The 144179-nt window shown below is 42.1% G+C and overlaps 2 protein-coding genes and 1 long non-coding RNA gene across 10 annotated transcripts in view; 2 read left to right on the top strand and 1 right to left on the bottom strand.

Moving 5' to 3' along the window:
- Positions 1 to 39225: 39225 nt before the first annotated feature.
- Positions 39226 to 45231, bottom strand: LOC121864148. Its single transcript, XR_006088556.1, has 3 exons — positions 45078 to 45231; positions 43350 to 43490; positions 39226 to 43189 (listed from the first exon to the last, which is right to left on the bottom strand). It is a non-coding gene; the product is annotated as an uncharacterized LOC121864148 (long non-coding RNA).
- Positions 45232 to 45814: 583 nt separating this feature from the next.
- LOC121864147 (cytoplasmic protein NCK1-like) lies at positions 45815 to 131085 on the top strand. 8 transcript variants are annotated; one of them, XM_042363102.1, is made up of 8 exons: positions 45820 to 45933; positions 46751 to 46832; positions 52067 to 52271; positions 121409 to 121602; positions 122224 to 122507; positions 123548 to 123724; positions 123978 to 124181; positions 127871 to 131085. In XM_042363102.1, the coding sequence occupies exons 2-8, from the start codon at positions 46766 to 46768 to the stop codon at positions 128069 to 128071; spliced, it is 1332 nt and encodes a 443-aa protein (XP_042219036.1). In that variant the 5' UTR covers positions 45820 to 45933; positions 46751 to 46765; the 3' UTR covers positions 128072 to 131085. The 8 variants fall into 8 exon arrangements, with proteins under 8 accessions (XP_042219037.1, XP_042219036.1, XP_042219035.1 ...); XM_042363101.1 differs by having other exon boundaries at positions 123969 to 124181; XM_042363104.1 differs by lacking the exon at positions 45820 to 45933 and adding an exon at positions 48010 to 48174 and having other exon boundaries at positions 123969 to 124181.
- Positions 131086 to 133869: 2784 nt separating this feature from the next.
- The window catches only part of LOC121864145 (transmembrane protein 11, mitochondrial-like), a 14535-nt gene continuing 4225 nt past the window's right edge, over positions 133870 to 144179 (top strand). The window contains exons 1-3 of the mRNA XM_042363100.1: positions 133870 to 133973; positions 138754 to 138971; positions 142177 to 142289. Coding sequence (XP_042219034.1) covers positions 133954 to 133973; positions 138754 to 138971; positions 142177 to 142289 — 351 coding nt within the window. The 5' untranslated portion in view covers positions 133870 to 133953. The remainder of the gene's footprint in view (positions 133974 to 138753; positions 138972 to 142176; positions 142290 to 144179) is intronic.

Raw genomic sequence — 144179 nt, 5'->3', positions numbered from 1 at the left:
TTAATACGATGCTGGTCAGGGTACAACTGTCCTGATTGGTCGATGCCTGACACCACCTCACATCAGCTGACTGTATATATATAAACAACCTGGGTAGGGGGGAGGATCAGTCCACCATCTGACGTAAACACATTACATATTAAAGTTTAACCTCCCCTCCCGGACTGCGAGTATTTATATCGAGATTTATCAGTTATATAAATGTTTTGGTATATATCCAGCCTCACAAACTGTAGTACATTACCTATTGTGCTGTATGCTTGGTATTATTTGTTTCTGTTTGCTTTATGTTTCAAAAGACTTCATTCGAAAGAGCATTTCATCTTGAACTATGACCTTTTATGATAAATATTTAAAATTTTCTAACATCCTCTCTGAAGTGCTAATCCCTTGAAATCATTTGCAGTTTGATAGACCAGATATTTAACATTATTTAAGAGAATAAGAGAATTGTGAACATATTTAGTTTTAATAATTGGACAACTGCACGAACATTTTCTATGAACCAATCAGCTATTTGTATAGACGAGGGGCGTGGCTTAGGGGCCAGGTTAGCGTGGGAATACTACAGGTCCCGTTCCTTTAAAATCACGGTCTAATAAATTCTTAAAGCCATAGGTTGAGACAGACTCTCTCTATTGTATTTCTGAACAGTTCTTCACCATTCTTTATGAACCTCGTTTATCATGTGTGTGTGTGTGTGTGTGTGTGTGTGTGTGTGTGTGTGTGTGTGTGTGTGTGTGTGTGTGTGTGTGTGTGTGTGTGTGTCCTTTTCACTCTTGGCTCTATAATGGTACTATAAACTTACGATGAGTCTTTATATGATGATGATGATGATGACTGACGACGACGAAGATAATATTAATGATAGTAAAACAACATCAATAATAATAATAATAATAATAATAATAATAATAATGGCGGTCTCGTCTAAGGTCTGGTCAACGTTACCAGCCGTCACCACCAACCAACACCACCCAGGGTTCAATCTTCCTCCCTCACACACACACACACACACACACACACACCTGCTGCTACCACTGACAAGGTTTTTATGATGCTACTGTAACGTGCCATTGTATAAAAGCGTAATAAATTTAGTGTTAATATCCGTAAAACAACAAAACACACCCACACACACGAGGTACACACACACACACGGTACTACCATAACACACACACACACACTACCAACACACACACACGAGGTACTACCATAACACACACACACACACACGAGAGGTACTATAACACCCACACACACACAGGTACTACCATAACACACACCCACACACACAGGTACTACCATAACACACACACACACACACACACACACACACACACACACACACACAATTTTACACACACACACACACACACACACACACACACACACACGAGGTACTACCATAACACACACAGGTACTACCATAACACACACACACACACGAGGTACCACACACACACACACACACACAAGAGGCATACCATGACACACACACACACACACACACAGAGGTATTACCATGACACACACACACACACACACACACACACACACACACACACACACACACACACACACACACACACGGGTACCACCATAATACACACACACACACACACACACACACACGAGGTATTACCATGACACACACACACACACACACACACACACACACACACACACACACACACACACACACACACACGACCACCGAAGGGTCAAGACGTACCTGGCGCTCCTCTCGGAGCAGCCAGGTCAACTGTTAAGTTGGCCCATACCAACTCCCTCCCCTGAACCCTCCTCCCCACCGGAGTATCAACAAGTTCACGCCAGAAGTTGCTATTTCATTTAGGAAAGGAATGGAACCAGTGTTAAACAGAGGTGAACAGTGGTGAACAGTGCTTAAGTCAGTGAGAAAAACTCAACAGTAACAGTCGCACCCAGGTTAACCTTCACACAGTGAGGTCCCAGGTACCCAGTGATAATGGCCCGTGAGACCCAACAACCAGCGATGTGTTAATCCGTCTACGATAGGAAGGCCTGGGACCACACCTCACTCATATAACACCGTCTGTGAGGGAATTACTACACCACGTGAGGCCCCGCATAACACCATCTGTGAGGGAATTACTACACCACGTGAGGCCCCTCATTACACCATCTGTGAGGGAATTACTACACCACGTGAGGCCCCTCATAACACCATCTGTGAGGGAATTACTACACCACGTGAGGCCCCGCATAACACCATCTGTGCTACACCACGTCAGGCCTCATAATACCATCTGTGAGGGAATTACTACACCACGTCAGGCCCCGCATAACACCATCTGTGAGGGAATTACTACACCACGTGAGGCCCCTCATAACACCATCTGTGAGGAACTACTACACCACGTGAGGCCCCGCATAACACCATCTGTGAGGGAATTACTACACCACGTGAGGCCCCTCATAACACCATCTGTGAGGGAATTACTACACCACGTGAGGCCCCGCATAACACCATCTGTGAGGGAATTACTACACCACGTGAGGCCCCTCATAACACCATCTGTGAGGGAACTACTACACCACGTGAGGTCCCTCCTAATACCATCTGGGAGGGAGTTACTACACTACGTGGTTGCTGTTCAACACATACAATAATCTGTATGTTCACTGTATGTTCCTTCACCTTTCTCTAATGAAGGCTTTTGTTAAACCACCAATGTATGTAATAAGTCATTTATGTCCAATGTATATTTTCAGCCTTCGGGCTGCAGAACTTTCTCAATAAACCGTTAATTATTATTATTATTATTATTATTACACGAGGTACTACCATAACAAACATACACACACGAGGTACTACCATAACACACACACACACACACACACGAGGTATTACCATACACACACACGAGGTATTACCATGACACACACACACAGACACCAACCAGGAATCGGAATCGAACCAGTGTTTACTCATAAAATCGAATACAAATGGGTATTTTCTCGCGCCAATTACTGTCACCAATTCTGTAGTTTTTTTTTTTACTGAGGGTGACGACGAGCATGGTGTGTACTGTAGGTCTCACGTTAGGGAGGGGAGGGGATGGAGGGTTTGAATCGAGAACAGGTCATCAACTTCCCCCTCCACCCCCCCCCTAACACACGCATTTGATTTGGTTAGGTTAGGTTACTTTCGTCAGACCGTTAGACGAAATTAAGTTAGTTAGGTTACTTTAGTTTGGCTAGGTTAGGTTAGGTAATTTTGGGTTAGGCTAAGTTGGTAATTTTAAGTTAGATTATGTTTCTTTGGTTAGGCTACTCGGATTTAGTTTGGTTAGGTAACTTTAGTTTGGTGAGCTTAGGTCATCAACCCCCCCCACCACAACCACCACCACCACCACACACACCTGGTTACCGCTGAGGGAGGGGGGAGGGGGTTGGGGGGGGGGAGGGATCATTCACCCACCATAAAAATTTTTACACTGAACTAACCTCTGACTCCTCTAAACCATTTCTTTTGTACCAGCGCCACTTACCTCCCAGCTGTAAATGTAGTGAGGGAGAGAAGGGTGTAGAGGGGGAGGGGAGGGGGTGTAGAGAGGGGGAGGGAGGGGGTGTAGGAGGGGGAGGTGAGGTAGGTAGCTGCTAAGGTGAAGATTTCCTGACACCATAATAAGAAGTTATTGTGGTGTGTAATTTATTTTTCTCCACACCTGACAAACTTTTGGCTCCACACCTGAGAAACTTTTACTCCACATCTGACAAACTTTTACTCCACATCTGACAAACTTTTACTCCACATCTGACAAACTTTTACCCACATCTGACAAACTTTTGGCTCCACACCTGACAAACTTTTACCCACATCTGACAAAAATTTTACTCCACATCTGACAAACTTTTACCCACGTCTGACAAACTTTTACCCACACCTGATAAAAGTTTTACTCCACATCTGACGTAGGTGCTTCCAGAAACAAGTAACCTAACCTAACCTAACCTAAACATATATGTGTCTTTCTGCTAATACATCTACAGTCACTAAAAAAAAAAAAAAAGAAACTATCTGTACTTGGGGTGATCGCTTCGTCCATTATGTCATAATGTCTCAACACAAATTCGTAATGATTCTTTTTTGAGTGACTGAACATACAAGAGACTTATTTCCCTTCGTGCAGACAGTAGTTAACACACATCGGTCACACTAGGCGACTTCCTTCAACAATCGGAGATGGAAAAAACCCACCCGTATGATTCCGCTTCGTAATTAGTGTCAACACGGAGCGTCCTCACCTGCCAAGTACAGGTGTGCCAGCCCTCCCCCGACCTCTTTCCTCTCTCTCTCTCTACCTGACTCATCTCACTCTATGAAAACCAATCCACCTGTCAGAGTTTATCTTTATATTTTCTTCTCTTCGTCATAACAGTCCATCACGATAACAAAAACTCCTTTGTTTTTTTTTCACGTAACATATAACGCTTGTACAGTCACGGACAATAGTTTCTCTACACTCCTGTTCGTAGCTGTACCCAACTGATATGAGATACTACAGTCCTATCTATGAGCAGCTCCGAGACTCGTTCCAGTAATTCGGAGACTCGTTCCAGCTTGCATTTATGACACTCGTTCCAGTAGGCAGTTAGGACACTCGTTCCAGCAGGCAGTTAGGACACTCGTTCCAGTAGGCAGTTAGGACACTCGTGCAGGCAGTTAGGGGACATTCGTTCCAGCAATTCGATGACTTTTTACACAAGATCTCAGCCTCATTGAGCTAAAACAATCAACGTACACAATGCAGTTTAGTGAAAAGAAGTGGAAACAGTACGATACATTAACATACACGGCCAGGATAACAAAGGCAGATACACAAACAAAGGATCCACCGTTGAGTTTACTTGCAGCCATAAGTAGGTTCACGACCCGGAGCATAAACACTCAGAATTACGCAGAAAAAGGTTATAGAGTTCAAGAGGATTTTTTTGTTTGTTTGTGAAAAGTCAAAGGTTTGGAGGCATCATGGAAGTGGATATTTTTTTTACAGTGTTCAAAATACCGAGCGATGTAAAGCCCGCCTCTTTGTTGTCCTCTGCCACCAGGGTCTAGCGGGGATTGTGAGTCAAGAATTTTTTTTTTCTACCTCCAAACCCACATAACGCTTGTACAGCCGATCGACACAAGAGGCCATTTTCAACTCCTTTAATGAACTTGAGGCTGGGCAAGTCACTTTACTCCTTCTCCGTAATGGGATGACATCTATACAAACACAATTACTTTGAGTTTAATTATAAAATCCAACACCATTTACACGCTATTGCCATCACACAGAGGTTGGAGGTCACCCCGCTGCCCACTCACCTCCACCCCCAGTTGACCTCCTCACCTTTACATCAGATATAAACACACCATGACCTCAAGCTCTTATCAGGGTTTGAAGACGATACATGCATCAGTTGTTGACACACACACACACACACACACACACACACACACACACACACACACACACACACAAAACTTCCTCAAGTTCCTATACTCTCTTAAGTTTGGTTACATTTGGCTTTGTTATGGTAAGGTAAAGCTGGGTTAAGTTAGATTAGGTTAGGTTAGGATGCGTGACATTCTCTTAACCTTACGACACAAAAGCCCAAAACATTACCATCCTCACTATTACCACCATCATCATCACCATCATCACCCCAATACCACCACCACCACCATTACCACCACCATCATTACCGCCACCACCACCACCGCCACCACCACCACCACCACCACCACCACCATTACCACCACCACCACCACCACCCACCACCATTACCACCACCACCACCACCACCACCACCATCACCACCATTACCACCACCACCACCACCACCACCATTACCACCACCACCATTACCACCACCACCATTACCACCACACCACCACCACCACCACCATTACCACCACCACCACCCATTACCACCACCACCACCACCACCATTACCACCACCACCACCACCACCACCACCATTACCACCACCACCATGTTAACTGCACTATAATAACGTGTCGTCTCTCTCTCACTCGACGCATTTTTTCACAGTTTTAAATTTCAGCGACATTGTCCAACGTGTTAAATACCTGCCTTAGTTATGAGGGTTAATCTCTCTCTCTCTCTCTCTCTCTCTGTTGTTTTTTCTGTTATCTCTCTCTCTCTCTCTCTCTCTCAACTCTCTCAACATAAAGAAAACATAGACATTTCAACATTATATCTTTAAACTAAAAAAATACAATAATAAATAAATACAATAATAAATAAATACAATAAAACAATAAATACAAAATAATACATTAACAAAAAATAAACAAACAAATCAATAAATCAATAAAAAAAAACCAGGTGTGTGCAGGTGAATTCTAGCTCCTCCCTACACACCTGTCCTCACTCCCTCTACTTATTGAACACCTGTGAAATATATATGACTGTGTTCCTGTGTCGACATACTGTACTGATTTCAACATTGTCTATAAACATGCTAAGTTAATGTGAGTTTCTATGACGATTTTACTGTCTGTCTGTCTGTCTGTCTGTCTGTCTGTCTGTCTGTCTGTCTTTGTCTCAGTCTGTCTGTATGTATGTATGTATGTATGTATGCATGTATGTATGTATTTTTTGGTGTGTATACATGGATGAATTTTCCGTGTGTGTCTGTCTTGATGGCTCAGTGCACACATCTGAAGTATAACAAACAATTGTGATCCTGGAACACACACACACACACACACACACACACACACACATATATTAACACACACACACACACACATATTAATCCCATAACACAAACAATTACAACAACAACCTTCAGCAACTCTCCTCCAAAACAACAAAATTAATCAACAAAAAGATAAACAACAAAACATCGAGAACCATTAATCAACACACCTGTAACCTGAACTAATACCACAATGCTCCCCCTCCTCCTCCCCCACAGGTCAACAATTACTGAGTACATGGCGTCTCAAGTTTATTCTATTTAAGTTTAAGAGTGCAGGAGGTAGTGCTGTCAGATGGTTTATATACCCAGCAGACAGCCGCTCTCCTCACCTGGCCACTGTCTGTCAACTACCTCGACAACTTCACCTACAGTATGGTGGTGACTCTAAAGTAACACTGGATAACTCTGGTAAATATTTCTGGTATATCATGTTGAAGTTTTATGTATACATAGTGTGGTGAAGTGGGTGCTAGAGGCCATTAGGGGGAGTGCGGATACCGCCCACAATACCAGGTCAGCTGTACATAAGGCAGCAGCGCAGCCGGGAATGTACTCGACCAAATTGCCTTCCCTTCCTTTACTGTATGTTGAGTGAGTATTCACTCTTAGGTTGACCGGAGGTGCCCAGGACGCGAACCAGCGACCCTTTGGACAGGAAGCGATTGTTGTATCCACTCGGCCGCCGTACCTGTGGTAAAGCGGAAATGGTTCCTTTAGGTCTGACGACCCGTCGGGGCAGTGCGGATACAGCACACTGTAAACTAAGCCTTATGATTTCGAAATAGTTAACACTAGGTTTCCTCAGATACAGCAACTACTGATATACTGAGGTACAATAACACATTACATGCTAGTTCAAGTATCACACCTGTACGTCACAGTACATTCTCCTTTGTGAAGATGATCCCTCTTTTACCTAGAACAGGTCAAGTGTCATACTGGAATAATAAATGTCTCCAAAAACACTAACTGTTGAACGTCATCTACCTCAGATCTGGCCAAGACAACCACTGCCACAAGACTACAGTGACCAAGAAGCATTATATCGAGGGATGTCACTAAGAGGTTCTAGAACAACCTCAGATAAGAAGACAATATGTAACTATCTCTTTTATTCTACTGTCCCCTTCCCTTTAACAGCGTCTCTTTACCACCCACATACAACACCAGACAAATTAATACAAAAAGGTCATTTCACCCACAACAATTATCAATATACAGAACATTTTCTCATCAACAAACCCCTATGTATACACTGATCAAGACGGAGGCCATTCTCAATACCTTCTATACACCAGCGACTGAGTTACTGTTCCTTTGTAATGTTCATCCGACAAGTGTACCAAATATCATGTTGTCCAAAGGGATGATTTATACTCAATGCCATTTCCTGTCAGCTCATTGATATAAGAACACCATGTGCCTGTCATAGCATAATAGAGGCGGCCCTATAGCCACGTCACAGGAGGAGGTGGTGGTGGTGACTCTTCATCCTCACCTTTGACCTTCCCCCCCCCCCCACACACACACTACTATAATAACAACCTGGTTATTGAGGGCGTCTGTACAGGTAACTACACGGTGTTTGTTACTTAATGAGTCAACACACCTGTACATCGATCAGGCTATTATCAACACCTTCTATGAACCTGAAACTGGGTTAGGTAAGGTTAGGTTAGGTTAGGTTAGGTTAGGTTAGGTTAGGTAAGGTTAGGTTAGGTTAGGTTACTCTTCCTCTGTAATGTTCATATGACAAGTGTACCAAATATCATTTCACTCGAGGCGATTTTATTACGATTCCATTTTTTGTGTTTACTGAAAAAAATTAATAAAAAAATCTTGTATTTCAAACTGATGACTAAAATATTTCCCAACTGTATTTAACCGTCACGCGCTAACTGTCAAAAGTTTCAAACAACAAAACAACGGACAAACGATACCCGCCAGAATTATGTTTTCATCTAAACTGAGGTTAAAAAGACATAACAAACCTATTAACTTTCAACTCAACACTGACAGTTAGACACACACACACAACATAATAATTCCCACGGGGTTACTTTGACGTTAAAGAAATATATATACAAATACCCAAATAAAATTTACGTGAAGCTATTGAGCCATCGCCCTTCATGATTCAGTACCCGATGATCTTACTAGAGACTTGCCTAACACTAGCTTCGGCAAACACTAGCTTCACCAAACACTAGCTTCACCAAACACTAGCTTCACCAAACACTAGCTTCACCAAACACTAGCTTCACCAAACACTAGCTTCACCAAACACTAGCTTCACCAAACACTAGCTTCACCAAACACTAGCTTCACCAAACACTAGCTTCACCAAACACTAGCTTCACCAAACACTAAAACACTTCAGCTACAAACACTAGCTTCATAAACACTAGCTACCAAACACCCAGCTACCAAACACTAGCTTACCTCACCAAACACTAGCTTCACCAAACACTAAGCTCACCAAACACTAGCTCCATTAGGAGTTGTCTTTCCCACTCTACCCGTCCCATCCTACTATATACATTTATTTCACCCCATCACCCTGCCACATTCTTTTCACCCCAACTACCCTCCTCTACACCCCTACCCTCCTCTCCACCTTCCTCTCTACACCCTCTACCCTCCTCTACACCCCTCTACCCTCCCTCTCCACCCCACTACCCTCCTCTACACCCCACTACCCTCCTCTACACCCCACCCTCCTCTACACCCCACTACCCTCCTCTCCCACCCACCCTCCTCTACACCCCACCCTCTACACCCCTACCCTCCTCTCCACCCACCACACTTCTCACCCACCTGACACCAGTAACCACCTGACTCACACAAATTAAAACATTATTGACGATTAATGCACAAGCTCAGCCAGATGTCAAAACCTTACACACACACACACACACACACACACACACACACACACACACACACACGAGAGATGACAGGTGGGAACTGAGAGGATGGAGAAAGACCACATGTTACTCAGATAACCACGACCCGTTACCAACCTGTCGAGCACTGGATCAAACTGTACTAACACAATACTGTACGGTGTTACGCTCTTCTGAGTCACAACATTAGATTTTTTTTTGCCTTTATATATATACAGATGTTACAGGTGCGTACATCATAATATTATTTGGGTAGGGTAGGGTGTAGGTAGGAGGTGGGGAATAGAATATGCGAGCCAAGGGTAGAATTGAGAACTTGAGGTAGGGGTAGATGGAGTAGAGACAAGGTAGGAAGCTCAAATAGTAAAAGAATAGGTAAATTAAGATTATCTAAAATGGAGTAAATTGAGATGGCAATGAGGTAGGAGTAGCGTATGGGGTAGGGTAGGGTAAAACAAGGTAGGGTAGGGAGTAAAAGGTAAGAATGGAGATGAGATTCAGGAGTAGAATTGGGGGTGTGGAGTAGAGATGAAGATAAGGCAGGTGGGGGTAGGGTGGGGTGGGGAGTTAGGGGTGGGGTGGGTGGGGCGGAATGAGGTGTAAAGATGGGAATGGGGAATGGCGTGGGAATGGGGATGGCGTGGGGTGGAATTGAGGTGGGCAGGTGCAGGATGGGATGGAGATGGGGAATTAGGATGAATACTTAGGAGTGGGAGTGGGAGTTAAGGTAGAGATTGTTAGAGATGAAGGCAGGTAGGGTAGGGTAAAGGGTGAGATGGGAGTGAGAGATGGGAGTGGGTGGGAGGCCAGGGGTGTAAGATGAGGTGGGGAATTGGCGTGGGGTAGGATGGCGTAGGTGCCAGAGATAGGAGTAAGGCAGGGTGGGGTGGGGTAAAGGGTGGGAATTTGGGGTGGGGTGGGGTGGGTGGGGGTGGGGTTGTAATAAGATGTTAGGGTTAGAGATGAGACGGGGTGGGGTTGGGAATTAGGGTGGGAGTGGGAGTAGGGTGGGGTGGGGTGGGGTGGGGTGTAAGGTAGAGATTGAGGTGGGCAGGGTGGGGTGGGGAGTAAGGTGGGGATTGGGGAGGAGGGGGTGGGAGTAGCGTAGGGGTGGGGTAGCGTGGGGAGTGGCAATGGGGTAGGGTAGCGTAGGGTAAGGCAGGGTAAGGTAGGATAGGGTAGGGTAGGGAAGGAGAGGAAAGGGAGGGTAGGGTAAGGAAGGGTAAGGTAGGGTAGGGTATAAGGGTAGAGTAGATTAGGTTAGTATAAGGGTGGTTAATCCTCAGGTGATATAAGCCCAGGTGACTAGTGTTATGGGATATACAGGTTAGATATAAAACATCATACGATGGTTTAACCTCGATATTAAAACAGCAAAACACAAACACTTACCCATCCACCCAACCATTATAAAGCAAACAACAAATAAACAAGTAATTAAAGGGTAAACAACAACAAAACAAACAAACGGTAAAAAAAGGAGTAAACAATAAACAATTAAAAGGTAAAAAAACTAAAAAGGCAAACAACAAAAAACCAACTAAAAGGTAAACAACAACAAAAACCAAACAACTAAAAGGCAAAAAAAAAAAAATAACACCTATCTATCCACCCATTCATCAACTGAGCAACAGGAGGTCAACTGAACTCTCCACCTTGAACACCACAACCATCCCACTCTGGGTATTTTCAGTCGAGTGTTTACCTTTGGCAGTTCAAGAGCAGCGTTCTCCACCTGGCCAGAGCGGTGAAGTGTTTACGCTTGGTTAGGTACTCAGCGGCCCCCTTAGGTGTGGTGTGTGGTGGTGGTAGGTAGTGGTGATGGTGGTGGGTGGTGGTAGGTAGTAGTGGTGGTGGTGGTGGTGGGTGGTGGTGATGGTGGTGTGTGATGGTGGTGGTGTGTGATGGTGGTTGTTGGTTGCTAGTGGTAGTAGTAATGGTGGTTGTGGTGGGTGGTGGTAGGTGGTGGTAGTCATGTTTGTTTAGACTGTACTACCAGTTAAAAAGGTGATTAAACTGTTATGATGCTGCATAATGTACACACACACACACACACACACACACACACACACACACATACATTACCTCCCCGTGGCTAACTAACAGAGCCATTAATTACAAAAAGACTCTTCCCACAAACTCAATCTCAACAGAAATAAAAAAATAAAGAACTCGGCTGTTCATGTACCGTGTACCTGCCACCGTGTACCTGCCGCTACGTACCGTTACCCCCCACGAACCACACTGGGCCACACACAAGCACCTCTCCGCATCAGTAATTGCAGATCACCTGGAGATTACACACTAGTTTGTTCCACCTGATGATTAAACACACCTAACGCTTACTGTGGAGGTTAGGTTACGATAGGTTAGGTTAGGTAATGCTATGTTAGATTAAGTTAGGTTAGATTAAAATAGGTTAGGTAAAGTTAGGTTAGGTAATGTTAGATTAGGTTTAGACTAAATTAGGTTAAGTTAGGTTAGCATTAAAGGTATCTAATCCTCAGGTAAAATAAGCTAGGGTGCCTAATCTTCAGGTGATCCATAACAGCTACCTTCCCTCAGGGCTGAAGAAAAAGCCTACAAAAATCCCACACACGAGGCGAGTGTCAACAGCCTGGGGCGGCCACCAGGCGTAAAGAAGCACCTGAGTTTTTGTGTGGGAAGATGTTCGCTCTACCTGGCGGGATTGGAACGGGTCTATCTGCTTCCTGTAGTAGTAGATATAATAATAATAATAATAATAATAATAATAATAAAAAAAAAAAAATAATAATAATAATAATAATAATAACAATAACAAAAAATAATAATAATAATCATAACAATAGCAACAACAATAATTTTACACTATCATACACCAGTCAATTAAATCAAGGCATAAAATCACTTGTTTACAAACACGACAGTCATGGGCGTGACCCTCTGTAGGTTCACAACACTATCGTAAGGTCCTTGGAGCATCATCAACCTCCCTTAACACAACATCGCTACCTGTGCTTAATTACCTTACACCAACGATACCTGTGCTTAATTACCTTACACCAACGCTACCTGTGCTTAATTACCTTACACCAACGATACCTGTGCTTAATTACCTTACACCAACGATACCTGTGCTTAATTACCTTACGCCAAAATTACCTGTGATTAATTACCTCACACCAACGCTACCTGTGCTTAATTACCTTACACCAACGATACCTTTGCTTAATTACCTTACACCAACGATACCTGTGCTTAATTACCTTACACCAACGATACCTGTGCTTAAATACCTTACGCAAAAATTACCTGTGATTAATTACCTCACACCAACGCTACCTGTGCTTAATTACCTTACAACAACGCTACTTGTGCTTAATTACCTTACACCAACGATACCTGTGCTTAATTACCTTACAACAACGCTACCTGTGCTTAATTACCTTACACCAACGATACCTGTGCTTAATTACCTTACAACGCTACCTGTGCTTAATTACCTTACAACGCTACCTGTCCTTAATTACCTTACACCAACGATACCTGTGCTTAATTACCTTACAACAACGCTACCTGTCCTTAATTACCTAACACCAACGCTATACCTGTGCTTAATTATCTCGCATGAACTTAATTACGAAAAACAGTTAAAAATAATCGTGTAATTAACTAAACTAATACAAACGCTCAGACAATGGCAGACGGAAGGCGGTGGGAAGATCGGAATATTTACACTAATATTGTATCGTAAGTTTAAACGATCTTCAGTCATTATCTCAGGGAATATTTTCATAAGGTGTTTGTTTATGATACTGATACTGATATGAAGTGGTTATTGTTGTTTTTGGTGGTGGTAGTAGACGTATGCACAGACAGACAGACAGAGCTATGAAAACATGTAAATAACGCATATATATGTGTGTGTGTGTGTGTGTGTGTGTGTGTGTGTGTGTGTGTGTGTGTGTGTGTGTGTGTGTGTGTGTGTGTGTGTGTGTGTGTGTGTGTGTGTGTGTGTGTGTGTGGCAGAGGGTATGTAAAATAAAAAAATAAACAAACAGATAAACGACACAGTTCGCGTGACCAAAAGCCAGAGGGTAAGTGTGTCGCCTAACTGATCTTACCGGCTGTTGGTGAAGGTAAACAGAAACCAAATCTTGAACATACAAACACTAGAACTGTGAGAGAGAGAGAGGAGGAAAAATAAGGTAGGATGTTGGTCTCCGGCGACTGGCTGACACTCATGACACGGAGGATGGGCAGCTGTCGTCGAGGGAGGGTAGAACCCTCTCTCTCTCTCTCTCTCTCTCTCTCTCTCTCTCTCTCTCTCTCTCTCTCTCTCTCTCTCTCTCTCTCTCACCTGCTTCAACGCGTGGGGAGAAATTTACACTTCACCTCAACACAACTGACAAACTTATCACTTTGTTGCCTCATAGGAAGGTCACCATACACAAGGTCACCACACTAGGTCACACACACACACACATTCACGCTCTCCAAACAAGGTCAAAGTCACGTTCACCACACAAGGTCATCCTCAAGGCCGACAACACCAAAATGCCTTCACACAGGAATGATTTAAATTCACTGAGAGGATCTGGACTAGTTACTGGCAGGAGAGGAGGCGAGGCACTCCACTGGATCAATAAACTCGAGGGTGAGTTAACTCCAAGTTCTCTCAGTCTCCATAATACAATTACGTGACCTAACCTGACCTAACCTAACCTAACCTAACCTAAACTTGACCTGACCAAACCTAACCTAACTTAACCTAATCTAACAAAACCTAACTCAATGTAACCTAAGTTAACTTAACCTCACCTCACCTTACCTAACTTAACCTAAACGAACCCAATCTAACCTAACCTAACCTCACCTAACTACCATCACGGTGATTTCAACTTGGTGATTTAGGTCAAGTTAACAGGACTGTACAGGATGTTAAGGTGATACTGTTAAATTCCTGGGGTTTTTTTTTTGGGGGAGGTTTTGCTAGTTAATTTAACTGGAGATATTCGGACAAACTTAATACTGTTTATTGAAGGATGCGGTACTCGGAAGTGGTTTCACAGTATTCGCCTTCTGTTCTAGGGGTTGCTGGTTCGATCCTAGTTCACGCAGAAACGCAGCATCTAAACTTCATGGCAGGTTAATTAACATGGCGGGCCGGGGCTGCCATGATGACGCAACACACACGTCACCGCCACCGGGAGATAAGACGCGTGTCACACCTCATGGCCGGGAACAACAACAACAACAACAACAACATCATCAGCAACAACAACAACAACAACAACAACAACAACAACAACTTTGTCTCTTTCTGCGGTGAAGGGAGAGGTGAAGGGAGAGGTGAGGTGAAGGGAAGGAGTGAAGGAAAGGTGTGGGGTGAGGGAGAGGGAGCAGTGAGGGGGAGTTGTGGGTTGAGGGAGGAGGTGAGAGGTGAGGGAGGAGGTGGGGGCGGAGAGGGAGGCTGGGAGATAAGGAAGGGAGAGGGAAGGAAGAGCAGAGCAAATACAGAAGGGGAAAAGGAGGAGGAAGGAGGGAGGAAGGAGAAGGGAGAGAGGTAAGGGGGAGGAGGAAAAGGGAGAGGGAGAGGAGGAAGGGGGAGGGAAGAGGAGGAAGAGGAGAGGGAGGGAGGGAGGCACCTCCTCCCATCAGTGTATCATTTATTAACCAACATCGATCTAGCGAGCTGCAGCCCTTCTCCTCCCTGACCCTTCTCTTCCTCTCCCTTACTCTCTTCCTCCTCCTCTCCCTTACTCTCTTCCTTCTCTCCCTGACCCTCCTCCTCTTCTCTCTTACTCTCCCTGACCCCCCCTCTTCTCCCTGACCCTCCTCTTCTCTCCCTCTCTCTTCCTCCTCTCCCCCTTCTCTTCCTCTCCCTTACTCTCTTCCTCCTCCTCTCCCCTTACTCTCTTCCTTCTCTCCTGACCCTCCTCCTCTTCTCTCTTACTCTCCTGCCCCCTCCTCCCCTGACCCTCCTCCTCTTCCCTTCTCCCCTGACCCCCCTCTTCTCCCTGACCCTCCTCCTCCACCGCCTTCCCCTTCCCTTCCTCCATCTCCACTTTAGGGTTAGGTTAGGTTAGCGTAAGGGTGGTTAGGTTAAGTTAGGTAAGATTAGGTTAAGTTAGGTTAGGTTAGGTAAGATTAGGTCAGGTTAGGTTAGCGTCAGGGTGGTTAGGTTAAGTTAGGTAGATTAGGTTAGGTTAGGTTAGGTTAGGTCAGGTTAGGTTAGCGTAAGGGTGGTTAGGTTAAGTTAGGTAAGATTAGGTTAGGTTGGAATCAGGTTAGGTTAGCAAGGGAATGGTTAGGTTAAGTTAGGTAAGATTAGGTTAGGTTAGGTCAGGTTAGGTTAGCGTAAGGGTGGTTAGGTTAAGTTAGGTAAGATTAGGTTAGGTTAGGTTAGGTTAGGTCAGGTTAGGTTAGCGTAGGGTGGTTAGGTTAAGTTAGGTAAGATTAGGTTAGGTTAGGTCAGGTTAGGTTAGCGTAAGGGTGGTTAGGTTAAGTTAGGTAAGATTAGGTTAGGTTAGATTAGATTAAGGTAATTAAACGGGGGTGGGGGTTAATCTTCAGGTGATCCTACAGGGCGACAAAGGGGCGTATGCTATAAGACTCTAAAGCATAAATCCTCGCGGGTTTTAATTTGTTTCTTTGCTTTACAACAATATTTATCTCCTGTGTAAAATTAATTATCTAGTGAGCTGTTGATGGGGCTAATTACTGTTATTATAGTTGTTAGCGAGACGTTATCTAATTGTTCTTCTTGTTATTCCCTCCTTTGTTTCTTTTCTCTTCCTCCTCTTCTTGATTTCTGTCTTGTGTTTTTTCCTCTTCTTCTTTGTTCCTTCGCTCTACTTTTCTTTCTTTCTCTTTCCTATTCTTCCAGCATCGAAGAATAGTCATAGATGTATTCTTTCATCTCTCTCTCTTTCTCCAGCCCTCTCTCTCTCTCTACAACCCCCCTCTCTCTCTCTCTTTCTCCAGCCCTCTCTCTCTCTCTCTCCCCCTCTCTCTCTCTCTCTTTCTCTCTCTACAACCCCCTCTCTCTCTCTCTCTCTTTCCCACCTCTCTCTCTCTCTCTCTCTTCCTACAACCCTGCCTCTACCTCCCATCAGCCCTCCTCCCTCTTTCTCTCTCTCTCTCTTTCTACAACCCCTCTCCCTCTCTCTCTCCCTCCCTCCTTCCTCCCCCTCTCCTAACACGCATCCCATAAACTATCACACCCCTCGTCCCTAACAACACGCTATCCCCAACCATTCTCTATCACTATATATCAACAGGCCATTCTCTATCCACTTGGGGCTGCAGTACCCTTTACATGTAGTACGTAACACACCTTGGTTTATTGAGTCTAAGGTAACAATTTTAGGACAGCCCTTGACCCCTGTGTGAGCCTTACCTGTGTAATGAGAACTAGGTGTATTAGTGGTGGTGATGGATTACCTGTCACCTCACCCCTCCTCCAGTACCTCACCTGTCTCACCTCACCCCCTCCTCAGTGCCTCACCTGTCTCCTCCACCCCCCTCTAGTGCCTCACCTGTCTCCTCCACCCCCTCCTCAGTACCTCACCTGTCTCACCTCCACCCCTCCTCCAGTGCCTCACCTGTCTCACCTCACCCCCTCTAGTGCCTCACCTGTCTCACCTCACCCCTCCTCCTAGTACCTCACCTGTCTCACCTCACCCCTCCTCCAGTGCCTCACCTGTCTCACCTCACCCCTCACCTGACCAACGATAACCTCCCTCCCCCCTCTCCCCTAACACCAACCTTGCCACCTCTTAACATAATACCACCATCACTACGCATCCGATACTCATTAACCGATCATTAATCGTCTAAATATCCGATCAACTTGGACCCCTTCTGTATAAGAGGTCGTATTAGGAGAAAATTACCAATAAATGATCCAAACGCGACGCCATATTTGTTTTATCGAAATTTATGGCCACCAAAACTGTCCAAATTCTTACCATGTGTGACTAGGGACTGCGGGTCAAAAATTATTTCCCGTCTGTATATCCTCAGGGGAAATTCAGGTTGACTTTTTTTCCCAGCCTGTAAGCCCACATCAACATCGATCAGGACGAGGAAATTTTTTAACATCAATGAACCTGGAAGTGGGTAAGGTACATTTTACTCTTCCTTTGTATGTTTACTTTATACGACAAAAAATCTTCATATTTCTGTCATTTTTCTTTCATCTCTCTCTCTCTCTCTCTCTCTCTCTCTCTCTCTCTCTCTCTCTCTCTCTCTCTCTCTCTCTCACACACACTAATACGATTATCATGACTCCCACAGCTATGAGAACTGACAGCACCGACAGACAGACAGACAGCCAGTGCGCCATCAATCAATCAACGTCACCCCAACCATAACCCTGACATTAACCCCTTGTGTCAATGTCAAAACCTCCTGAGTACAGTGAATTAGCCCATTGAGTCTTAACCCCCTTGAGTACGTAATGTATTAATCCCTTGAGTACGATGTCTTAAGGTTAAGCCATCGTACTAAAAATCAAGTCATCGTACACAAGAGGTCAAGTCATCGTTTACTAGAGGTCAAGTCATCGTATACTAGAGGTCAAGTTATCGTATACTGAAGATCAAGTTATCGTTTACTAGAGGTCAAGTCATCGTATACTAGAGGTCAAGTCATCGTTTACTAGAGGTCAAGTTATCGTATACTAGAGGTCAAGTTATCGTATACTAGAGGTCAAGTTATCGTATACTAGAGGTCAAGTCATCGTATACTAGAGGTCAAGTCATCGTATACTAGAGGTCAAGTTATCGTATACTAGAGGTCAAGTTATCGTATACTAGAGGTCAAGTCATCGTATACTAGAGGTCAAGTCATCGTCCTCCAAGGGTTAAATCGTCATCGGGTGAAATAAGCTGGGGAGAGAGGGGGAGAGAGGGGGAGAAAGGGGGGAGAAGGGGTGCTAATCTTCATGTGATCCGATATTAGATTCATTTAAGTTGCATTTTAAAATACCACCCAGAATACCCTGCAGCCAAGGTCCTCCTCCCGGCTCCTTCTTCTTCTCCTCCTCCCGGCTCCTCCTCCCGACCCGTGCTCAAATATCAGCTGGAATTCCTGGACTGCTGGCAAATGTCACGATTCTTGTAGCTTTGATGGTGGAAGGGAGGAGGAGGAAGAGGAAGGAGGAGGAGGAGACGAAAGGAGAGGAGAAGGAGGAAGAATAGATGGTAAAGGGTGGAGAAAAAGAAGGGAGGGGGAAGAGGAGGTAAAGGAATGGAGATGAAGGGAGGGGATGGAGATGGATGACGAAGAGGAGATGGTAAAGGGGTGAGGAAGGAGAAGGGAGGGGGATGGAGAAGGAGGGAGGGGAATAAAGGAGGAGGAGTAAGTGGTGGTACAGATATGGAAAAGGAGAAGGAACGGAATTAAACTCAAAGAGATGACAAGAGAGAGAGAGAGAGAGAGAGAGAGAGAGAGAGAGGAGAGAGAGAGAGAGAGAGAGAGAGAGAGAGAGAGAGAGAGAGAGAGCATATTACACGCCAGGTCACGGGTGAGAGTACAGCTACGCATTGCAACCACACACACACACACACACACACACACACACACACACACACACACACACACACACACACACACACACTACATCCTTGACCACCGAAGGGTCAAGACGTACCTGGCGCTCCTCTCAGAGCAGCCAGGTCAACTGTTATGTTGGCCCATACCAACCCCCTCCCCTGAACCCTCCTCCCCACCGGAATATCAACATGTTCTGCCAGAAGTTACTATTTCATTTGGAAAAGGAATGGAACCAGTGTTAAACAGAGGTGAACAGTGCTTAAGTCAGTGAGAACAACTCAACAGTAACAGTGGTACCCAAGTTGACCTTCACACAGTGAGGTCCCAGGTACCCAGTGATAACGTGAGACCCAACAGCCAGCGATGTGTTAATCCGTCTACGATAGGAAGGCCTGGGACCACACCTCACTTATAGAACACCGTCTGTGAGGGAACTACTACACCACGTGAGGCCCCTCATAACACCATATGTGAAGGAGTTACTACACCACGTGAGGCCCCTCATAACACCACCTGTGAGGGAATTACTATTAATTAATGAAATTCTCATAACACTATCTGTGAGGGAATTACTACTAATTGACGTGAGGCCCTCATAACAATTCATCTATGAGGGAATTACTACTAATTAATGAGGCCCCCATAACACCATCTGTGAGGAATTACTACACCACGTGAGGCCCTCATAACACCATCATCTGTGAGGGAATTAATACACTGATGTGAGTAGCCCCTCATACCATTCATCTGTGAGGGGAATTATTACACTGACGTGAGGCCCTCATAACACCCATCTGTGAGGGAATTACTACACCACGTGAGGCCCCTCATAACACCATCTGTGAGGGAATTACTACACCACGTGAGGCCCCTCATAACGCCATCTGTGAGGGAATTACTACACCACGTGAGCCCCCTCATAACACCATCTGTGAGGGAATTACTACACCACGTGAGGTCCCTCCTAATACCATCTGGGAGGGAGTTACTACACTACGTTTTTGCTGTTCAACACCTACATTAATCTGTATGTTCACTGTATGTTCCTTTACCTTTCTCTAATGAAGGCTTTTGTTAAACCACCAATGTATGTAATAAGTCATTTATGTCCAATGTATGTTTTCAGCCTTCGGGCTGCAGAACTTTTTCAATAAACCGTTAATTATTATTATTATTATTATTATTATTACACCACCCTACCCCACACACACCGATGAGTAAACAAGACGGAAGAGAGGGGCGGAGGAACGGGTAAACAAGAACGTAAACAAAGAAACCCGAGCAACCAGAGGAGGGGGTACGGGAGGTAAACAAATGCGTACAGGAGGTAAACAAGGGGGTACGGGAGGTAAACAAGGGGGTACGGGGGGGGGGTAAACAGGTGAGTACAGAATATAAACAAGAAGAGTCCACAATACAAACAAAGGGGAAGCGCGACTTACTGTATCATGAGCGCCCTGTAGTTACCTGGGTCACCTGCAGCCACAAGAGAGAGAGACAGGTGAGTTATTTAGTATTAATGAGCACTATCAGTATTTAGGTGAGGGTGAAGGTAATGCAGCAGCAGTTTGAGGATGATGAGGGGTGAAGGGTAAGGGAGGGAAGGTGGGGAGGGGGAGGGAGGGAGGTAGGGGTGAGGGGAGGGAGGTAGGGGGGGAGGGGAGGGAGGGAGGGAGGGGTGAGGGAGGGAGGGGTGAGGGGAGGGAGGGTAAGGGAGGGAAGGGTGAGGGAGGAAGGGTGAGGGGAGGGAGGGGAGGGTGAGGGGAGGGGGGTGAGGGAAGGGAGGATGAGGGAGGGAGGGGGTGAGGAAGGGAAGGGTGAGGGAGGGAAGGGTGAGGGAGGGAGGGGTGAGGGAGGGAAGGGTGAGGGGGTGTGGAGAGTGAGGGTAGGAAGATGGGTATCCTCATTGCTGGATCTGGTATTAATATGTCTTTGTCACGATAATAAATAAATACATACATACGTGTACGCGCGTGTGTGTGTGTGTGTGTGTGTGTCAACTACCCCTTCCTTCCTGGTACCATTTCAAGGCCACATCCTACTAACCCATAACCACAAGTACACAGCCTCTACCACCATCACCACTAACAACCATCCATCCTTCCTCTTCTACCATTACCACCCCTCTAATCCAACCACCACTACCACCTGTCACACTCACAGTTACCCCCCCCCCACAATTTTACACAGTCACAATCCCAGTCTTGCTACAGTTAACCAGACCTGCTGTCACATAAACCCACACATCTCCTCAGCCAACACGAGTACAGTCACACCGTTACACACATGTTACAACTCCACGTTATATTTTATACCTACTAGGGACTGTTAAATTACCTGTAACGTCCCCCGAGGATGACGTTACAGAGATACATATGTAGCACATGGTGATAATAGAGAAGATGCTGGATCATGTCAAGTATTCTTCACTCGTATGATATAATGATGTATAATGTATGATAGTCTGTCGGCGTTACCTGCTTGTTATACACTGATGATGAATATGACTCTGATAAAGCTTGGATTCTTACCCCCCCCCCAAAAAAATAATAATAATAATAAATAAATAAATAATAATAATAATAAAATAAATAAATAAATAAATAAAATCCGTATGTAGCCGGTTATGAGTTTTAAATGTAACCGGACACTGTTAACAATTCGGTAGCCGGTTATGAGTTTTAAATGTAACCGGACACTGTTAACAATTCGGTACAGTATATGCAGTTCTTAAAAGTTCCGTAAGTAGCAGGATTAAGAGTTTCAAAACAATATACTGTACCCAGATTCCATCAAAGTTCCATGAAAGCGAGTTCTCAGAAGTTCCGCAAGTCACATCTCTCATAAGTCGTTGCTAGTTGCCTCCTATTGTGCCGCATTATACCGCACAGTTTGACAGCTACAAGCAAATGACCCTGTTGATATTTTTTCACGCTATGTAATCTAGTCTATGTGCTATCTAGTCCACTATGTGTTATGTAGTCTTGTATCTATGTGCTATGTGGGGCTATGGGACCACCTTTAACTTTCACCATAACCTAACCTAACCAATTCGTACTGTAGAATTTTAACATTAACGATCTCGGAACATTAACCATTTTGAGGATATTTAACCTGGCCTAACATAACCTGACTTAACCTAACTAACCTAACCTAACCTAACCTAACACACAATGATATGCATAAATATTTGTACATACATAATATTCCTTGCACACCCCTTCTCTACCACCCACACACACACACACACACACACGGAGAAACTAATTAATTTACCTCGCATACCACCTGACTACAAGGGGGGAGGGGGAGGAAGAGAAGAAAGAGGAGGAGCAGAAGGGGAAGGAGGAGATACAGAGATAAGAAACAAATAAAGTATAAACAACACAAACTAATGAAACAAACAAACACACTAATCCACAACTATCCTATAACCTTACCACAAGCTATTACCGTCTTCATCCACAACTATCCTATGACCGTCCTTATCCACAACTATCCTATGACCGTCCTCATCCACAACTATCCTATGACCGTCCTTATCCACAACTATCCTATGACCGTCCTTATCCACAACTATCCTATGACCGTCCTTATCCACAACTATCCTATGACCGTCCTTATCCAAAACTATCCACCATTTACCTAACGCCAGTGCTTATAAACCTTATACCAAACTATCCTCCTGACTAACCATTACCTATTATCCATCATCAACAAACCGCCTATAGCATTATTATAGCCAATTTACACTAGTTAAGTCACAAATGTCTTTAGCTGAGGAACAACAACAAGAATAACACGTAGCTGAGTAACAACAGCAACACGTAGCCTAGTAACAACAATAACAACAATATTTACCATGCTAATAACAATAACAAACAAACACGATTAGCAACAACTACAATAACAAAAACTACAAAAACACGTATATATATATATAAAAAAAACAGGATACATACAGTTGTTTACGTTATATTCGTCTCGTAAAACAAAATTCTAACCCTTTATCCCTTGACGCTTGTTATACAGAGTGTGTCAAAACTTTTATATACACACACACACCTGATAGATTTACCTGACGATCGCTTAACTCCCACCAATACTGTCCTTACCTGTGTGTGTGGTGGGTGTGTGGGGGGGGATGGGGGGGGGGATCTCGTACACATCAACAAGAATGGATAATTGAATTCTAAGTTAGTGAAAATATTCTAAATGGTGGGCTATGGTCGCCAACCCTCAGATGTGAAGATGGCAACTTGACTGACTGACTGACTGATTTACTGACCGACTACGTTGAGTTTCTTTTCTGTAGATGTGTTATTGTGCCGTGTTATTTGTTTCGTATTCAACAACACTCTAATCACGGTTGTTATTGCTATTAGGTAGTTAGATAGTTCAAAGCACCGTTCACGTCTTTTTATTTACACATGAAAATAAATAACCTCTAAAAATAAAAATAAAATAAAAAAATACACTTCCTGGAGGTGAAAATTACAATCGGTTATTACCTCTGTTATTAACCCTCTCTCCCCGGGTGTAATGCAGTACAGTAATGCCGCGAGAGTACTGTTGTTATATGAAGTTAAAGTGAGGGTGTAAATGCTCCTCACAGCTCACCGTGGCCTTCATTAATGCTCCACCACACCGCGAGTCTTGTTTAACGAGATGGCGGGGCGCGAAATTAAAACCAGAGGGGGTGGAGAGGAGAGAGGGGGGGAAGAGTCAGATACAAGTACTAATTAACGCGACTTAAGGAACCCCCATCAAGCCTGACTTACCATCATCCCTCCCCCCCCATAGTGTTAAAACTACTTGACACAAAACACACCACTAAAACCATTACCCAAACATGAATTAAACCCCTTAGTATTATTCTTCCCTACGTTTTTCACTATATAATAAAATCAAACGGTACAATGTATAGAAGAAGCCTATATCATCTGCACCTATAGACCACCCACAACACCTTCAGTAAAAGTCTTATAGGTGAATCCTTCCAAGTGTCCCCCAGCTCACCTTGACGTCAATGCCCCAAATATCATCAACACCTAAGAGTTACCTGCGGCCACACCTACGTTGGTCTTCTGGTCGGCTCGTATTGCATTGTCTGGACTGTGGGTATAATGTAACTGGTATTTATTTATATATTAATTTATTATTTTTTTTTAGGATTCCCAGTTGACATGGCAGTGATTTTGGGGTTTAACCTCTCTCACACACACACACACACACACACACACGCAAGCACACACTATAAACGTCTTCTTTACACACACACACACACACACACACACACCTGAGTCAACACCACCACCACTGACTTGCTTAACAGAAAACATACAGTCTCAGATGACAACAAACATGTATGACCGAGAATTAGTTACTAGGCGCCAAAGTGACACTAAAGAAAAAAAAAACACCATCGTACGGACAAAATTAAAAGATCAGGAATGGCGGAAAATTATCTGACTTAGTGGTAAAAAATATGTTGGGTTGGTAAGCCTGGGTCAAAAATGTGTGTGTGGTTGGTAAGCCTGGGTGTGTTACGGTGACAGCTGCTCTTACATAAACAGTATAGTAGTCAGTAAGAGTTAACGTCAACAGAAGTATTACTGTACTGTCCGTGGCATAAATACAGGCATAATCCTTCAACCCGTGTTTGTGTCTCTCCCCTGCACACACACATCATTACTTACAACACTCACGTAATAATACCACTAGATGCCGTATATTATCATTAATTACAACCGTTTAATACTTACGCCAACATCTATTCTCTACACACACACACACACACACACAACATTCATACTTCCCAAGCTCACCTATGCCTCCCCCACCTGGTCTTCCTCCCTAAATGCCACACAACGTAAACACCTAGAAAAAGTGCAAAAGACATGCAGGTTATTCTCTCCCCTTCCTGCTCACATATCAGAAGCGCTCAACACACTGACCTTTCGACTCTCACTGACCATCCTTGACTCATCTGCAAATTGGTAGGAGCAACTACCATCGACACCATCCTACCTACGAGATCCTCATGCTTGAAAATTGTTCGACACCACAACCGCATCCAGCCATACGTTGCTGAACTGATCGCTATAAAGTGTAATGACTGATCCCAACAAATCCCCAAAATTAACTTATATGTAATAAATCAGTGTATTCACTCCCAGTAAACACTACTCCTTGCACTGTCCTTTATCGCGGAAATAGACATAGTTTGAGCTTTTCCCCATCTAGATTATTATATATGTCTTATTTATTTGTGTCACTCATATGTGCCTTTTATTTATTTGTAAATTCATGTATTCCCCAAATATGTAACTGTATATTTTCAGCCTTCTGGCTGCCAAGCTCTTTCAATAAACCGTTAATTATTATTATTATTATTATTTATTATTACACACACACACACACACACACACACTCACACTCACTCACTCTTCTAACGTATTGAACATAGTAATTACCTTCATCAATGTTAATCATATAAACAGTTAAATTGTCAGATATCTATGAGTGTATTCTCGGTAATTACTAAATAAACGTAGTGATCTATAGTGGAGGTTTAGGTCGCTTATAAACAATGTTCCTGATGACTCCCACACTACCTACACCACGCCCCCCACTACCACCATCAACCCTATACCACGCCTCCCACGCCCCCTCCCCACCCCCCTGGCCATCATCCTGCACACGCCTCCCACGCCCAGAATGACCCGCCATCTGGGTTCCACTTGATGATGACCAGGTGTGTGAAGATACCAGGTGTAGCTAAATAGAGTTATGGCCCCCAGGAGAGAGAGAGAGGGGGGAAGGGGTAGTGGGGAGGAAGGGGGGGAAGAGGGAGGAGAAGAGGAAGAGGGGAAGACAGAAAGGGAAGAGAGAGCATGGGGAGGGACAGGGAAGAGGAAGGGAGAAGGAAAAGCAAAGGAGAGAAAGAAGGGTACGAGGATGGGGGAGGGAGAGAGAACTGAAAACACACACACACACACACACACACACACACACACACACACACACAGCCTCCCCATCCCTCGAGTCTTATTCTTTAAGGTGTTGGGCGAGACCCAGCTCACTAGATAAGCCTGGTTCACGCTCCTACGGTTTCGGCTTTGTCAACTACCCGGGGAGTCTCAGGAGAAGGAAGGGGTAGTGATGGTGCTGGTGATAGTGGTGGTGGAAGTGGTGGGAGAGGTGGAGATGATAGTGGTAGTGCTGTTGGTGATGGTATAGTGATGGTGCTATTGGTGGTGATGTGGTGGTGGTGGTGAAAGTGAGTGACAGTGTGTGGTGGAGGTGATGGTGGTGCTAGTGCTGATGCTGTTGGTGGTGGTGGTGAAAGTGGTGACAGTGGTGTGTGGTGATGGTGGTGCTAGTGCTGATGCTATTGGTGGAGGTGATGTGGTGGTGGTGGTGAAAGTGAGTGACAGTGGTGTGGTGAGGGTGATGGTGGTGCTAGTGCTGATGCTATTGGTGGAGGTGGTGTAGTGGTGCAGGTAGTGATGGTGCTATTGGTGGAGGTATAGTGTGGTGGTGGTGGTGGTGAGGGATGATAGTGGCAGTGATGGTGCAATTGGTAGAAGTGGTGATGGTGGTGGAGGTGATAGTGGCAGTGAGGGTGATATTGGTGGTGATAATGGCGGTGGTAGTGACCAAGACTTACATGGACTCTATACGATACAGCTGAATGAGTTGATCCCCTTCAGAAACGACGATTAAACGGAGCGAGTGTATGTATGTATGTATGTATGTATGTATGTATGTATGTATGTATGTATGTATGTGTGTGTGTGTGTGTGTGTTATTCCTCATCTACCCTTCACGCCCTCCCCTCCCCTAAAACTGAATGACCCGATCTTACACCAACATATATCATGGTTTTATCCAGTGAGAATTCTGTTATCATGCCAGTTCCTGTGGGGGTTCCATCTCGTGTTGGATGAATACAACAAATATACTGTTGTCTCTCACGCTCAGACTTCCTCTCCCTGATACCGAGAGAGAGAGAGAGAGAGAGAGAGAGATATCACGTTGACTTCCTCTCCCAGATACTGAATGTGTGTGTGAGAGAGAGAGAGAGAGATATCACGTTGACTTCCTCTCCCAGATACTGAATGGGTGAGAGAGAGAGAGAGAGAGAGAGAGAGAGAGAGAGAGAATACGTTCAGCCACTCTTCTACTACAGTCCAAATCAACACATCGTGAGGCTAAGAAGAGGAGGAGGAAGATTAACAGCCAATCAGTCATCGAATTGGAATTACAGTACAGTTAAAGTTCGCAGACATAACATTATCTCGCCTTACATTAGGTTAGGTTAGGTTAGGTGATTGGTTAGTTTGTTTATGTATGGTTGGTTGTTGTGAAGGGCTGGTCAGTTTGGTAAGGTATTGGTGGAGGCAAGGTGGGTGGTGGTGGAGGTAAGATGTGGTGGTAAGAGGTGGTGGTAGAGGTAAGGTGGGTGGTGGTAGAGGTAAGGTGGGTGGAGGTAAGATGTAGTGGTGGTGGTGGTGGTAGAGGTAAGATGTGGTGGTGGTAGAGTAAGGTGGGTGGTGAAGGGAGTAGGTGGGTGGGTAAAGATGTAGTGGTGGTGGTGGTGGTAGAGTAAGGTGGGTGGTGGTACAGGTAAGGTAGGGTGGTGGTAGGAGGTAAGGTGGGTGGAGGTAAGGTGGGTGGTGGTGGAGGTAAGGTGGGTGGTGGTAGAGGTAAGGTGGGTGGTGGTACAGGTAAGGTAGGTGTGGTAGAGGTAAGGTGGGTGGAGGTAAGGTGGGTGGTGGTAGAAGGTGGGTGGAGTGGTGGTAGAGGTAAGGTGGGTGGTGGTACAGGGGTAGGTGGTGGTAGGTAAGGTGGGTGGAGGTAAGGTGGGTGGTGGTGGAGTAAGGTGGGTGGTGGTAGAGGTAAGGTAGGTGGTGGGTGGAGGTGGTGGGTGGTGGTGGAGGTAAGGTGGGTGGTGGTGGAGGTAAGGTGGGTGGTGGTAGAGGTGAGGTGGGTGGAGGTAAGGTAGGTGGTGGTAGAGGTGAGGTGGGTGGAGGTAGTAGTGGGACCGGTAACAGATGTAATAGTGTTAAGACCATTACCGCTGGCTGTTGACTCTACAAACCCGTTCTCGGGCCAAACACGCCTGCCCACCTGGTACACACACACACAATCTCTACACACACACACACACACGCATACACACAGTCGCCTGGCGCAATCACCCTTCCTGGCACCCTCCCAGCACACCCTACCACAGTTCAATTCACCCACCACAGCCATCACCATTATCACCATCCTGCCATTACTACCAGGGGTCTCTATCTGCCTCTGTATCACGTGAAGATTAGACATCCCAGCACCGAAGACAGTGGTCGCCCATCCTCTGAGGTTGCGAAACGTTATTTTTGGGGGTGGTGAAACATGCTGGCTGGTTCAATTTCAAAGTTACTAAAATTTGAGTATTTTTCACATTATTAGGTGTGTCTTTGTGCCATTTCAGCTATATGTGTGGTTCTGCTGCGAAAGGAAAAGGTTTTAATATTGTAATTATACGGTTTTTTTTTAATTTTAAGACCTGTCACTGATTTTTGACAAGGGGCGCGTGTAAATATTCTGAGACCTGAAAGACTGCAGTCACCAAAAAAGGCTAAGAAACACTGCCCTAAGAATAAAGACAGGCTCAGTCTTATATACCACTCACAGTCTTACACTACCACTCACAGTCTTACACTACCACTCACAGTCTTACACTACCACTCACAGTCTTACCACCACTCACAGTCTTACACTACCACTCACAGTCTTATATACTCTGATTTTCACCCCTCACAGTCGCACACCAGATCTTTTCCACCTCACAGTCATACACTACACACTCACAGTCTACACACTACACTACTCACAGTCTTACACTACCACTCACAGTCTTACACTACATACCACCCTCACAGTCTTACTACACTCACAGTCTTACCACCACCACTCCTACAGTCCACCACTACACTACCCCTCACAGTCTTACACTACCCCTCACAGTCTTACAGCACCACTCACAGTCTTACACCACCCTCACAGTCTTACTACCCTCACAGTCTTACAGCACCACTCACAGTCTTACACCACCACTCACAGTCTTACACCACCACTCACAGTCTTACACCACCACTCACAGTCTTACACCACCACAGTCCACTACACAGTCTTACACCACCACTCACAGTCTTACACTACCACTCAGTCACCACTCACAGTCTTACACCACCACTCCAGTCTTACACTACCCCTCACAGTCTACACCACTCACAGTCTTACACTCACCACTCACGGTCTTACACTACCCCTCACAGTCTTACACCACACTCACAGTCTTATATACCACTCACAGTCTTACACACCACTCCCACAGTCTTACACACACACCACAGTCTTACATACCACTCACAGTCTTATATACCACTCACAGTCTTACAGCACCACTCACAGTCTTACAGCACCACTCACAGTCTTACCACCACTCACTCACAGTCTTACACCACCACTCACAGTCTTACCACCACTCACAGTCTTACACTACCACTCACAGTCTTATATACCACTCACAGTCTTACACCACCACTCACAGTCTTACATACCACTCACAGTCTTATATACCACTCACAGTTTTACACCACCACTCACAGTCTTACACCACCACTCACAGTCTTACACCACCACTCACAGTCTTACATACCACTCACAGTCTTATATACCACTCACAGTTTTACACACAGTTTGTTTTACTCAATTCTGAATACATGATCTGCTGTTAAGGACTGGCAGGTTACTATTAAGTCTGCAGAAGGAAAGCCATACGACCCCTCCAGAAACACAAGTCGTTTTGGTTTATGTACAACATCAGCACGCCTGGGAGAACGTCTTGTTGGATCACCTCAAGATAAGCCCCTAAGTTTATTTTATTTGGTTATTAAACACCCTAACGCTAACGAAGCCTGATCTAACCTAACCTAACCAAATCGTAAACTAGCCTAACACCCCAGGTAAAAATAAGCTGGGGTGTCTAATCTCCAAGTGATCCGTATTGTTATATTCCATCGATATCCAGGACTACTTGTTCTTATTATATATTGACTACACACACAGGGATCCGTCCTTTGTCCAGTCATTTGTAAAGTTTTATCATGGCCTCCTCCAGTAGCGAGGAGAGCGGCTGGAGTTGTATATACTGTAAGTTGGGCTCAGAACCCACTCCAAACTAAACTAACCCCACCTAACCGAACCCAATCCTAACCTATAGCAAAATCTCGCTTCTGGTTATTTTCCAAACAACGTCAGCGTCTTGTGGTCGCTTTTCGATTTCTGAACCAAACATATACAATAACGTATCGCATCTAAAAATCGACTCCGGAAATGACACCCACATCCGTTGTATCGCGTTATCCAGAAGTTGTCAGTGTTGCATAATAAAAAAATAAAAAAATAAAAAAAATTAATAATAACAATAATAATAATAATAATAATAATAATAATAATAATAATAATAATAATAACGTCGAGATTCCTTGGTCGTTTCTAAGTACCAGTCGACTCTGAGAGGGATGAGGCATACGTCAATGAAGGTAGAGTGTATTGGGGAAAGGGCGATCATCTGACACAAGTTGGGGATGGATTACGTGAGTGTAATCTTGAGTGTAACCAAAATGGCCCTATTATGACCAAATCGGCATCACTCTACCAAAATGGCCCTACTCTGTGACTAAACCGACCCCATTCTACAAAAATGGCCCTACTCTGTCTAACCTGACCTAACCTAACCAAACCAAACAGCAGGGCCATTTTTTGGTTAGTGGGGCCATATTCCCCTGTTACCGGTGGGGTGAAGCGAATAGCCAACACTACCCTGGTCTTCCTCCGCCCCCTGTGGTGCTGGACACCCTGGGGTACTACTGACCACCTCTCTCGCTGCTGCAGTTGGTGTGAAAGATTTCAATTAAGTGGATTATTTTAACAGTGTACTTTTTTTTTCTTCAGTTCAATGGTTTGTTATAATGAGCATAAATGTTCTTTTGGGGCTTTACTAACGAGAATTCTTGAGGAGATTCGTTACATCATTACATAGTCAGTTACCTACTTCTCGCTATAGAGGACCGTGAACACACACACACTCTCTCTTTCTGCTAACATCTTCCCAAAACACGAGAGGCGCGCCAGGCAATACAAGTAACAAAATTAAATTTGCATACTTCAATTAGTTTCCGCAGCGGGCTGGGGAGAAAGAGTGGCTGGTTCTTTGTGGTGGGCTGGCGGACGTGGACTAAGCGAAATACTGAATAGATTGGAATAACCCGCGTGCCTAGCTTTAAAGGTTAGTTATATCAGGGGTTCAAAGATGGCGCCACACTGTTGTTATAAGCTATAGGAGTAAATATATGAGGAAAACGCTTATATTATAAGTCTCTGGGCCTGAATAACAGTGCCATGATAACTTGAAGATATATAGAGACATTTATACTGGGTCCTTGGGGAAAAAAAATCAGTCCCAAACAAATTAAAACATTGAAAAGGATAGTGTTAGGCGCCTGATAATAAAATTTTACTATACACAAAACGCCAAGTAGTGTTAAGGAGATGTTAATGTCTCCTCAGCACTAAATCCCTGAAATGACTACTAAATATATAGCCTTGAACTGGTAAAAAAAAAAAAGATATGACAGATGTTCAGTTCACCTGGTTGATGTGATATTAAAGTGAGCAAATACCTGAAAACGATATTTTCCTCCATTAAATAACAATTAAGGGTTTACCTGATGATTAACCCCAGCTTATTTCACCTGATGATTAACCCCAGCTTATTTCACCTGATGATTAACCAGCCTAATGCTACAGTACTTCAGGGGGAAGGAAGGAAGGAAGGGTTGGGTTGGGTTGGGTTGGGTTGGGTTAGGTAACTTAACTCAATCCCTTAGGTAGCGTTAATTTGTTTAATCCTCAGTTGAAAGAAGCTTGGGCCTAATATTCACGTGATCCCGTAAATTTTATGAACACACACATACACGACATTTAATACATGAAACTAACTACAGCAGTTTAATATTAGGTTAGTCCACAGTAGCGTAATCCCGAGTCATAATGTTAACTGACTGATTACAGAAAATAACTGTAACATGAAACTCTGAACGGCAGCCAAATCACAGTGTTCTATCGTCCCTGATAACGCTACAGCCAAATTAAATTCACCAGCGATTATGAATTAATGAATTGACCATTATAAACTCAAACACCATTACAGCTGGTCCCATGTTATCGGTAAACGGAAATAAAGTCACAGAAAAAAAAAGGTCACATGACTTGTACACATTGACAACACAATATATACATGATGACATTGCACGTAGGTTAGGTTAAGTTAGGTTTGGTTAGGTTTGGTTAGGTTTAGGTTTAGGTTAGATTAGGTTTTTTCCGTGCCTTTTTTTCTGTGAATTTTTCTTATGATTTATTTTCCTGGATTCATGTTATCAGCACAGTGTGTCTATGTCAACAGCGCAGCATTTCACAGCGTTCACTCTTTACATTTAACACACCTGTACAAGTAACCCTTAATTAACACCTATACAGTCAGCAATATGTAACACACTAGCAGTCATGCGTGTCAAGCTTCCAAAATAAACACAAGCACCTGTGCAGTTGACCCTTGAGTAATTAACACCTGCACAACTGTTCGACCTATGGTAATTACACCTATAAAACCATCCACGTCAATTAAACACCTGTACAACCATCCCTACGTTAACTAAATACCTGTCCAACCATCCCTACGGTCATTAAACACCTGTCCAATCAAATCCCGACGTCAATTAAACACCTGTACAACTACCCCTACGTCAATTAAAGACCTGCACATCTACTACGTCAATTAAACACTTGTCCAGGCACCCCTACGTCAATTAAACACCTGTTCAGTCATTCCTACGTCAATTAACATCTGTACAACCATCCACACGTCAATTAAACACCTGTACAACTGCCCCTACGTCAATTAAACACCAGTACAACTACCCCTACATCAATTATAACACCTGTTCACCCATCCCTACGTCAATTACCATCTATCCAGCCATCCCTACGTCAACTAAACACCTGTACAACCATCCCAACGTCAATTAAACACCTGTACAACTTCTACATCAATTCAACAGCTGTACAACAATCCCTACATCAACTTAACACCTGTCCAGTCATCCATACGTCAATTAAACACCTCTACAACAATTAAACACCTATACAACAATCCCTACGTCAATTATAACACCTTTTCTCTCAGCCCTACATTACCACGCCAACATCCATCACTGTTTACTCTTCACAATCAACAATACACATTCATGCCCCCCGGCCATTGACTATCAACAAACCATCGCCCCGTGACATGACAAGCTAGGTCAATTACTGCTCCATCAGTCATGCTTTCCATCTGCTCTCTCTCTCTCTCTTACTCTCTCTACCGTGATAAATGACGACTCTCACCCGCTGCAACTCTCACTCGTGTAAAGCTATAATCCAACTATCAACTGTATACAGTAAAGCTAAAATCTATCACATGTATGAATGTATAATCTATCAACTGCATAAAGCTAAAATCTATCACATGTATGAAGCAATAATCTATCACATGTATAAAGCTAAAATCTATCACTTGTATAAAGCTAAAATCAAACTATCACCTGTACAAAGCTATAATCTATCACTTGTATAAAGTTTAAATCCAACTCCCCAATGTGAAGCTTAATTTGTTTCGCTTGGTATATTGAAAAAAAAATCTATAGAAAATCGGAAAACAACTTCATGAAATTCAAAATTCCTTCCAAATTCAGCTTCAAAATCATGCATAAATTTGGGCGTCTTTTCTCTACGGACCGAAATTGCCAATTAAGGTAAATTTCCGCAAAATGAACTTCTTAAAACTGAAAATTGCCTATTTCCATTATCGGGAAAAATAGTGAATTTCCGAGTACAGTCATCTGGTAAGCGTTCATCTCCATGGGCAATTATCGATTAAATTGAAGAGTTAAGATTGGAAAGTATCAATTAAATGGGAGTTATTATCTATTAATTGGGAGATTTATCGATTAAATTGGGTATTCATCAATTAATCGGTGGAACTATAGATAAAACTGGAAACCTATTACATTTAAAGGCACGTGTTAATAAGAACCCTTAAGTAACAGCTAGCACTCTTTTTATTAACATCAGAGCACTTCTCATTAATACCGAACACTACTAAAATGAAACTCATTTACTTAATATAGTCTTTCAATTAACATCAATATTCTCTAATAAACACCAAACTAATTATTTCATATTCTGACACTCTTAAATCAACAACAGAAACTCTTTAAATGCACATCAAATACTTTTTAATATACTGTACATCAGCCACTTTATGGAACACTGAATCACTCTTTAATTAACATCGAAAAGTAAACATTAAACATTCTACGGAACATTAACCACTCTTTAATTAACATCGAAACGTAAACATTAAACACTCTACGGAACATTAACCACTCTTTAATTAACATCGAAAAGTAAACATTAAACATTCTACGGAACATTAACCACTCTTTAATTAACATCAAAAAGTAAACATTAAACACTCTACGGAACATTAACCACTCTTTAATTAACATAAAAAGTAAACATTAAGCACTCTACGGAACATTAACCACTCTTTAATTAACATAAAAAAGTAAACATTAAACACTCTACGGAACATTAACCACTCTTTAATTAACATCTAAACATTAAACACTCTACGGAACATTAACCACTCTTTAATTAACATCGAAACGTAAACATTAAACACTACGGAACATTAACCACTCTTTAATTAACATCAAAAAGTAAACATTAAACACTCTACGGAACATAAACCACTCTTTAATTAACATAAACGTAAACATTAAACACTACGGAACATTAACCACTCTTTAATTAACATAAAATGTAAACATTAAACACTCTACGGAACATAAACCACTCTTTAATTAACAAAACGTAAACATTAAACACTCTACGGAACATAACCACTCTTTAATAAACATCAACCACATTAGGGAACATTAACAACTTTCTAATCTCCACGAAAACCAGGTCTTCAAAGGAGCCGACAAGGGTATAGTGAAAGCTTTTAACTCAGTCTGATTGCACACTGCGAACGGTTCTCCCGGCTATGACTTAACGAGCGGTTCTATTAAACTAGCGTGGGGCTATTGTTTATTGAGGTCTACCCGAGTTCACAATTGTCTTATATTGCGTTTGAACAATTAATCTTAATTTACGTATTCTTTTGTTTAATACAGCTTAAATATTTCAACAACATATATCCATAATTTAAATTACTAGGCGAAATAGGATATTAATAATAGGTTAATCAGCTATTTCTTTCAATAGCTAACAAACTATTATCAACATAACCCACATACGTGATTTGAGAAAAATTGATTGACTAGACAAATAATTATTGGTGCTACTACAGCGTGTGGTCTACAAAATATTTAGGTTAGGTTAAGTTAGGTTAGACTAAAGATATCTTTGTAGACCGCACACGACTATGGCGCGTCACACTACCCTCCCTTCACTGACAGTAGCATTTCCCCTGTTCACTTAGCATCGTTATCACCTGTACTTCCCACTTACTTTCTATCAATAACAAAACCAGTACCTACTCACTGAGTGTCACTTGGTTACATTAGGGAAGGAAGCGGGGAAATTACGCACTGGCGACTAATGACATCCTGAACATCATCAAAGTCTTCGTACCTTTACTGTCTTTATCCCAGCAAGATCTAATGATTAATTTGACTTCATTCACAGTGATTTTGTGTACACTTATATTGAAATTTTGGTATTCCATCAATAATGAAATTATACGAACACTCGTTCTTCAACAACGGAGAGGTCAATTACAGGGGATACCAATCTCGCGAAAGGTGGCTAAATCTAGATTTCTATTCTTGTTTGCTACTTTTTAACGCCCTTCGCGGCTAGCGAATTTATTCATAGAATGTTGCCATCACTTAGCGGATTTATATATAAACCTGAAGATACTGTGTTTGTCATTAAAATTAAGTTCACAGCTTAGTATTATAAGGTAAAGAGGTTCATTAAAATCACGAATAGTTCGTGTTCATTGCTACAGGGACAGCGCTGGGTGGTCGACTCAGATGCAGTCAGTAGGGTTGTCAATTTAGCGATTTTATCCCTAGATTAAGCGACTTTAATTAGCTAGTTTTGGGAGTTTAGCAACTGTCATCTTTTTGTATAATTTAACGAGTTTTGTCATCAAAACTAGACAAAAAAATAAAAAATAAGCAGTAAATAAAGTTCAAGACAGTAAAAAAAAGTAAGGTAAGTCGTCTCGTCCAACTGAAGGAATGCAAACTTCCAGATGTAACAGACATTCGCCAAAGATGTATCCATATTGCTATCTAACTTATGAAGCAACTGCGTAAAAGTTTACCCGACAATGTTCGTGTGTTGCAGTCAGCGTCATCACTAAGTAAAAATGAATGTATACAACCAGTAAAACCAAGGAGTCTGGACTTGGTTGTTTGTTGATGAAGGTATTCTCACTCGTATAGACTATGTATGGAGGAAACTGCATCACAGTGTGGGAACAAGTCCTTGACAGTCTACAACTTTGGTTAGAAGTAGCCGATTACATTGATGCCACAGGAGAGTCTTTATAGTGATCTTTCTGACCGAGCTCTAACAGTACTCTCATTTCCACATTCAAAAGCCGATAAACCTCGCAGTCATAACTCCGAAACTGAACTAGTGTAAATATGAAAGCAATTTTAGCCATAAAATATGGGCTACGGTGACAGAAAATGCTGTCATAACTATGAGTTGCCTGAGCGTGTCACAAGGAACATTGGCACACTGGAGGCTTAAAAGACCTCGTTGCAAGGAAATCGCTCACCAGAACCTGCAACATCCAGCAATGCCATCGAGGAAGAAGAGCCAGACTAGGAGATTTATCATAATCACCACGTCAGAGTACTGGTACGGATTGATGTTGATGACATAATTTAGTAATGAAGACTATATTTTCTTGCATATTTAACAGCCGAGGGGCTCCATAAGCTAAATCACATCTAACTTTAGCCCAAATAGATTTAAATAGGGCGGTGCCAGCAGTGAGTGTTAATATCCGTGAGTGCGAATATAATGATGTGCATTATGTAAATTGACCTGTGATTATTGTCGATTTTATTATTAGTTTCCTTCTAGCCCTTTTTTCACCTTACCTACTTTTGGGGTGAATCTAGCAACATTTAGTTAGCAAGAGTTGACAAACCCTGGCAAGCTAATTAAGCTAACTTAATCATTAATCACTCGTCCAGTGAGGAACTGATGATAAACAGACGAAAAACAAGTTGGAATTTAAATTTAAAAAACTTGTTATCCATAATTGTTTTCATAAGATGAACTTTTCTGTTTCAAATTTCTTGCAAGATTCAATTAGTTACATATTTCTTTACTTTAGATGGGCATTAATAACGTGTTCTGAAACTTGACCCGGTGAAAGAAGGATAATAAATAGCTTGACCCTGTTTATAATGACAATCACCAGACCATGAACTAAGTTTTTCAATATCCTGCTCTCACTCATTACCTATGGGAAAATCCTGTCCTGGTCTTATCATGTACAATACATGATACATCTTCTCAAGTGCCTCTGTTATGAAATTTTAAGGACAAGTTAGGCCTCACAACACTGCTTAATAACATAGAAGAGTATGGATCAAACTCATATCTACTGTACTCATTGCTGTGTTTTGGTGGTCTAAAGATCAAGGTCACAAGTTTGATAAAGGCAAAAACCATTTCAGATGCACTTAACAACAACTACGTATACACTTACGGGTAAAAATTATAAACCTCTATAGCCAAGCTTATTCAATATATCCAAACATCTGAAGTATCAAACAGCACGTGGTTCTCACTTTATGATAAGGTAACCACAGTGGGTTATAATGTAGCTAAAATATCCAAATAATTTCTAGAAACTCTGACAACATAACAATTACAATATCCATTAACTTAGAGATGTGTTCTCTCATCAACAAATCCTGCTGCACTTAAAAAAGCACCCAGTATTTATTTCAGTTGCAGAATTTACTCAATGGGGACCCAGTATGAATCCTAAGTGACTTTTTTATTTATTTTTAGTCTGACTCCAGTAATCTGTGTCATCCTTGCACCTCACCTGGGAGCTGCTTCTAGATCCTGCAAGGAGCCTAACCAGTTAGTGAATCCTTAATATAAAAAAAAGGAAACACTTCTCACAAATATATATATATATATATATATATATATATATATATATATATATATATATATATATATATATATATATATATATATATATATATATATATATATATATATATATATATATATATATGTAAAAAAAAATTCTTTACCATCAGATGGTCACAGCACAAAATTAGTCTGTTGTGTGGAAGCACAAGTACTGTACTGTACTGTAACTGGCTCTGAGGGTCTCATGCCTTGGACATATATTTGTGTCATAAATATGGGTACCATACTGCACAGTACACAATTATGTCCACTGTCTAACATTAGCTCCTTCGCTACAAGACACTACTTTTAATATTTTATCTGGTTAATGCCAAAAGATTTTATTCACCAAAGAGACTCCTCATAACCAAGGGGTTAATACACCCCTACAGTACTGTTTTTCATGGATAATTGAATGCAACTATATATTCCAAAAAGGAATGTAAGACAATTCCTGACTGGTATATTCCTTGCAAGGCATAAGTGTACAGTAAATCCCTAGGGGACAGGGCATCTTTTCATTTCAAATATGTACTGTACTATACATTTATAGTACAGTACTAAAAATCCATTACCCTTGACGTCCAAATGTACCGGTAGCCCTACATGTTGTAAGCGATTTACACACTTGTGTATGAGAATTTAAAGGAAATCAAAATGCCATTGTCAACTGCAACACATTTTAATTCATGTCTGATGTCCATTGACTGTTTATGACAAGTGTACCAAATGCACTTGTTTGGATTAGTCAAACTATACAATAGTTTTAATGAGTTAGGGAGAAAAACCTGTACAATTGTACTAAATAACCTTACAAAGTTTGCTCAGTTCATGTCTATCTGCTGTCAAAAATGGTATGGGTACTGCTATGTCAATTTAATACCTGTACCTGCATAGCAAATATAGTAAATTCAATTTTTTTCCAAAATGTATTCAAAATATTTGGATTAAATATTGCATCTGTTTTTACTGTATACTACAGTACTGTACACATCCTTACAATAGTGATTTGAACAAATTTAAAATTGTGCCTGTATTTCCAAACTCTTGAAATTCTAAAAAAAACACAGGATGATTTCTAAACCACATTAGTACAACATACTGTACACACTCTGTATACATTGCTATGCAAATAAAAAACTTGTACAGTTATGGAAATGTGTTCCTACACCCCCTGTGGTAACCTACAGCAAATCTATCCACAACTAATATCTATTCATTCATAAATAGTGATGCAGTACTACCCGTACTATTGCAATGTTGCCATTTGGAGACGAGAGTTATTCCAGGAGATGTAGGAACACATTTCCGCAACTGTAACATAATAAAGCATGAAACTTGGTGACGTTGTTAATAAAAATCATAATATTTGGTCCAGTTGAAGTACAAACTCACATATACGTACTTCCTTTGATTCGTTTACTATTGGATAAATATTTGGTATGGTGTTCTTTGTTTAACTGATGAGCAAAAATTAAAAGGTTTTAAAGTAACCGCATGTATATTTGTTTATCCTTACCCCAAAATTCTCATAAGGGTTATTGTGTTATACACATACAGTACGTTAAATATAACTGTCATTTAATTCAGCACTGTAATACACGCAGATGATTTTTTTAAACTTTTATTGCGTATGATTCATCTATCAAGTTATGATAGTACAGTACTGTGCAGTACTGTATATTACTACCTGTATACACATTACTAACCACAACTATCATTCTCTCGGCAAATTTACACTAATTATTCACATACACGTATGTACCAAAATTTCATTTATCCTTGGGCTAAGATTCACCTGTACACCACTGCACATCATGCTTTCCATCTTCTGCACATGCAATGCATCACAGGAAAACCAGATCTCTGGAGCCATGTACTGTACTGTAAAAATGCCTCCAGAACACCAGCCATTACTTGTGTACCATTCCTAGACTGTGTGTCTTAGCCAGTAGCCACTATACCTTACCTCTTGTCTGGGGAGCAAATATTAAAGCATAAATAAGAGAATAACTTTTAGAAGACTGGTTTGTCATCCCTAATAACATTCTAGGTCACCCTGTGCACCACAATGGCATGTATCCCAACGTTCAAGTCAGGCAATCTAACGTCACTTACTTCTTTGAAACAATGGGTCAGGGAGGGGTAACAATAATTATACTAATTCTATCTGAGGTAATCATTCATGCAGTGGCTTGATACCACTGAGGGCCCTACAACCCTCTGTTCAAGAGTACGCACAAAATCCTCCATGCCAGACTTTTTCTCATACAAAAAATAAGAGAATGTATTGGTGAGTAGAGTATAATGCTTAATACTGTACTGTTTTTTGTTTTTCAATACTATAACAGTACTTAATAATTAAATTACTAACAGTATATGTATGAAAACAATATACTGTAGTACAGAGTCATAATCAAAAGAGACTTCATTAAGGAAACCTATTTTTGTTTCTACGTATAGTGTACCATTATTTCTCTTATACATGTACTGTACCAGCCTTTTCTGGGGTTTTTATAGTAGTTCACACAACATTCCTACCCCAAATCTATTATCATATTTGAAAAAACTTTAGGATAATTTTCTTCGATTACAATACTGTCGGAAACGTATAATAACGGAGATAGCGCATGCCAAATCTTTCTCTATCTTATTCCATTAATCTTCCCTCATATGGTGAGAGTCTGGTTATGTAAAAACACTGTGAGTTAGGTTTGGTCAGGTTAGGTTAGGTCATCTATAAAAAGGTTAGGTTTATATGTTTTTCTTGTGTTTTTTGGTGCGTTTTGTACTGACTTGGCCATGATTTTTGACGGAAAATGATTGTTTCTCTACCCCGCCCAAAACTCCGGTTCCTAACAGGATCCCCTATCTTGTTGGGGGTAAAAGGAGCAATAAAAAATAAATAAATTTCCGACAGAAATCAAGGTCAGAACCAATCAAAAAAAAAAAAAATCACTAGAAAAACATAGTTTTAACTTTCTAACAGAGTTATGTGAACTACTATAAATTTACCCTTTTCTGTGGGTCACAACCCGATACAGTACAAATGAGGTCAACCTATAATTACATGAGTTAGTGATAAATGTTCAGTGTCATAAAATACGAATTTAATCTCTGGTATTTGGTAAATGTATGCATAATTCTCTACATGTTATAAGTTATATACTGTAGTTAATTTTCATTACCAACTATTAATGACATAGCCCCCTTCACTCACCTGACAGTAACACCCAAATTGAAGAACAAAATAGCATTCTTCAGGACTGGTGAGAGCACTGCCAGATTAAATGAAAGAACGAAATATCTGTCCAGATTACCGAGTAGATCCTACAGCATCCAGCGCTGGTCCACCCAACAACCCTCCATCTTGTGTGGTAGCCACTAATATCTGTCAGCTGCTTCCACTTTCCCATTGAATATATACTGTATATGAGAACTGAAGGATATCCCTCAAAGACCTAGAAAATGTACAGTACTGTACATATGAACAAGGGGGAAAGTTTGCAGCAATCATTGTGAGATCTCTGTTGTCCATAGCCCGCAAGATTCTCGGCCAAGTTCCCCTTAACAGATGCCTTCCCGAGCCAGAAAATTTCCTTTAGACTATCTTGCAGCACCACTGACATTTTCTTTACTGTCTACCAGATACACAAGAAGTGTAGAGAATAGCTCTGTGACCTGTACAGTGTACATGGCCTTTATTGATTCAGTCAACATGGAGGTCCTTAGTGGACACTCGGTTGTTTTGGCTGCCCCCTATAATTTATCAGAGACACAACTCCACAATGACATGCGCAGTAGTGTCCTACATAAAGGCACTCAATTGGAGTTCTCCCCTTTCCAAAGAAGGGTAAAACAAAGATTTTTTGGGGCTGCTATGGAAATATGCACCAGTACCTTACTGTAAATATGGTCCTACATGCTATCAAAACAGACCTGTTGCTATATTTAACCAAAACTTCTTTTAAATGCAAAATTAACCAACTAAACCAAACCTATCCAAACAAACTTAACTGAAATATAATCTATACTGTATATAGTTGCTGTACGGTATTAGGTTTGGTTATTCTATTAAACTCTAATGCAAACAAAGAAGTTCATGCAAAATACTGTACTGTATTCACTGTCTTATTATTACAGAGAACAGCAATTTAGCTTATGAATGATGACCATAGGTTATTAGTGTCAAATGTACAGCACTTCATTCTCCAAAAAATCCTTATGAATTTTGGATATGTTGAACTAATAAACTTCCGTGTTTACTAATCTGCAATACTGTATAAGATCAGAATATGCTATACTGTACTGTATTGTGATTTTTAATACTTCTAATTAATAGTTTTACCCTTTTCATTGTTTTTGATAAAGTAATTTTGACTTATTTATTATAATTTTGTTAATATCATAAAGTATAATCTTTCTGGAAGTTTTAAATTAGGCACAGGATATAGGTACAGCAGCCATATGTGAAACATAAATGTCTATTGATACAGCAACCTAATGCACATGCGTGGTGGGCAGACTAAACAATGATAGTTACCGTAATCGCCCTTAAGGAAAAAAATCATGCGATGACAGGATAAGGAGACCCAGCACGTGGACACGGAGAATATAATTCGGTCAAAACCTGTCAACAACAATTATTACACGTAAGTAAACATCATTTTGATATCACAATAATACAACTACATTGGGATATTCAGCACATTCCTTAACAAAGTGAACTTGACACAATAATACAATGGTGGGAATTCATGTATGCACTAATGTTCCATAAACAGACTTACGTGTTAGGGTCAAAGGAGAAATAGGGGTGTTCCCTGTACGGCTCCAAAGCGCTTACTGACCCTTAGAGCAGAGGGAACCACCGAGGCACTAGGCACCGTCTTGTCCTTATTAACAGATCGGCAAATTCCAGCGTCTCCCTTCTGTAAACACATGCCCGGCACCTTCACTCACTACCTCTCTCTCCACCTTCACGGGTCCGACTAATTACCCAAAAGTACCCAAATGTAGCCGCAATGAAGTCAAATAATGGTCCTACATGAATAAATCGGACTGCCAATCACTTCTCGACTGGTATTTGGTGTCACGAAGTCACAAAAAATTGGTAAACTTAATTTAATCTGAGTTAATAGATCAAGTGCATGTACCTAACCTAACACAACTCAGATTAAATTAAGTTTACCAATTTTTTGTGACTTTATGACACCAAATAATAATCGAGAAGTGATTCACAGCCCGATTTACGCTTGTACGACCATCATTTGACTTCATTGCGGCTACATTTGGGTAATTACTCGCTCCCTCGGTACATGCACGCGATCTATTAACTCAGATTAAAGTAAGTTTTCCAATTTTTTGTGACTTTGTGACACCAAATACTAGTCGAGAAGTGATTAGCAATCCGATTTATTCATGTAGGACCATTATTTGACTTCATTGCGGCTACATTTTGCTACATTTGGGTACATTTGGGTAATTAGTCGGACTGACCTTCATTACTCGGTAACCGCCGAAACTTAAATATCTACTGGTTCTTCTCATGGGCGGTAACAGTTACTAACCTAACCATTAACAACACTGTCCATCAATATGGCTGCTGTACCTACATCCACTATGTTTAATTTATCATTTATACCCCTTTTAAACACAACCCTTTTCAGGGAACACAGTATTACACGACTTAAATTTGTTATGATGTTATATGTACTACAATCACCCAATCAATTTACTGGTACCACTTATCAGCTTACTAGCCATTCAGGCAGTTGGTCTGTTCTTTGTTTTGACATTCATTGTCTAGTGTTAGTATAGGAGGAAACCAGAGTACCCGGAGAAAACCTTCAATGTTTGGTTGGGTCACACTGGTCAGCTCCCTTCTCACATCTGATCAAGGGGCTGAACCCAAGACAATCGTGAATGGCAAATGCATTAACTTTTCCCACTGTTAACTATAAAAACTATACATACCGGTAAAAGGTATTCTATTCTTGTCCCAAGGAATAAATAGATAAAGCCTCTCAGTTATGCTCAATGCATTATACTTATGACAGACAAAAGGATATCTATTCAGACAAAATCATCATATAGGTTTAACATGTACATGACTGTGTAGTCATACAAATAATGATAAACAATAACTTGATTTAACTGAGGATAGACCAATAAATATAACTAAAGCTATTCTCATTGAGGTGCTTAGATAATATTAAGTTTAAAAATCATTCATTTGAAAAATCACCATAGCTAGCTGGTCAACAGTGCCTGAATGTAGGTCAGTATTATGAATACCGTATTATGGTTCAGTAGACTATTTGTCAATATGAAAGAGATGTGGTAAAGAGGTTTAGCTGAACCTTGCACTGTCAATTGCCTAACTAACAAGATAACTGTTTAATTGTTTGATCCCAAGAGTCAGTCATAGGTGTTACACGTAGCTGAAAAATTACAACTTAAACGTCAATGCTTATGTAAGATTATTCTCAACAAAATGAAAAACCTTCAATACGTACGGTCTCCCACCACTGATGATGTCTCTCTCAAATTTTCTAACTACACTCCAAAGATTGCACTTGTTCACCGCTGTTGTAACACACAATAAGGGTCTGAAGATCCATCAATGTTTACATTTATTTAAAGTGTTGAAGACTACTACCATGTGGAGGTCATTCAGCTGTAGTATCACGTTATGACATATAAGGGATCCAACACCTAATGCTAAACACCCCCTTTCGTCCATGAACTTGAAATTAAAGAAAATGGGTAAGTTTTCTAACAAGTAGCTTCTGTAAAGTTAACTTGGCTATGTTTTATACTATTGTGCTGAATCAAAATCGTTCCTAAACATTATCAAACTATAACTGAATAATATTAACATTATATTTGTATCTTTAGTGGAGCTGTCATCAGGACCCAGTGTATTTGGGTCATTATCAGTGAGAACATGCTGCCTTGGTTTGAGTTTGATTTAACTGTCATATATTATATCTGCTTTGGTTAATAAATATATAAACACTTGGTCTATTCTTATCTTGTGTCAATATCGATTACGAAAAGTTCGGGAACATCTGCTTCCATTGGTAATCAAGTTGTTATAAGGGAAATACTCCGTTTAATATCGATAAAGAGTTTCGGAAACAACAACGCATCATCTCTTATAAATAGGTTCCATTAAGCATCGCGTCTCCTTAAAAGGTATTCAACTCTACTTCGGGTTGACTGGGAGCGACAATTCATGGTCATAAATTTTGTCTGCTAGAGTCTCAGTGTTTATTATATTATCCAAACATCTAACACTGACATGTATTAAGCTGTGCGATTTTCAGTGATTTATTAGGAATGTTGTAATCATGTCAAGCTTAAAGTTAGGTAAGTAAAGCATATTATTTGAAAGTGATATGTCTATGGCGTATTACTGGCGTTAAACGTGTCTAGACGGTAATTTTGAGGCGTGGGAAGATGCTGGTGTTTTTGTTGTCAGATGAATCACTCCACTCTGCTATTAGAGGTGTATGTTGCTTATTGTATTATTGTTTTTATACAATATTGTCACGATGTAATGTCTCTGGTCCCTTGAAATATGTAGAAGTTTGCTCACTTTTCTATATATGTTATGTGATTTACGTGTTAATCTTAGTTTAGTATATAGGGGGCGAATTTGACCTCTGGACATTATACTCGTGTACAGCAGCCCATTCATTCTTATATAGTCAGTAATGTTACGAGAAAATAATGATGACATCTGTAATGAATGAAATACACTGCTTGAGGAGATGTGGTGTGAGGTGATGCTTTGTCTTTATATAGAGATTTTAGGATTTTAAGTGTGTGTCATATTACTGGTGGAAGGTTGTGCTGTTAGCTGTATTGAAAACAGGATGATGCTTAATTTTATTCATAACAAAATTATAGTTAATTTTCCTGAAATTGTTTAAGACATGACAGTGACTCAGTAACTGGTGACACAATGAGGAATATGTTTAAGGAAGTGTAAAACCTAATTATCAGGGAAACCTTTATTGTTCCAGTCAGTCCACTCTTGGGATAGGTAAGGTTAGATTGGAATGATAAATTTTTTCCTTATAATTAAGTTTTACATTTGCATTCCAAAATTTTGTCAGCCATAAAGCCACTGCCTGAAAGCATTGACAAAATTGAGTGTTACTCATGAAATGCTGTGTTTCAGTACCGTAACTCGTTAATGAAGGCAAATAAAGGAAACAACAACATTGATCTTCAACGTTGGGCTACAAACAAAATTCAAATGAGTAAGTGATTAAAGGGACTTCATTATGTATTTTTTGGCACAAAATTCACAAATTTTACTTGTATGAACCATCAGATATCATTTAATTCGGATATTTTTCTCTAGGTATTTCCTTGATCAAGAAAATATGTCATAGTTTGGTAAATGTTAAGAACAGAGGCACCACTCTGCTGGGTTGTTTGGGGGTATTTTGTGTATAGACTACAATATTTGATACTTATATGTACCATGTAGGTAAGCGATCTGATGCTGGAACCATGAAAAAAAGGACATTAAACATGCTAAGGAAGGTTCAAGTAGGTAGTAGCCTCTGCACCATCAGCACTGTAACAGACTGACAAAGACCACGATCACAGAACTATATCCAGTTTTAGCAGGAATGAATAAGGTCCTTTTTCTAAAATTTGTTTTTTATTTGTCCATGGCTCCAACACCAGGTCCATTAACCACACGTACAAATAAGTAACACGTCTATACCACCTGTTTGATAGACGTAGCACATCACCTTTTAAGATGCCATTATGATGACTAAACTCTGAAACTTTTAACTAATCTTCATGATAAATCAATCTTTTGTACTTTTTTCCTTTTTCCAAGATGGTTCAGTAATGTATCATTATCAAAATTCCATAAAACCACTTGTATAGGTGTACCCGAGATACTAATATTTACCTACATTTATCATATTCTCCAAGTGACCGACTTTATAGACCTTATATATGACAATGATGTTCACTGTTAAGGAAGTCTAAAACATTTATTTTCAACTCATGAAAGGCAGTGACTTAAAAAACCAATGAACCAATGAAAAATACAAATGTACAAATTGAACAGTAAGCATAATTTTTTTCAAACCTACCAAGATTTTTGTTAAATGTTTGTCAGGATTAATTTTGGTAGAATAATTAATGTTTACTGTATCATCATGTTTCAATTTTGTATTCATCATTGTGTTGCTGTGTACAGAACTGTCACAGTCATTAAAATATTCGTTAACGTTTAACACTAGAATATCTAAGAAATTATTAGATTGGTACAGTAGCTGCCAGTGTTATACTATCTAGTACAGTACATTTGGATTTGATAATGCAACACAAGTTGTAATCAGACTAACTGTTTAGTTAACTGCTATTGTGCTCTTTTTTTGCTAATTTAGATCCATTGATTAAGAAGTATAGGTCTTTTAAGGTTGGATGCCAGATGTGAGGTTCAGGTGCCATTGTCTTATGTCGGATGATGATCTCCGTTGCTGGCACATACTTGAGATGCTATAAGGAATACAACTGGCATAGCTTATTCAAGATAAGCAATGTTGTTTGATTATGGCTTCTAATTTTTGCTTGGTATAGTTAGCTATTGATAATATCTTCTCCTTAATTCTTGCTGTAGTTTACATAATGCTAGGACTGCCAGCTAAACGTTTTTATCATGGATTAACCAAAGACAAAACTGCTGTTCACTGAATCAGATTTTCAATTTTATGGAGGCCCAAACTTAGATATTTTTTAATACAGTAATTAGATTGCAGATCATTTGGTGATGCTTTTAGATATATACAGGTATTAATGTGTTGGGTTATGGTACGTTAGCTCAGTCATATAATATTCACTGTGTCTTAGATATTATACCGTACGTTATAGCTATACAGTAGTGCTCTTGAGATTCAACCAAGACCTTATACAGTAGTTCTCATTTATTCACCTTTACCTTCCTGTTTGTTACTCTGAAAAAAGATTGGAAAACCCTTCTTGCAGCCTACCCAGGAGAGAATTGAACCTCACATTACAGAATTGTAGTGCTATTGACTATTTTATTATAAAGTTGAAACAGCAATCACATGAGAAACTTTAAACCAGTTTGGAAAAGGTGGAGGAGGTGTTCTGTAGGAATTATTTACTCGCCTCATATTGAAATAAATTCCAGCACTAAAAATTATAGTAAAAGTTGCATTGGTCTTGGAGTCAAGCCTCCACTCTGGTTTAAACAAATTGTTTTTTAGATATGCCCAGAAAGGCACACAATAAACCCAAATAATTAGTACTGTACTCAATAGTGTGATAATAATGTGTAACACGGAAAATCTGGCCAAGAAAGTAATTAAACATGGGTATTTGTATAGGGATGTAAGAAATTGCCACTGAAAATTAAATAAAAATCTGAACAAATACATGAAAATTAATGAAAGAATGTTCATTATCCCAAGTCATTATTTTCTAGAGGAAGAGAATGCTTTCCCATTAAAACAAAGAAGGTAACACTGACAGTTATGATGACATTTTTTGAACCTCAAACAGGGAAGGAGAAAATGACAGAACTCAAGGTCTGTGTAGAAGAGCAAGTAACTCACTGTGACATAAGTGCAGTAGAGTCACTGTGGTTGAGCATATCTTATATGAAACTACAGTATTATGACAACAGTGTGTTAGTTACAGCTACAAATCTGATTTTTAGAAGACTTCAGTCAATATGTATTGGCTCAGGGCAACACTCAAAATTTGACATACAGTACTGGGTATTCATGAGAAAAATGGGGGGAAAATGTCCCAATAATCATTCACAAATTCAGATTTGAGGAAAATATTCCACAGAGCATAAAGCTATGTAAAGGCTGAGAGGACATAGAGGAAAGTTAGCACTTTGGAGCCTGAAGCATGAATACTGTTATAGAAGTAGCAAACTTTTAGAGACTCAATATAATGAAAAAAGCAAGAACCCTTATCCAAAGAGACACTCTGGGTAAGTCATACATTACAAACATATGAGGCACTGTATAGATTTAAGAAACCCACACACTAGGTTAAAATGGGCATACTGTATAGAAAATTCCTTTGTATTGGATAAAGCAACTGGTATTGGACTTGGGTTGTAACTTGCTCATAAACCCTAGTTTGACTGGGCACATACCATACAAGTAGCCCTTTGTGGAGCATTATTTATTGATCCAGTAGAACAAGTGTCCTTGCCTCTAGATTGCAGATAGCATCCTAGACTTATATAGCCTATAAGAGAAGTTTCCATGGGAGAAACTACATTCTCTTTAGTTCTACAGTACTATGGCTGACTGAAACTTGCTACCTATTTGTGATTAAACAATGAAATTGTTCAGTAAATTTCATTATGGTTTTCGATTTAAGAATTAGTGTTATTAATTACATGAGGATACAGTAAAACCTCTCCAATTAAAACAATTACGGTACTGTACTGTGCAGTAGCTCCAAGTTGTTGATGATTCAGTTTATTCAAATTGTTTTGTAAATTATTAAACCACAATTTAAGGACCCTGAATCTACAGTAATTGTGTTCATATTTTGTACATGCAGTACAATACTACGAAGTCCATGTATAGAAGAATTTACTGTGTGGTACATACTGGACAATAATTTTTTTTTATTCTGTAAGTCAGAGATACTGAACTGTACAGTACAGGTACTGTACGTATTTGGATACGTAAAAAGGTGATGATGGTTATAAAAGAAATAGGACAAAGGTACAGACCGGTATACAGTTTCTAGAAAAGAACAGTTTCTGTGTCAACGTTATTTTAACATTTCGCTTGGTTTTCATACACTATACTGTACAATATATTTGAACTCTTGAAAAGTACAGTATTAATATTCAGGGTTCCAAACAGAGGACAGTGAGGCTTTTATCTAAGACCAATACAGTACAGTACAATACCCTGGTAATTATCTGAGTAAGATTATATATAGGACCTCCCAAAATAACTAAAGGTGTATTGTGGGTGAAAATACATTTATATTTTTTAATGGTGTAATTCTTAACACTTGAAATAATACTGATGCTGTAGATTGCTTCTTGTGTATAAGTTATAATGTTAACTGACGTATTATCTGTGTGCCTGTAGTATTTTTTACATTTTGGTGGTGATTCTTTGACTAACATTGCTTATTATTTCTGTGACTTGAAGAGTGAGGAAAAGGGTTAAGCAGTCGTGTGTGTGTGTGTGTGTGTGTGTGTGTGTGTGTGTGTGTGTGTGTGCAGTACTGTATTTCCTATTTCTGCCAGTATAAAAGGTTTGAAATTTTTGAATATGTTCATTGATGTTAGACATTAATTGACTCTTCAAATATGGGACTGACTGAGGTAATCTAAGTTTGAAGGTTCAGGGATACACTCTTTATTTTCTAACTGCTTTTATTTCATCAGTAATTCATCACCTTACCACACTTTGGGGCCCTCTGCTTTCTGGTGTCCTGTTGTTTGCTTTACTCTTCTTCCACCTGTTGTTTTGTAAAGCATGTTGTTAAACCACGAATCAGTTCTTTGGCAGTTTTTGTGAATTTAAGGTTTGATTTTGGACACTAGAATGCAGTGCATTTTTAATGGACTATAACAAACACATTTTGAGTTTCTGTGTGGCGGTTATGTTTTTCATACATATACTGTACAGTATTGATAAATTTAAGATGCCAAAAATTTTATGTTTAAATTAAGTTTTATATGATTTTCTAAACATTATATGCAGGTACTGTACTGTATGTTGTATCTGAAGGTCTGAATATCTTTGTATTAATGATCACTTGAACTGGTATGTTTCTGTTCTAATAGTCAAAGTGGGCTGTTCAGTTCAAATCTTTTAAGAGCACAGTAATTAAACACAACCAGGGACTTTTTGGGAGACCTTTGAGATTTATATACAGGTACTGTACAGTACAGTACCTACAGTATATAGTATTCACAAATTAAGGTAATGTCTGTGAATTTCATCGGAAATAATGTGCTAAGTAGCTGATGGCACTGTATTGTGAGAAATTAGTCAATGATCCCAATAAGGACTTTAGTAATGCAGTTTAATTATTATTATTTTTGGCCATTATTTATTAATCTGTCGTGTCAAACAGAATGTTGCTGGGTTACATAATATGTGTACCATACAAGGTTTTATACCACATAATGTTGTAACGTGTTAAAGGTCTACATCATGTACCTATGTGCAAGATTTAGTTTCGAAAAAAATAGATCAGTTATATTCACTATGCACATTTTTTTAAATGTATTATAGCTACTGTACATGGTTATTAACGTAACTGATATTTAATATTAACTTATTGATTTTTAGGTTTTGGGTTGCTGTAAAGTACAGTATACAGTTTGTAAAACTGTTTCAATAACTGAGTTTGAATTCACTTTGCTCTTGGTTTTAGGCATACACATACCTCTACAGGTACTTTCAGGCTACAGCCTGTTAGTTGTATTTGTTTTCCCTTGTGGCAGGCAAGTCTGTGGGTGAGGACTGCTGGGTGACAGCGAAATATGACTATTCAGCCCAGGGCAGCCATGAACTGGACCTCAGGAAAAGTGAACGGCTGCTACTCCTTGATGACTCCAAACACTGGTGGCGGGTTATGAACAATCGCAACCAAGCTGGCTATGTCCCCTCCAACTATGTCAAGAAGGAGAAGCCATCCATTTTCGATAGGTAAGTGTTATCGTCTGCCTCTCGGAGAGGACACCGTCTTTCAGAAGGTAAGTTCAGTAGTGGAGGTGAGGACTTGGGCACCATAACACAGGTGAGTCCAGTTGAAGAGTTGTTTTGAATCTTATTTACAGTGTACATGAACTGTACATCAGTGTGTTTGTGCAACTACTTACAATATGATTTTGGAATACCAGTTAATCCTGAGTACTGTAATTGTAAGCTATCATTTTGATTGGCATAGTAAGAGTCCCATCCAGCGGTTTGGAATTTTACTCATCTGCATCATAAAATTAGATAACACATGAACAAAATGACTGAATCATGACTCTTACCACTGTTAAATAAGTCTTTTGCTGTGTTACGCCCATTACATAAGAACATAAGAAAATAAGGAGTCTGCAATAGGCCGGTTGGCCTGTGCATGGCAGCTCCTGTCAAGAGTTACTACCACTCTCTATCATTCATGGATTTATCCAGCCTCCTTTTGAAACTTTCCAGCACTTACAGCAAAGTTGCTAAGCTTGTTCCACTCGTCCACCACCCTATTTGTGAACCAGTTCCTTCCTATCTCCCTCCTAAACCTAAACTTATCCAACTTAAATCCGTTGCTCCGAGTCCTATCCTGCTCGGATATTATAAGAACTTTATCTATATCCCCTTTATTGATTCCTTTCACCCACTTAAATACTTCTATCATACTCCCCACACTCTTCGTCTTTCAAGACCCCAAATGTGGTCTACTGCTGTCGCTTCTCATATTCATGTATCAAAAACCTTTACTGAAACTGCTTAAATATCTCTACAGAAGATATTATTAATTAAGAGACATTTAGTCATCCTATGAAGGAGTGAGGGTGGGAGGGTGGTTGTAGTGGTGGGAGGGAGGATGCTGGTGATGATGAGAAGGAAGATGCTGGTGGTGTGGAGAGGTAGGACAGCGGTGGTGATGGGAGGGAGAATAGTAGTGATGAAGAGTTGGAGGAAGTGTTGGTGAGAGGGTGGTGATGGAGGTAACAGCGGAAATAATAGGGATGATGTTGAGAGGGAGGATGGGGATGATGATGATGAGAGGGAGGATGGGGGTGGAGAAGGGATAGTGTATCATTAAAGCATTGGGTGACAGTGGAACGAGCAGTCAAGGACACGAGAGTTATACAATGCTGGGTAGGGAGTCATGTGAATAATGTTGGAATTTTTCTCGTGTAGTTATTAAACCAGACTAATGTTTTCCCAGGAAGTTTACAGATTTTGATGTGGCTTTAAAAGTGATTGAACAAAGGTTTGAAGTTGTTAAATATTGTTAACAACATTCTATTTTATTGTTTGTGGACAAAACTTTGTTTTTTCTAGTACAGTATTGTACAGTAGTTGATTTTGGTGATCACATGATTATGGTAATTTTGAGAAAATGTGGGAAGAAAGATATTGAAATTAAAGGCAATATGAAAATTACATTTTAATTCGTGGGGTTGTTAAATTCTGTACACACTGTAATACGTGTGTATATCACTGACAAACACATTACGGTATCTATTGGAGTAACCTTTATTCTACTTACAGTATAAGTACCGTATGTGACAGTTGAAAACAATGTACAAAATATGTATCATTATTGTAGGTTAAAATACAGTACAATACCTTTGTTCTTTAACGTGGTTAGAGAGGTGGTGCTCTGTACATATGGACTGAGAGAGTAATGTTTGCAATGATTAAAGGGAAAGTGGGATTTGAAAAATGCTTGGGTGAACTAAAGTTGTAGTGGGTACAAAAGTTAAATATTTGGGTAGTGTATTCAGAGAGGATGGTGGAATGGAACCTAAAATATCAAAGGGAATTTTGAAAGCCTGTCAGATTTGTGGAAGTAAGGAGAGTGTTTACAGAAAAAATGTAAATGGGAGATTGGTAGAACGTTTCGAGAAACACACAGTACTTTCTTTAATCTTAATAAATTAGTAAACTGTAATGTACTGTATATCTTGCTTTACGCCTGGATTTGAGTTTATCTGGACTGTCGCTAGATCTGATATTAAATTCAGTGGGAATGTGGCTCTGAATCAAGTCTCACAGTGAATGCTTACACCACAGTGGGGGCACACAACAGCTGTATCAGTTTATCATGCCAGTACCACCCACACTCTCCCACAGCTGCATTGCCCACTATAAACCTTCTGTATGTTTAAGAGATACCCAACATGTTTTTCCCTGTTTATTTTATGTTTATGCACCTCAGTTTAAGTAGCTGCCTGGGAGACACACCACAGTTAAAGTACAGTAGCTGCCTGGGAGACACACCACAGTTAAAGTACAGTAGCTGCCTGGGAGACACGCCACAGTTAAAGTACAGTAGCTGCCTGGGAGACACACCACAGTTAAAGTACAGTAGCTGCCTGGGAGACACACCACAGTTAAAGTACAGTAGCTGCCTGGGAGACACACCACAGTTAAAGTGCAGTAGCTGCCTGGGGACACACCACAGTTAAAGTACAGTAGCTGCCTGGGAGACACACACACCAGTTAAAGTACAGTAGCTGCCTGGGAGACACACCACAGTTAAAGTACAGTAGCTGCCTGGGAGACGCCACAGTTAAAGTACAGTGCCTGGGAGACACACCACAGTTAAAGTACAGTAGCTGCCTGGAGACACGCCACAGTTAAAGTACAGTAGCTGCCTGGGAGACACACCAGTTAAAGTACAGTAGCTGCCTGGGAGACACACCACAGTTAAAGTACAGTAGCTGCCTGGGAGACAGTTAAAATTACAGTAGCTGCCTGGGAGACACACCACAGTTAAAAAGTACAGTAGCTGCCTGGGAGACACACACACCACAGTTAAAAGTACAGTAGCTGCCTGGGAGACACCACAGTTAAGTACAGTAGCTGCCTGGGTTAGTACACACCACAGTTAAAGTACAGTAGCTGCCTGGGAGACACACCACAGTTAAAGTACAGTAGCTGCCTGGGAGACACACCACAGTTAAAGTACAGTAGCTGCCTGGGAGACACACCACAGTTAAAGTACAGTAGCTGCCTGGGAGACACACCACAGTTAAAGTACAGTAGCTGCCTGGGAGACACACCACAGTTAAAGTACAGTAGCTGCCTGGGAGACACACCACAGTTAAAGTACAGTAGCTGCCTGGGAGACACACCACAGTTAAAGTACAGTAGCTGCCTGGGAGACACACCACCAGTTAAAAAGTACAGTAGCTGCCTGGGAGACACACCACAGTTAAAGTACAGTAGCTGCCTGGGAGACACACCACCACTGTTAATATTTAAGGTTTTATTGTGTGTGTGTGTGTGCCTGCGTGTGTGTGTGCCTGCCCTGCGTGTGTGTGTGTGTGTGGCTGCGTGCGTGTGTGTGTGTGTGTGTGCCTGCGTGTGTGTTGCTTCATCTCGAATTCGTTTGGTTCCGGAAATGTCTGATTACCGCACACGTCAGGACACCAGTAGGTTGGGATTTAAGTGGTTACATTATAACTATTTATTCCTGCAGTTCCTTGACAACATTCTTATACGCAGATAACCATCCCAAGTGTGTGTGTGTGTGAGAGAGAGAGAGAGCGCAAGCTTTTCCTTGTCTGGAGTATTATATTAAAACCCGAAAAATATTAGGTGCGCGATCTGTCTGCATCTAATGACAAAAAAAAATTATGTTAAATATTGTAAAAATGAAGGCAGTGACATAACCCGGTGTGCCTCACTCCACCAGTCAGTGAACCGGGTGTAAATGGTTGCTAGGTGAGGTGAGGTGAACATACAGTGGGCAGAGCTCACTTTCACGCGTGAGAGATTTATCTTATTGGGGTTTATTTTAAAGAATATCCTGGTGAATCGTAAAATATTGGTTCATTGTTCTTAAGAAAATAATTAAATATACTTGTCAGATGTAAATTGAACAATAGGATGAAGAAGGTATGTGGGTGACAATTTGAGGCTGTTAAAACTCGACAAATTCTTGAGGTGCCGTATTTCGCTCTCAAGTCTAGGCGCGAAAAATAAGTCAACTGTGTGTGTGAATATAACAAGAATTGCATAAAAGAGTTTGGGTGTGTAGTGGTTGGCGGAAAAGTCACTTCGTTTTTTTTTTTTTGTCTCTTGCCCAACGTGGTGCAGGGTGCGTTGAAGGGAGGAGGTGCAGGGTGCGTTGAAGGGAGGAGTTGCAGTGTTAGTCAGCCCATCCAGCGTGAAGGCCAGCGACTTAACACCAAGTAAACAACTCAGGAAGTGTGTGTGTGAGATGTATTTAGTTTTTCATTGTTTTCCGTGTCAAAATAAATGTTTTTAGTCGTCATAGTCGTGTTTTAAAGAAGGTATACTGGAAATAAATAAAAACATCGTATCCGTGTATTAGGGTTTTACGACGTGTGGGAGAGAATTGATTGTTGATTGTTTGTGACAGTTGAGTTGCCACAAATCTGTTAGTTTATAAACTGTAGTGTGCTGACTGTTATGGTATGGAATGCTTCTGTTTGTGAAGGCTCTTTGATCAAGGACACAGATGGTTGCGGTTAGTTTGTGTGTGTGTGTGTGTAAATGACCAGCACAAAGACCTATCTCTAGTGTGTCGATGTGTAACTATTATTCTTCTCCACACAAATACAATATTATGAGGAAAGTTTATGTCTTGGCGCGCCTCTAGATAGTCGTGCAAGTTATCCGACCCACAGCTTCGAGTTGGCGTCCCTAAGTTATAAGTCCATGAACCTGTTGTGGCGGTAGAGGCGAGCTTTATAAAATCAGTAATTACTCGGACTTAAATATTTGTTTGGCCATTTGCGCTTGTTGTTTGTTACCTCATAGTTTACAGTTGTTAGTGATCTTAACGACGATGTCTCTGTCTGTCTGTCTTTAATCGTGGAATGGTGGAGTGTTGATGCGTCAGTGTTTGGCTATCCCTACCATTACCCACGGCCATTAACGTTAGTCTGTCAGGCTTTACACACAAAAGGGGTCAGGCCCCACCGTGTTGGCTAGTGACTGCTCTCCTGGTGAGTTCCATAACTGACCTAGTACAGTATTAAGGAGAAGAGGTTCATCATCACTGAATGTTAGCAACTTTAGTGCGATATAATTAGGTCTGGTGTAAACATCAGGGTGGAAGTAATAACATGGCCGGGCCCAGAGACGAGTGCCTGTTTATACTCACAAATACGACCAAGAGAAGTAAATAGTTGGCAGTACACAAAACCACATATAGTACTTGTATAATTGGGCGACATTATCCCCTCTCCCTCCTGTCTTCAACCACCTCCCTCTCGGTGCCTGCCTGGTGGAGCCATATTTTACCCTCAGTCTGGGGTGCACACCTCTCTCTCTCCCCCTCGCCACATTTAATACACTAGACAGCCTGGTGCCTTTTGTGGTTGGCTACAGGAAGTGTAGTGTATCATAATTATCATCATCCATCATTGTGCCATTGTTATTGAATGTTTTCCATTGATGGTGAACTTTTTGAAAATGTCATGCAGTTTATTATAAAGTTATCCGTACAGAAACTTGGGAATGTTTCTGGTTCACATTCTCCTCATGCTTATGGTAATTAGGGAATGGCGCTAGAATGTCTGATAACGTCATTTGTAAAAACTTATTTATCTTATGTGACCTTATGCGACAGAGCAGGGTGGCTAAACCATTGGCAAGCGACTTATTGCGTAAATATTTAAATGTACTATGAATGTTATATATATATATATATATATATATATATATATATATATATATATATATATATATATATATATATATATATATATATATGTGTGTGTGTGTGTGTTTTAAATCGTCATAGAAATACACATTACTTCATTGTAAACAAATAGTGTGGAGGCAGACAGTGGCAAGCAGTGTCGCGTCAACCTGAGCTACCTCAAGAATGTTAATAAAGACACCTCTTCTGGGGCCTTTAAACATGTGTATTACGTGTCGGGGTTATAGAAGCGTAGATAAAATGGGGTTCTATACAAGTAGTAGTAGTAGTATTGTTTGTTGTACTGGTCGTATAATTGTTTACCTGTCGCTAATAGCCAAGTGAAACACCAATATCCCAACACAAAGAAGAACCACGTCTCCTGCTTCACATCACCCAGGTGTCTCCGTACGTGACGTAAGGCCCACGTGGGTTGACTTGTAAATGTTTCAAGCTGGCAGCGTTTGAAGGGGCAGTGCTGTCTGTGCCTGGTGCTGCTGTCCTCTGATCACGTGAAGATTTACTCCCCAAGCTTATTTCACCTAATGATTAAACATCTAGGGTTAGGTTAGGTTAGGTTAGGCTGGGTTAGGTTAGCGTTAGGATATGTAATCTTTAGGTGAAATAAGCTTGGGGGCTAATCTTCATGTGATCCTTGCCCTCTACCACAGAAAATATAGCTAGTATTTATAACAGTAGCCCTCTTATGCCATTGCCTTATTATCAGTTACATTTCCTCACTGAACGTAATCTTGTGCTGCAGTTCAATAAGGATGAACGTGAAGAGTAATCCCTCCTCCCTCACACACACACACACACACACACACACACACACACACACCTCTAGCTTATTTCACCGTAAGATTAACCCTCCTAACGCTAATCTAACCTAACATTCCCCCTCCCCCCCCACCAAGCCCTCGAATAGCATTAGGGTGTTGGATCATCAAGGTGGTATTAAGGGAGGTAATCTGTATGTGATCCAACTCTACAATACAATTCCACTTCTCATTGGTTGTGAATATCTCCCTGTAGTTGAATATGATATACACGTTATTCCAGGGATCGTGTGTGTGTGTCTGTGTGTGTGTGTGTGTGTGTAAGCTAGATTTCAACACAGTGCAAGATAGGATACGTTATGAGTAAGCTCGCAGGAATTTATACCCCGGGATGTTAGTGGTTGAGACGCTGGTAGTAGTGGCGTGATGGTTAGTGAGGGGGGTGGCATGATATGTGTGTGTGGTAGAAGTGGCGGTAGATATGTTAAGTGGTAAAAGTGGTGGTAGATAGGATATTGTGTGGTAGAAGTAGTGGTAGACATGATGTAGTGTGGTAGAAGTGGTGGTAGACATGATATTGTGTGGTAGGCATGATGTTGAGCGGTAGAAGTGGTAGTAGTAGACATGATGTTGTGTGGTAGACGTGGTGGTAGACATGACATTGTGTGGTAGAAGTGTGTTAAGTACTGGTTGGTGGTCGTGTCGAGAGTAGAGCTTGTGTTAGAAAAATTATAACGTTTGATTTTTTGTTCAAGTAACAGTAAGTAGCAGTAAAGTTGTTGTTAAGTAGTTTTGGAGCGTGTAAGTAGCACTGGTAGTTTGGTTAAGTGGCTTGGGATCGTGTAAGTAGCACCGGTAGTTTGGTTAAGTGGCTTGGGATCGTGGAAGTAGCACCGGTAGTTTGGTTAAGTGGCTTGGGATCGTGTAAGTAGCACCGGTAGTTTGGTTAAGTGGCTTGGGATCGTGGAAGTAGCACCGGTAGTTTGGTTAAGTGGCTTGGGATCGTGTAAGTAGCACCGGTAGTTTGGTTAAGTGGCTTGGGATCGTGTAAGTAGCACCGGTAGTTTGGTTAAGTGGCTTGGGATCGTGGAAGTAGCACCGGTAGTTTGGTTAAGTGGCTTGGGATCGTGGAAGTAGCACCGGTAGTTTGGTTAAGTGGCTTGGGATCGTGTAAGTAGCACCGGTAGTTTGGGAGTGTGTAAGTAGCAGCATTTTGGCTAAGTGGCTTGGAGCGTGTAAGTAGCAGCAGTTTAGGTTAAGTGGCTTGGAAGCATGTAAGTAGCAGTATTTTGGTTAAGTGGCTTGCAGCGTGTAAATAATAAAAATTTGTGTAAGTGACTTGGAAGCGTGTAAGTAGCAGCAATTTTTTTACGTGGCTTGGGAGCGTATAAGCAGCAGCAATTAAGTTTAAGTGACTTAGAAGCATGTAAGTAGCGGCAGTGTTGACGTTAAGTGCGTCGCAAGTGCATAAGTAGCAGAAGTTGTGTTGGCATGTGTGGGTGAAGTGTGAAGGCGGTGCATGACGCAGCAACTTAAAGGTGAGCATTTACCCAACTCTGAGACACCTACTGTATGTATGTATGTATGTATGTATGTATGTATGTATGTATGTATGTATGTATGTATGTATGTAGTGATGTATGTATGTATGTATGTATGTATGTAGTGTGTATGTATGTAGTGTTTATTTATGTATGTTATGTGTATATATGTAGTGTGTATTCAGTGTGTGTGTGTGTGTGGTGTATGTATTTATGTATGTGTGTTGTTCATTTTTTAAGTTTGTTTGGGTCGTCCTCCTGTCTGGTGTGAATGGCATTACATTACTAGACTTTTATACGCTCGTTGGCGTGTTGTAGTGAGAGTTTTTCGTCTGTGTTGAGGGTGAGTGAGTGTCTGTCTGGCTGAGTTGGCGGGCGTCTGGAAGGGTGAGTTGGCGGGTGGATGGAGGGTGAGTGAGTGTCTGGGTGTGTGTGTGTGTGTGTGTGTGTGTGTGTCCTTAAACTTTTCCTCGTCTGGAGTATTATGACTTGTTACACTACACATGTTGTAACGAAACTTGACGTGAATACTTGTCATCACTAGACTATATACAGAACACCAGAGGTCAGAGGTTAGATAAAATAATGGGAATATAAGGGAATTATATTTTTTTTTGGGGGGGGACGTGTGAGAGAGAGAGAGAGAGAGAGAGAGAGAGAGAGAGAGGAACTGGTGGTGTTAGGTTTACTTGGGCGGCGGTGTTGTGATACTCCTACACTTCCCAACAACAGCCCAAAAAAGTCCCTTTGCTTGTTTGAGTCTCCGAATTGTTGAAACGAGTCCCCGAACTGTTGAAATGAATCCCCGAACTGTTGAAACGAGTCCCTGAACTGTTGAAATGAATCCTCGAACTGTTGAAACGAATCCCCGAACTGTTGAAACGAGTCCCCGAACTGTTGAAATGAATCCCCGAACTGTTGAAACGAGTCCCCGAACTGTTGAAACGAATCCCCGAACTGTTGAAACGAGTCCCCGAACTGTTGAAATGAGTCCCCGAACTGTTGAAATAAATCCCCGAACTGATGAAACGAATCCCCGAACTGTTGAAATGAATCCCCGAACTGTTGAAATGAATCCCCGAACTGTTGAAACGAATCCCCGAACTGTTAGAACGAATTCCCGAACTGTTGAAACGAATCCCCAAACTGATAGAACCAATCACCGAACTGTTAGAACGAATCCCCGAACTGTTAGAACGAATCCCCGAACTGTTAGAACGAATCCCCGAACTGTTAGAACGAATCCCCAAACTGATAGAACCAATCACCGAACTGATAGAACCAATCACCGAACTGTTAGAACCAATCACCGAACCACATATCTACCCAAACAGCCTGGTGGTACAATTCCTTATTATTCATTGGTACAGTAAGGTGTGGTGCAAAGGAACTATCTGTCTCTCTATCGCTCAGGACTGTAATGTAATATACGTGGTGTCTGAACGTCGCCTGATTGTAGTAAAGATAGCGATACCAAGAGAATGTGTTACCCTTACTAGAATAGGATAGATGATACAAGTACAGTGCTCCGTGTGTGTGTGCGGACGACTGTGCCAGGGGAGGAGGGGGGGGGGAGGGGTAAGTATGGTACGCAGTTAACAGTGCACGAACCGGCTATAGATACAGTCCCTTACATAAGACTACAGTACTTTGTTTTACGTGTTTGAGGACTAAGATTTCGCCTGGCGCTGTAATTCTTGTCGCTAACAGCTAAATGTAATGTGTATTGTATGGTGAGGAATTCGGTCTTATTGTGTCAGCCACTTGAGAGTATGGTGTATTGTATGGTGATGAAGGGGATGGTTAATGGTGAGGGGGTAGTGTAGTTACAGTGGTGAGAGGGGGGTAGGGAGTAGTTACAGTGTGAGGAGTGGGAGTAGAGAGGGAAAAGAAAGGTGGAAGTAGAGAAGGGTGGGAGTAGAGAGGGATGAGATGAGGTGGAAGTAGTTACAGTGTGGAGTGGGAATAGAGAGGGGTGGGAGAGTAACTGCTGCAGGAAGGTGGTGACGTCTCCGGGTGGTGGATGGGAGGCCTAAAATACAGCTGTGGTAGAGAACGCGTGTGGTGGTGCCGCCCCTCCTGTCAGTACACCCGTCCTCACTCTACCTACCCTCCTACCTCATACTCACCCTCCTTCTCCCTCATACTCAACCCTCCTGCCTCACCCTACCCCTCCACTCATAGCTCACACTCACTCACTCATCCCTTGATAATCCTCAGACGTAATACTCAACTAGGCCTACTCACCTGCCTCCCCTGCTCGTTAACCTGTCTCCTTAGTCATCGTGTCTCAATACTCACCTGCCTCCTCCTCCTCCTCCTCCTCCGACGTCTTTACTATCTCCTCCTTGCTGGGTTGAAGGAGGGAAGGTGTATATACTGTTATATAAAAGAGCAAGGAAAGAAGGAAGGAAGGAAGGGAAGTTACTTATGTTATATAAACGAGATGAAGGAAGAAGGGAACCATGTATATACTGTAGTGTATATACTTGACGGTATAACTCAGTGGATATATATATATATATATATATATATATATATATATATATATATATATATATATATATATATATATATATATATATATATATATATATATATATATATATATATGTATATATATATGTATATATATATACCTCGGGGTGTTAAGGTATTCACACACACACACACACACACACCTGCAGCAGAATATCACGATCGCCCTCTTAGGTGACTCAGCCAGGGGGACATGGAGGTTCATGGTCACTGGTAAACCCTGTAGCTGGAGGGAGGCGCTGGGGTGTTAATCTCCATAAGGCTGTCGGTACCAAGACACCCAAGTTATATGGGAGGTTTACGGTTTTTACAATTTTCTCAAAGGGAATAATTTTGGGGGGAACCGTATCGCCTGTAGATCTGACACTATAGTTTATTTCACCTGTAGAAATAAACTACCTTAACGCTGCCTGAAGGGGTTAGGTTAGGTTAATTAATCTGGGGTGTCTAATTTTCAGGTGGTCTTCGGTATCTTAAGGGAATGATGAGGAATTTCCTGAGTCGGAATTTTATTTAATCGTAGAATCGTAGGAAAATTCTAATGATAACTTCTTAAGATTATATTTACTTTGAGTCCTGTGTTTCTAATATGATAGTCGGGAACTGTCAGGTGCAGGAACGGACATCCGGACAAAATCCCCCTCGTTTTTATATTAATGTTTCACAAGGTTAGTTTAGGTTTTTGTCTGAGGGGATTTTGTCCAAAGGGGGGAGTTTTGTCCTACACTCGCGGGAACGTAGGGGTAAAGCTTTTAGTCAATGCGAAAGATACAGTGTAGAGGGTGTGTGTGTGTGTGTCTGTGTCTGTGTCTGTGTGTGTGTATGTGAGTGAGTGGGTCAGCTCGGCTCTGGGAACGCGATAGCCTTTACTACACAGCCGACCTTGGTTCTTTAAGTGGCGGAGTTGAATACTGTTGTTTATATGACTGTCCCTCCCCTCCCTCCATCCCTGTCTCTCGTGTGTGTGTGTGTGTGTGTGTGTGTGTGTGTGTGTGTGACCGGCTGTATCCTATGTGTCAGTACCAGGGCCTGGGCACAGTAAGACGTGTTGAGAGAGTAGTTGGTAGTAGTGGTAGGTAGGTAGAGCCCTTGTGTTGAGGATCGTGCATGGTAGTGACGTAGGAGGACCTTGATGGTGGTAGTTAGGGACGGAAGACCTTGATGGTGGTAGTTAGGGACGGAAGACCTTGATGGTGGTAGTTAGGGACGGGAAGACCTTATGGTGGTAGTTAGGGACGGAAGCCCTTGTGGTGGTAGTTAGTGATGATGGTGGTAGTAGTGATAGGTAGGTAGTCCTTGTTGTTCAGGGATCGTATGGTAGTGACGAGGGAGACTGATGGTGGTAGTTAGGGACGGAGACCTTGATGGTGGTAGTTAGGGACGGAAGACCTTGATGGTGGTAGTTAGTGACGGAGGCCCTTGGTGGTGGTAGTTAGTGATGATGGTGGTAGTAGTGGTAGGTAGGTAGAGCCCTTGTGTTGAGGGATCGTGCATGGTAGTGACGTAGGGAGGACCTTGATGGTGGTAGTTAGGGACGGAAGACCTTGATGGTGGTAGTTAGGGACGGAAGCCCTTGGTGGTGGTAGTTAGTGATGATGGTGGTAGTAGTGGTAGGTAGGTGGAAGTCCTTGTTGTTCAGGGATCGTGCATGGTAGTGACGGAGGGAGGACCTTGATGGTGGTAGTTAGTTACGGGGAGACCTTGATGATGGTGGTAGGTAGTGGTAGGAAGGGTCGTGTTGGTGGTGTCAGAAGGGATTATATTTGACGGTAACAGTAAATGGAATGGAAACGGGAGAGGATTAGGAAGGGGGAATGGTTCTGTACGGGTGGTCATCGCTTCCGTTTTAGTAATGGTAGTGTTTGGCCCTGGTAGAGAGGAAGGATTTTGGTCAAGGGAAGGCAGACTGGTGGTGGTGGTGGTGGTAGTCGAGGGAGGTTTGTACTTGATAATGGACAGAACGGACGGAAGGGTGGTGAGTGGGTGGGTGGGAGAGGGAGGAGGGGGGTAATAGGAAGCTCTTAGTGAGTATTATGAGAGTCTGGTGGTTGTTGGTAATGACTAAGTGGTGGTGTTGTGAAGGGAGGTGGTTGTTGTTGTTGAGAGAATGGTGGTTATGGCAGAGGATTGTGGTTTTGATTGGAAGGTTGTTATGGTGGGGGGAGGGGAGGTTGTAGTTATGTGGAAGAAGATTGTTGTTGTTGTGGTAGAGAATTGTGGTTATGACAGCAAAGTGATTATTAAAACCTATGGCAGGAAGGTGGTTGTAACAGGATGGTGAATGTGGCTGAATGGGTGAGTGCAACAGGATGGTGATTGAAACAGGATGGTGACTGGCAGGATGGTTGTAAGAGAGAGAGAGAGAGAGAGAGATAACGATGCTGGTACTGTAGTTGTCGAGAGAGAGAGAGAGAGAGAGAGAGAGGAGAGGAAGAGAGGTAAACAGGATTGAGCTGATGTAGTTGGGGGTGTGTGGGGGCAGGCGGTAGCACCTCTCTGACTCACCTTCCTTCCCTAACACCCCTCCACTCACCCCCTATCTCCTCCACTCACCCTCTCCTCCCATCAATACGCCCCCCCCCTGCATCGTAGTTTATCCCCTGAACCACGACGACCCAAGACCCAGGATCGCACGTGGTGGCTGGTGTTATGTAAATATTAGGCGAATTTGGCTCTTAGGTGACACGTGGAATAAGGACGTGGAGGGAGGGAGGGATGGATGCAAGGCTGTGTTCATTGGTGGCTCACTCCCAGACGCTCCCTACGTGACGGAGTGAATGGACAACTAATGGTCTGTTGTGTTGTGCCTTCGGGGAACAACTCTTATCATAAAGTGTATTCAACTGTGTGTGTTTTATTTTATGGGGTTTAACAATGGGGTTTTGGGGGGGGAGTTTTCATTGTTGGTTTAATTTGGTATTTAGATTGAGGTTCTTGTTCCATTTTGGTTTAATTTGGTATTTTGGTTGTTCTTGTATTTTCGTTTTATGTCTTGGTTTAATTTGGTATTTTGGTTGTTCTTGTATTTTGGTTTTATTTGTCGGTTTAACTTGGTTTTTCGACTGATATTGTTGTTGTAGTGTTTGTGAATGGAAGTAATAGGAATATAATTGTAATATAACTTATACTTTGACATTGACTTACTTAACTCATTGATGTAATTGTAGGTGGGAATTGTTGCTTGTGTGTGTGTGTGTGTGTGTACGTCGAGTATTGTCATAGAACCAATAACTAATAAAGGCTGATTGGTATTGGCTTCTCTTCATCGTCACCCTTCTCTTCTTCCTCCTCTTCCCCCTTTCTCCTCCTCCTCATCACCATCATCATCCTTTTCTTTCTCCTCCTCCTCCTCCTCCTACCTCTCCACCACCCCCCTACCCCCATCCTCCTCCTCCTGCTCTTCCTCCCTAGTCCTCACACATCACCCTCGAAGAACAGTCCTCAGAAACACGAGTCAGTAAGATATAAAGAGTTCCTCACGCCCTGATATATATATTAAACCCCCTCATGAAGTTAAAGTTACGCTAATGATTCTGTAGTATTCTGTAGCGACGCCGAAGAGTATGACAAAAAAAAACATTAGAAATTTATAGAAGAATATGATATCATGTGAAAAATAGGTACCGTTAACTTTATTTCATTTAATTAAACGCTTTAACGCTACATGGGGGGAATTGGGTTTGGTTGGGTTAGGGTTTAGTGTTTTAAGTTAATTGTGGTTATGTGTGGTTAGTTTATGTTAGAGTAGGTGTGGTTAGGTTAGGCTATGTGTGGTTAGTTTAGGTTAGGTTATCATTCGGGTGTTTTTATCATCAGGTGAAATAAACTGGGGGTGTCTAATCTTCACGTAATCCGGAAAATGAGATAATATAGCCCAAAGTTGATGATCAGGTGTTAAAGGTACTGTAGGTGAGGTGCTAATGAGAGGTGAGTCAGGTACTGTAGGTGAGGTGGATAATGATAAGAGGTGTTAATGAGAGGTGAGTCAGGTACTGTAGGTGTGGTGGATAATGATAAGAGGTGTTAATGAGAGGTGAGTCAGGTACTGTAGGTGTGGTGGATAATGATAAGAGGTGTTAATGAGAGGTGAGTCAGGTACTGTAGGTGTGGTGGATAATGATGGCAGGTGTTAATGAGAGGTGAGTCAGGTACTGTAGGTGTGGTGGATAATGATAAGAGGTGTTAATGAGAGGTGAGTCAGGTACTGTAGGTGTGGTGGATAATGATGGCAGGTGTTAATGAGAGGTGAGTCAGGTTTTGTTTACTTGATGACGCTGCTCCTGTGGGTGAGTCAGCGGTACTTGATGACGCTGCTCCTGTGGGTGAGTCAGCGGCTGAATAAATTGTAGGTGATTGAGGATAAGGGGGAAGACAGAGACTAGGATGAATGGATGGATGGATGAAAACAGCCTGATAACGTTTGGATTAGTAGAGACAGTCCGATAACGTTTACATACAAGATACAAACGTTTACCTTGATAACGTTTACATACAAGATACAAACGTTTACCTTGATAACGTTTACATACAAGATACAAACGTTTACCTTGATACAGTTTGTGAAATATGACGACACAGGCAACCAAACAGTGTTATCTCTGACCATCCCTCAGCTAACACGGCCTCAAGTTTATCCCTGACTCTTGCCGCGTCTTTCCCATTGGACTCCGTAATTAAATGGAAACGAGGGAACGTGACTAGCATTTGACGAGGTTCATAATCACGGTGGTAACTTTTCTTGACGATTTGTGTATGTTTTAACTAGGGCATTCCTCTTGCCTCTCATGGTGTATAGGAGTTAAACATGGAGTAAGTGTAGGTTTAAGGTGAATTGGGTGGTTTTAAGGTGAATTGGGTGGTTTTAAGGTGAATTGGGTGGTTTTTAGGTAAATTGGGTGGTTTTTAAGGTAAATGTAACCAATGATTTTAGCCAGTAGAAACGCCCGAAGATTATATTTGTAGTAGTTTCATTCATAATATAACTCTGCCAGGTTTATTATGGTTGGGCACGTGAACCTCTGGGCTTATTGTGAGTAGTCTTGCCACACACACACACACACACACACACACACCCACCCACCCACCCACCCACCCAGCACCCACCCACCCACACACACACACACACACACACACCCACCCACTCCACCACTCCACCCACCCACCCACCCACCCACCCACCCACCCACCCACCCACCCACCCACCCACCCACCCACCCACATACACACACACACACACACACTCACCACACACACACACACACCCCACTCACTCACCACACACACACCCACCCACCCACTCACACACACTCACTCACTCACTCACACTTCTTGAAATACTATGTTTTATTATTATATTTACCAGCCTTTAAGATTAGTTTATGTCTACTATAACAAACATTTTACCACAGTTGTTGACATAAACAGGTCACGTACTGGGGGTCTAAGGTCATTGAAGAGGTTTAGGTTAGTCAACTCGAGGTGGTAGGCAGACCCCCACCAGGCGCCTGTTGGCCTTCTGTCATTCATAAAAACCACCTCACTATAATGCTTCTTTCGGGGCCCCCACCACGAGTCCATGAATGAGAGGTGAGCGCGTGACAATCCTTAGTGACGGGGTTAACTTCAGCTGGTTTATTGTGCGTCTCCGGGGGCATTGTTTATTTTTATTGTTGTTTTTGTTGTTGTTGGTTATTTTTTCTCCATGGTTGAAGATTATATAGAGTCCATCCTACACTTTTATTTATTTTTTTATTTTTTTATTTACGTACAGTGCATTGTCCTGAAGCACGAACGTATTTTTTTTATTCTTGTTTTCTTAACGTCAAGACTGTGGAAAATTTAATTAAGTTGGGTGTCTTGTAACTTGTCTGGCTACTCGTCTTTCTTCTGCTCTCATCTCCCTCCCCTCCTTCGTCCCTCCTGCCGGGTGTTTGACGCTGGGGGTACAGAGGGGACGACGCCAGGGTGTCTTGTGTGAGGAGGAGGAGGAGGAGGAGTAGGGGGGAGGGAGGGAAGGAAGTTCGTACTCAAGTCTTACCCATAAATTTAGACTATTCTCTTATTCCACCAAGAGTGAAGCTTCGCCCACAGTTTCAGTCGTAAGTCGCTGTGACCATGGTGAGGAAAACAGCTATGTGGAGTATTTACCCTGTGTTAATCCCTCGAGCTAACCTTTAAACACAAACATTAAGGGTCTTTATAAATATCGTAAACACCACAAACGTTAATCCTCGTATGAAATCACCGAATTCCTGAAAAATAAAAAATAAATCAATAAACACATTTGTAAAAGAATAAGAAAATAGTGTATAATGATGCCAACGTTACTGTGATTCCTGCAATAGGATTAAATAACAACTGAGACTGCTTCTGTGTAAGACTAATGGATATACAGTATGTAATGTACTAGTCCCCTTCACTAGTGCGTTTACAGGGGCTCGTCAGGTTTTGTACAGTGTGGCAGCGTTGTGTTTGTTTACATTCGACAGAAGGAAACTCACGATATGAAACATTCTATGAAATCAAATTAAAACAATATTAAAATAAATATCTCAAAGTTTATGGAATGTTTATATGAGGAGCCCCTGTAAACGCACTAGTGAAGGGAACTGCACCAGACCACGATAATAATCCATTTAATACAATAACACCACGGGTTTTACTGCTACGCGAAGCCAGAAAATAGATTATGATTATTTTAGTTTTTCCCGCCAAGTGACTTAATGTATTCTGTGCGCAATTAAATGCCATGAAGGGAAATAAATGTGTGTTAAAAAATTACCAGATACTATGAGTAGTGGAAGTTGGTAAAGCCAGATATGTACAGTATGAATGTATATGTATGTATGTATGTATGTATGTATATGTATGTATGTATTAGCTAGAGAGAATTGTTGTATTTTGTGGGCATGTGATACGGTATAGTATATAGGTCAACAGAGACTAAATTAAGTGCTCCACGACCCCCTCACCCCCCTCTCTTCCCCCTCCCTCACCCCCCTCTCTTCCCCCTCCCTCACCCCCCTCTCTTCCCCTCTTCCCTTCTCCTTCCCTTCCCTCCCTACCCCCCTGTAGTTTATAGACTTGGGTACGTAATCATTTCTGTGAGCCATTACCCGCAGCCAGTTACAATATGGCTTCAACCTGGCCAAGACTAAATGAATGGAAGATAGAAGAGAAACTAAATGGATGAAGGGGAGGAGGAGGAAGAAGGACTAAATGAGTAGAGGAAAGAAGAGGAAGGACTAAATGAGTGGAGGAAAGAAGAGGAAGAAGGACTAAATGAGTGGAGGAAAGAAGAGGAAGAAGGACTAAGTGAGTGGAGGAAAGAAGAGGAAGGACTAAATGAGTGGAGGAAAGAAGAGGAAGAAGGACTAAATGAGTGGAGGAAAGAAGAGGAAGAAGGACTAAATGAGTGGAGGAAAGAAGAGGAAGAAGGACTAAATGAGTGGAGGAAAGAAGATGAAGAAGGACTAAGTGAGTGGAGGAAAGAAGAGGAAGAAGAACTAAATGAGTGGGGGAAAGAAGAAGAGGATGTGAAAGTCCCCAAAAAGAGGAAAGGAGCCACCCAGGATGCTCATGAGCTCTTGACAAATTCTGGAGTGGTTCACATTTCCGCGGTGGTCCCCTGGGGGTGTGTCGCTCTGCTCGCTTGCCGTCCAGATGGCTCCATTGCTGTCGCTTACTCGGTGCCGCGGTGTCTGGCTGGATGCTCTCTCTCTCTCTCTCTCTCTCTCTCTCTCAGGAAATAGCTCTTGACGAAATATTTTGAAGATATTTGAGAGGGACTTTTTTGTTGTTGTGGTGGTGGTGAAGCTATATTATTATTATTATTATTATTATTATTATTATTATTATTATTATTATTATTATTAAGGATAAACTCAGACTCAGGTGCGCCCAGTTGGTGTGTACCTCAGTGTGGTTCACCTGGGCCGGGTGTAAGTGAGCGTGCAGGTTTATGTGTCACTCAACCCTCTTAAGTCTATCCAGGTAACCCATGACCTTAAGGGTTTATATCAGGGGGTTTAGAGTTTGTACAATACTGTGTTTGGGTGATCTATATGAGTGTGTGTTTATATATAGACGATGGATATAGTATATATCGCTAAAAAATGATGTCTGGTTAACTTTATGTAGAACAACTCAGATGTGTTGGTTAGGTACGTATTTCCCTGTCCACCCCTTCAGTTATTTACCAAAGACATATCATAGTGTCTATAGGGCACAACAGGCTTATAAACATAATATCAAAGAGTTATTTTGAACCTTGGTATGGCCCCTTAACATAATTGTATTGACGTGAATGATTGAATGAATGGCAGTTTTTCTTATTCCATTTGCGAGGCGTGATACAAGGTGAAACTCTTCCTGTTATTGATATGTTTTTTTATTTTTTTAAGGGGCATATTTTATTTAAGGTCCTTTTAGGTTTTCTGTAACTTCCTGTAACCTCAATGTTTATCTTCAGTAGATGATGTGTAGATACAGGTCAGTGTGTCACGAGAGGTACAGGTTACAGGAAGGTCAGAGGTCATGTATAGCATCAGGTGTATTATGCACTGAGGTACTGTACCGTTGTGGTGAAGCAGCGTCTCGACCCAGTGTTTGTTGCAGCCTCTGTCGCACATACTTTATTTAGACCCTTGACGGTTAGGACCACGACCTTAATGTTTAGTTCAGGGTTTGTGTAAGGGTTTTAGGTCACATTTATGCCAAAGGTTAATGATTCAATGACTTACAAAGATACGCTTTACAGGACACTATTCTTAGGGTCATTCATGTGTAAAAGTGTCTAGTTGCAGTACATATTGGTGATGTTAAAGCGATGTTGTTACTGGGTTTATTAATAAAATCTCAATATACTAAAGTTTTAAAATCGATCAAGGTAATTTTTCCCATCAAGATCTGAGGAAATACTGTATTAAAATTGTATTGTTTAGGAAATTGACGTTTTTGGTCACTTTTGGAGGAACCTGATACGCGGTGGTCGACAAGAAACTGCACTGCGAACTCTCCTAAATCTCTCATGACAATTATGTAGTGCACCATTCCATAACAAACTGTGGTCGTGGGAGGAACTATTCGGCTTTTTGTATTATTATTATGCTTTTTAGAGTCCTATATTAATATTTTAGTAACAAATGTTAACTAAATTAAAGTTCATTATATTACGCTCAAAATACACAACTTTACATCTCTTTGCTGGGGGGACGGGGGATAATTTTAGACGGGTAAATATTCACGCTTTACTGTTTCCCGTCTCATCTCCTGGGCTGGGGGGGAGGGGGAATAATTTTAGACGGGTAAATATTCATGCTTCACCGTCTTCCGTCTCATCATCACCTGTCGTAATTATTAGATCGTGACTTCGTACACTTGTGAGCCACTGTTTACAAGCTACCTGCCGTCGGTATCGATTTAGTGGTACCTGCCTTGGAGTGCGCCACTTGCAAGCACCACTACCACCCTGCTGTTCCCCCTCTCCCTCTCTCTCTCTCTCTGGGAATGTAAGACCCCTTGCCGCGCGGAAGTCCACACCACCGTGTAAATAAACCAGCCGGGTTACCTCCTGGTGTGTATACTCTCCGACAGTAGACTCCGGTATACTATCGGAGAGGGTATATAGCATATCCTCTACAGCTGTGGCTCTCAGGCATCTACTTGAGACATATGTACAGTAGGTTGAGGGGAATGGTATAGTTTCTACATGTGTTCACTACGATTTTTTCTATTATAGTGTTTGTTTTCATATCGTTTAGTTTTTTATTCGGATTAAAGAGTTTTCCGTCTGATTAAAAGAGTTCGTCGTCTGATTAAAAACTTTTTCGTCGGATTAAAGAGTGTTTTCACGTTATTATTCTGATGTGATTTATTTTATTTTTATTTTTATTTGCCAGTTCTCGTTAGCACCTGAACCCCCTTTACCGGAGAGTCTATGAAGGCACATCTTAAGACGAGGGAGTTTCACCGTAGTTATAGGTCCTTGGTGTTGAGGCTCGGAAACATTCAAAGCCTTGAATACACACTTCGGGTCACCTGAAGATCAGTCAACCCCCCCTCAGCTTACGTCACCTGATGATTAAATACCATAAAGCTCACCTAGCCTAACCTAACATAACGCAAGCTAATCTAACCAAAGATAACGTAATCTAACGTAAGCCAACCTAACTTCTCCCCTACCCAGGTAACGTTAGGGTGTTTAATCATCAGGTGGAGTAAGCTGGGAGGGTCGTGATCTTCAGGTGATCCCTATGGTTATGCTTAGCCGGTGAGAGACACGTCAGCAAGACCCGGTACCGATATCATGAGGGGATTACTGTTATCACCGACTCATGATAAAGGTGGACACGGGGGTACACGAGACTTAACCTAACTTTACCTGACTTAACCTGACATAATTTTAATCTAACTTAACTTAATCTAAACCAAACTTAACGAAATCTAACCTAATCTAACCAACCTTACCTAGCCTGATTTAAACCAAACCTCACAACCTAACCTAACCTGACTGCTGTTATATACCGTATGTGTGTCATCTGTTCAGTGCGGTTTGCTTACTCGTAGGCGTCATTACGTTCTATTGGAGGTACTGTATGTATCTGACCCGTCCTAACATTGCACAGAAGATTGGTGTGTGTGTGTGTGTGTGTGTGTGTGTGTGTGTGTGTGTGTGTAAAAGTTCCATAGAGCTCATCAGGGAAAAACAAAGCAATCCATTTAGAAAATTCTTTTATCTTATCATTGTGATGATCGTCTTTAATCAGCTCTTGAGAGAGAGAGAGAGAGAGAGAGAGAGAGAGGTCAATTGCAGACTATCCATCACTATTACACGTTACAGCATCACCATTACCACTAAAAGCTGCAACAGTCCGAATTAGTTGGTCAGGAGAACGAACCTTTACACCTCCTCTCCCCCCTCTCTCTCCCTCCCCACTCCCTCCCCCACTCAGTATTGGACTGCATACTATCGGCCCTCTCCTATCACCGAGTGCCCTGAAGCTCCCTATTAGTTCACTTTAATGTACTGTTGTAAATATGGGGGTATTATTTATTTTTGTTTACGTCCTTTTGCGTCAGTGGTGATGATAGATAACAGGGATAACAGAGATGATAACCTAACCCAACCCGACCCGACCCGACCCGACCCGACTCATCCCGACTTAACCCAACCTATTACTGCTACATACCGAGAAACAATGTACCATCTATTACCATCTATCACGCTCAATTACACGCTGGTTCACTAAGTCAGGGTTGAATTACGTTGTATTATTTGTATTAGTCTCAAGGGGGGTTGTATTCTTGTGTCAGGTGTATGATAAAAGGAACAGTCTTGGTGTATGTCTTTCATATTTATCTAAGTATTTTTGTTGTTAATTATAATGTTCTGTAGTGAAGGATTTCCCCCACACACACACACACACACACACACACACACACGAGAGAGCACGTACCATGGACGCTTCTTTATGCCTCGACAAGTTAATATCTCAAGATTTCGTGTTTTGGAGTTTGAAAAAATTGCCTCCCAGTCTAGTATTCGTTACGTGTTATGTGTCACAGTATAATATGTGTCACGGTATAATATGTGTCACAGTATAATATGTGTCGCAGTATAATATGTGTCTGCAATGTAATAATATATGTCAGTATAATATATGTCCACAGTATGTATGTGTCACAGTATAATATGTGTCACGGTATAATATGTGTCACAGTATAATATGTGTCAGTATAATATGTGTCGCAGTATAATATGTGTTACTGTATAATATGTGTCAGTATAATATGTGTCGCAGTATAATATGTGTCAGTATAATATGTGTCGCAGTATAATATGTGTTGCGGTATAATATGTGTCACAGTATAATAAGTATCAGTATAATATATCATAGCATATGTATCAATAGACAATAATACATGTATCATTTGGATTATACATCAGTGAATTATATCCCTATAACTGGGGGGGATTTCACCTGCCTCATCATACAGGTATATATCACCTACACAGACGATTAATGGGGCAGGTACAAAGGCGCAGGTGATATCATTTGCATATACCTGTAAAAATGTTCTCTTGGTCGGGTGTTGGGGGCTCTCAAGTTTGGGTATAATGGATTGTGGTGTGGTCTTCTTCATCCTCTTCCTCCTCCCCTTCTTCCTCTTCTTCCTTCTTCTCTTCCTCCTTCTCCTTCCTCCAGCTCCCCTTCCTCCTCCCTTCACCTCCTCCCCCTCCTCCTCCTTCCTCCTCTCCCCCTCTCTTCCTCCTTCCTCCTCCTCCCCTTCTCTTCTCCTTCCTCCTCCCTACCCCTTCTCTTCCCTCTCTTCCTCCTCCTCCCATTCTCTTCCTCTCTTCCTCCTCCTCTCTTGTTTGGTAGAAAAGAGTTTAAGCAGGTTTTAATGACCGTCTCTCATCCCTCCCCCCTTGTAAGTCAGTCACCCGTCTCTTAGTCTGCCTTGTCTCTCTCTCCCCTTGTCTCTTTCGCTCTCCCTTGTCTCTCTCACTCCCCTTGTCTCTCTCACTCTCCTTGTTTCTCACTGTCCTTCGTCTCATACGCCCCTTGTCTCTCACTGTCCTTCGTCTCTCACCCCGCCCCTTTGTCCTTCACCCCCTTATCTTACTCCTTGTCTCTCACCCCTTGTCTCTCTCTCCTTCGTCTCACTCCCCCTTATCTCTTACTCCCTTGCTCTCACTCTTCTTCGTCTCTCACCCCCCCTTTGTCTCTCACTCTCTTTATCTCTATCTCCCCCTTGTCGGCTAGTCACCTGTCTCTCACTCCCCCTTGTGTGGATGTCTGTCTGTCAGCTTTCTGTCTAATCATGTTAAGCTTATCGTTCTTGTTATATTATTACTTTGTTTGTGTGACTAAGCTTGTTGATTATTTTGCCGGAATATTTTGGTTGGTGTGACTAAGCTTGTTGATTATTTTGCCGGAATATTTTGGTTGGTGTGACTAAGCTTGTTGATTAAATTGCCGGAATAAACTTGTTGATTATTTTGCCGGACTATTATGGTTGTGGTAAAGCTTGTTGGTTATGTTGGCATCCGACTTTTGTCATTGTTACGGCTCTGTGGACAAAAGTGACATTGATTTTGTTCACGTATATTATGCTTTGAATAATGCTACCGAGTTTACACACACACACACACGCGCGTAAAAACATGAAATTTTGATAGTAATTGTAATTTTTCCCTTTATTTCAGATTGTTTTGGTTGTTTTCGCGTTTCAGGAAGTCCCGGTGTCCTGTTTTCGTATTTCAGTAGTACCACCACCGTGATTCTTGTTTTCGTATTTCAGGAAGTCTCGTGTGTTTTCGTATTTCAGGAGATTCCGTGTGTTTTCCCCAGTTTTGTTTTGTTTAAGCTGCTTCAATTTGTGTCTGGTTAGTGATTTATTTAATTACGAATTTTGTTGTAGAGTTTCTTATAAATATATCCCAGACGACCCTTAGTAATATCATAAATAGTACTTAATGGCTTTAACTATTACCTCAAACTATTAATGGGAGTCCAAATCTGAAAACTCCCAGATTTTAATACCGTATTTAACCGTAACCAATTAGCTCCACGTATTAATAATAAAAATCTGAAAACAAACTATATTTTAATACCGTATTTAACCGTTACCAATTACCTCAACATATTAATAGTCAAAATCTGAAAACAAACCAGATTTTAATACCGTATACAACCAGTGCCAATTACCTCAACATATAAAACTCAATCGAAAGAAAGAAAAAAGAAATGCCCAGATTTTAATACACGACTCTAAAAAAAAAAAAAATCTGGGTATTCTCTTTTTGACGACCCTGTATAGTATATAATATAGTGTGGTGATAAATAGAAACTGCCAATAAACGGTGGCAGACTGTGGAGGGTTGAGGTGGTTGGTGGTGGGTGGAGTGGGGCTTTAATTGACGTTCCGTTTGTAGTTGTGCTTAACAAAGAGACGGCTATTATATGTGCTTTAATTAATGACATGTAGAGACTGTAATGCTATTTTTAGTCATCAAGAGTGGCTGACGTGTAGGACAGTATAGTATTTACTAGCAAGTTATATAAATAGTTGGTTGGTTTTTCGTTTTTTGTTTTAAGAGGTTGTGTCTGTGGTTTGGAGTATTATAAGGGGTTGTGGCTGGTTCAGTTGGCATATATCAGGGGTTAAGTGTTTTAAGGGTTTATGTCAGGTTCAGTGGGTTTATATCGGGTTTCGGGGTCTTAAAGGGTTATATCGGGTTCAGTGTTTTAAGGGTTTATGTCAGGTTCAGTGGGTTTATATCAGGGGTTTCGGGGTCTTTAAGAGTTATATCATGTGTTTTCAGTGTTTTAAGGGATTATATCAGGGGTTTCAGCTTAGGGGGGGTTGATTAGGGTGGTCAATCTTCAGGTGAAATAAACTAGGGAGTGAATCTTTCTGTGACGATGTTGTTAGTGTGTTTATTGGTCTAAATATCAGTGTTTATTAAGTTTGGCTGTGAGATTTGAACCATTCAGGATAGTTCAGCTATATTGGGGAAGGTGGTACAACACTCACTCACTCACGTTTGAATTTAAATCGACATGACACTGGTTTTGGGGGTTCCTAAACACGTTAATAATCATCTACTTTACAAATTTATACTGTTAAACATTCCAGAAATGGTATGATAACATTATAAATTTTGAAACCTGAGAGTGTGAGGTTTTGGTTAAGGGTGATGTTAGGGCGGCGGGAAAAGAGAAAACGTTTGTAGCGGTTATGAGAGAGAACGTGAGAGGTGAGCCTTCCCCAGTGACGCCACCTCCCCGCGCTGCTTTATTGATCTTCCTCCTCCCTTCCTCCTCACCTCCTCTTCCTTCTCCTCCTCCTAACTCCTCCTTATACCTTCACCACTAACCCCCTTAATTTTCTTCTCGTTTGCTACTGACTGACTGACTGACTGCATTGAGCATATGACGTATTTTATCATCCGTGAGTTTGTGTTGGCGTTTCTGTTATTGTTAGTGTCTAGTCGTGTGAGGTGGCCGCGCTGTATCGATTCACCATCAACTCGCCCCACCCCCTCTGTTTACATTCTTCTCGTCTGTGTTGCTGTCTGTCCTCGCGTGCTGTCAAATGCTATTATCTTTCTTCTATATCTTGAGGAATATACATAAGTTTTATTTTTTATGGCCTTTGATTTAGAAATATAATTCACCTTAAAGAATTTTCTCCTCGACCACAATGTTTAAGGAGGCGAGCACGTGTTGTTGTCATTGTTATTGTTTTGTGAGTTTGTTTGTTGGAGACTTACGACTTTGTGTGGGTAATGAGACGTGGTGTTTACATGACTTACAACTTTCTTATTGAACACACCACCTTGATGTTATACTTCCGTTCCTTGTGTCTCTTAACTGGGCCGTTTACTGCAGCAACTCCTGGATAAACATGTGCTTTTTGGTCCCTCCTCCCCCTCCCCTCCCCTCCCCCCTCCCCTCGCCCCCCCCTACTCGTGATGTTGCTAACCTATCCACCCGGTGCTTTTGTCTCCATGTTGCTAACGTGCCAATCCACACGACACATCCTCTTACCTACCATCACAACACATCCACTTACCCACCCACCTACCTACCTAGTGATTTTTTTATTACAGTCCGTATTGTTTCTAATCTGCCAGCCCACCCACCCAACCCATTCACCCACCCAACCCATTCACCCACCCAACCCATTCACCCACCCAACCCATTCACCCACCATCACCCACCCAACCTACTCACCCACCTTCCTAGTGGTTTTTGGTTCCCCTCTGTGATTTTGCTAACCTGTCCACCAACCCCCACCACCCACTTCTCCGCCCGTTGACTTGCCCCCCTCCTCCCTCCCCATCACAACCGCTGCTCGACCCCTCCCCACCACCACGCGTTCTCCCACGTTCATTATTTTCACCGTCTGGGCCACTTCTTGTTCCATCGATTAATGTGTCAGGCCGCAAGTTGGGGCGGTAACGGGCCTAAGGTACGGTAGTTGTGTGGAAACCGTAACAGGGTGAGGAACGACCCCCCTCCCCACTACCCCCTCTATCACGACTCTCTCCGGTAATAGGTTAAATTGCCGTTGATGCCAGACGAGAGAACGAGACCTAACGAGACTTGAGTTATAAATGCCACCACTACCATCGTCACGGGGTTATTAATCAGCTAGACTGGAAGACTTTATATGGAGGGGGGGGGGGTTGTGGGGAAGGGGGAGGAAGAGGGGTTTAATCTCCAGTTGTATCTTGAGTTGATGTGTTGCTAAATATCTTGAGGTGCTTTGTTTACTTTTTTTCCTGTCTCTGGTGGCGTGAGTTTCGGCCAGCTGGTGGTGTGTGTCCCGGCCAGCTGGTGGTGTTCCCCGGTCAGCTGGTGGTGTGTGTTTTGGCCATCTGGTGGTGGTGTGCCCCGGCCGGCTGGTTCTGTGTGCACTGGCCAGCTGGTACAAGATGAGGGCTTTCCACAGACCAGCTGGGGAAGGTAGGGGGGTGACCAGGTGGCTCCTTGGCTTATTACCAGGTATAACGTTTATGTTGTCAGGTGTTCAGGTGTGTGAGTAAGCTGTGACGTGTCTCCCTGACTTTACAGCTGAAGGAAGTGAAGACGGTCGAATGAATTGCAGTCTCCTTGTGGGAACGAAGGCTAAAGTGTGCTGTATCCGTAGCCTGTAGGAGTGATCCATTTACAGACTGATTGGGAATATTTACAGACTGATTGGGAATATTTACAGACTGATTGGTAATACACTGTGTACTTTTATTAGTTACATTTACACACCTTTAGCTGTAATAAATGTTGGACCTCAAGTATATAAAAAAAGGAAGGATTTGATTGTTGTGTTGGAGCCAGAGTGTTGACCGGGGGACGATAGCCATGGGAGGGTGAACTGTGCTCCGTGTATGTAGATGCATCTGCTGACGTCATCACGGTGTAACAGGTGTACCAGGTGTTGACGCACGAATAAAAAACATGTTACTTTTTTATTACTTTTATTTTTTTTTTATTTTTAGTGTAACGCAAATCTAACCTAACCTAACCATCTAGGTAACGTTAGGGTGCCTTAATCATCAGGTGAAATAAGCTAAGGAGGTCAATTTTCAGGTGATATATTGAGGGTTGCCCAGGTGAGAGGGTCAGGTGTGGTGGGCAGGTGATCTAGTTCGTCTTTCGAGGCTGGTAGGAGTAAAGGCGTTATGTAAAGGCTCATTACCATTGATCCACGTACCTAACCTAACCTAACCTGACCTGACCTGTAAAGAGATTATATTAGTGTGTGGCTGTTTGTGGGTACTACGGATCACCTGAAGATGACCATTTCCCCCTCACCTAGCTTATTTCACCTGATGGGTGGTGTAAGTAGGTGGGTAGTGTGGTGGGAAGGTGGGTGGTACCGGCGGGTGGGTGGTGCAAGTGGGTGGGCAGTGTGGTGGCCGGGGTGGGTGTGGCAACATGAGGGTTTGCGGCTGGGTAAGAATAATTAAGGTGGCTGCTATTGATCCCCGCCCACACTGGTGTAGGTCACACTGGCGCCCCCCCCACACACACACCATTACACCACCTCATCTGTGTCTTCTGCTGTCCCGTCCACCCCTCCAAACTCTACAGTCACTCTCCCGTTTCAACGTTGCTGACTCTACGCTACTACACTTCCTCTCTGTCCCTACTCTACACTGCCCCTCGTGGATGTGGTTCCGCCTTTATATTTGACGTATTGATGGGCTGGGTGGTGTGTGAATATTTTACTGGAAGCCAAGAGAAACAACGTCATTCAAGTGGGAAATTATTAACAATTTATTTTATTGAAGTAGTCGTCAGTTATATATGATTATTATTATTTTTTTTATGAGTAAACATCACATTGCTTGGTACTGTTTACTTGAGGGATCTATCACCACTTGTACACATAGTGGAGTTTTACCCACTCGGCTGGCATCTTAGCGACGCGGGGTCTCTCTTTCAGAACATGGCAAAGAGGGTCTTGACGCTCGGCCACACTCAGGTCCAGTAGAGGGCGAAGGCACACGGGTGGCACCTTAGAGACCCGGCTAGTAGAGGGTGTAGAGACTCACCTTGAACTTACAGAGCCGAGGTGACTGCCGTGATAGAGCATAACAGTGTGGGGGGGTGGGGGGGGCAAGGCACTACCCGGATATGCAAATTGTATACCAGGTGAAACACGGCAGGTGGTGGCCCGGATAATACGTGCGGAGGAACATGGGAAACACGCAATACACCGTGCGTGACTCTTCATATACCGCCGCTACTGCAACACCCATTCATCTTGCCCTGACACACGACGGGCCTCTCTGGCAGTGGACAATACCTGGTTGCTAGTGGTGACTGTGTGTCCGCGGGAGAAGGGAGGACACACACACACACACACACACACCGTTCAGATATATGACATGAGTGAGTGGATCTGAGGATGGAATTTTTGTGTGGTTACGATAGATTGAGATGTGTACTGGGTTCTTGGTTCTTATTCGTCCACTTTGTTAGATTCTTAAGGCTTGTGTGTGTGCGCGTCCGTGTGTGTACGTGTGCTGGAAACGTTAATCTTGTGTCTATAGATGAAATAAAAACTAATGCCGTGTCAGCTGTGAACCTTTAATCTGACCCGTAAACGTGGGTTGGTCAGTTTATATATCTCCAGCCCACGGGAATTTTTATATACATTGTTTAGAGGTCAACTTAAAGGTTCACAACTGACACGAGAATAGTGATTATTTTTTTTTTTAGACTCGAACATGTATACTTCACGTCTCTTATACATGCAAAGATATACACACATGCACATACACATATACTTACAGCGTCTCATACACATATAACGTCTCATGCACACACACACACACACACACCATCTCTTGTACACACATAGGCTATAAAATTTCATAATTGCGTAATGGCGGGGGCTTTGAACCTTGACCTCTTAACTCCGTGGCCTTGACCCTGCTGGTGTTGAGGGACGAGTGGGTGGGTGCCAAAATGAGGGTCATGTCAGGTCACGCCTCTCAGGGTTGACGAAACTGATGGTCCGATCTTAAACAGTTTGAAATAGTTTATTTTACTGTAGCGGTTAAGGTTGTCAACAACTTTTGAACAAGATTAAGAATTTTTTTTTACAAGGTTAGGAACAAATTTTTGAACAAAGTTGGTAAATTTTTAATAATGTTGAGGACATATTTTGAACAAGATTAAGAGCAAATTTTGAACAAGGCTTAAGAACATATAATAGCACAAAGAACAAGACAAAATAAGGTAGAATATACATAACAAAAAGATAACATGATAACAGTGAACAAAAACGATAACATACTGAAACAAAAACGATAACATTGAACAAAAAAGAAAGATTATATAGAACAAAAACAATTGCTATAGGAGTTATTGTATAAAATTTGCCCTCCAGAGCCAAGCTAGCAAACAGCTTTACTTTATGGGGAGCGAACATTTGTCAAGCTTGGCATCCTCCCAGACTCTCGTGACAGCTTGAAGATTAGACACCCCAGCTTGTTTCACTTGAAGATTAGATACCCCAGTTTGTTTCACCTGAAGATTAGACACCCCACTTTATTTCATCAAGAGTTAAGTAATCGTATTAAGGGGGTTAACATACCTTAACCTGATGATTTGTTTAATGTCGAGAAAAACACAAAACAAAACAAGACAAAAGAAAACAAAACTAAATTAAGCAAGAAAAATCAAGAAAAAAGTAAAGTTGAGTAGAAAGGTTTGGTGTGTGTTGGCGGAAGTTGACGATGCGGGCCAAGGTTATATAAGGGTGGAAGGCGTAAACTGTGGCCGGGTTAAGTGTGTCGTGCAGCGGTCACCCAACACACACACACATAAAGGTACATTCTTATTTTATCTTACTGCTGCTGGTAGAGGGCGTGTGTGGCCATGGGGGTACAGTGTTAGGGCGTGTGGACATGAGATATAGCAACTGCATTGGATGTAAAGGGCCGTCCGGTACATGGGCTAAGGCTCGTGGACATGGGCTAAGGCGTGTGGACATGGGCTAAGGCGTGTGGACATGGGCTATGCCTGTTTCAGTGTCAGGGCGTGTGACGGTATGGACATACGGGTATATCTGTTTAGTAATAATAATAATAAACTGTTTATTAATAGAGTTGCAGCCGGTGTCTGAAAATATACAAACTTACATTTGATTTAGACATAATGATATGCGTTGAATATATTTACAGTACTGTACAGTAGTTATATATTATTTTAACAGTAGATGGGATGGTGCTATTCTTATATCTATCAGTGCGGGCTTTTATGGGCTGAATTTTATTGTAGTAGCGGACTGCGCGTTTTTTAAGTTTAACAAATTTGTTGACAAAGCTTGGAGTACAGCTTGCCTATTCTGAGTAATTCAGTCAGGTCTTGACACTGAGGATGGTATCACTTCTCACTGTGTGTGTCTCTCTTGCACCGTGGTGGAAATGGTTCCTTTTGAGGATAAATTCAGTGGCTGGTGGTGTGAAATTAAGTTATGGTGCTAATTGTGGTGATGGTCTATATTGTACTTAATTTTGCTAATGTGTTTTCCTCCTCTTCCCTTTCCTCCTGCTTTTCTTCCTCTTGCTCTCCTCTTCCTGGTCCTCCCCATAATCATATCACCATACTCTCTCTCCTCTCCCTCACCTCTCTCCCTCCCCTCCTCTCTCCTCCCCCCTCCTCTCCCTCACCTTTCTCCCCTCACCTCTCCCCCTCCCTCTCCCTCACCTCTTCCTCACCCCTCTCCTCCCCCTCCTCTCCCCCTCCTCCTCCCTCTCCTCCCTCCTCTCCCTCCCCCCCCCCACCTCTCTCCCTCCTTCCTCCCTCCCCCCTCCTTTCCCTCACCTCTTTTTCCTCACATTGCAGAGCTCAAAAGAGTAGGTGGTGGAGATCAAGATTTAGGGTAATGAATGGATGTCTATGTTATTGAATAGTAAACCTCACCCCACCCTACCACACCCCATCTCTACCACACCCGACACTCTACACCCGCCCACCTCTTTCATGCTAACCCCAAAATATGAGAAGACATGCAGAGCCCCCACCACCCCCCCCTTCCCCAACACAATGAATATAATTACCTCACCCACCACCCCCTTGTTCCCCACCCGCTGTACCCTCCTTCCTTCCTTCCTTCTTTCCCGCCCTCCTCTCCTTCCGCTCCATCCTGCACTCACTCCACCCGGGACTCAGGAGGCTTCTCCTTGAACCCAAATCCTATCTCTCACTCCCCCAGCCCCTGTCCTCACGAGCCTCCCCAGTACTTGCATCTGTCTCACTCCCAGCCCTCCGTCTCACCACCTCCCCTGGCGCCCAGTTGGAGCCACCCACGAGAGAGAGAGAGAGAGAGAGAGAGAGAGAGAGAGAGAGAGAGAGAGAGGAGAGAGAGGCTTAAACGATACCGGCGGTTAGGTTAGGTTAGCGTTAGGTTAGGTTAGCGTTAGGTTAAGTTAGGGTTCGGTTAGGTTAAGTTAGCGTTAGGTTAGGTTAGGTTAGGTTAGCGTTAGGTTAGGTTAAGTTAGCGTTAGGTGAGTGTGGTTTACCTTAAGGCCAGGGTGTATAATCAACAGGTGATCCTTTTTATACCTGCGGTGGAGCTCTTACTGAACACCTTGTGAATGGGTAAATGATGTCTGCTCCGGTCTAAGGTGTAGTGAATAGTTGACGAGGGTTGGGGAGGTGAAGAGGATAAGATGGCTGTTGAGAGAGAGAGAGTAGGTAAGGAATATTTTTGCAGTTGGGAGAGAAAGAGAGGTTTGTGGTAATCTCTCTCTCTCTCTCTCTCTCTCTCTCTCTCTGTTTTGATAATGGTGCTGCTGTTGTACGTCTGTGTGTGTGTTGTAGTTTGTTAAGGGGCGTGACCCGGAGATGCATTATGGGTCAGAGCAGACTAGAGAGGATTGAGGTGTATGGTGGTAGTGGTAATGGTGGTGGTGGTGATAGTGGTAGTGGTAACAGCAGCTGTTTTGCGTGTTGTTTGAGTGAAGGCATTATCTATCTTGACTATTGTTTGTATTGTTAGCTGGGACACACACACACACACACACACACACACACAAACACACACACACACACACACACACACACTATCTCTGGTTCATGTATAGGAGTGTTAGGGGGGTGTGGAAGAGAGAGAGAGAGAGATATGAGTAGACACGACCCTGGTAACAGCTGCCATCTGAACTCCAGCCGCTGTCATTGCGCGTCACTGCAGCTTGTGGGTTAATCCGTACTCATAACTTTACTCACAAACGTCACTATAAGTAAGGTGGTTCTTGCGTGTTATGGAGGATCACCTGAAGATTAGACACCGCAATATATTTCACCTGATGATTAGATACCCCCAGCTTATTTCACCTGAATATCCCAGCTTATATCACCTGAATATCCTAGCTTATTTCACCTGATAATTAGATACCCCAGCTTATTTCACCTGAATATCCCAGCTTATATCACCTGAATATCCTAGCTTATTTCACCTGATGATTAGATACCCCCAGCTTATTTCACCTGAATATCCCAGCTTATTTCACCTGAATATCCCAGCTTATGTCACCTGATGATTAGATACCCCCAGCTTATTTCACCTGAATATCCCAGCTTATTTCACCTGATGATTAGATACTCCCCAGCTTATTTCACCTGAATATCCCAGCTTTTTTCACCTGATAATTAGATACTCCCAGTTTTCTTATTTCACCTGAATATCCCAGCTATTTCACTGATACTGATATTACTCCCAGCTTATTTCACCTGAATATCCCAGCTTATATCACCTGAATATCCTAGCTTTTATTTCACCTTAAGATTAGATACCCCAGCTTATTTCACCTTAAGATTAGATACCCCAGCTTATTTCACCTTAAGATTAGATACCCCAGCTTATTTCACCTTAAGATTAGATACCCCAGCTATTTCACCTTAAGATTAGATACCCCAGCTTATTTCACCTGAATATCCCAGCTATATCACCTGAATATCCTAGCTTATTTCACCTGATAATTAGATACCCCAGCTTTATTTCACCTGAATATCCCAGCTTATATCACCTGAATATCCTAGCTTTATTTCACCTGATGATTAGATACTCCAGCTATTTTCACCTGAATATCTCCCAGCTTATTTCACCTGAATATCCCAGCTTATTTCACCTGATGATTAGATACTCCCAGCTTATTTCACCTGAATATCCCAGCTTATTTCACCTGATGATTAGAATACCCCCAGCTTATTTCACCTCAAGATTAGAACACCCCAACTCTACCTGAGGATGATTAGGCCTACCTGAGGATGATTAGGTTAGGTTAGTTTGGGTACTGTTAGGTTAGGTTAGTTTGGGTACTGTTTGGTTAAGTTAGCGTTAGGGTGTTTAACCATCATGTGAAATAAACTGGGGTACCTAATTTTCACGTGTTTAACTAGTCTTAAAGTGAAATTCGCTTACGTGGTCCGCCCATTGATTGATGTCCCGGTTGGAGTGAACTGTCGTGGGATGAGGGGCTGTGGAGTGAGGTAAGAGACGATGGAATGGGGGTGAGGGGCGGTGGAGTGAGGATGACGGGCGGAGGAGTGTGGGGCAGCAGGGTGAGGGGCGGCGGAGTGAGGGGCAGCAGCGTGAGGGGTGAAGAGCAGTATACTAAGGAATGACGGACGGATAAATAGTGGTTTGAGTGGGCGGGTTGTGGGTGGGGTGGGTGAGCGGTGTGGCCTACAGACTTCCTTCGGTGTCTCGTTAGTAACCTTCCGAGCTTAGTAAGGAGGGGGTAAGAGGGTGGTGAGGGAGGTATTTGGGTGTTTATCAAAGTGGGGATGGAGACGGGGGTGAAGAGAGGTCCAGTTGTTTATTATGGCGATTACAAGAGGGTATTAAACGTGTGTGTGTCTGTTTGTCTGTGTGTGTGTGGGGGGTGTATGAGTAACAGGAATAATGTGCTGATAGGGGTTTAAGTAGTGCCCCTGTGCTGTGAAGAGTCTTGTGTGTGGTGGAGGTGAGGAGTGAGATATTGTTTTGTGTTGTGAGGGTCTTTTGTGGTGGTAGTGAAGGGTCTTGTGTGATGGTGATAGTGAGGGGGCTTGTGTGGTGGTGGTGATAGTGAGGGGTGTTGCGTGATGGTGGTGAGGGAGTGTGTAGTTAACGATGGTAATAATAAACAGGGCTTTACTTATATCATTTATTGCGGTCACATTCCTCTTATCCTCCGCCGTGTGTTAGGAACCTCCGTCACGCTACCATGGTCAGCTGGGGTCAGGTATGTGAGGCCAAGGAGACACGCCGACCTCTTGTGTGTGTGTCAACTGCCATATGACCGAGACGTGAGGAAGTAACAGTTAGGAGACATAGGTAATAAAGGTAGGGAGTCATAAGCGGGTAAATCTCTCCACCTGACTCATAATAAAGACACTTTACTGCCTCTACGTGACAGTGTCTGGCTCAGGTATTAATACACAGCCTCTAGTACACTATTTTTACCCGCCTGTCAGTGTGTCCCCAGTAACTCACAACGTGGCGTAAACAAGTTTATATATTATTACATTATTCAGAAATCGCAATTAGAATAAAAATGAAGAAACTGTGAACATTTAGTACCGGTATGATTACGTGTACTGGTGGATCCACACGAACGAAACATTGTTGACAACTGTGTTTTCAATAATGCTGTGAAAATTCCACGAAAATGTTTGCAACATTAGTGTTGGGAACATTGTCAAGGCAGATACGTCAGTTTACGTGACTGGCGTGTACCACGTGATTATTTTCCCTTTTTCCAACAATGTTGGCACCTTTATCCTACATGTTAACGACAGTGCTGCCAACACTGGTGCGCTGGTGTGGTTCCACCTTGAGAATAGCATAAATAATGCATCTGTGTTCATAGTGTAAAATAAAATAACATATAAATCGATTGGTGGTGTAACACTGAGGTGGCCGGCGTGACGAGGACGTTATTATTATTATTATCACCATCATCATCATCATCATCATCATCATCATCATCATCATCATCATCATCATCATCATCATCATCACCACCATCCTCCTCCTCGTCCTCACATACCTCAGTTTATTTTTCACTGTCTGTAAGCCAAGTATGAGGAGTTATTACTGCGGTGATGTCACATATGAATTGGTGCATGAGAGCAGTTTATGATACACACCTGAGCTATGTCCGCAGGTGAGGCGAGGGCCAGGTGCCTGTGTCTCCCCAGCCAGTAATGTTTGGGGGGAGGGGAGGGGTAGTGATGAGGGAGGGAGGGGTGAAAAGGAGGGGGGAGGGGCAGTGATGAGGGGAGGGCAGGATGAGGGACAAGGAGTGTGTGGTTGTGTAGCAAATGTGTGTGTGTGGGAGGCGACATTATCCTGGGTGAGGGGGGGGAGATGCAGTGACGGGATGCGTGCGTGTGTGTAGCTGCAGCAGTGCGTCAGTATGGGCAAGTGCAACACACACGATCACAGGCGGTGCACCATCACCCTGAGACACTAATTACTCACCACCATAACTCTAATACTACCACTCACTCACTACCACCACCACCACTATCACCACTCACCCCCCCCCGACCAAAATTATTTACGTTCTAGAGTCATCTGTTCACTCTCAAACACTAACGAGACGTCTTCAAGAATTAGGCCAACCGCAACACAAGTTAATGGTTCAGGTATTTGTAACGCCCTCACACGGTTCACCTGATGATTATACACCCCAGCTTATTTTTACCTGATGATTAGACATCCCCAGCTTATTTTTATCTGATGATTAGACACCCCAGCTTATTTCACCTGAAGATTAAGCACCCTCACGCTACCAGGTGATGGAGTTAGGTCTACATAGCGTTAGGGTGTCTAATCATCACATGAAATAAACCAGGGTGCCTAATCTTCAGGTAAAATAAGCTGGGGTGCCTAATCTTTAGGTAAAATAAGCTGGGGTGCCTAATCTTTAGGTAAAATAAGCTGGGGTGTCTAATCTTTAGGTAAAATAAGCTGGGGTGTCTAATCATCAGGTGAAATAAGCTGATGTGTCTAATCATCAGGTTATCATCACACAACAATATTATATACCTGTCATTATAGTCTATGATGCACTGGTGTTTATAAAGGTCAAATACAGGTCAATAATTATATCGACTGGAACACTGCAGCACTCCTTACCATGTTGCTGCACCCTATGTGTCAATACTGTCTTGTTTATGGTATTAAGTGTTGCATTGTGTTGAATTTAGTGGCGTAAGGAAATTGTGTATGATGGGTGTTTGGTTAGGTTGGGTCAAGGTTAGATTTAGGTTAGGTTAAGGTTAGGTTAGGTTAGCTTAAGGTTAGGTTAGGTTAGGTTAGGTTAGGTTAAGGTTAGAGTTAGGTTAGGTTAAGGATAGATATAGGTTAGCTTAAGGTTAGGTTAGGTTAGGTATCAGTTATCGGTATCTTCACGTCCTGAAACTTAGGTGGTACTTGAGGTAGTGGTAGTCGAGCACACGAGGCATAACACCACCTGCGGTCGTCAATACTCGAGCCTTCACTATCATGATTGACTTATCGACAAGTCCCGTCTGCCACCACACCTGTCGACCACTCACCACCACACCTGTCGACCACCACCACCACACCTGAACACCTGTCGACCTCCACCACTGAACACCTGTCGACCACCACCACCACACCTGAACACCTGTCGACCACCACCACCTGAACACCTGTCGACCACTTGCATATCTGCTGAGCACCGTCGACCACCACACCTGAACACCTGTCGACCACCACCACACCCGAACACCGTCGACTACCACCACTGAACACCTGTCGACCACCACCACCACTACACCCGGAACACCTGTCGACCACCACCACATCTGAGCACCCGTCGACCACCACCACCAGCACCCGCATGAACACCTGCCGACCACCACCACACCTGAACACCTGTCGACTACCACCACACCTGAGCACCTGTCGACCACCACCACACCTAAACACCTGTCGACCACCACCACACCTGAGCACCTGTCGACCACAAATATCAACCCGTGTATGGCCGTCACTTGAGCAACAGCGAACACCAGGGACAATGATTACTTTAGCTTCTTTCACCCGATGATTAGACACTCCTAACGCTACCTAGGGCGATTAGGTTAAGTTAGCTTTAGGTTAGGTTAAGTTAGCTTTAGGTTAGGTTAAGTTAGCTTTAGGTTAGGGTAGGTTATGGTGGTTAATCTTAGGTAATCCTCTCGTGATGCTTGAACTCAAACAACAGGTACAGACAATTACTTTCCTGGGACTCTTGAGTAGCGCCCTTGACCTTGCACACTACCTTGACCTTGGGGTAAATGTAGCCAAGACCGTGGTCAAGGTAAACCTGTTCCTCTGTGTGTGTGTGTGTGTGTGTGTGTTGACCTTGTCCTTTCTCTTGTCAGTCAGAATAACTTTTAGTGTGAGAGGTGAAGAAGTCATGTGAGTGTAGAGAGTTTACCCTCCTCCTGTTGCAACGTCGCTTAGAGGAATTTGTTTGATTTTTTTTTATGTGGTTGTTACAAAGACACTGTTGTTGTTCTTGTCGTCTGTCTTTTTTTTTCGTTACTAAGTTGTGAATGGTGGATTGACAACACTGGGGCGAACCGGCTGAAGAACTGAGTAATATCTGATTAATTGTCTAAAAACAAAAACATATCGAGGTCTAAAAACAAAAAATCGAAGTCTAAAAACAAAAATATATCGAGATGTGTTTTGGTAACTTCAGTGTATAAATTAGATAAAATTAATCCTCAACTATGGGTGGCAAGCTGTAGCTCAAGTTCACCCTACGTACGTGACTTAGATTAGAACATAAGAACATAAGAAAGTGGGATACTGCAGGAGGCCGACTGGCCCATACAGGGCAGATCCCTTTCACACCCATCCCAGCACTTCCATGTGCCTATCCAACTTCGTCTTGAAGCTCCCTAGCGTCCCCGATCCTACTATAGCACTCGGTAGCCTATTCCACATATCCACAACTCTATTACCAAACCAGTGCTTGCCTATATCCTTTCTGAATCGGAATTTATCTAATTTAAAGCCATTTGTTCTAGTTATTTCGTTATTACTGAGCTTCAGAACATATTCCATTTTACCCTTGTTAATCCCACTTACCCACTTGTACACCTCTATCATATCTCCCCTAACTCTACGCCTCTCTAATGAATGTAAGCCTAAGCTTTTCAGTCTTTCTTCATATGGAAGGTTTCTAATATTATGGATCATTTTTGTCATTCTTTGTACTCTCTCCAAAGAATCTATCTCCATTCTATAATAAGGACACCAGAACTGAACCGCATAATCCATGTGTGGCCTCACTAATGCTAGGTAAAATTTCAAGATAACGTCAGCAGTTCTGTTACTCACAGACCTAGATATGAACCCAAGAATCCTGTTTGCCTTGTTGCGAACGCTAATACATTGTTTTCTAGGTTTCAAGTCGTTGCTAACAAATACACCTAGATCTTTTTCACAAACTCTTAAGATAAACGGCATTAAAAGCTCCCAGGTTCCAATAGTATGTCGAGTCTTGGTGAGAGATGAAGTCGACGGTTCTTAAGTTCCGGTGTTCACTTTCCTCGCCAACTTTATTTGTAGGGGCCTTAGAAAATAAAGAGAGTGAGAGAGAGAGTGAGAGACGAGGGGGGGGCAGAGAGAGAGAGAGAAAGAGAGAGCAGCTATATCATTGGCAAGGTTGTGCACTTCCCTTTACTGTTATAGGTGAATTCTCTTCGACTCCAGTACAATAATCTGGTCACGTCTCTCTAATATATTTTGACCACTATGTTGTTCCGTGGTGTGGTGTGGTGTGGTGTGGTGTCTGGCAGGAGTGTGAGGTTAGGTATAGGTCCCGGATGGCGCTGGTGATGGTGTCCGGCTGTGTACGTGTGTCTGTCTGTATGTGTGTGTGTGTGTGTGTGTGTGTGTGTGTACAGTAAACTAAGAGAAGTACCAATGTAATGACACCTCAGAACACCCCCATTTAATCCCGGAACAATGTCCAATAAGGTACAATAATGAGGAACTTTAAGGAACCACATCACAAGCTTTAAGATAAACAAGAACCTAATGGGTTTTTTTATTTATTCCTAAGACACACAAATAATACTTCGTGTACACACTTAAGAGACCCAAAAGACGATTTATTTTACCTGTAATCTCTCCTCAAGTGACCTTAAGCAAGTCGTAGAGGAGGAGGGAGGTACAGGTAGGGTCGGAGTGGAAGAGGAGGGTTGAGAGGGAAGTGAGATACAGGTAGAGTCGTCGAGGAAGAAGAGGAGGAGGAGGGACGGGGGTTGAGGGGGGGAAAAGATGTTGTCTGTCTCTGGGTTGACGGAAGTTATATGTCATGGCGTCTCAGGATGGATACGCAAGGTCTTATATATATATATATATATCTGCTGTGTACTTTGATGATGGTGTGTCATAGAGTGCTAGAGGCTGGTATTTTAACCACGGGGATTTATGAGGTTAGGTTAGGGTCAGTCTCTCTCTCTCTCTCTCTCTCTCTCTCTCTCTCTCGTGTGTGTGTGTAATATGCGTTCGCAGTTGCATATATTTACAGAGGTTTACTGTGAGTGTGTGTGTCTTTGAACCTCCCGAGGAAAGCAATATCGTGTCAACATTGAATTCTCCCCCTTGAAAGATACCACTGCCGAGAGGAGGAGGAGGAGGATATTGACGAACCCACGATGCCAAGCCACTGTCAACACACACACACACGCACACACACACACACACACACACACGAGAGCGTCTAGTTAGTTAGGGAGTGGGTGGTGTTGTATGTCACAGGGGTACATTTTGAGCGGGGATAGAACGTGGGCGGGGATGGGTCGTGGGCGGGGATGGGTCGTGGGCGGGAATGGATCGTGGAGCTGGATGGGTCGGCGTGGATGGGTAGTGGATGGGTCGTGGGCGTGGATGATGGACGTGGGCGGGGATGGGTCGTGGGCGGGGATGGGTCGTGGGCGGGAATGGATCGTGGAGCTGGGATAGATAGTGGGCGAGGATGGGATGTAGGCGATATACAGTAGATCATGGATAGAAAAGGAAAGAACAGGAGAAGAGAAAAACGTAATAATAATAAAGATAAAATAAACAACTAAACAATAACATAAACAAATAAACAATAGACGGAACAAATACAAATTGTAAACACAACAAACCCATTAGCGTGTTTATACAACTTACCATATAGTGTAAGGGAATTGAATCACTTCCAACATGCGAAGAATGTAAATGCCTGACGTAACGAGAAGTAAACGTTTCTTGTAAATTTGTAAATGATGTTAATATGTTAAGCGTCGACCGTGATAAACCCAGCTAGTTTAATGTGGCTAGAGAAATCAGTTTTGCAAATAATTTTACCTGAAGATTAGACACCCTAGGATATTTTATTTGATGTTTAAACACTTTGACGCTAACCCAACCTAACCTAACCTAGCCCAACCTAACCTGGCCCAACCTAACCTAGCCTAGCCTAACCTAGCCTAGCCTAACCTAACCTCCTCCCCAGGTATCCTTAGGGAGTTTACTAATTAAGTGAAATACGTAAAGGTGTCTAATCTTCAGGTGAACCAAATGTTTTACTGGGTTAAATCATTGCACCGTACTCAAGAGGTTGGCATCGTACTCAAGTGGTTGGCATCGTACTCAAGAGGATGACGGCATCGTACTCAAGAGGGCGGCATCGTACTCAAGAGGGCGGCATCGTACCTAAGAAGTTGTCATCGTACTTAAGAAGTTGTCATCGTACTCAAGAGGTTGGCATCGTACTCAAGAGGTTGTCATCGTACTCAAGATGTTGACACCGTACTCAAGAGGATGTCATCGTACTCAAGAGGTCGGCGGCATCGTACTCAAGATGTTGACACCGTACTCAAGAGGTTGGCATCGTACTCAAGAGGTTGGCATCGTACTCAGAGGTTGTCATCGTACTTTCAAGGAGTTGACATCGTACTCCAAGAGGTTGACATCGTACTCAGAGTTGTCATCGTACTCAGAGGTTGGCATCGTACTCAGAGGTTGTCATCGTACTCAGGGGTTGTCATCGTACTCAGAGGTTGTCATCGTACTCAGAGGTTGGCATCGTACTCGGTTGGCATCGTACTCCAGGGTTGGCATCGTACTCAGAAGGTTGTCATCGTACTCAAGAGGTTGGCATCGTACTCAGAGGTTGTCATCGTTTTCAGAGTTGGCATCGTACTCAGAAGTTGTCATCGTACTCAGAGTTGGCATCGTACTCAGGGGTTGTCATCGTACTCAAGAGGTTGGCATCGTACTCAAGAGGTTGTCATCGTACTCAAGATGTTGACACCGTACTCAAGAGGATGTCATCGTACTCAAGAGGTCGGCGGCATCGTACTCAAGATGTTGACACCGTACTCAAGAGGTTGGCATCGTACTCAAGAGGTTGGCATCGTACTCAGAGGTTGTCATCGTACTCAAGTGGTTTAATCTTGAGTCGGACAGTGTGTATAAACAACTCGCGGCTGGTGACGTCACTTAGGAACACACGCCATTGTTGTGGTAGCCTGAGAGAGAGAGAGGAGAAGGGAGAGGGGGGAGAGAGGGGGGCTAATGCCGACCCTCTGCTCTCACCCCCTCACCCCCTCCTCCACCACCATAGCATCTCACCCCCAAGGGAATCACCTGAACTTTAAGCCTCCTACCTTATGATGAAACACCTCCAATAGTGCCTTGGGGTTAGGTTAGCGTTAGGTTATGTTATGTTGGGTTAGGTTAGCGTTAGGTTATGTTGGGTTAGGTTAGCGTTAGGTTGTTTCACTCAAGATTACGTTAGTCAGGTATATATTTGTGGCTGCCATATACGACCAACACGCAAGATTACTTAAGTCAGTTATATAGATATGCCTCATGTGCCGCCACCACACAAGGCTACATATGTCAGGTCTGTAGACGTGGCTGTCAACTAACGCCAGTGGTCGAGGAAGCAAAAAGGGGGAAATTGTTTACCTGAATATTGGATTGACTGAGGCGAGGTGAGGGAAACAGGTAGGTGAAGGGGAGGTGAGGTGAGGGAAGCAGGTAGGAAAGGGGAAGTTGACATGGGGGAAATGAGAGGTGAGGGAAACGGGCAAGGGAGGGAAGGGAAGGGGGAATTGTTTCTTCTGGTGAGGAGATTTGTCTTGGGGAGAGAAGGGGAGTAAGATGTCACGGAAAGAGGTGGTAGGGGAGGATAGTTGTCATGGAGAGAGAGTTCGGGAGGGGAGGGTAAGGAAAGGGGGGGGTAAGGAAGTTATCCCGAGGAGAGGAAGTAAGGGAAGCAAGCAGGCAGGTAGAGAGGGGAGTTGTCATAGGGATGAGGGAGGTGAGGGAAATTGGCTGGCTGGCTGGGAGGGGGAGGGGGGGGGGGAGTGAGGGAGTCCGCTGCCAACACTCACCTGCCGTCCAGTACAGCACCACCAACTGGTAGTGTTTGTGTTGTCCTTCACCTGTTGTTTGTGTGTACGTGAATATGATGTTTGTGTACGTGAATATGTTGTTTGTGTACGTGAATATGTTGTTTGTGTGTACGTGGTTATAGAAAACGGTGAACAACAGGAAGAGGGAAGTGAACAGCAGGAAGAAGGAAGTAAAAAACATGAAGAAGGAAGTGAACAACAGGAAGGAGGAAGTCAACAACAGGAAGAAGGAAGTCAACATCAGGAAGAAGGAAGTCAACAACAGGAAGGGGGAAGGAAGGAAGGAATAATGGGCAAGAGTTAAGGTCGTTAGCTTGGACGGACGAGGGGCAATTACCACCAACCTGTGCCTGCTAATAGCCGGGGGAGGAGGGGAGGGGTAGGGGAGAGGAGGGGAGGGGTAGAGGAGTGGTCAGGAAATATGGGGTTAATACTTGATTGTTTATAGCATGGGGACTGGCTTGGAGGGGAGGGGGGAGGAGGCTATGAATTAGACTGACAGACAGACAGACAGACAGACTTACAGACAGACAGACTTACAGACAGACTGACAGACAGACTTACACCTATGTAGCTCTAGAGAAGGCGATAATTAAGGTCGTATGTATGTGTGTGTGTGTGTGTGTGTATCTGCGTGCGTGCGTGATTGCGTGTGGCATGCGAGCAAGCTAGGCCACCGCAACTATTACTGCAGTTTTAACACACATTTGCACACAGGTTCACTCACTTTGACGTACATTCACTCACTCGCACATACAGTCACTCACTCACTCGCACGCACAGTCAGTCACTCGCACAAACATTCCCTCACTCGCACGTACATTCTCTCACTACACGCACATTCCCTCACTCACTCGCACGCACAGTCACTCGCACGTACATTCTCTCATTCGCACGCACAGTTACTCACTCGCACGCACATTCACTCACTCGCACATACAGTCACTCACTTGCATGCACAGTCAGTCACTCGCACAAACATTCCCTCACTCGCACTTACATTCTCTCACTACAAGGCACATTCCCTCACTCGCACGCACAGTCACTCACTCGCACAAACATTCTCTCACTCGCACGCACATCAACTCTCTCTCCCTCTCACTAAGACGTTCTCCTGTTCTTGGGAGATGTCGAGGTTATTGGTTGATGGGAATTTGGGAGAGTGAGACCAGGTGCGTGTGCGTGCGCGTGTGTGTGTGTGAGACTGAACAGGGGGTGCGTGTGCGTGCGTGTGTGTGTGTGAGACTGAACAGGGGGGTGTGGTGTGTGCGTGTGAGAGAGAGAGATGAAGTGTGGTGAGGATGTAAGAGTGTGTGTGTGAAAGTGAACAGGAGTTAATGAGTGGAAGTGTGTCAGAAGAGGGAAGGTGAGAGGTATAGAGAGACAGAAGGGTGGGTGTTGAGAGGGTATAGAGAAGAGACAAGAGAGAGAGAGGATAGGTGAGAGGAGTATAGAGACAAGAAGACAGGGGTTGAGGAAGGGTATGACAGAGAGAAGAGACAGAGGGAGAGAGAGACAGAGGGTATGAGAGAGACAGAGAGAGAGACAGAGAGAGAGAGAAATGTGGTGAGGGGTGTATATAGAAAAGGTCATTGAACTAGAAGTGAGAGACATAAGAGACCATTTTGAGAAGATATAAGAGTTATTGCTGTAGAAAATGAGATAAATAATTGAGAGAGTGTGCTGTAAGGGTTGAGTTTAGTTGTGAGAGTGCGCGGTGGGTGTGGTGGGGGGATAGGGAGGTGGGTGGGGTTGGGGGCTAGAGAGAGAGGTGGGGTGCTGGGCGGCGGTGTGGTATGGTCTCAGTCTCAGTGTTAAGTCGGGCCGTGTAGTGGAGGGGAACACACACACACACCGCCCTGTGTCCGTCGCACCCAAAATCCTAGTGTAAACAACCTCCCAGCTCTTATTACTGGTGCTTAATACCTGCGTCCTGGTGATCAGTACCTCGCTCCTGGTGCAGTGGACAGGCAGCGCTACACAATGCCCGTCGAGTCTCCGGAGTAAGGCAGTCGCTCATCACGCCGCCGCCGATGCCGCTGCCTTCCATGTGACACCGGAATTTCCAGGGGGGCGTGGCGGCGTATGTGTCGAGCCCAGCGGGGGGTCCCGTCTGGAGATGGAACTGGTGGGGGGGGAGGGGGGTCCAGTGACTTTGTATTGGTGATGCTGTGGGGTTGTGGCGGTGATGTTGTGGGGTTGTGATGGACTGGAGAGGTTTAGGAGCTTTAGGGTGGCTGATATTGACGGAGGATGGGGATGGCGGTCCATGATTTTGACGTGGGGAGTGGAAGGTGGGGAAGGATGAAGTTGACGCAGAGGGAGAGGCGGTAGAGAGGGAGGGAGGGAGAGGGAGTTTGTTGTAGGGAGCGGCGGGCAGCGGTCCCGGATGTGATGATGCCCAGGTGAAGTTGGTGGCGGACGAGGAAGAACCACAACAAGAACAAAAGGAAGAAGGAGGGAAGGAGTGAGGAAGGAAAAGGGGGAGAAAGGGAGGGAAGGAGTGAGGAAGGAAAAGGAGGGAAGGAAGGAGTGAGGGAGGGAGGGAAGGAAGGAAGGAGGAGTGGGGAAAGGAGGGAAGAATTGAGGGGAGAAAATGAGGAAGGAAAAGGGGGAGAAAGGGAGGGAAGGAGTGAGGAAGGAAAAGGAGGGAAGGAAGGAGTGAGGGAGGGAGGGAAGGAAGGAAGGAGTGAGAGAGGGTACACGGTGATAATATGGAGGAAATGTTTGTGTAATGATGCTGGTGTGGTCATAATGTTACTTACACCAGCTGAGTTATTGTGATGTTAGGCCAGGATTGTATTGTGTTGACTGGGGATGGTGTCTCGGGTTGAGGATTGTGATAGTGATTGTGTTGTCATGTTGAGTATTGTGATATTGTGTTGTCATGTCAAAGTATTATGATAGTTATTGTGTTGTCATGTTGAATATTGTGTAAAGTGATTGTGTTGCCATGATGACCTTATTGTGATGTTGGTTGAGGATTGTGATGGTATGTTAACGTATTGTGATAGTGATTGTGCTGCCATGTTAAATAGTGCCATAGTGATTGTATTACCATGTTAAATATTGCCACAGTGATTGTATTACCATATAAAGTATAGTGTATTATGAGCTAAGAATTGTGCACAGAAGGGGGGAGTGTGTACCTGGGATGGGATTATGGGACTCGGTATAGTGTCTGGTATCAGGGATGTGGTGGCAGGTGTAAGGGAAGAATGTGGTGGATGGGGAGGCGATAATCTGGCGTGGAATGCGGATGACGGGGTTAATTTTGGCATAAGATGTCAACAGGTAAACAGGAAGACAGGTAATTATAGATACAGACAGGTAGGTAGATAGAGATATTGTATATTATGTTTATATGTAAGGCCGATTTTGAGGGAGAGAGTGTGTGTGTGTGTGTGTGTGTGTGTGTGTGTGTGTGTGTGTGTGTGCGTGTGTGTGTGTGTGTGTGTGTGTGTGTGTGTGTGTGTGTGTGTGTGTGTGTGTGTGTGTGTGTCAAGGCTCCAGGCAGTACAGTATAGTATCACTCAGATCAGCTGCTTATTTTTTTTACGCTACTAAATTTTAAAAACCCAGACAGATAGTTCTTTATTTTCTTTCTTCCTTCCTATTCCTTTCTTCCCTTCTATTCTTTCACCCTCTTCTTTCCTTATTATTCTTCCTTTTCTTCTTCCTCCTATTCATCTTTCTCCCTCTATTCCCTCTCCTCCTTCCACCCTTCCATTCTTCTTCCCTCCTACTTCCATTCATCTTTCCTTCTATTCTTCTTTCTCCCTTCCTATCTTCCCTTATTCTTATTTCTTCCCTTCCTATTCTTCTCTCTTCCCCTCCTATTCATCATTCTTCCCCTTCTATTCTCCTTTCTCCCTTCCTCTATCTTCCCCTTATTCTTATTTCTTCCCTTCCTATTCTTCTCCTCCTTCTCTCCACCATCTTCCTTAACCCTCCTCCTGATTGCCCACTTCTCTTCCTCCTTTAATCATCTTAGACTTAGTTTTAACCTTCCCTTCCCACCCTCCCTTCCTCATCCACCTACTATTTCTTCTTCCCTCGTTTGTCCAGGGTCATATTTTCCGGGGGCAATAAACTCTTTCTGTACAACTAAACAAAGTATTATTATCTAGGTAAATAAGTCAACGTTTTGAAATTAATGATATAATGTTTTTCCTGTTTTTATGCAGATAGATAAATGTACTTTTTTCCTCGCCCAGGTAGACAAATAAATGTTTTTTTTTTCCTCGCCTAGGTAAACAAATAAACGTTTTTCCTCCAGGTAGACAAAAACGTGTCTTTCCTCACCCAGGTAAACAAATAAACGTTTTTCCTCCAGGTAGACAAAACATCTTTCCTCACCCAGGTAAACAAATAAACGTTTTTCCTCCAGGTAGACAAAAACGTTCTTTCCTCACCCAGGTAAACAAATAAACGTTTTTCCTCCAGGTTGACAAAAACGTGTCTTTCCTCACCCAGGTAAACAACAAACGTTTTCCCTTTATATGTTAATTTAGTTCTTTCATGTATTATTTTGTTTATTTGTTGTGGTTATAGAGGGAAGGTTTTGTGTGGTTATAGAGGAAGGTTTTGTTGTGGTTATAGAGGAAGGTTTTGTTGTGTGTGTGTGTGTGTGTTTTAATGGTGTACAAATATCAAGGTGTGTTAGGAAGGTACATAGGTAACATCATCCCAACACACCTGTATTTAGTAGTAATTATTGAAGATTAAGTTAAGGGGTTTATAATTATTCTAACACTGTATTTTAAACCCATAGATGCAAACGAGACGTCATTTGCACATACACGCACACCCACACACACCCACACACACACACACGTACGCCTACGCTCACACATGCCTACATTCACGTACACCCACACACACACGCCCACGCCCACACAGAGTATCGTGCCAACTATGTGAACCTCCTAAAGTGGCCCCTTAAAGGTTTTATTATCGATTTATACACCAAGTCGTTCGCGTCGAAGCTTTACATGATAGATCACTTTGGCGGCCGTGTGTTAGTCCGTGCGTCTGTGGGTCCGTCTGTGGGGTTGGGGCAGGTGGGTGAAGCTGCACAGTTCAAAGTGGTGGTGTATGACGGGCTGGTTACTGCAATCTGAGGATTATATTTTCTTTTGGAGGGAGAGAGAGAAAAAGATTTGTGTGTCTGTGTGTGTTGTGTGTGTGTTTGTGTGTTTTGTTTGTTTGTGTGTGTATGTGTGTCTACCTTGTGATATAAACTAAATATCATCATTAGATCTTTGACTTTGCATCTGATTCACCTTCTGATTCTCATTAATTCAAACACACCTGGACAGAATTATTATTAATGGGTTTTATTAAAGGGGGACGATGTGGTGTTGTGGGTGTAGGAGGAGCTGGTGATATGCGATAAGGTTGGGTGGGTGGGTGGGTGGGTGGGGCGAAAGTGTGTAGAGGGAAGATAGGTAGGGTGGGGTGTGTGGTGGGTGGCAAGGGTAAGGGAAGATAGGTAGGTGGGGGTGAGGGTGGGAAGGTGGTGTAGGTGAGGAGAGGGCGATGGTAAGTGATAAGAGGAGATAGGTAGGTGGGGTGGGTGGGTGGGTGGGGAGAGGGTGCAGGTATTTAATAAGGGTAGATGGGTGTGGGACTGTGGGTGGGTGGGTGGGTATGTTGTACACAAATATGGGTGGGTAAGCACTTCTGGAGGAAGGTAGGTAGGTAGGTAGGTAGGTAGGTAGGTGATGTAAGAAAGGAAGGTAGCGTGTGTGTGTGTGTGTGTGTGTGTGTTATGGTGGACCGTGGGCGGCTCCTCCACACCACGATCAATATATTGAGTCCACGTCCCTCCCCCACCCTCCCCCACACCCTCCTCACACCTCCCCCACACCCTTCCACAAGTATTTATATCTCCTCCATAAGTGTCCGTATATCCCCACACTTAGTCCTTATCTCCCACACTTAGTCCTTATCTCCCACACTTAGTCCTTATCTCCCCACACTTAGTCCTTATCTCCCACACTTCTGCCCTTATCTCCCCACATTTATCCATGCACTCTTACAGGTGTACAAATATGCCCACAACACTCCCCACACTTACCCACAACCGGAAATGAGTGAGCGTATCTCCCACACGTGCCTTACACCCCACAACGATGACTTAACCTCCCCACACCTGATATTTCCACACCTGTTATTCATGACCTCAAATTTGTTTACCAAGCTGCTCTCTCTCCTCCCCAACACACCTTCCCCACTCCCCCAACACCCCCCACTCCCCAACACACCTTCCCCACTCCCCCACTACACTCCCCACCCCCCAACACACCTTTCCCCACTCCAACACCTCCCACACACCTCCCCACTCCCCAACACACCTTCCCCACTCTCCGACACCCCCCACTTCCCAACACACTTTCCCATTCCCCCCTTACTCCCTAACACATCTCCCATTCTTCTACATTCCCCAACGCACCTTCCTCCCTCTTCTCCTCCCCACTTCCCCATCCACCCATTCAAAGACCATACACTTCAGTATATCTCCCATCAACACACTATTTCATCTTTGTATTTCTGTCCCGTATATAAATATTATTACAGGTATACCGTCGTCAAATTTATGCAGGTATTTACAGGTGGGGGAAACGAGATGCTTTTATTGGCTTGTAAAAATCGCCACGCAACACAAACGCGGTGTGCAAATCGATACTGATGGGAACCTGGCAACATATCCCTACCCTCACCTACCCTCACCTTCCCTCACCTTCCCTCACCTACCCTCACCTTCCCTCACCTACCTTCCATAAGTACCTGTACTCCTGAGGTGGAGGTGTTGTCAGCCTTGTTGCCAGGTATATAATAGAGTCGAGGACACGGGTGTTTTCTCCCTAACCTAACCTACACCTAACCTAACCTACACCTAACCCAACCAACACCTAACCTAACCAACAACCAACCTAACCTAACCTATACCTAACCTATACCTACACCTAACCTAACCTATACCTAAACCTAACCTACACCTAACCTAATTTAACCTAACCTACACCTAACCTAACTTAACCTAAACTAACCTAACCTATTCTAACCTCATCGCACCTCACCTAACTACAGTAACTAACTTTATCTGATCAAACTACACCTAACCTAACAGTCGGGTTATACAGGCAAAAATATGTAAACAAAAAATCGGGCGATACGCAAAATCTGGCTATACTGATGGGGAGAAAAATCGGGTGAATCTCGGCAGTTTGAATTTCTTAAAGCGGCAATACTGTCAGGGGAACTAGACAACGGACAGTGCCACTCAGCGGACAGTACCACACAGCGAGACAGCACCTGGACACTAATGACAGAACCTGGCGTTTACCTGGACACTAATGACAGAACCTGGCGTTTACCTGGACACTAATGACAGAACTTGGCGTTTACCTGGACACTAATGACAGAACCTGGCGTTTACCTGGACACTAATGACAGAACCTGGCGTTTACCTGACACTAATGACAGAACCTGGCGTTTACCTGGACACTAATGACAGAACCTGGCGTTTACCTGGGATAATTAATGACAGAACCTGGCGTTTACCTGACACTAATGACAGAACCTGGCGTTTACCTGACACTAATAACAGAACTTGGCGTTTACCTGGACACTGTGAATGATGTTTCATATGGTTTAACCCTCGGCGGATGAAGTTTGAACCCTTTAATTAAACACTGTGATTTCATGGATCACACTGCAGCAACACAAAGATGTAACCTAACCTAACCTAATCCAACCCAACTTAACCAAACCTAACCCAATCCAACCTAACCTAACCTCAACCAATCATACACAGTAATAAGATGGAGGCTGCCAGAATTTCTCCTCAAAGGCGACGTAAACATATAAGCATCTGGTTGTCCTGGGCCAGCCGCTCCAGGTAGGCGTTATCGTGTTGAGGTGTTGAGGTATTACGGAAATAACCCGCCTGAGTGTGTGTCTGTCTGTCTGTCTGTCTGTCTGTCTGTCTGTCTGTCTGTCTGTTCGGAGTCCCAGGAGGGTGAGGGGACTTGTGGCTTATGGCTCGACCTAAGTACAAGGGGATCATCCTCGACCCAAGAAGATCCTCGACCGAATCCCGCGAGATAGAGATAAAAGTTGTGATAAATCCTGGAAGATGAATAGTATAGGAACCTTTGGGAGGACTCAGCTGGCGGAAGGACTCCAGCCAGAAGATGGTGGAAACTTCCGGTGTGGTGATCTGGCATCCTGCGTCGGTGGTGGTAATGGAGGCCACACACACAAGTTTCCCTTCATCCTCCGGGGACACAAGGGTTAACTATTGTCATTTACCTCATGATTGGCTTTATTAATGAGTTGTAATACCTGCGACGTAATACCTAAGACGTAATACCTGAGACGTAATACCTGGTGACGTGAGAACTAAGGATGGCTCCTCCCCTTAACATATCTGAATTTGTCCTCGTTGTGTCGTAGTTTAACCTTTTTCTCTCAGCCATACAGACAACTCCTTTGCGTTATTAGTTCCTGTGATTGGTCTGTCTGTCTGTCTGTAAGATAAGTCATCGTAACCTGTTGGCCCAAAGCCTCTTGTTGCCAATAGGTCCAAACTCCTCTGTTGCCAATAGGTCCAAACTCCTCTCACGTTATTGGCACCAAGTATTCCTTCCCATATTGATCCGCAACTCTCCTCCCTATTTGGCTACGTAATCTCTTCCCTATTGCCAACGTTTTTATTTCCCTATTAGCGACTAGAGAGCCTCGGCAGCTACACGAGCGACGGCAGACCATTTCCTGTTGGTGGGTTGATGCAGGTAAGGTCAGTGTCGCTTTTTGTTGTGGAGAAAAATAGAAACGTCTTTAAGGAGGTTATTTGGGGGAGGCATTGTGGGTATGAGAATGGGAACCCAGCACAGATTTCCCTCTTTTGTTTTCATACTTTTTTACTCTATATTTCCGTCTCTTCTTTATTCTCTTCCTCTGACTTTATTCTTCTTCATTACATATTCTCCCTTTTTTGTTACCACCTTTTACGTGTCTCCATTACTCTACCCACCTCTCTTCCTCATTTTCCTTCCCTCTTCCCTACCTTCACCTCTCCTCCTCCCTGCTTTTAACTTTCATCCTCTCCCTTCACCCCCCTTCCTTCTTCCTCTCCTCCCCACCCCTCCGTCTCATCCAGGGACGGTGGAGATGGATGTCATCATCTTGTTAGGTGTGTGGTGGGATCAGGCAGGTATCATGGGTAGTGGTGTTTGCCCCCCTGACTCTAGTGGATGACTCGGTCTTTGTCCCTCTGGGGTCCTGTGGCCCCTCGGGGATTAGGTGGTCAAGGCGCCGCTCTCAGGGGGGTTAGGGTCGAGCTGGAGGAAGGGGAGCTGACTTAGAAGGGAAAGGTAATGGAAGACTTCTGGACCTTCACTTGTATTATGGGATTTTGTTGAGAGAGAGAGAGAGAGAGGAGAGAGAGGAGAGAGAGAGGAGAGAGAGAGAGAGAGAGAGAGAGAGAGAGAGAGAGAGAGAGAGAGAAAAGTTAGTGTGAGGGAGAGAGATATATGTACTGTGTGTGTGTGTGTGTGTGTGTGTGTGTGTGTGTGTGTGTGTGTGTGTGTGTGTGTGTGTGTGTGTGTGTGTGTGTGTGTGTGTGTGTGTTTTTGTTTGTGTTTGTACATAAGGGGGAGGGAGGTATATGTTTATTTTCGTGTAGCTGTTACTGCAGGGAGTCAGCACGTGACTACCACCATCAACACCAGTAACTCACCACACCACTAACAGCACCACCACCTCTAACACCAGTAACTTCACCACCACCACCAAAAGCACCACCACCCTCAACACCAGTAACTTCACCACCACCACTAACAGCACCACCACCTCTAACACCAGTAACTTCACCACCACCACTAACAGCACCACCACCTCTAACACCAGTAACTTCACCACCACCACTAACAGCACCACCACCTCTAACACCAGTAACTTCACCACCACCACTAACAGCACCACCACCTCTAACACCAGTAACTTCACTACCAATAACTTCGCCACTAACATCATCACCACCTAGTACGTCACACGGAATACCTGAACATTAGGCACCAGCTCTTCCACCTGATGATTGAACAACCTAACCTAACCCAACCCAACCCACCCACCCCAACCCACCCCACCCATAACCCAACCCAACCACCCAACCCACCAACCCAACTACCCAACCCACCCCACCCACCCACCCCACCCCACCCACCCCACTCAACCCACCCCACCTAACCCACCCCAACCCAACCCAAGAAGTGTGCTTTTTAGAGGAAGCATGTGTGGGGGTTGGGGTGAGAAGGAGAAGGAATAGAGGAAGGAAAGGGAGGAGGAGGAGAGAGGAAGGAGAAGGGTAGCAAATGCAAGGAAATTAATAAAGATGAAGAGGATGTGAATGTGATGAAGGAAGGAAGTTAAGGAAAAGAAGTAAAAGGGTGGGGGGTGGAAAAGAAAGGAAATCGGAGAAGACAACGAAGGAAAGGGGAGAGAGAGAGAGAGAGAGAGAGAGAGAGATACAGTAAGTCGGGAAGAGGAGATCGAGGAAAGAGTCAAAGAGGATAGAAGTGAGGAGGAGACGAAGAGGAAGAGACGAAGAGGGAGAGGAGACGAAGAGGGAGAGAAGGAAGAGGAGACAAAGGGGAAGAGACGGCTAAAAAAATAAGCAAGGGGAAAGAGAAGGAGGAGACGAAGAGGGAATAAACGGAAGAAAAGAGGAAGACAACAATGAAATAATCAGAGGGTAAGAGAAGTGGAGAGGAAGGAGGGATGTGGCAGAGGCGAAGAGGAAGGAAGGAGGGATGTGGCAGAGACGGAGAGGAAGGAAGGATGTGGCAGAGACGGAGAGGAATAGAAGGGTGTGGCAGAGACGGAGAGGAAGGAAGGGTGTGGCAGAAGCGAAGAGGGGTGTGGCAGAGACGGAGACGAAGGAGAGATATGGTAGAGGCGAAGAGGAAGGAGGGGTGTGGCAGAAGAAGTGGTATACGTAGTGCGGGTGGTTGGGGTGTGGGTGGTTGGGAGGTGTGGGTGGAGTGTGGTGTGGGTGGGTGGGTGGGTGGGTGTGTTTGTTTACCGGGGAGAGGGAGGTGGTACACTAGGAATGGCCTGCCTCCTGCTAGTACCTCTCCTCCCCCTGACTGGTTCAACCTTCGAAGGGAACTAAGGGTCACTGATGAGCCATATCACCTGAAGATTAGCCCCCCCCTGTCCCTAATTTATTATACCTTAAGCGTCAACCTAATCTTAATGCTGGGGTGTCTATTCCTCATGTGATCCAAAGCTAATTAAAGAGCCACTGATGAGCCAGATCACCTGAAGATTAGCCCCCCTAATCTATTTTACCTTAAGATTAACCACACTAGCGTTAACCTAATCTAACCTTAACGCTGGGGTGTCTAATCTTCAGATGATCTTAAACTTACGAATACCAGATGAGGTAAATATTTGTCATACATTGGGGGAAGGGGAAATGAAATATATACTGTATATATATTCCTTGCACACCTGTATAACACCTGTATAACACCTGTATATATAATTTATTACCTTGAGGTGTTCATAATTGGCGGACGGTGGAGGTGGTGGCAGGTTGATGAGGTATTCGTGTGTGTGGGGGCATATCGCGGAGGCCATTCGTGACCCACTCTAAGGTCACCCTCAATAATTCAGTGAGGCAGCCACACCAGCGAGATCTCTCCCCCTCCTCCTCCCCCCTTCCTCCTTCTCCCCCTCTCCTGTTCCCCCTTCCTCCTTCTTCCTTCTCCCCTTTCCTCCCCCTCTCCTGTTCCTCCTCCTCCTCCTTTCCTTCCTTCTCTCCCTTCCAACCCTCCTCCTTTCCCCCCCTTCTCTCCCTTTTCCTCCCTCCTCCTTTCCCCCCTTCTCATTCTTTCTTCTCCTCCCTACCTCCCCTCCTCATCCTTCCCCCTCCTCATCCCCCCCTCTCATCCCTCCCTCCTCCTTATTTATCACACGTTGTTAGTCAAGTGATCTGGCCCCTTTAGGTTATCACTCTTCCATAAAACTATCATCATCATCATTGGGGAGGGAAGTGTTCACGTATCATCTTGGTATAGTTCCGCCGTGTATGTGTCAATATAGATGTGTCCTCTGTGATGTGTCTCATGTATTATATATCACGTGTTTTTATTTCTTTCACTTAGCAAAAAAAAAACATTGGGAGGATATACAGTAGTTATTATGCTATGTGTTTGTCTGTCTGTCTGTGTCTGTTTGTCTGTCTGTCTGTCTGTCTGTCTGTCTGTCTGTCTGTCTGTCTGTCTGTCTGTCTTGATCAGTTGTCATAACACCTACCTGACCCAGATACCTATAAACTGTACTGCCATTTAGTCAGAATTTAGATTTGTTTTTAAAGTAATGGATTAGAAATGTTGATAGTGTGGTGGTGACGTGAGAAGTAAGAGTGTACAGTATGTGGTGATGGTAGTGTGGAAGGAAAAATATGACTCGTGTGGTAGATATTTTTATTTTGGGGTTGGGGGTGAGGATAGTCCGTCTGTCTATGTTGTGGAGGTCGTCATGGGAGGAGTGTTTATGTTTACTCGATGTGAATTTGATATGAGGTTCACATGTTATATCTTATTACCTGCATCTCACCAAGGTCACAGTCCCGGGGGAGGGAGGTGAGCGCGGAACAATGGTGACCGCTGCGGCTTTTGTAATTATGAATTATCCTACCTTTTTTTTATTACGCCAGCATAAAGCGGAGCGTATACTGGTGTGGTGAAGTTTGTCTGTCTGTCTGTCTGTCTATTAATTCAGTCTCCTTGTATTGAGGAACGTTGTACCTCGTCCCGGGAGGCGGAGGAGGAGGAAGCTTCCGGGTCTAACTAAGATTACGGTTAGTGTTATTGTTGTCAGACGCTGAGCACATTATCCAGCAGATACTGTGACCCTACAGCAGGAGTTTTAACCTGGTGGGGGCACTCGACGACCCAACCGGTTTCCAATTACGGCGCAAAAAGTGAATCTCTTTATGATAATCAAACTGTTGTAACTTAACTACTATAAATAAACCTGAAAATGACTATGAATAAAATGAATAACATGAATTAACCTAAACATACATACTGTAGTCTCACTTCCTTCCCACAGTTCAATGACAAGAACAAGTTTTAAACCTGACATTCCAGTAAGGCCCCTTGTGATGTATTGGATGTATGGAGAGGTCACGAACCCCAGATATATGTAGAGGTCACGAACCCCAGATATATGGAGAGGTCACGAATCCCAGATATATGAAGAGGTCACGAACCCCAGATATATGGAAAGGTCACGAATCCCAGATATATGGAGAGGTCACGAGCCCCAGATATATGAAGAGGTCACGAACCCCAGATATATGGAGAGGTCACGAACCCCAGATATATGTAGAGGTCACGAACCCCAGATATGAAGTCACGAATCCCAGATATATGGAGAGGTCACGAATCCCAGATATATGTAGAGGTCACGAATCCCAGATATATGGAGAGGTCACGAATCCCAGATATATGAAGAGGTCACGAACCCCAGATATATGGAGAGGTCACGAATCCCAGATATATGTAGAGGTCACGAACCCCAGATATATGTAGAGGTCACGAATCCCAGATATATGTAGAGGTCACGAACCCCAGATATATGTAGAGGTCACGAATCCCAGATATATGAAGAGGTCACAAACCCCAGATATATGAAGAGGTCACGAACCCCAGATATATGGAGAGGACCTGTGAATCTGGGGTCAATCTGGGGTTCTCTTCAGTTCAGGCAAGGTCATTGTTGAAGGAAGGTGACAGTCCTTCTACGAGAGTCACTGCGGGTATTATAATTATACTGTATGAGGAACTTGTGTTGTAACTACTGTATACTGACCTTGTTACTTGGCTACAGAATTTATCACGTGACTGGAGACGACTTACATCACGTAAATATGGATCAAAATTTAGCACACCACGTGAATATAGATAAAAAATCACCAAACATCACGTGAATATAGATAAAAAATCACCAAACATCACGTGAATATAGATAAAAAACCACCAAACATCACGTGAATATGGATCAAAATGTAACAAACATCACGTGAATATATATAAAAAAATCACCAAATATCACGTGAATATAGATAAAAATTTAACAAACACGTGAAAATGGATCAAAAATCACCAAACATCACGTGAATATAGATAAAAAAAATCACCAAACACCACGTGAATATAGCTGACCACTTAACAGCACCAGTATAACACCCACAAGCACTCACTTAACACTTACTTGTACTCGATATCGGGCGTGTCATTGACCTGCGGGAAAACCAACAGGTAGTATCATTATCCTGGAGATCACGAGAACACTAGACTGTTGCTCAAAAACCCTGGAGGAAGATGGCTTAGACGCCCTTGAACACAATGCCACTGTACTCGAGTGATTTGGTCATCGTATTCTTGAGGATTTTTAAGACGTTACAGCATAGGAAGGGAGATTAAGTCACTGTGTTCAAGAGGGTGGGGTTAAGTAATCGTCCTCAAGGGGTTAAGTAATCGTCCTCAAGGGATTAAGTAATCGTCCTCAAGGGGTTATTAAATTGTTGACTTTATAGGATTAATCTCTGGAGTTAATTACCTCCTGGGTATGGATTCACAGTAGCTCGTAAGGTTGTATAGATAGATAGATAGATAGATGAGGGGTAGAATGAGTGAGAGTGGAGGAGAAAAGGTCGAGAGAGTGAGAGTAGAGAAGAGTTGAGTGAGAGTGAAGGAGGAAGAGGAGTGAGAGTGAAGGAGGAAGAGGAGTGAGAGTGGATTGAGTACAGGTCTTTGGACACGCAAGCCTGCCGCACCGCTGCTTAATTATGTAAACTGTGGACGCTGCTGATACACACACACACACACACACACACACACACACACACACACACACAGGCTTCTTCCCTTATATTGCTTCCCAAGTATACCTCCTTCAGTATACACCTCCTCAATACCCTCCCCAGGCCACCTCAATACCCCTCCCCAGGCCACCTCCCCAATACCCCTCCCCAGGCCACCTCCCCAATACCCTCCCCAGGCCACCTCCTCAATACCTCCCCTCGGCCCCCTTCAGGCCACTCCCATACTACCCCTCCCCAGGCCACCTCCTCAATACCCCCTCCCACCTCCTCAATACCTCTCCCTCGGCCCCCTTCAGGCCACTCCCATAATACCCTCCCAGGCCACCTCCCCTCACACCTCCCACCTCCCCAGGCCACCTCCCCAATACCCTCCCCAGGCCACCTCCCTACCTCCCCAGGCCACCTCCTCACCTCTCCTCGGCCCCTCTTCAGGCCACTCCCATAATACCCTCCCAGGCCACTCCCTCAGGCCCCTCTTCTAATACAGGCCACCCCATAATACCCCTCCCCAGGCCACCTCCCACACCCCCTCCCCAGGCCACCTCCCTCAATACCTCCCTCGGCCCCTCTTCAGGTCACTCCCATAATACCCTCCCCAGGCCACCTCCCACAATACTCCTCTCCTGTCTACCCCCTCCCCCAAGTACAGCGCCGCCTACCACCGACAGCAACAGAACGCTTCCTCCCGTGATGAAATGTAACCAGGAATACGACTGTCACTCATACACACAACAGAGCTCATAGTTTTGTCAGGGGGATGATAATGGAGACGGCTGCTCCCTACCTACCTACCTGTGTACCCTGTCGTGGTCACCTGGGCTCTGACTTACGCTGTGACACACCTGGAGGGGGGGGGGTAATGTGTGGGTGCCATTCCCTCTTCACACTTGACCATCTCGTTATCAAGTGCCCTCCTACTCGTTCACCCCTTACTCACCGTCTCACCCTCACTTAATCACTGACTCTCTCTCTCTCTCTCTCTCTCTCTGAACACTTTAATTCATTCTTACTTTAATCTCAGCTCACTTGCATCACTTGGCTCATGGCTTCTCCTCCTTTAACTCACTCAACTTCACTCTCATTCACTCCAAGGAACTAATTAACTCATTCTCTACCTTTCATTCCACATTTAATAAGAGCGTGGGAGCACTTATACACTCACACGCCTCAACTTGAATGAACCGAATCGGGATATCGGGGTTAGGGTACATGAAGTCACAGGGTAAACAAAGACACGTGGTCGCTTGGAAGCCTTTGTTTATGTTCGTAGGTAAGATGAAGAATCGCGAATGTTTCTCCTAAAGGTGTGTGTGTGTGTGTGTGTGTGTGTGTGTGTGTGTGTGTGTGTGTGTGTGTGTGTGTGTGTGTGTGTGTGTGTGTGTGTGTGTGTGTGTGTGTGTGTGTGTGTGTGTGTGTGTGTGTGTGTGTGTGTGTGTGTGTGTGTGTGTGTGTGTGTGTGTGTGTGTGTGTGTGTGTGTGTGTGTGTGTGTGTGTGTGTGTGTGTGTGTGTGTGTGTGTGTGTGTGTGTGTGTGTGTGTGTGTGTGTGTGTGTGTGTGTGTGTGTGTGTGTGTGTGTGTGTGTGTGTGTGTGTGTGTGTGTGTGTGTGTGTGTGTGTGTGTGTGTGTGTGTGTGTGTGTGTGTGTGTGTGTGTGTGTGTGTGTGTGTGTGTGTGTGTGTGTGTGTGTGTGTGTGTGTGTGTGTGTGTGTGTGTGTGTGTGTGTGTGTGTGTGTGTGTGTGTGTGTGTGTGTGTGTGTGTGTGTGTGTGTGTGTGTGTGTGTGTGTGTGTGTGTGTGTGTGTGTGTGTGTGTGTGTGTGTGTGTGTGTGTGTGTGTGTGCGCGCGCGAATATTTCTCGTTAAGGTGTTGCATCGGTTTGTTAGTGTTGAGGTGGTGTATCAGTGTACAGTATGTGATTGAGAGAGAGACTTTGTTCCTATAGGCTTGAGGTGTCTCTAATCAGGCTCAGTACAGTACCTTAAACCTATAGTTGGGTTAGGATATGCAGGGATTAAACCACCTGAATCCTAATCTCTGTAACCTAACCTGAATCATATGGGAAGTGAATATTTTACTTTAGTTCTCGGTATGCTATTTCTTAATGGGATTCTGGTGGGATATGTTCGTTTTAATTCCCTACAATGCAAAATCCTGTGGCGGAGGAAGGAACACCGAGAGTGGAAACCATTTATGAAGTATACACCACGAAGCCACCTAAACCTGTACAGTATTCATATAAAAAGGTTGAACTATATATTATTTTCATTCCTTGTTCCAACATAGGATTTTTATTTTTTGTGAATTAAGAATAAAGATATATCAGTGAAGACTTTTAAAAATATATATATATCTGGGAATAAAGTGGCCGAGTTGAAGTAAACATTGGCTTGTGGTTGTGTAAGTGGTCCCTTTATCATGGCGTGTGAACATTACTACCTCTACTGACTCGTATATAACACCAACACAGTCCTATATGTATGTGTCACACCATTTGTTTCCATTTTCCTATATGTTAGTGTTACATCCATGATCTCACATTGCTTAAAAAGAAATATCCCCAAAAATATGCAAAATTCCGAGAAGGAGGTGATGAAATCGCTTGTATTATCATCAAGGTAAATACATCTGTTTGTCCCATGGGCCCCATCTCTGCCAGAGCGGTAGTGGGTGACGAATACGTGCTGGAAATCGTCAACTGTGTGTTTGTGTGTGTTTTCTGTTCTTAAATTTACACACACACACACACACACACACACACACACACACACACACACACACACACACACACACTAGGGTAACTGTTCTGGTAAAAATAAACGCAACTTAAGGCTGAAAACTTCTTTATTTATTCATATCTCATACAGAAACGCAGGAAGGTGGTCGACTCGTTCAATATATGGCTGCAGTATTCCTGACACGTGAATAAATTTAATTCTCTCTGTTAATTTACATTGATAAATTCACTGAGGGGAATCAATGGCTCTTTCATGTCCTCGGATTATTTATTTATTTATTTCATCAAGATTCACCTATTCCCCCTAATTATAATCCGACACACACACACACACACACACACACACACACAGTACCTCGTGTTTGTGGTGGCCTTTATATAGTGCCACAGTGCCTGAGAGTATTGGCACTGTGATAGGATGGTAAAGTAGATTCATAGAGGAGCAAATGATCCCTAGATGTTAATTGATAATGAGGATGATTATAGTTCAGGTGTGTATCATTGTAAACAAAGAACTCTCCCACCTCTCCCACCTCTCCCTTTTCTCCCTCCTCTCCCATCTCTCCCTCCTCTCCCTTCTCTCCCTCCTCTCCCTCTTGGCTCTCATCGTCTTCCTTCGTTCTCACCGTCAGTCCTCCTCCCCTCTTGACTCCCCTCACTACAATCACAATCTCCTCTCACTTCCTCCACAGTTCCCCCTCTACCCCCTCACTGCAGTTCAGGCTCCATCTTCCCCTCTCACTCCCTCTCTTCCCCCTCCCTCCTTCCACCACTACCTCTTACCTTTGCCCCCACCCCTTTCACCTTCTCTTCCTCCTCACCACCACCACTACCACCATCTCACCACCACTACCACCATCTCACCACCACTACCACCATCTCACCACCACTACCACCATCACCATCACCACCACTACCACCATCTCACCACCACTACCACCATCTCATCACCACTACCACCATCTCACCACCACTACCACCATCTCACCACCACTACCACCATCTCACCACCACTACCACCATCTCACCACCACTACCACCATCTCACCACCACTACCACCATCTCACCACCACTACCACCATCTCACCACCACTACCACCATCTCACCACCACTACCACCATCTCACCATCACTACCACCATCTCACCATCACTACCACCATCTCACCATCACTATTACACCTCCCTGGGTTCGATTCTCCTGTGGGTCTTAATGTAAGATGGGTTCACTGTTATCCATTATGATCCAACCGAACCCGTGTCAGGTTGTCTCGTATAAGAGTACTCGGGTGGATGACCTGTACCAACACTGAACACATGGGAGGTAGGATAGGGTGATCAGGTAGTCGTGATTGATGTGGTTTTGTATAAATATAGTTATCAGTCAATCACAGTCAGTCAGTCAGTCAGTCAGTCAGTCAGTCAAACTCTACCGATACCATCACCACCATCTTTCTCCTCACAACTATTGCCAACACCACCACTACCTCTACCCTTACATCGTAATCATCTCTCCCCTATCATCATCATCATCATCATTACCTATCCCCTTACATCATCATCACCATCATCATCACTACCTCTGCTCTTACATCATCACCACCATCATCACTACCACTCTCCCCTTACATCACCACCATCACCACTACCCCTCTCCCCTTACATCACCATCATCATCACTACCTCTGCTCTTACATCATCACCATCATCACCACTACCCCTCTCCCCTTACATCACCATCATCATCACTACCCCTCTCCCCTTACATCACCACCATCATCACTACACTACCACCACCACTACTCCCTCGTCATGGCTGTTGTGTATTGATACATGAGAGTAATGTATGGTAAGTTGAAGCTATTTGTGGGCGGCGTAGCAGGACCACACAACACTGTAAATGAAGTGTGTGTGTGTGTGTGTGTAAAACGATAATAAAATGACTACAATGAAGCAGAAGGTAAAAGTAATTGGCTCAAGTGTTTTAAAGTCAAGGGGGAAATTTTGCGGGGTGGCGCCTTTAAGTGTTGGTGTAGGTTATGGTAGTTAAGGGTGTAAGTTGGTGGTGGTGTTTGTTGGTGTCTGGTGTGGCACGTGCAGCAGGGGAAGACGTCTGGTGCCGGGACCCTTGGGGCGGGGGTCTCCTGGGGCAGGGTTTACCCCATGGAGCGTTGCCCCGGGTGGGTGGGTGGGTGGGTCTAGCCCTCCAGCAGCAGCAGGGACAGGAGGGAGCGAGCAGAGCGATCAATGCTGTGAGCCCACACCCAGGCGGGCCCCGGCACGCGGCCCCCACACCACACCACACCACACCACACCGTGGCTCACCACCCCGCCCTACCCACACTTCCTCCCCACCTCCGCTGTAAACACTCTTTTACATCCTCCAGTGTAGTGCCAGGGCGCCCTTGCTGTTATCAGCGTCTTCCTGCACACCCACCTCACCCCAACACCTGCCTTCAAGTTGGGTATGATTGGTGTGTGGGCGTGCGGCTTTGTTGTGTGCGTGTGTCAGTCCGTGTATGTCAGGGATTCCCGCCTGGAAACTGCACGCCCCTCTGCACAGCGGTGTGGTGTTCCCGGCCCCGTTGTTGTTGTGGTGCCTGGACGACACATGTCTCACACTGCCTCACTTTCCGCCATCCTCGTCACGGTCTTACAGAAATGACATCCATCGCCACCTTCAGGAAGCAACTAGCTAGTGGCTCTGTGGCTTGACTTGTGATTTGTTTTCGTGCTGAAGTGCCAGGGAGTGCCACTGTTAGGATAGTTCAGTGACCACTGCTAGTGTCATCGTGCCAGTGCTGGGAATGCAATCGTTAACAATGTCAGTGTTGTTGGAGCACAGAAATGACCAGTGCTGATGGTGTGGAGTGTAATTATCAGTGCCACTGTTGGGGTGAACAAATGACAGTGCCACGGTTGGGGTGAACAAATGACAGTGTCACGGTTGGGGTGAACAAATGACAGTGTCACGGTTGGGGTGAACAAATGACAGTGCCACGGTTGGGGTGAACAAATGACAGTGCCACGGTTGGGGTGAACAAATGACAGTGCCACGGTTGGGGTGAACAAATGACAGTGTCACGGTTGGGGTGAACAAATGACAGTGCCACGGTTGGGGTGAACAAATGACAGTGTCACGGTTGGGGTGAACAAATGACAGTGTCACGGTTGGGGTGAACAAATGACAGTGTCACGGTTGGGGTGAACAAATGACAGTGTCACGGTTGGGGTGAACAAATGACAGTGTCACGGTTGGGGTGAACAAATGACAGTGCCGCTGTTAGTAGTAGCGAGAGCTGGTAGTTAATGGTAGAGAGTGTTGGTAGTTAATGGTAGAGAGTGTTGGTAGTTAATGGTAGTGAGTGTTGGTAGTTAATGGTAGAGAGTGTTGGTAGTTAATGGTAGAGAGTGCTGGTAGTTAATGGTAGTGAGTGTTGGTAGTTAATGGTAGAGAGTGTTGGTAGTTAATGGTAGAGAGTGTTGGTAGTTAATGGTAGAGAGTGTTGGTAGTTAATGGTAGAGAGTGTTGGTAGTTAATGGTAGTGAGTGTTGGTGGTTAATGGTAGTGAGTGTTGGTAGTTAATGGTAGAGAGTGTTGGTAGTTAATGGTAGAGAGTGTTGGTAGTTAATGGTAGTGAGTGCTGGTAGTTAATGGTAGTGAGTGTTAGTAGTTAATGGTAGTGAGTGCTGGTAGTTAATGGTAGACAGTGTTGATAGTTAATGGTAGACAGTGCTGGTAGTTAATGGTAGAGAGTGTTGGTAGTTAATGGTAGAGAGTGTTGGTAGTTAATGGTAGTGAGTGCTGGTAGTTAATGGTAGAGAGTGTTGGTAGTTAATGGTAGACAGTGCTGGTAGTTAATGGTAGAGAGTGTTGGTAGTTAATGGTGAGCGAGTCATTTGGTAGTTAATGGTAGAGAGTGTTGGCAGTTAATGGTAGTGAGTGTTGGTAGTTAATGGTAGTGAGTGTTGGTAGTTAATATTTAGTGAGTGTTATTACAGTTAATGGTAGAAGTGTTGGTAGTTAATGAAAGTATTAGTGAGTGTTGGTAGTTAATGGTAGAGAGTGTTGGTAGTTAATGGTAGTGAATGTTGGTAGTTAATGGTAGAGAGTGTTGGTAGTTAATGGTAGTAGTGTTGGTAGTTAATGGTAGTGAGTGTTGGTAGTTAATGGTAGAGTGTTGTAGTGCTGGTAGTTAATGGTAGTGAGTGTTGGTAGTTAATGGTAGAGAGTGTTGGTAGTTAATGGTAGTGAGTGTTGGTAGTTAATGGTAGTGAGTGCTGGTAGTTAATGGTAGTGAGTGTTGGTAGTTAATGGTAGAGAGTGTTGGTAGTTAATGGTAGAGAGTGTTGGTAGTTAATGGTAGTGAGTGCTGGTAGTTAATGGTAGACAGTGTTGGTAGTTAATGGTAGAGAGTGTTGGTAGTTAATGGTAGAGAGTGTTGGTAGTTAATGGTAGTGAGTGCTGGTAGTTAATGGTAGAGAGTGTTGGTAGTTAATGGTAGTGAGTGCTGGTAGTTAATGGTAGACAGTGTTGGTAGTTAATGGTAGACAGTGCTGGTAGTTAATGGTAGTGAGTGCTGGTAGTTAATGGTAGACAGTGTTGGTAGTTAATGGTAGACAGTGCTGGTAGTTAATGGTAGTGAGTGCTGGTAGTTAATGGTAGAGAGTGTTGGTAGTTAATGGTAGTGAGTGCTGGTAGTTAATGGTAGTGAGTGTTGGTAGTTAATGGTAGTGAGTGCTGGTAGTTAATGGTAGACAGTGTTGATAGTTAATAGTAAGAAGAAACATGTATAGAGTTAAGAATGTGTATTAATTTCATGGTTGTGATAGGTCAGCATTGGGGCTCACATGACGTTGTGTAGATGTGAGAATAATTGGTACTTAACATCCTATTTTGTGTTATTGACGTCACCTTAAATCCCGGAACGGAAAAAAAATATGTCAAAGTTTCTACAATAATCTCTATTCATACAATCCCGCCATCCCGCCATCCCGCCAGCCTCCCAAAAAGTTTTCCCGCCTGACCCGCCAACACTATATCCTGTTGTCCACCCACAAAATATTTCCCGCGCTGTCTGATAGAAAACGGGCGTAAACATGTTGATGTAAAACGAAGGAAATGGAGGTAAAAGGCGACATATTTCCTGTATGATTCTAATGTGTGTCTGTTGGTTGTATTGCGGCAGAGTATTCCCGTATTGGATTTCGTTTGTGTGTTTCTTAAATGCTGACGAACCATATCCGCTGTACCGGTTATGTGTGTGGATGTTGAAAGAAGTAATTTATTTTATTTTTTTCTAGTTTACCGGTAAGATTAACAATATATTATTTTGTTAGGTTTAAGGTGGTTAAATGGCATATGAAATAAGTTAGGGTCAGGGAGAAAATCTTCAAGTGATCCGTTTTAAAGATTTCTGATGTATGGTCATAGCATTATGTAGACCTGCCGACACCACAAAAGAAACTTGGAAAACTTGAAAATTGAGGAAAAAGAAAAAAAATAAATACTGTACCTGTAATATTTTTATTTATTTATTTATTTTTAAGAGTGAACGATTTTGTGTTTTTGTTTCACCCCATTTTTAAAACCTGTTTATGCGGGTAGGTCGGAGATAAAACACGAGGAAATTGTAAGGAATTGTGCTAGTAGACATTAATATTGTTTTGGGTACACTTAAAATGTGGGGGGTATAAAACATTGAAATTGCTGGGAGAGTGGGAGCGGGGGGTGCTATGAAATTACAGGGGAGGGGAAGTTGGAAGTTGTGTTTAATTGAAATTGTTGAGGGCTGATACAGAAAAAGCTGCGGTGTTGGAGGTGGAAGATGCTAATACTGAAATTGATTAGGTGACACTGCACAGACAAGGGAAGGATGACTGGGTGGCACTAAGATAAGGGGAGGGGTGATTAGGTGGCACTGCACATATAAGGGAATGATCACACATTGCATATTCTTACAAACCAAAGGAATAACTATTCTTTGGTGAGAGGGAGGCAGGAGGGACTTGCTCTGTACCTCAGGCTGCTGTAGAGGGGACAAACATCTCAGACACAGATTTTGCTTAATTGTAGAACAATAGGGCCTACTATGTACAGTAGTTAGCTTCACTAATAGTTATTGAGAAGGAAAATCCTTAAGAGGTGATTGCTAAAGATGTCATCAACACGGCCTCTACAGTACAGTACTGTACTTCTAAATAGTTAGGACCATTTTTAGAGAGTATAACAATGTTATTATCATTGAGAAAGGTAAAATATTTCCCTTAGGGGTGATACTATGCACTTCCAACAGTTGTAGGAAATACAGTAAGTTAAAATGCAGTTATCATTGCACCTGTCTTCTGATCACTGACAAGATCAACTTGTCTTGTACTTCAGGAAATATTTCCCCTTGTTAAAGCAAGTGGAGTAATGACAGTCTTAAAGTTATCTTAACCTTTAAGTGAGGAAGTTTTAAAGATTATTCTTTGGATGTTTTGATGTCATTAAAAACCCTAACCTTTAACACGGGGTCAAAGTCATTGTCACATATTGAAAAATATTAAATTTCCTGTTAGTTTGTTTTGAAGACCATCTTTTGTCTAGTGTATCCTAAAATATCAATGTGTACTTCTTAATTAGTGACCAAGAACCTTTATTAATATTAGCTACACTGCATCACAATAAAGAACCTGTAGGTTAAAATGACCAACATATGTACAGGTGCAGCTGGAAGTGCATCAGCAGCTGTAGTTGACATTACCTGTATATCGTTACCTGGCTTATTCATGCATGTTTGGAAACTGGAAAGGAAACTCTTTGATGTAAACTATTTGACTATTTGTTGTTTGTGACTTTATATGTATTATGAGTTTGATAATTGAACCTGGAAGAACAACCTGTAACCAATATATTGTACCTTTGAGAATTTTCACCTGGGATGGAAATTTTTTTGAACTAAGTTGATAAACACACGGAAATTGTTAGTGGCAAAAAGTGATGAACACAGTAAACCTTGGAAAAAAAAACATTGTTAAGAAAGTAAAGACTGAGAAGGAAAGACAGTTTGACATGATTTTTTCCTTTCGTAATTAACACTGATTATTAAAGCAGAGATTCAGAGAAGATTGAAATAAATTAAACATGTTGAGTGTTATTACAGGTGTAGACTCAGATGTATTGATAAAGAGACAAAATAAAGAGATTTTACTGATACCACTGAGTGCTTGAGGAAACACAGCATGAGGATGTGAGCAGAAGATCACAACAGTTGGTATAGTCTGCTTCTGTGTCCTGCCTCTGAACCTCTTGCCCAGTCACCCACCTCAAGAGGCAGCCAACACTGTCACCACCTCCTGGGGACACTGGTGGGCAGGACAGAAGGTGGGTGGTGGCCCAGCAGAAACCACCACCAGGATATAATTATTAGTGTGAGGCGGCGAGTGTGGACCATGACCCAGGAGAAGCCCAGGTGGTCAATGGTGTGATCTCTCGCCGCCCTTCCCTCCTCTTGTTGCTCCTGTAGCTAGTGTATGGCCGCAATCATGAACTTCCTTCCAGAGTAAGTCATTTCCTGTTTGGCTCACTACTGTACAGTACTTAAACTCTTATTTCAATAGCAACTTAGTACACCAACTGGTTGTGACTACTCAGCTGATAGTTTTTTGTACTTTTGTTTGGTCTTTCGTGATCAAAACTGCACTTGGTGAAAGTTCCAAATACAGCTTAGTACAGTACAGGTACAGTACTGTATCTTGTTTGTGGTTATCCTGTTGATTGCAAGTTGAGTTTTGCACATGGCACTTTAAGGGTCACAACACAAACTCTTAGTACAGTATAGTAATTAATGGTACAATTATGATTATTAGCCGTTTTTTTTACATTACTATTATTAATATTATTGTTATTGGTATTTTTTATGAAGAAGATGAAAAGGGGGGTTTATTGGTTTATTTTAGTTAGATATGTTGCAGGATAGTGTTTTAAAAGCACAGTAAGGGCACAGCCAGTGTAGGAAATTAAAGTTTATACAGTACTATACAGTATAGCATTTCTTTACTATTACAGTACAGTACAGTACAGTAGTTGTTTTATCAAGTAAAGGTAAGTTCTCACCCTCTCTCTCTTTATTATAAGAAAGGGAATTTAGTGAGAAAGACACAGTGTGCATGCATGTGCACTTAAGTCAACTTGTAGGTAAAAATGGTAACAAATTTGTATGTAGAATAAGTATACTGTATACTGCATGTGATGATTAAACCTGGTGGATAATATCTTCAGTGAACTCTTCATTCAACTTAAATTTATCAGTAAATACCAGAATAGTTTTATTAGTGCTATTCCACTAAAAACATTTTTCAGTACAGTACAGTGTAGGGTATTTTACATTTACAAATATTTCGATACCATTTGGACCATTCAGTGACCATGTTTTTAAAGGTAAATGATGTTTGTTGATAGAAAATATTGCATTTTTTCTGTACACAACTAAAATTATGTACGTATACTCATGGGGTGTTTTATTTACAGTATAAAGAAGCGTGTTAAGAAGGGTGGTGGAAGCCGCACCTTACCCTCTACTGGAGGCACACCCACACGGGGGGTCGACAGTCCTGGTGGTGTGCGGGGTAACACGCCCATAGATCCATCCGAGGCCATTGGTTGGGCTGTAGTTAAATACAACTACCAAGCTCAACAGATGGATGAACTTTCTTTGGTTAAAGGTACTGTACTATCTTTGCTTACTGTTATTTGAGGTCTTTTAATGTAAACTTCAGTGGAGAATGTATTCCACATCAAAAACATTGTAATATATTTCAAATGTAAATAGTGATTACCATTAAATCTACGGTACTGTATGCAATACTGTTCTTCTTCTACTGTATACAATACTGTTATCCTTCTTAATTCCCATATACCGTACCTGAGTGTCAGAGGTACATTGTGCTCTGTATTTAAAATGAAAAAGATTTTTAACTCTTGAGAATTGCACTGTTACTCTGAAAGCTCCTATCAATGATCCAATGGTAACTATTGCTGGGATGTTTTATGTTCAGTGGAAATTATGGTAATTTGTGTTTTGTAAAGTAGGTGATCTTCCCTAACAAACAGTTAAAGTTTTGGTCCAAACAAGATTGCTTGAGTACTTTATGTTATGTTTTATTTTTCCACAATGGAGTACAGATCATTATCCTTTGTTTGAAATGCATTTTATATATGATAGTACAGTACTGTATTTTTGAAGGAAGGTAAGACATTAATACTGTATGTATTAATAGTTTAAACAACAACTAACACATGCATTTTCTAATTGCATGTTTGTATATTTCTTTAATGTTTTGCAGGTACAAGAGTTCTAATCCTTGAGAAAAGTAATGATGGGTGGTGGCGAGGTCATTACAACAACCTGGTTGGGTGGTTCCCTTCCAACTACACCACAGAAGAACCCACTGAGGAGGACCACACATACACTATGGCAGAGAATGTGCTTGATGTTGTTGTGGCTCTCTATTCTTTTACCGCACAAAACGAACATGAACTATCTTTCACGAAAGGAGAGAGAATGGAGGTTCTTGACCGGCCACCTTCTGACCCAGAATGGTACAGGGCTAGGAACACTCAATCACAGGTACAGTAATAATATTAGACTCTCTTTGAATGAAGTGACCAGAAAGATACACAAGGGAAGCTAAAGTTGCTATGTGAAATGTTGCCCTTGTAATTAACCAGTAATAAAAGATTGTTCAGTTTGAATAATAGATTTTTAACATGACTTCTTAAGGGAGTTGTGTTGCTTATTGCTTTGATATTTTTAATGTTTACAGCTAATGTTATTTTATCATTTATCATAAATAATAACTGACTTGGAAGATCCATCCAAACACCCTCTAAGTCTGGCCTGTTTGTGCCAGAGGGCTTGACATGTTTTGTAGCAGGAAAATCTAGTACAGTATCATTAAGGATAAAACAGTCACTGCAATACAGTACAATTTCTCACTATTAAATCAAAATTAAGATTCACTCCCATATACTCTGGTAATTCCCTCTTACTTATGTACTCTGGTCATACAATGGGGTTAAGAAGAATTAGTTTAAGCACAAATTCCTAATTAGGTGGAATACTTATTTATCTGTATGCACGCCTTAAGGCCTTTTCATGATATACAATTAAGGGTGGCCAGACTTCAAGGCAAATACAAACTCTTCCATCATTTACTGTCACTCAATCTTACTGCTTAACAGATTTGTACTTTTTGTTATTGTTTTCCCTTTCCATTATAAGACCCCAGATTCCTTTATGGTTTATCCTTTTTCCTCCACACAATGTAGCATCACCCATCAGCAGCATAGTCATCCCCAAAAATCCTCTTTGACACTGTTCTGAGTCAGTTATTCATAGCATTACTTTCTGAATGTGTATCTCTTACTTTTATTGTCCCTCTCCTTGTTGGTATTACTGTATGCTCCCTCTTACCATTCACCTCTTAAGTTGTATTGTACAGTACTGTCTTTGTACCAATCTTTCAATTGCCTTTCTCTCAACCTATCCATACTACTTGACCATATCTCTGTCCATCACATCTTCCGCCTCTACCTCTCCTATTTCTTTACTGTATTTCTTATTTTCTGCATCCTATTTATCCCTATTCCCTATTTGAATGTTCTAAGGTTGGGCTGATTCCAAAGAATTATGTTCAAGAGCTTCATGAAGTGGTAGACACTCGAGCATCACGATCTCGAGAGCCTTCTCAGACACGGCAGCTTCCTCCACCAGGCCCCAGCAACAGTGCACACCCACCTGCTACCAACGGTGGTGCTCACAATGCAGACTCCCATCTTGCACAGGTTTGTGGCAGTTTAATATTTGTACAATTTATTACATTTTACCTCTTTAGAAACTCATGTTGAATTTCCTACACCATCTAAATGTTGAAAAAAATATCATATATATTATACAGTACTGTACAGGTATATGTTTGATATAAAGTCAGCAATGTCATTTTCCAATTTTCTAAGTACAGTAATCACTTGAGTCTTACCTGTCTTTTAGGGAAAGTTTCAGTTCTGGCTGCATTTTAAAATTTTGCAGGGTATGCAGGGCCTTAATATGAATGCAGCAGCACCTTCACCACCTGCTCCAGCGATGTCAGCTGTTCCTCCTGTGAGTGGTGTTCCTCCAGACAAGGGCCACTTCTCCACTAGAGACTGGTACTATGGACCCATCACTCGAGCACAGTGTGATGACATCCTCAATCAGCGAGGACATGATGGAGACTTCCTTATTAGAGATTCTGAAACTAATGTGAGTGAGCACTGGCTGTACAATGCAATCAGCCTTTTATCTTTACCAAAGCATCTTTAATTCAGTTACTTTAGTCACTATAGAAAAACAAAAGGAATTTACTACTAGAATTCAGTCTCTTTAAGAACTAAGTATCACAATTTTTTATTTTGAAATTAGTGTTTAGTACCCTTAAATTTTTATAATCTTAATGCTATTTGCTAATCCTGTGTTTGCCTGATTATTAAGTGCCAGTTGTTTATATAATATGAAGATCATTTATTATTGATTGTCGTTATTTGGTTCTGTAGTGTATGGAATCAGTCACTTACAGTATAACTACGTATGTCTAGAAGGGCCTGGCACTCTACAAATAGTACTTATGAGTCCAGGCTATTTCAAAATTCTGTTTTTCTATTAAATTTTATTTGATTTATTGAAAATGGGTCTTTACTAAACAGGTGTATGTAATTTACTTCTTTTCAGTTCATTTGAAACCTAAAGAAATAAAATATTGTGCAAGTACACATGTAAAGAATAGGGAGTATGGAAATACATTTCTTTGTTTAGATCAGTTCTTTGATGTACCTTAGTGGATTCTTGGTGGATTTAATCTAACAGAGGCCTGTCCTGAAAAAGCTTGAGTCCATCTTTACATTATGTCACATTTGCTCTGCTTAATTGATTTTTGTTGAATATACAAACAGTACATTATAATGCTGCATCAGACTAAAAAAATAATTGGAATGCATCAAAAATCATCTAGAACACAAAACCTAGGGTTGTAAACAGCCCTCAAACCCCAAGCCATAACTGCTCTGCTGGTACCTGTATATGGCTCACACAAATCATTATGTCCAAAGTCTTTCTTAGCTTTTTGCCTGTGTTCGTATGTTTTGTAAACGACAAGAATAATTCGGGTTTCCATAAATAGTGTTGTTTTTTACGGATAGTGTTTGTCGTTATTAAAGTTTTTAATCACATCTTGGGGCTTTATTGTGGACAAGGAATACCATATCAGAACATTTCTGGTAAGGTATTTAGAGACATGAATGACAGGAAGTGAGGGAAAAGTCTGTTGTTCTTTACTATGGCCCCATGTATTAAGAAAGCTCTTAACAGTATAATTTTTTGGGGGGCATATAACTATGTGATTGCAAATCTTGGTAATTCAATGAGTCAGTTACCAAAAGCTTCTGTAAAGTCAAGTAAGAATACACAGATATTACAGCTGCCCAACACTGAATTTAGGTATACTGACAGCATCCAGGATGTCCAGCAGATTAACCATAAAATAAAAAACTTAATTATGGAATCCCATTTTATGGTTGAAAGGAAGAGACAGGTGACCTGTAATGCCTCCCTTCTCTCTTGGTGAGTTTCCTTATCAGCAGTTAAAGGTGACTACTGAGATTTGTAACCCAGCTTTATGACTGAGGGTTTCAGCTATGGGATGTCTTGCTTTATTATACAGTATTATTTCACTTCTAGAATTTTGTATTGGCTTTTAAGATTTTCTTTCATTTCAATGACTTCAAGAACTTAGACATTATCACTTTTTGCAAATTTTCAATAGCGTGAAATGTTTGCATACAATAAAAACAGAAATTGTTGTCACGTAAGTAGTACAGGGCGTCCTCGCTTAATGTCGGGGTTACGTTCCTGAAAACGCGACATTATGCGAAACAGTGTTAAGGGGATCAATTTTCCCCATAAGAAATAGATAAAATATGGGAGTTACATTCCTGAGCCTCCCTTTGCCCCATGAAAAAAGTTACATACTGTATACAGAAACAAATTTATTAAAAATGTGACAGTCTAATCTCCATCCGTGCTCTATTAATAAAGTACAGTCAACCCTCACTTTACGCGGTTAATGTAACCCACAGGGTACTGCGGAAAGTGAGAAACGCGTAAAGTGAATAACATAACATATGGGATTAAATGAAATAGAGACCAGCTGACCTCCAAACTCCACTTTTTCCAACACATTACCTATGTTCTAGTAAAAATAACATCTTAATTTTATGATGGTACATGCACACAATTACTACTTAAGAGAAATAGAGAAATACAGTCGCCAAGTTAATGTCCATTCAAATAATGGACTCAACTCCCTCCCCCTCTTCTCACACTACACTCCTGGCTCTTCCCTCTCTGAGAAATTTTTTGGGGAAAACCAGGTATAGTAATAAATAATACCTCAAACTAAAGTTAGGATAATATAATTGACATCGCTGGATTCCTTGTAAGACCAGGAATATTTTGAATACAAATGTCATATATTTTGCACAAAAGATAACATATTTACTCAGAGTAAACATTATATCTAAAATTTGTATGTCTAATGCAAAATCTATGATGTTTATATTCAAAATGATCATCAAATTGTAAGAATTCCAGCAATGTAAATTATATTCTGGCCGGGTAATTTGTATGAATTTTATGAGCTAAAACAAATATCTTCAGTTAATAAAAAAAAAAATATTCTTCACGACACTATCTGTCAATCAAAGTACCCCACCTTGCCTCCCCCCCTCTGCCAACCCGGCCAGATGGTCGGTCCGCCCCAACCCTCCCCCCCACCCCCCACCAATCCTCCCTTCAAGAGAAAGGTTGGGTGAAAAAACTAGATTTTAACATTTAGTATTAAATAATACCTCAGATTAAAGTTAGGATAATATAATTGACATTGCTGGATTCCTTGTAAAACCAGGAATATTTTGAATATAAATGTCATATATTTTGCACAAAAGATAACATATTTACTCAGAGCAAACATTATATCTAAAATTTGTATGTCTAATGCAAAATATATGATGTTTATATTCAAAATGATCATCAAATTGTAAGAATTCCAGCAATGTAAATTATATTCTGGCCGGGTAATTTGGATGAATTTTATGAGCTAAATAAAAAATTATGCTTCACCCGTGTAAAGGGGTACACCCACCGCGGAATGTGAGCATCCTGGGTTCTGGCAGGGCACCGTGTAAACGTGGAAACGCGGAATGTGGGACCGCGTAAAGTGAGGGTTGACTGTACTGTAATTGAGCACGGACTTGAGGGTAGACTGTGACATTCTTAATAAATTTGTTTCTGATTATTTGTGAGAGGATTTTCCAATTATTATTTATTTGTATGTGTATTGTGTGTGTGTGTGTCTACACACATACACACACACACACACACACACATACCGTATACAATATTACAGGTAAAAGAAATAATTGTCTTCAGGGTAAACAAATAAAAGGAATATACATTTCTTTGTACACAAGTAAAATTGCCATTTGACAAACCAACCAACTCAACTTTAATAACAAAGCATGGAGTTACCCTGAGGGTAGACTCTCACATTTTTTTCTACATTTTGATACATTTTGTTGTCTTGTTTCTGATAATTTGTGAGAGGATTTTCACATTATTACTCATTTGTACTGTACCTGTATGTGTCTTGTGTGTGTGTGTTTGTGTACACACACACACACACACACACATATACAATACAAGTAAAAGAAATAATTGTCTTAGGACAAACAAATAAAGGAAATATACATTTCTTTGCACACCAGTAAAAATGCCCCTGGTCAGCAAATGATATTTGCAGCCATTTTGAGACCCAAACCCCCACAAATTTTAAGGGCATGCTGTACTGCATTACTTGGTAAGGAAATACTACATTTAAATTTTCTTAACCTTATTTACAGGTGGGTGACTTCAGTGTGTCTTTGAAAGCTGCAGGTCGCAACAAGCACTTCCGAGTGCATGTTGAAAATGGACTGTATTGTATTGGTCAACGAAAATTCCAAACCTTGGACCAGCTGGTGGATCACTATCAGCGGTCACCTATTTATACCAGCCAAAAAGGGGAGAAGCTTTACCTAATCCGGCCGTTGCCTAAACCATAAGCTCTATAAATACGTATCAGTAACAAATAGATTATACTCTCCAAAACTTTGCCAATGCTGAAATGATAACTTCTTAATCTCAGCCCTTTGTGGGATAAGCATGTGGGTCCTGGGTCTGTCAAGAAGTTGAAGGCAAGGGAAACTGTCCACTTGGCATTTCAGCTGTTGCTGTTGCCACAGTAGTTCTTCCGCTATCAGAATAAAATTTTATGAATCCATGTCACAACACATTGTTTTAACCTGTCAAGGCCTGATGTTGTTTAAGATAGTGTACTTTTTATAAATCATAGGAATTATAACAATAAGGTTCTTGGTTCACTAATAGCTGAAAATTAACAGAATACAGCTATTATGCAGCTATTATTGGATATAGATGAATATTTTGCCACTCCTTAGACATCATGTTAAAATTAATTCACAGTAAGAGGCTTTGCAGGGTAATGAAGGCAACTATGGAGACACTTCCAAATCTTTGCTGAATGTGTAGTTTAGCATTAATATGACACCTAATAAACTCTGCAATGTGCTCTCTTTGTTGGGATGATTGTTATTATCACTGATTTTTCAGTGGAAAATGTTTTTTCCAGTATATATGGAAAGTGTTGTCCAGTCTTTATGCATTGAGTGTTAATGTAGTATGGTTCATTTTCATTTTGTGATCTCACAAGGACAGTACGTATTTGAATACTGTATTAACCTGAACTGAGTCATGATGAAAAATATGGCTATTGATGTGACAAAGGATGAGCACATTACCTCAGCCATACTAAAGGAACAAATGTGAACAATTAGGAAAAGTTAAGTTTGAAGTTTGTATCTTTTAGCTGACATGTTGCTCACACACACACATAAGGTTACTGTAAGGCTGGAAAGTTAGTCACCAAGATGTCCATCATTCCTACTGTACTGGAGTTAACGAAAGCAAAAGTCCATGTATATTAATTTTTCAGAATATTAGTTGTAGTTGTAAAGTACAGAGTAGAAAGTGCAATCTTTCGTTTAAGGAGAGGAATTTTCCACAATAAGTGCATAAAGGATGGAGCCAGCACCATCGTGATAATATATGCTGCACATACTTTATGACATACTGAAACAGAATCAGCATCCATACTTGACAGTATTAGTGACCGAAGCTCTTTTTCCACTGGTGGTGCTCATGCCCTGGGTTGCAGACTTCTTGGTTGGGCAGATGATGAAGCTTGTGTGTAGCAAATACTGTGCATTACCAATTCCATTTAGAATTGGGCTTGTCTGGTGTGTGATTAATTTGATATTCTCACTAGAGTATGAAAAATGCTCATTTCCTAAATGTTTACTTGGTATGCATGAGACAGCAAGAGAAGAATATGATATTGTGATTTCAGGAACAGCAAGCACAGTGATAATGCTTGGTGGATAAGTGTGTCCCCTTCAGTAATGTGTCTTAGAACAGATCATGTGCATTTTTAACTCTCTTGGATGATCCAAGGGAGAGCCTATTTGATATTCATGAGAAGGATAATTCTCAATTTTGTACATGGCAAGTTTTTTATCAATTTAGCTTTTAGTATTAATATTGCTTCTTATTCCTACTAGTCAGTATAGCTTGAAAGACAAGGCACATTAATGGCAATCTGTGCAGCTTTTTATACTTCAGTTAATGTTTAGATATAGGTATTCTTACAAGATTTGAGTCATGTTTGTGTGTTACATGAGTGCAGAATTAAATTTGTTTTCAGCATGATCTTTTTACTTTGTTTATATTAAGTTTGCCATGTTGATATATGTTATATGAAACATGTTTGAGAACAAACATATTGCATTTTCCTAGATTTGCATTTCTTAGAATTTTGTGTAACTGTATGTGCACATTTAACTTCATCTAGGTTGGTGTAAAGTTTTGTTTGCTTTACAACTTTAAATTGCAGGAATGTATAATAGTTTTTTGTACATTTTTCTTAAATCAGGTTAATGATTCTTGGCACCAGAATCTCAAATCCCTATTTTTCTTGAAGTGGTGTGAGAGTTTATCAGCCTGTGTGTGCTGTATGTTTGTAAGTGCTAGTCATAAGCCCTGCCACTGACACTGGATTCAGCAGTGCTTTAAGCAGCCCAGAAAGAGCGTCAGGCTCCAGCCTTTCACACACTTTTATTGTAATTGCAATGGTACTGTGTAGCCTGCCACCGTTAGTCCCTGCTTTGCCTGTAACCAAAGATTGTCCTTGTTCTGAATTCTTCTGTAATGGTGTGCTTGATAATATAGGCCTACAGTGACCTTTTTTATGATGTACCATTCACAAGTACTGTTCAAAGTGGTTATTCTTGATGACTACTGTACTACTAATGATAATACAAAGAAATGTCCCAGCCTTTACAGAACTAACAGGTTGATCTCAGTGCTGGGCCTGTGCTCTCTTGTCCTCCTTGCTCCCCTGGCCCCTCTGGTTCATGGACAGGTATCCAACACTTGATCATAAACTTTTCAGATTGGTGCTCTATTATATCTTGAAAATCTTTTCTTATGTTCTTTATTGAACAAATGTCATTTTTCTGTAGTTCTAGAACCAGAGGTAAGGTCTAGACAGATATCAGATAATACTCCTTCTCATATGATATACAATTGATATACAGTAACATTTTGCAGACCCACATCCCATACAGTCCGTGTTTGTGCTTCAAATGATAACACCATCTTTGCCGCAACCCAATGCAACAAGTTTTTTTTTTATAAATTCCTAGCAGGTTTGGTTATGACTTTGAATGAATGACATGGATGGTTTTGATAGTTACTATACAAGGTCATGTGCACAAGGAACAAATCTGCTAGTAAAGGTTGTGGTGGATTTGGGTGTTGAGATCCTGGATGGATTTAAGTCACAAAGTTGGATTAAGTTGGCGGCTATTTATTAGTGGACTGAGTAGCTCGTGGCCAAGTGTCCATGAAGTGACTTGGAAATGCTCAGTGTTGCCACTCATTTATACTTTTATGTTTGTACAAAATGTAATTACCTTAAATAAAATTTTTACAAAATAAAGTCTCTCCTTGATGAAAACCTTCTAATTTAATGGATGATATGAATTATTTTATATAAAATTTGCAATGTTATACTGTATATGTGAACTGTTTCCTAAGTACGTAAGTTGAATTAGAAAATTACTTTCCATACACAGAAATGATGAAGGTTTTGCCAGCCTTAGCCACGTCATCTGCTAATGCTCTTGGATTATTTGAACCCAGTTACTTGCTCACACGTACAGTATATCTTGGTTATACTTTAGGTCTTGAAAAGTGTTTTCTTGCCTTTTCCTTAAAGGGCTAATGTTTTGTCGCAACAGGTGACTATTTTTTCATGGGGACCAAGCCACCAACCCACATTGGGGCCCTGGGGGGTGAAAATAATAATAATAATAATTAAATGAAGGAGAATAAGATGCTGGCCCAACGTTCTCAGATTTACTTTAGTTTGTTAATATCATAATCCTTATTGGGATTGTTAATTCTACCTGGTTTCACAAATAGTATACTGTATTAGTGTTTTGCTTGGAAAGGGAAATGAGAATACGAGCGGATCCAGGGGGTCCAGACCCCCCGTTTTCATTGGGAAATTCCAATACTTTTTCTTTAGTGCAGTCTTGTACTCAGGCATTTTTGTATAATAAAAAGTAATTACTATTGACCTCAGAATATCTCTTAATATCGAGTGCACTTGGCTTCAAAATGGTCTCAAAATGACCCCCTAAACCACCCAGCTGGATGGGTTCGCTTGCTTGCCTGGATCTGCCCCTGAAGTACAGGTAAATGATCGTGTAGTCACCCACTAGGGCCACCACTGCAATTTTCTTCCCATTGTCTTCTAGTTTGTGAGCTGTATTAACAATTAGTGTATCAACAGCATCACTGGCTTGATGAATCATTATGCCACTAGACTGTAGGTATTTCTTCAATTTGTTTATTAACTTTGTATTGTTTGTTTGATTACAAAGGAAATTTGCATGTGATATTGTTTGGTATTGTTGTGGTTACATTTTTTCAACTGCAGCTTCAACATAGTGTTTGGAAGCTCGACGAATTTGTTCCTAGCTTTTAAGTCCACAATACTGTTCGTAGTCAACGTTAATTTATCATAGGGAAAGGGGTGTATTCTGCCGCCCAGTATAAATTACTGATAAGGTCTAGGCTTAACCTTACCACCGTTACGGATATCAAACACTTCCTTAGGGGGACATGATTATTGTTAACTTTTTCAATAATAATGCAAAAAAAATATGAATGCTACTTCAGCCTACGGCGAATGTACGAAATGAATAATAATATAAAAAAACACCAAGAAATACAGTACCCTATTTTACGACAGGGCGTATTTAGGCAAACAAAACTTTTGCGTATTTTCCTCCTGAAGCCATAGTTTTCTTAAAATAATATATACAGCACCAGGAAATGTGAGGAATAAATAAAAATAATAGCAATAAATAAGTTACAACAAAATTACTGTATTGCCAAATCGGTAAACAAAAGCCAAATGAAAGTTTAAACCAGCCGCCACTGCATACAGCACCTGTTTCACCGTAGTAACGAAGATCAGCTGGGACGCTGATTCCCTAGCAACGCCCCCCCCCACCCCTCTCGACACTGAGCTCTGCAACAGTCTTCCCCTGTATATTCTCTTTACGTGTTTGCCTTTAGGATAATTATTTCTTTATTTTTTTCACACTGTATGTAAGATGGTGTGTGCGTGTAACTGAGTAAAAAATAAATTAAGAAAGTTACGTATATCTACCCAAAATTACGAGTTGAAAAACAACTATAATACCTCACAGCTAACCTGGCTGCAATGCCATGATTAAGCACTATTTTATCAGTAAACACTAATAATAACAGTAAATCCAGTGAAATTTTGCAAGGAGGGAGAAGAATTATAACAACAGACGATGCAATAACTAGTGGTCACTTATGCGCCCCTGTTGCCAGGGATACGTATGGGGGAAATACATATATTGTAGTCTAATCTGAAAACGGTGACGGGCACAGTGATAAACAGATTATATAAACCATGCCTCTACGATAACATAATAAGAAACATTGTATCATTACTAGAGTGAATGAAATAATATTCCCACAAACAACAAGGGGGAGGGGTCCTGGGGGCCTAGACCCCACTTTTCACCATAAAATTCCAATACCTCTTCTTTAATGTAGTATTGTACTCAGGCATTTTTGTATAATAAAAAGTATTAACTTCAGAATATCTCCTAATATCAAGTGCACATGGCTTCAAAATGGCCATGATATTGGTCAAATTTCAAAAAAATCTTCTGAGACTTAGTGCCCCCCAAAACCCCCCCTAGGCCGGAATATCCCCCGGGGGTTAATAACTTGCCTGGTACACCAGGTTTTATCCCTAATCCTTGCAAAGTTATTTTTTTGGACACAACCCGTTGAAAATCTTGTTTGCGTGATTCAATCTCAATTGTTTCACTGTTCGCCTTACTTGTCCAGTTTTTTAATGTCAAGCCAACTTGTTTTGAATAATTTGTAGTTTGAACGAGCAGGAATAGTGCCATTGTAAGAGTGCCAAGTAAATGTTACTCTGGGCATCAGCTGAGAGGTATTTAGCATTTCCATAGAAGAATTTTATCTTGGCACCATTTTTTTTTATTTACTGTATTGTATTATATTATCTAACGATTAATGAATACATGCTTCAGATTCTAAGATGGGTTAATAGCAAAATGAGTTATTATAATGTGGATTTAATGCTGCATTAATAATATATAGAAGAGGGTGCTGTAATAGGTTGTTTGAACTCATGAGGCTGTGGTGTGATGGTGTGGTGTAAACAGTGTTGCTGTGGATCACTGGAGCGAGACGCTGCGGCGCCCAGCAGCTGATCGTCACAACAACGATGTCAGACGACGAACACAGGTACAACTCATTCTTGGTTGTATTTTACAACTCATGGTGCTTCACGATTTCTTATTTTTCAGTTTCAAGCTTATAACAATATTTTAGGCTTGTTTGTGACTATTGCTGTAGAAAAATTGATTGGTGTGGCTTGCTTGCAAGCAATAGCTATATTGCAAAATGGTCAATCCAGATCTAGTAACTTTGGTAAATTAGCTGATTACTGGAGTATTAGGAAACTAGGAGTCTCTGTTCACAGTAATAAAGTAACCCAAGGGTATAGGGAGGGAAGATGGGCAGCAGTTGAATAATCAATATTTGTGTGACTGAGTGTTGGGAAATACAAGTTTACATAGTTATATGTGTACAGGTGAGCTATCACTGCCTGCAACTGTTGTTGCCAGCATTTCTAGGGCACCACTGATATGCTTACCCAGTATACTACATTTATCAAGTTTTGTGTCTGTCAGAGTAGATGGGTTGTGTATGACATCAAATGGGTCCACTGTTCTGAGTCTACTCGGGGATAATGATGCTCTGGGTATTAGGTTACAGAATACTAAGAGATTTGGGTTAATAATGACGACTGACCCGCTGATGTATTATATGTTTTGATGTTTATTTTCTTAATATATTTTCAAAAGTGAGTTCTAATATGATAATTTTTTGTGAAAATGCTTCGTTTGGTATATAATCAAGTGCGTAGACGTGCAGTACTGTGTATTCTCGGTGATCGTGCGACGGTGACGTCTCATCCGAGGATGTAAACAGCAAATTATATTGACGTATATCAAAACACTCTGCCACGGGGGGGCTGGTCAACTCCGATGCTCTGTGTATGCTAATGAGTTGTTTGGTGTGGGCAGCTGCTCTCAGGTCCAAAAAAACTGTAAAATTACACCATATCATATTAACTTCTTTCTGTTTAATATTCCGGGGGGCAGAGCCTCACGGCTAGGAAGTTAGGTAAGGTTAGGTAGGTTTGTTTCGTTAGGTTGCTGAGATCTTTTAACAACATTTCTGCAGCATGTTTTTATCATCAACTAAGGTTAGGTTAAATTTAGAGAACCACTTTTAACATGTTTGCACAAACTACGAGTGTCCACTATAAAACACAGTGAAATTACAGCGTTTTTATAATAATTTCCTATGAAAAATCGGCTGTGGGTCAGTAGTGAAAAATTTCCGAGATTTGTATAAATATAAGCAATGGAGTTGGTGAATACTGAGGGTGTTTGATGGATTTTAGTAACTTTGCTATTGGTGGAGGAGACAGTTAGGTCAATTTATAGTATCACACCGGTCTTTATTTTGATATTAAAAATAGGTTTTTCGAATGGTATTTGATGAGTTTCGAACAAATTGATATCCTTTTCGTCCGGAATCACTATTTTTTTTTAGATAACTCCTCCCCCCACCAATCATTACGGAAAAAGTTGGAATTTTTTTCTCGAATGAATTACATAAAATACCAACCAACAAAACCTAACCTAACCTAACCAGGCCCCCCTGGACTCCCCTCTGTTCATGCCCCCACATCTTACCTTAATCTGAAAAAGAATCGGGTTCATCTGGGTCGTCAATGTCTGAATCTATTTGAAGTGGTGCTCGTGGTGGTCGGCCACTCTGAGGAGGGTACAGGTGGGCTGCTTGAATGAAGAACCTGTGCAACAAGTTTTGTGTATTTTTTGTAATTAAAATATAACGTGGTAGATACTGTTGTAAATACTGAGCACAAATTCCAGGCCGTTTAACACAACTTTTCAAATCTAGCCACTCACTTTCAGTGTTCTGTGTATGAATAGCACAATTTTCAGGACCCACAAAATTTTCAGAATGGTTAATCATAAAATGAGTGTAGCCCTGGTCTTTAAGAGTATGATGTGCATGCCAAAAATCACTAGAAATCACTGAACCTCTCTGAATATATTTAAAAATCAGGGGAAACAACGTATCCCTGTCCCTTTTTTGACCGACTAGGAGCGCAACGAACTTTTCTTTACTTTCCTGTTCAACATCACCAAAAAGCCATATTTGGCCTAGAATTCTACCAGTATCGTATTTCCGATTACAAATAAGAGTCTCGTTAATTTACACAGCAATTCCTCTCCCCCCAATTTGATTTTGATTTTCAAACCAAAAGTTCGTTACTCCTGAACAGTAGCTGCGCCAATTTACAGAAGTGTTTCTCGAAAAATGCAAACAATCTATAATTGTGTTATGATCCCAGTGTTTGCTAAGCCAATGAATAATTAAAAGGATAAATTTCCAGGGATTAAAATTACAATTATCTAAAAATGTTCCTTTGTAGTCACTACTTCATAGTCACTAATGGAAAAGTTGCACCTTTTCCGTTTTTTTACTTTTTGGCTGAAGAAAACTATTGTGACACCGCCAAAGGTGTTGTTCTTCATGCAGTGTACACTGGTTATTACACTTTGGACAAAGAACTATGCTCGGTAATACACCGTGTTTAAAAAAAAAAAAGAAGAAATTGCCTCACTATTATTCTGGTGAAACTCTGCAATTAACGTAAAATAATTTTTATCACAAAGTCAGCACAGCTCTTCCACCTGTTCAGCCATATCTGGTACTCAAAATTTCAAAATTCAAATCTCCACTCCCGACCCACCCACTCATTGTTAATTGGCTAAAACAACAAAATCTTGCCCAATAAAAATACTTAAGAAGCGAAGACGGAGGTCTGGTGCGATGCGTGAGGGGTTGTCATACCTACTGCGCCATAAGTAAACAAGACATGGCGACACTTGTGACTGAGCGAAAGTAATGATCTTGAAAAATTAATATCTCGGTTATCCTTAATTTCCGGTGGAAATATCATAGAAGAAAAGTGTTTTAGAATTGTCTAAGCAACACGAAATACATATTAATAACAGCGAAAGAAAGACCGGTGTAACACTATAAATTCACCGACGGTTAGCACTGGAAGAAGTTTATAGAATTGCACCAAAGTTTTTGCATGATACTAAACAAGAACCTGACCTAACCTACATAACCTTGCCTATGTAACCTTACCTACAGGTATGTAACCTTACCTAACTTAACACCCAGACCCCCATCTTATTAAGCAGAAAGAACTTATGGTAAAGTTTTATCTTCACATAACCAATGGAATCTTTGGAATTTTATCCTTACAATCAATAGTTTAGATAATTATAAGACACTCTTCTTCTATAACGTTTCCCTCCCAAATGACCTAAAAATTACCTAACCTAACCTCCTAACTGGACCCCTGAGGGAATATCCTATGCAAATGAGCAGTGACCTGTTTTGAAGCTCCAATATCATGTTATGTATTCTACTATGTTCGTAATTAAAACAAATGCGAGGTAAAGGTCATAAAAGAAAATTGCCTTAGAATTGTCTAAACTGGAGATTGCAAGTGTAAAAGTAAAATAATATCGAACTTACTTCTATATCAGTTACCATTGAAAGCACTTTTCTTGAAGTGGCAATGGGTAATTTTATGTCTTTTGTAGATGTAAGAGTACAATTGGTTGTTGCGCTAAAACACATATTTCTTCTTTACCGTCAGTTCTCTGCTGCATTTTGAATACAGTAAACCCTTGTTATTTGCGAGGGATAGGTTCCAAGGAATGGCGCGAATAGGCAAAACTGCGAATAGCAACTTATAGTACCTTAGTGCACTACTGTATACCTGTACCAATCAACCGACCAGCCGCAGCAGCACTCATCCCTTCCTTTAACTTGTCTAATAATTCAACTTTCTATGTCAGGGTCATCACTGACTTCTGCCTTTTACATTTCACTCCACTTGCATCACTAGCACTGACACTAGGCAGTCATTTTAGTGGCCATTTCACACAGAAACACTACAGTTTTGAGAGTACAACACGAGATGCTGTGTGGGGTGACTCGTACTGCGGGAAAAAGCTTGCAAGCTAGCCACCATAGCCACCATCTGCTTACCGTAAATCGTTGAAATCGTGAATCGCAAACCATGTTAACTAATAAATTTTTGGAGATGGTCTTCATCTTCCTTAAGCACATATAATTTGCAATACGATACCAAACACGATGTGATAATGCCATTGAAAAACAAGATGGCTCACTTCTCTAGTTCTCTTTGAGGAAGAACAATAAGTATACGAACATACAGTTCAACTTAGAATCCAATTATACTCCAAAATGTTGGAAATGTATCCTAACTCATAATATGGGATTCAAATCCAACTACGGTATTGTATATGAATCTCATCCTTAATACATAAAATTGATTCAGGAACCACATGCATGAAAAAGAAAAAAAAGGAGAATTGCTCAGGCCATAAGCAAGAAAACCAGGAAGGGAAGTCTGTAAAATTAAAAAAGAAAGATTTATGCTGATATAAGTTGTATTGGTACAGGACCAGTAATAGTACATTTTATGCATTATTTTGCCTCTTTTTTTTAACTTCGGCTTCAATGGTTTGTAATTTTTGCTATTCCAGAACCAGTCTGGTCCCAAGCTTCCTGGATTAGCGAGGTCCAACCTGTAATATAGCATAAAACTAGTGCGCATAATAGGGAATCTTTTCCGCATTAAATGAATTATGGGTAAAATTAGGGTTGCTGCATCATCATCTTTGCCAGGATATAAGTTATGATTAGAATGTAAAGTATGTACTATAGTGCAAGTATAATAATAGCATTAATGCGAGTTCTGTGGCAGTAAGTACAGTACAAGTACTGGTGTTCATATCTGAACCTTGAATTGCCATCTTGATACATTCATTGGAAGCTGATGTGACTCATGCAATTTCATATTTTCATCTTTCAGGGAGTCTTGTTCTCAGCTGGCCATCATCCGTGAAGTGTATGACAGTGACTCGGCTCATGAAACTTTTGAGTTGGAGCTGGAAAAGGCACTGGAAAAAGGTGTAGCAACAATTGTTATAGAGCCAACAACATTAGGTGACGAGACAGCTAGATGGATTGCTGTTGGGAATTGCCTTCACAAAACAGCAGTATTAGCCGGGTTTGGTGCAATAACTTCAGGTTAGTTTATCTCAAGATATTCCCTCTTGTTAGTTCAGTTAAATCTCTCATATTTATCCAGTGCCTAGTGTTTATCTTTTGAACTTCTTCAAAATATCATGAACAATATTTTGAGTTGTCTCCACTGAAGTGCTTCCTGGTGGAGTATGCCATTGCTTTGTAGCTTGAGTTACTTAGTGGTAGGATATTTTATCCATGTCAACAATAGTGTTTTTGCAGTTGGCTCCTTGTCAAGTCTACTGAAAAATCAGAAGTACTGTTCCAGTGGTTGCCTCTGTTTGCCACTGAAGCTATATGTCAGGAGTTAAAACTCTCAATATGTCAGGAGTCAAAACTCTCTGTATGTCAGGAGTCAAAACTCTCTGTATGTCAGGAGTCAAAACTCTCTGTATGTCAGGAGTCAAAACTCTCTGTATGTCAGGTGTCAAAACTCTCAGCCATTAAAAAGTTTAGTTCTTGTCACTAAAGTCACTTGTCACCATCTGGTGGCTACACCCAGAAGACAGAATGTTTCTATTACAGGCACAGTACCCCTTACTTCATGAAAATTCGTTATTTTGGTAAGACCTTGTTTCTACCACTTCTTTGCTATGTGTGAGAAAAATCCACATTTATATGACTGCCCAGGTTTCATTTGTGAAACTTGTTTGACCAGTGTAGGCATGCTTGGACTCTGTTGTGCAGTTGGGGCTCGTGAGGCCTTTTGGGAGTGGGTGGAGCAGCAGGTGCATAGCCACCCAAGAACCTAATGAGAGAGGCTTCAAGATGCCACACAGCGTGGAGAGCTGCCATCAGATAATAACGGCTAACGCAAGTGTTTAGAATCTCACAGTTCACATATTGATTTACCTTAAGTCGTAAAGGAAGGATTAAAGTACCAAATCCCATTTTTTACTAAATAGAAGAAATGGGTGACTTTATTCCCTTCCTTCTCCCAAGTTAGGATTGCAATTTGGCAGTAACTGTGTGGGTTGCTGTATAAACTTTCGTTTGTGACCAAAGGGGTTTAGAATGAGTGAATTTACTGGAGTGATTGGGTCAAATCTCCAATTCAGTTACTTGAAGCGTCTTTAACCCATGGAACATATGCCAGTTCTAAGGGAATCGAACCTTCAACTCTGAGAGTTCTGTTTTGCAGCAAAAACTTTAGCTGCACTGATAGAGTATCCTGCCATTGAACTTTCCAAGTTTGAAAAGGTCATAAGGTGTTTTAACAACACGAATCCATAACTTAGCCAATTTTATCTGTACTGTATTTATGCACACTATATCTTACCATCTACAGGCAGATGTACAGTGTTGTCTTCACACACACACATGACCACTACCTGTTTTGAGATTTAAATGGACAGTAGTATTTTTTAGTGCAGTACCACATACAATATACTGTACAGTACTGTACTTGAGTACAGTTCAAGATTTTATGATAATTTTTTTATGCAAAAAATAAGGGGTTGAACTGTATACAGTATGTATAATATTTTTGAGGGGTTAACGTATATGCATTTCTGTGGGCCATTTACGATGAACGATAGCTACTCAGTACATGATCAAGGTAGGCTAACCTTACTTGGCATAGTAAATTCCGTTAACCTGGGCTTGCCTTCTATACCGGTACCCCTAGATTATTTCTTTAAGTTATGCTTCAGGAAAAGCAGAACTCCATTCACTATATATGCTGCTTTAAATGTACAAAACCTGATACAAATGAAGATTTACAGATAATTTTCCTTTTGTTTGCATCTGTTTACATCGCTGATGGCATTGTTGCCAAGTTAGACTCATCATTTGACACTGTAGCCACATCCCCGGGTAGGTGTACGTATTTTTCTTATATACAGTAAACCTTTGCCATTTGCAAGTTTGCGATTCGCAATTTTGACTATTCGTGGTAAGCAGATGGTGGCTATGGTGGCTAGCTTGCAAGCCTTTTCCCACAGCACAACGAGTCACCCCACGCAGCATATTGTATTGCACTGTCAAAACTTCAGTGTTTCTGTGTGAAATGGCCCCTAAAAGACTGCCCAGTGTCAGTGCTAGTAATGCTAGTGGAGTGAAATGTAAAAAGCAGAAGTCAGTGATGACCCTGACAAAGAAAGTTTTATTATTAGATAAGTTAAAAGGGGGTTGAGTGCTGCTGCGGCTGGTCAGTTGTTTGGTATAGGTATACAGTAGTGCACTAAGGTAGTATAAGTTGCTATTTGCGGTTTTGCTAATTCGCGCCATTTCTTGGAACCAATCCCTCGCAAATGGCAAGGGTCTACTGTATATATTTAGATTTTTACTCACATGCACACACAATCTTGCATACGGAATGTGCCCCCCTTCATCGTCCATAAGCAGTATTTTTCATGTAATATTTTATTTATTGGTATTATTTTCATTTGTTCCACATATTTATTGATACTTTATTTATTAGTTTATTTTGTTCCTCACACTTAAATATCTAATTACTGTATTAAAACATTTGAATAATATCTACAGTAATGTTAATCATCACAGCACAGCATGTACAGTATATTGGTAATAAAGATATTTTAATTTTAGTGCCTTTATTAAAGTTTATTTATACAATAGTGATTTCCCTGTTAGCCAGAATAATTGGTTAACGAGAAAACTCTCTCAAACCTGGAAACATCCCACATCCCCAGAATTTTTCATGGTACAGTTCTGTATTGGGAAAAGTTTCCCAGAATTTTCTGGAAATTGAACATTATTTCATCCTTAGAATTTGCTCTCAACCCTAACATGCATTTTTTCCCCTTACACCGAGAAGCTATTTTTTTGTTAAAGAGATTGAAATAAATGCAGCTGAGCTTTGTTTATATTATCTCAAACAAGATTTTTATTCATAGGGGGTGAGTTCAGGAGAGATTTGGGAGATGACTCAATAACACTGACTTCCTTCATAGAGGTACAGCTGTATTCTCATAAGGAAGTCGGAAGAAGGAAGGGAAGATTCATCATCTGCTTGTATTGTACATCCTTATTAGCAGCTGTTGCTGGACGTGTCGTGACTCATTTGGTTTTTGCAACTGTTGAACAGTTCTTGTTACCCTGTTAATGCTCACACTTTAGTCAGTAACTCTTATTCTGGTGACAATATTTCAATGTATGTCTTCATAAATTAATCTACTGCTTTTTTATCACACTAGACTAATAGAAATGACCTTAATTAATAAAGTTAATAATTTCACCTCTGCAGGTCTAATCTGGCAAGACACGGCCTATGTTTGCGTTCCTCTTGGCACTCTCTCTCTATTCTGCACAGGCGTTTATACAGCATCTTGGCAGTTTGACCCATGTTGCAAGTACCAGGTAAGTTTGTAAGTTTTTTGATCTTCCTTCAGCATAGTGTCTAACAGCATTTAAGTAGATGATTAATACTGTACTGTCTCATCCATGTATTATAATTTGTCAAGATGCTATATACAATACTAATCCATGCTTACACCTTCAGTCATTCACATACAGTACAGTAAACCTCCATTGAACTAGATAAACTTAAGGAAGTGGGACCTGCATTTTTTTTAATTTACAGTAACCGTAATTCTGGAAATTGTTTCCTAGAGCATAAAACAATACCACTTACGTGTGCACAGGCACTCCGCAGGGTACAGATATATTCCGTTCCTGGAGGCTATCCATGAGCCAAATTTTCCATAAGCCAGAAGTAACCCTTCCATAGGTAATCATTGAACACACATAGTTCACATAATGCATATAAATTTGTGTGGCAGAATACTGTGGTAACTACCCATCTCATGTGGCGATATCTCAGTCAGGGAAGATTTTTGGTTCTTACCCAGACCACCCAGGGTCCATGGTTCATAGAAGTACAGTACTAAGGTGCACAACCTTGGGACCCATGTAATATGTGTATAAAGTTTCAGTTCTCTGACTGCGGCATGCATTTTTTAAGCCATATTTCACTGGGTTTTCTGTTATTAATAGTGTTTACTGATAGAATGTGCTTAATAGTGATTAATCATGGCATTGTAGCTAGGTTAGCTCATCATTGTAACCACCAGGCTACTGGGCCAAGCTGTGAGGTGATATGGTTTTTACTCAGTTACATACACACACCATCATACATACATACATACATACTGTATTGTGAAAAAAGTACAGTGGTCCCTCGGTTAACGAGCTCCTCGGTTAATGAGATTTCGGTTAATGAGTTACCTCCCATAAGATTCTTAACTTCGGTTAACGAGCAATCCCTCGATTAACGAGTTTCTTATGAGCCGACCTCCACATGTTTTAGCTTGCATTTGGCGGTCCACCAGCTGTAGTATTAGTCCGCCAATACAGTAATCAGTTCTAGGGCTTAAATTCCTTACCCTTTTAGTAAATATCAAGAAGTTTATACTATTCAATAATTTTAAAAGTTTAATATTAAATTTTTTAGTCATTTTAACAATTATTGAACATAATTGAAGGTAGGGTCACTAGTTTGTGGCACGCCATCCAGCCTGCCAACACAGCATACAGGCATCAGTCTTTGTGTCTTTTCAGTGGAGGTAACATCTTGCTTGAGACTCTTCAACTAAACGCCTTTTTTCTGTGTTTACAAGCAAATTATTGGTCATTTTGAAATTTATTTTGCATATTGACAATATATAATGCAGTGCAGTGTTGATTTAAAGTAAATAATCTTGAATTACACCAAGAGAAATAAAATTTTATGGGTGAAATGGCACATTGGGGTGACTTCCCTTCCACCCCAATGCCTTCTCTTCTCCCTTCTCCTCCTCCCCCATTCTAATTCTCATCATCATCATCATCCAGGAGCCTTCTACATACACACCTCAAAGTAAGTGAACTTTTCTACCTTTTTTGTTGAATTTAGGCAATTTTCGGTGAGCTGGAACCTATTACCCAAAAACCCATTGAAACAATGGTTTCGGTTAACGAGCAACCTTCTAGAACGGATTGTGCTCTTTAACCGAGGGACCACTGTATGCATTATTACACTGCAATTACCGACATCCTTCATGTTGGGTTGGCTAGATGGCTTTCAAAGAAATTCTGTAAGTTTGATCTACGTATCAACCCAGCTGGTGCTCAGATGCCATTCGTTCTACAGACAGTAATTTTTACGAGGAAAAAATTGCTTTATGGCAAATCAACCAACTCAACTTTAATAAAAAACCACCGAGTTGACTTGAGGGTAGACTCACATTTTTTCTACATTTTGATACATTT

This window comes from Homarus americanus, unplaced genomic scaffold (genome assembly GCF_018991925.1).
Source record: "Homarus americanus isolate GMGI-L3 unplaced genomic scaffold, GMGI_Hamer_2.0 scaffold26351, whole genome shotgun sequence".
Lineage (NCBI taxonomy): Eukaryota > Metazoa > Arthropoda > Malacostraca > Decapoda > Nephropidae > Homarus > Homarus americanus.
This window is presented reverse-complemented; position numbering and strand designations above follow the sequence as displayed.

What these genes read in the sequence shown, in the direction of transcription:
- LOC121864147 (XM_042363101.1), top strand. Translation starts at nt 46,766, where the DNA reads ATGAAGGCAAATAAAGGAAACAACAACATTGATCTTCAACGTTGGGCT. An exon ending in AAGCCATCCATTTTCGATAG is followed by an intron (nt 52,272 to 121,408) that starts GTAAGTGTTATC and finishes TTTTATTTACAG; the next exon opens with TATAAAGAAGCGTGTTAAGA. An exon ending in CAGACTCCCATCTTGCACAG is followed by an intron (nt 123,725 to 123,968) that starts GTTTGTGGCAGT and finishes AAAATTTTGCAG; the next exon opens with GGTATGCAGGGCCTTAATAT.